Genomic DNA, 133,405 nt, shown 5'->3' with positions numbered 1-133,405 from the left:
ACTGCAGGTACGGAGAGAAGGGTGAGGCTATCCGTATAGAGAAGGTAGTGTACACAGGAAAAGAAGGCAAGAGCTCCCAGGGATGTCCTATCGCAAAATGGGTGAGTCTGAAATGTTGCACACAAGTTCCAGCACGCCAGGGTCTAACTGAGATAACTGTAAATGGCTTATCCTTAAGGATCCCTACAATCAAACAAGTTAACAATTCATCTGTTAGACGTAGGAATAGACAATTCACTGCGAGACAACCCATTCTCATTAGCTAAAGGCTATAAAAGCAGCAAGGGACTGCAGTGTCTTAGCAAGCACACATAGGCAGCTCACACTCTCTATGCTAATGGGTTTATGGTTCACTGGTGCAGATGTTAAACATTTCTTATAGTGCCAGAAGCAAGATTTTATACCCACGGATATTCCTTTTACACCTACAAGTCACATACACTAAAACACTATATAATCAACCATTGTAAAGAATTCAATATAGTAGCATGTGTAATGGTTCATAAACAACCAAAAAAGAAAATGCTGGAATAGTAGAAAGCTGATTCATATTTCACCTGTGTCTATTTCTATATTATAATTTGCATTTAATTGAGTTTGCATAGGTGTGTCATATTTATAAGTAGAGATCTAAAAGCAGGAGAAATAAATCGACAAATGCTTCCAAATTTCCATTCTTTCACATTGTTAATTTCTTAGTGAAGCGTTTGCAATAAAACTTCTCCAAATAGTTTAATGAACATTGCCTGCGTGAACGTTCAGCAGATTTAAATTTTTTATTTTTTTTTTGTCTGACGTGCATTGTATATCATTATAATCAGGCTGCAAGGAAAGAATGTGTATATGTTTATGTGCTTGTAAAAGAATGCATCGCAGGTTGTACAGTAACGATTTTCACAGACTTTTATGGATTTAAAATGTGTGTAAAAGTTTTTTTTAATTATAAGATTATTTAGCATTATTGCAAATGGTCCAACGGGATGTTCAGTCGCCCAAATGTCTTTTACTCTTGCAGTCTCCTAGTAGCATGATTGCCCAATAGTGTCATTCCGTACTCATAGAAATCTGTGGTAACTTATTTAAATAGAAATTCAATGTACAAGGCTTTAAACTGGATTTAGAAGTCATAATGGATGATTTTATTCAGGATGAGAGCTGGTGTGGGTGGTGCAAAATGCAAAGCCTCAAAATTTATGTGGTACATTTACATTTGTAGAAGGTGTTATCTTATCGGTAAAGGCACTCGACTTTGGCTCCAAAGGTCGTGAATTTAAATCCCAACCACACCAAGGTGCCACTTCTGGGCCCCTGAGCAAGGCCCTTAACCCCATAACTGCTCGTTTGTACAAATGTAATAATTGTCAGTCGCTCTGGATAAGAGCGCACGCCAAATGCCACAAAGGTAAATAAGTAATTTATGTGGTGCATTTAAAACTGGACATTGTCACACCTTCAAAGAAATATTTATATTTATATTTAAACTAAAACACTTTAAACTATGAAAAAAGGGCATACATTTCTATCCTCTAAATTTGTTCCTGCATGCTTCAGTATGAAAGAACCTTTTATATAATTTATATTAGTAGTTTATGGAACCTGATGTAAACGCTGGAACAATATTCATGTAATGAACCGAGGTATAACTCTGCCACTTTCTTTACTCCTTTTCTGCCCCCTGCAGGTGATTCGACGTAGCGGCGAGAAAGAAAAGCTATTGTGTGTGGTGAAGCAGCGGTCTGGGCACCATTGTGCCAACACTGTCATTATTGTCGTCATCATAGCTTGGGAGGGCATCCCAAGATCTCTTGGTGATAGACTTTATCGAGAGATCACTGAGACGATCACCAAATATGGCAATCCCACCAGTCGCCGTTGTGGCCTCAATGACGAGTAAGTGAAGAAAAATGATGTACCCCTTTCATCTGCACTTACTTTTTCTATTATCATATATTTTATCATATAATAGATATCGGCAAGCTCCATAGTTTAATCTAGTTGTACTAGCAAATAGCAACTACTAGCACAGAATTCAACCCAAACAGTAAAGGACACTTTGAAACAAGAGTTACAGTGTATGCTATTCATTAAAAAAAAGTTATGTATGTTTTGGCTTTCATTTGTTTTGTGAGGTCAAACAAAATGACAATAATGACATAATGAAGACAAAAATAGACAATAATGAATAATTTATAATCGTTTGTAATATAAACTGAACACATCAGCCCACATGAAAAGTCAACTGTGGCATAACCATTAAACTATTTTTATACCTACAAAACTGTTTTGTGGCACTCACCACTTATCATTTTACAATACAACTTGCAATAATATCATTTATACAACAAAGCAGGCTCAAGAGCCCTGCTCAAGGGCCCTGAAGTGGCAGCATGCTGGTGATGGGATATGGGTGATAGGATCTAATCTTAAGTCCAACATCTTACCCACTAAGCCGCCCCTTCCCCTACCCCTTGTTTTGTCCAATGTTGGTTTCTTTTTTTTTTTTTACTAAAATGCAGTATTTGTATTATTATTCTATTTTTGCAGCCGTACATGTGCGTGCCAGGGAAAAGACTCCGAAACCTGTGGTGCTTCATTCTCTTTTGGGTGTTCTTGGAGCATGTATTTTAATGGGTGTAAATACGCCCGCAGCAAGGTCCCCCGCAAATTCAGGCTCCAAGGAGAACACCCCAAAGAGGTTAGTGACTGTATCTGAATTTGAAAGTACTTGTTTACATTGTGTATGGCTATATGAGGCTTTATATTTTTATAAATAATAAACAATACTGAAACATTTGTCATATAATTGATATCTTGCTTACAAATACATTTGGAAGAAATTATGGTCTTCTCACTCCACAGGAGGAACATCTCAGGGATAACTTCCAGGAATTAGCTACAAAAGTGGCACCTGTATACAAGCAGCTAGCCCCTCAGGCATACCAAAACCAGGTAAAACTGCCGCAGGAAACAAGGATAAGGATAAGATCATCTCTTTTTCCCCTAAATTAGTCAAGAAAATTATCTGTTGTCCTGAACAAAAGAAGACAATGGAACTGGAACGTTGTGTTGTGCATATGAAGAAAGATCATTGCAAGTGATCGAACATGAAGCTGTTATTTTAAAAGAAAAGTAAAGGTAGAAAAGGCACTCAAGCAAAGAAAGATAAGAAGGAAAAAAACCTGTATGCTGGTGTGTCTTTTGCAGTGTGTAACAGAGAAAATGGCACCAGACTGTCGGCTGGGGCTCAAAGAAGGACGGCCTTTTTCTGGCATTACTGCATGCATGGACTTCTGTGCTCATGCTCACAAAGACCAACATAACCTCCATAACGGCTGCACTGTGGTACGGAGTGTCAGATCTGAATTATAACAATTAACATGATAACGTGATATGAAACCCCTACTGGATTGTTAACTGCAATATTTGCTGACAAACTAATTTATTTTTGTTTGTTTTTAGGTTTGCACTCTCACAAAAGAGGACAATCGGAAAGTAGGTGTGATCCCAGAGGATGAACAACTTCATGTGCTTCCGCTTTATAAGATCTCAACCACTGATGAGTTTGGCAGTGAAGAAAACCAGCGTCTGAAGATGCAAACTGGCGCAATCCAGGTGCTTAGTAAGTTTCGCCGGGAAGTCCGGAAGCTTCCAGAGCCCGCCAAGTCTTGCCGCCAACGGAGGCTAGAGGCCAAGAAAGCTGCATCTGAGAAAAAGAACAAGAAACAGCAGCTGTCGGAAACACCAGAAAAGATGATTAAGAAGGTTTCTCTGCAAGGCAATAAAGGTGAAACCTCATCGCATAAGTTTCACATATCATAAGATGCATAATTGACTATTTACTACAGTAAAACGTTGCTATTGTATGCAAAAGTCTTTGTATGACGTACGTGCCAAAATGTTCCATTTAGATTTCTGTATTCATTTGATAAAAATTTGTATCTAGTATCTCATCATGATGTATTTTTTTTTTCTTTTAGCAATTCCAAAACAAGAGGTGAAGCCCACTGTCAAAAAAGAATCGTCCGACCACTTTCAGGCTGTCAATGGAGCTTTGGATGGATACCCACCCCTTGGGAATGCCAAAATGTGTCCTGATCCATACAGTATGAATGGTGCCTACTCTTCCTATACTGGTCCCTATGCAAGAGGTAGTATGCCTTCCAACAGCCAGTCTTCTACACACAGCCCCATCAATGGCTTCCATCCAAACCTCCAAGGGATGCCCTACAATTACTACAACCATGCGCCAAAAGGACTTTTCCCCCCTGAAGCTATGGGTTATATGGGTCTTAACGGGGCCTGCCCTAAAGTTGCTGGAGAACAACAGAAACCTAGCATCCAGAGTCTTCAGGCCAGGCTGGTACAAAACCAAGCTGATCACCACCGACAAGGGGTCAACATGGCCAACCACAGATACCTACACCAGTCTGAGCTTTCTGAGTCTCCTGCAACACCTAAACATACTTCATCTGCAACTCCGGATCAGATGCACCGTGTCACCCCAATCATCAAGCAGGAGCCCATGGAAGTAGCTCTGTATGACAGCAGAACTGATGTGCAATCCCGAAGTTGCCCTGTTACTCCCAGTGTAACCCCAATACCTGAAACCTGGCTGGGGCACACACCCAATGGCAGCTTAGTGTCCAAGGGCTGGGATGGAAATCTCAGACCAGGTCAAGCTCACTCACCCTTCACTCCAGAAAAACAGCGGCTCCACCAGCAACATAGCCAACTTCAGCATTCAAAATTTGCCCAACAGCAGCAGCAATGGCGCTCCTACCCCGGTACTCCTGTAGCCTCCCCTAGTCCCTCTCCAGCTCTTCAGACATGTCCATCTCCAGCTGCTTCCCCTCACCCTGCTACACCACAACACTGGGGCAGCCCTGCTCCCAGTCCACAGCCCAAGGCTTGGTGTCAACCAGGGTCCTTGGGTTATGGTCATGGGGGACCTAGACAGGGAACACCTGTTGGGGCTTTCCCAGACAAGATGTTGGCTGAGACAGCAGAGATCAGAGGGTCCACTCCCCTGGGTCTCCAGGAAAAGGCATGGAAATCTGGAGGTGCCTCAGCAGCAGGGAGTAATCCATCTCCTGCTCCAGAAGGTCGTCTGTTTCCAGATACACTGCAGAAGGTAAATGGACAGGCATGCTGGGACAGCGAGGTGGAAAGTGAACGAGAGCCTGAAGAAGAGGAAGTGTGGTCAGACAGCGAGCACAACTTCCTGGATCCCAACATTGGAGGAGTAGCAGTGGCTCCTGGACATGGCACCATTCTTATAGAATGTGCCAGACGGGAGCTACATGCCACCACACCCTTAAAAAAGCCAGACCGCAGTCACCCAACCCGCATCTCCCTGGTGTTCTACCAGCATAAGAATTTGAATCAGCCTTGTCATGGGCTGGCGCTCTGGGAAGCCAAAATGAAGCTGCTGGCTGAGAGAGCAAGGCAGAGGCAACAGGAGGCAGCTCTTCTGGGTCTTTCACAAGAAGACATGAAAGCATACGCAAAGAAACGCAAGTGGGCTGATGGATTAGTGAGTTCCAGCTCTGAGCCAACCAAGGACAAGCGGGAAGGAGTGACACGGATGGCCCCCACACAGCACACCACAACCATGGTTACGGTGTCACCCTACGCCTTCACTCGGGTCACAGGGCCCTACAATTGCTTCATGTGACCTCTATAAGACTGGGGGCAGGAAATTAAAGTACAAGAATAAAAAAAAAGAATCTCTCACTTTTTAAAGCCCTGTACCTCTCCCTCCCACTCTGTATCCCCTCCCAGACCAACCAGAAAGATGGTGGATAAAGAGACACATTTTCTATTTTTTTTTTTTTTTTTTTTTACCTCATGTTTTGGTAGCAGTTTGGGAGTCCCCCAAATGAACATGCTGCCTATGGTGCTCTTGTTCTCTCCAAAATGGAAGGGATTTCATAGTTTACCCTCCCTAAGTGAATTTAATGATTCTAATATTATTTCTATTATCAATATTATGATTGCTATTGTTATTGTTGATGTTATTACAGGTATTGTTATTATATTACGAAGATGACTATTTTTTATTTTAATTGTATTTTTTCCTCAGTGTCATTATTATGATTGTTTTAAGACCCCCCTCTTTTGATGAGGAACAATCCTCTCTTCATCACACTTGCTTGTTCAATATGTGTGAACAAGTTGAATGAATTTTGCTTTTTATTTGCCTTTTAACCATCAACCTCTTTTGTAAAAACAGCACCTTTACATCACTGCAAGCCAAGTGTCAATACCTGCAAGACACTCTGGAGAAGGACATGGTTTCAAAAGTGGGCTAGGTCTATTTTTTAGTCAGTCACAGAGTGTGTGACCAAAGCAAGTGACAGAAATTGTGGCACCAGTGCAGACCTTTCTACTCAGTGCCGCTCATAAATACTGAGCCTTTTATTGGTATGATGGTGCTTTTTTTCTGTCTTTGCTGTCCACTGCCCTCACCATCACGGCTGCTGGCACTGGATCAAGGTGCTCGCTAACAGCAGAAAAGGTCCAGTTAAGCAATCAGCTGACCTGATTAGATGTCATTGCCTGAGGCATCTTCATCAACCACGGTGCTGACTCATTTCTTCATGGTGCAGTATCTATTTCCTATCCATGAGACAGCAGTAGGTCAATGCTCTCTCTGAGGTGCTATTGGAGTTTGGTCCACCCTAACAATGTCCTAAAAATGACCTAGAGTGTGACCTGTGCTCTGCAGCACAAACAAGCTATTTAACCTGTAAACTGCTGGAGTTGTAGAACTCTCCTCCAAATTTGAGGTAGTTAGCTGACAGGCTAAAGCTTCAGTAAAAGAGAAAAAGAGGATTGGTGCTACTCAATAGTCTTTCCATGCCTCTTTGTCTGTTTTTGCCCTAACAGCTGATCTCCCTATAACACCTGGAATGTAGGTGCTTCTGTATAACACTTTTGTTCTGTGTAAATGTGGGGAAAGCTGAAGGGCTGCAGTTGGGTTTACAAAAGGCAGTAGGCTTCTTGGTGCTTACAGATCACAGATAGTCTGGTGCTTTTGAAGCTGTCCTCTAGCTCTTTACCTCATGTTGAGACGTTGTACCCAGTCACAACATGCTACTAATACATGGGCTCTAGAGACCGTAGGTCTTTAGCCTACATCCACATACTTATCTACTTTTTTGATTTTATTATTATTATTTATTACATTATAATGACTATGATGATTATTGTTATTGTGCTTGCTGTAATTGTTTTGTTTCATTTTAAACAAATTGTAAATAGAAGAAAAGATTTTATAAAAGCACTTTTAATCTTGATTTTAAGGAGGAAAAATGATAATGGAATATTGACAACTTGAATCCTAATTTTTTTTAATGGAATTTTATTGGGAGAGATAGAAATGTACATAATTAAATATTTAGGTAAGATTATTTAACTGGTGAGGAATAAAATCATGAATGATTCCTTTTCATTTTTAGTTGTCAGCATGTTAAGCCCTCAATACTAGAAGAAGAAAGCTGGTCCTGGTCAGTATTCTTTCTCTGACACTTATGGGCCATGCTGTGTATCCTCTTGTACTTAGTATACTGCTGTTCTTTTGAAAAAGTACTGTACTTAGACCGATACCTCTGAACAAGCACCTATAGCAGCTTCCTCTTTTCAACACATGACCCAGACAGACTTAAGAACAAAACCTACAGTAACAAACACAGTTGGAGGTTCTCGCAGGATATCACAATATAATTATAATCCTGTACACCTTTGGTAAAGTGATTTGAGCTTCAAAATATCAAATGAATTTTCTATTTAAATGCCCTTGTTCAAGTGAAAGGCTGTGCATGTGTCTTGCACTGTAACAGATTTTCAGTAGGATGTGTGATTTTTACACCTTAGCAGGTTTCATAAATGTAATTTCTTCTGAAGGTGCAAAATCTTTTTAGATCATTGTGTTTCAGGTTTGTGTTTTCTTGAAGCCACTTGATTTCATATTTGACAGGAGTTCAATTTTTAATCATGGTGCTACCTGTAGAGGTCACTGTAGAAATGCAGAGCATAGCAAAAGCTATGTCATTTTCAAAACCTTTATATGAGCCATTGTCTTGGTTTTAAGTGTATAGGAAATGTCTATGGTGCTGACTGCTTTTCAAATTTTCCTCACTTAATCATGATAAAAGATACTTATGATGATCATGATTTCAGAAGCACTCAGATGTTTTGGGAGTTCTCTGTCTCCTTCTCTCTTTAACCCTAATCCCAAACAAATAAAAATGGTACTTGAAGCAGATATTTAGAATCAATGATATTATACAGGTAGAAAAATTTAACTTGTATGCTATGGAGATGAAAAGACTGTTAACCTTTGTTTTCAACTCTCTTAATTTTACCCAGGCATTCCATCCTTACTATCTCACACCAACACTTTCTGTCCCCATCTCTCAGCACTCAGCATCAAAATCATGATCATGCCCAATTTTACTTATTAAATAACAACAAAAACGAAACAAATAATAAAAAAAACAACAACTGGCAGCTACATTCCTATTAGTTAAAGATTGTTATTGGTTCTATTGTTTCATGTCAAGTATGCAGTATGTTAAAAAAAAAAAATCTTTTGTTTGGTCTCTCCTTGTAGCTGTTTGGTGTATTATGTGAATACATAGTGTATGTGGTAAAACCCACAATACTGTTTAATGTTCTTTAAAAGTAAAAAAAAAAAAAAAAAGAAATAAAGAAATAAAAATACATTGCCTTCTTGTATTGTGTCAATAATAATCTCATCATACCTGCAGATTTGTAACAGACACTAGCTAGGTGTTGATAATAATATTTCACTGGTATCCTGTGCCAGAAGCCAAAATATATTGCACCACAAACTGATTTTCACCAACATAAAATCAGTACTATAATACAATAAACATCCATGATCAAGATCTGAAGAAGCAAGTGCACACTTAATCTGCATTTGGATCAAAATTAAACCAAGCATCACTTTTAAAAAATCTGTGTTGTACGTTGCCAATGATTTTAGTTTGAACCATTACATTTAATTAGAGTCAAGTTTATTTCTGTAGCACTTTTTTACAACAGACATTGTCTCAAAGCAGCTTTTCAGAATTTTAAGAGTTAAGGTGAATGGTGTGTATTGTTTAAAGATTTATAATCACACTCTTTAATTCGAGCCAAGAAGAAAGATAATTTAATCAGTATAAAAATATGGTACCTCTTGAATGTCTTAGAATTGGTACAAAGATGCCAAGAGAAACACAGTAGTTTGTTGTTTAGTGTACAGGTAGAGCTTAGTTAGCTCTGGAAGTACCACACTGATGCACAAGCACATGAAAAGAAAACATACTGGTGTCATGGGTAAAACATCAGCAAGGTGAGCAGAAACTATATAATCCTCGTCATGTGAAAATGGTGAAGTGTAATGAAGTGTTATTGTGTAAACTGTTTGTAACTTCAGGACAGCTGCACTGGATCTGTTCTGTCGTGACTCGCGAGCATCAGGCCGCACGATCAGTTCGCTCGTGACATTGTGATCATTCAATTAAACACTAAATCTAAAAGCAGCAAACAACAGCAGCAGTAAATGATTGCTTTTGTACAACAATACATTCTTTTTCCTTCTTTTTTTTAATCAAACCTGTTAGTTACTGTGTTTCTTCGTTCCATTCTCTTTTTATAGCATTTGACTACTACAACAACAGTAACTTATCTGTTTTCTAACATGATTTACTGCAGCTTTACTACGTTCAAATGCTTGTTTTTACTGTTTATGTAATATTACATTCTCCCAGACCTGTTTCAGCAGGATAATGCCCCTGTCTACAAAGTCAGCTCCATAAGGATAGTTCCCATCCCTACTAAACTCTTTTGGAATGAATGTGAACGCTGACTGCACCCCAGGCCTCCTTACCTACTACATCAGTACCTGACTTTACTAATGCCCTTGAGGTTGAATGAGTGCAAATCTCCACAAGCACACACCAAAATCTAGTGAAGGAGTGGTGTTTATTTCAACAGAAAATAGGTGCTTAATATAAATAAGATGTTCAGCTGTACAAAAAAAAACATTTGTCCATATATTGTATCTGTATGCTGGAGCTGAACTTTAAATATACAGGAAATATAAAGAAATCTACTAGAGAAATAAAGATTTGGCTTTTAACCCAGGTATGGCCTCTGTTTCCATATGACCAGTTGCACCAAAATATAACCAGTTCAATACTTTCTATCATTGTCATCAGCATGACATCCTAAGAATAAAGGGTTGAATCACGAAACAGAATGTGTCAACCATTCAGTGGCAGAGGCATAAAACCTGCATTGACTCACTTTGTGTAACTTAGTTTAATTTACATGTTAACAAGCTTGGACAATTGTGCATAACTCTTAACCTTCAACCTGTTTAATGTTCTTAAGTGTAGTTCAATTTGAATACGCAGACAAATCTTTAGACTATTCTATTCTATATGGCAGCTAAATACCTAAAATAGCTGAAATACCATAATGCATTAATTATTGTAATGTGTAGAAAAATGTCTATCTTTGACTTTGATGCAATTTTAAATATGTAAATTTCATACTAGAGCATTCATATATAATAACCTAGGGTGGACAATACATGAAGAACTACATTTCCCATAATGAATGCCGATCATGTTACCCGTTAAGTGACGGCATCCCACCTCTAGATTGCAGTGTTTCCACATCAGTGCCATTTTCTGAATTAAGAAATACAACGATCCCAAAATGTCCAGAAAGAGAAAAATTGATGCAGATGGAAGGCTGTTTTAAGAAAGATGGGAAGGCGAATATATGTTCGTGGTTCAAGGAGAAAAACCAGTATGCCTTTTGTGTTATGAGGCAGTGGCGGTTGTCAAAGAGTACAATCTACGCCGGCATTTTGACACCAAACACGGAGTAAGTATGCCAAAGTGAGCCTTCAAGAAAAACAAAAAATAGTGCAAGAATTAAAAGGCAAATTGCGATTGCAGTAGGATGTGTTTAAGAGAGCCACAACCAAAAACAATGCGGCAGTAAAAGCTAGCTTTATTGTGGCTGAAGAAATTGCCCGCGCTGCAAAGTCTTTTTCTGAGGGTGCATTTTTGAAGCAGTGCATGCTGAAGGTCTGTGAACAGGTGTTTCCCGACCAGATACAGACTTTTAAAAATGTCAGTTTATCAAGAAACACCATCGTGGATCGAGTTAAAAACTAGCAGGAAACCTGGCAACACAGCTGGCCGAAGAGACACACAGCTACATAGCTTTTTCATCAGCTCTTGATGAAAGCACAGACAACATGGATACAGTGCAGCTATCCATTTTTATTAGAGGCGTCAAGTCTGACCTTTCTGTCACTGAAGAGCTGTTGGATGTAGCTGCCATGCATGGGACCACAACAGGACGGGACATTTTTGATGCGGTGGAGAAGTCCGTAAGTAAAAATGCATTGCCCTGGGAAAAGTTGGTGGGATTAACTACAGACGGTGCACCTGCAATGTGTGGAGGAAAATCAGGCTTTGTTGGACTAATGAAGGAGAAACTGCAAAAAGTAACTGTCACACGCCACTGATAACGTATCATTGCATTATCCATCAAGAAGCCTTGTGTGGGAAGGTGCTGGGGATGAATAATATAGTGACCACAGTCATGAAAACAGTGAACTTCATTCGGGCACGTGGCCTAAATCATCGTCAGTTTCAGCTGTTCTTGCAGGAGATGGGCTCGGAGCACAGCGACGTGCCGTACCATACAGAAGTACGGTGGCTGAGTAGGAGCAAAGTCCTCAAACGATTTTTTAAACTTAGGGAAGATATTGATCTTTTCATACAAAGGAAAACCTTTGTCTGAACTGTCAGATCCAAACTGGATGGGTAACTTTGCTATGTTGTGTGACATAACTGAGCATCTCGCCCAACTGAATCAGAAGCTGCAGGGACGCAAACAAATCATCACCCAGATGTCCGACATGTTTACAGCTTTTCAGCATAAACTTGATCTGTGGATGTACCAAGTGAAACTGGACAATCTTGCCCACTTCCTGTTTGTCAGAGCATCTCAGCTGCATTTCCTGGTACTTTTTCATGTACTCAGCTAGCTACCAAACTGAGCCGGTTAATTAATGAGTTTGATCGGCGCTTCTCTGACTTTAGAGGACAGCACACAGGCTTTGCCATCTTTGCCAATCCTTTCACCACCAACGTCTGCACTGCACCCCGACATCTTCAGATGGACTTAATAGAGCTTCAAAGCGATAGTGTCCTGAGAGCAAAGTTCCAGGATGCTGCAATCCAGAAATTTTACCGTCAACTCCCCCCTGGCTTGATGCCACAGCTTTGACTTCATGCTGCCCGTGTTCTGTCTATGTTTGAGAGCACCTATCTGTGCGAGCAGATGTTTTCAATCATGAATCTAAACAAGACCAAGCACATATCACGCATCACTGATGACAATCTCCACGCTGTTCTACGGATTGCCTCAGCACAAGACCTAAAACCGGACATTGACACACTGGCCATGGAAAAAAGGTGTCAGACATCTGGTCAGAAAACACACAGGTAAGCATTTATAAAAACCTAATTCAAATATAATAAAATGTATTTCAACCAAGAACAAGAATATTTAAACTGTGTGCAATTTAATGATTGTGCTTGCATTTTGCTTTGTGTTTGTTAATTTTAGAACATGATCAATGGATGAGAATGGTGGAGAGGGTATTCATGTGGTGTGTTAAAGGACAGGCAGCGTCTCCTCATCAACTTTACCTTGAAACTTGACCAATATAGTTATGAACTGAGAGAACCCTTGTGTTGATATTTTGAGTTTATTACATATACTACGTTATATGTGTAGCGATGTATTTAGTGTTTGCAGGTTTGTGTTTATGCAGACAAATGTTCACTGTGGGTTTCATAAGATGACAAATTAAAAGTATTTATGTTAGAGCAACAAGCAAATATTTCTTTTTACATTTATACGTTGAATAATAAAAATCAAGAGTTACTTAATATTAAGGAGTAGTTGCATTTATTTTACATTACATTCAGCTACATTTATACTGCCTCACAGTAACATCTGGCCCTTTGAGGGCTACCATTATGCTAACGTGGCCCTCGGTGAGTTTGACACCCCTGCACTAGACCATTGTGCTGTAACTGAGAATCTATAATAAATTAATATCATTAATATGATTTTTTTTGTCAGTTAACAACTTTTGGGTTTTATTACAATTAAAAGTAGCATTTTTTTGTTGTTGTTTTACTTTCACCCGAATACACATTTCTTTAGTTGAATACTTTTATGAGTAAAATATTTTTTGGTTTATTATCTTTAGTAGTTAAAACATGTTATGTATGAATTCACTTCAGTCCCAAAAGCAGGGTTTTTTTTTAGATAAAGAGGTTATAACATAAAAACTACAAAATCAAAATGCATATAGCGAAACGTTTGCTTATTATTTCTCTTCTTCTGGCCACCCATATCCCTCTCTAGTTAAGAGTTGTGAAATAAGGCACAAGAAATATTGCATAAAAATTTTGTGCTGGTGCCACCTGCTGGTCTAAAATTGCAATAACATGCATAAAGTGCAAAAATCACCAAATCTGGTAACGTGTCGAGAACAAAAATAACCAGTCTGAAAAAAATTATCAAAAAAATTTTGACATTCAAAAACATGCCAAAAATTCTAGAAAATATTATTTATAAATTATCTTATATAATAATTCATCAGGAAATTATAAATATACAGGTAGTCGTCGACTTACGACCACGATTGGGACCGACAGACCGGTAGTAGAATAGGCTATATGTACAGTACTGTGAAATGATGCCGGAAGCTGGTACGCATTGTCGTACGCCAAGGCTAGCGATTGTGGTCGTAAAGTCGAAGTGGCTGTAAGTTGCATAGGTCGTAAGTCAACAACTACCTGTAATAAAAAATACAGGTTTTGAGGGTGACAAGTTATAAAAGTATCAACACCACACCCTGAATGTACCCCAACAAGCTGTATGACCCTTTCATTATGGGAATTTTTTAATATTATTTTTCCCTTATGCCATTTGCAGTATTCATCAATCTTTTTTCTTCTAATTCCATAAAGTATGCAAAAGTGAAAACATACCAAAATTACTATTTGCTGTTTGCTAGTAAAGGGCAAAGAAATCTGCCACCAACTAAACTAGTGCCTCACTATAGTGTTTATTATAGTTTAAGTCCTTTTATTATCGGTAATTTAACCCTCTGTATCTTGTTCAGGTATAAGCCTCAGTTTGTACCCACTGCAGGTATAAATCTTATGTGGGAGAGTTAAAAGTTCTGGTCTGTGTCACCTTTTACCAGTGAGTTCGGATACGTGAGAGCTTTACCACTGAGCAAGAATGCTACATAGTGACATTATTATTTTTACAATCTTGTCCTGGCCAAGTATTATGTTATCCAGCAGCACTTTGTGGAGGTGTAAAATTAGGGATCTTCTTCTTTCAGCTTCTCCCATTAGGGGTCGCCACAGCGGATCATCTGTCTCCATACCCCCCTGTCCTCTACATCCGCCTCTTTCAACTCAACTACCTGCATGTCTTCACTCACATCCATAAACCTCCTACTTGGTCTTTCTCTTTTCCTCCTTCCTGGTGGCTCCATCCTCAGCATTCTTCTACCAATATACCCCATGTCCCTCCTCTGCACATGTCCAAACCATCTCAATCTCACCTTCCTCAACTTGTCTCTAAAACGTCCTACATTCGCTGTCCCACTAATAAACTTATTTCTAATTCTGTCCATCAGCGTCAATCCCAACGAAAACCTCAACATCTTCAGCTCTGCTACCTCCAGCTCCACCTCCTGTCTTTTACTGTCTCTAAACCATACAACATCTCAGGTCTCACCACAGTCCTATAAACTTTCCTTTCACTCTCACAGATACTCTTCTATCACAAATCACTCCTGCTATCACTCTTCTCCACCCTGCTTGCACTCTTTTCTTCACTTCTCTAACACACGCTCCATTCATTTAAACTGCTGACCCCAGGTACCTGAACTCCTCCACCTTCTCCACCTCTTCTCCCTGCAACCACACCACTCCACTGCCCTTCATCTCATTCACACACATGTACTCTGTCTTACTAGTACTGACTTTCATTCCCCTTTTCTCCAGCACATACCTCCACCTCTCCAGGCTCTTCTCCACCTGCTCCCTACTCTCACCACAAATCACAATATCATCCGCAAACATCATAGTCCATGGATAATCCTGTCTGAACTTGTACGTCAACCTGTCCATCACCACTGCAAACAGAAAAGGGCTCAGAGCCGTTCCACAACTCCTCTTTCCACCCTGTCATATGCTTTCTCTAAATCCACAAACACACAATTCAGCTCCTTCTGACCTTCTCTATACTTCTTCATCAACATTCTCAAAGCAAATAATGCGTCTGTGGTGCTCTTCCTCGGCATGAAACCATACTGTTGCTCACAGATGGTCACCTCTTCTCTCAGCCTGGCTTCCACTACTCTTTCCCATAACTTCATGGTGTGACTGATCAACTTTATTCCCTGTAGTTACTGCAGGTCTGCACATCTCCCTTATTCTTAAAGATCAGTACCTAAGGAGTTAAAGAACACTGCTTCTCCAATCCTCAGGCATCCTCCCACCTTTCAAAATCTTGTTAAACAATCTTGTTAAAAACTCAACTGCATCTCTCCTAAACATCTCCATGCTTCCACTGGTATGTCATCTGGTCCAACCGACAATCCTATCCACTTTCTGCTTCACCATCTCCACACCATCCAACCTTCTCTCTGTCTCATTTTCCTCATTTATCAGCTGCTCAAAATACTCCCTCCATCCTCTCAACACACTCTCCTCACTAGTCAACACATTTCCATCTCCATCATTTATTGCTCTAACTTGCAGCACATCCTTCCCATATGACTTTTCCTTGGCTATTGCCACATCCCTCTTTACCTGCTGCTGCATCTCCTTGTACTCCTGTCAATTTTTCTCATCACTCTGTCAATCCCAGTTCTGTTTCTCCAACCGCTTTCTCCTTATGCTTGGGCTTGGGACCGACACTAAGAGAGCACTGACTTGTGCAAACCTAATGGCTAGGTTTATAAAATGAAGGATAAAACCCTTTAAAAACAAATATATTAATTAATATTAATAGATCAGTGTGCTGAGACTCACATTAGAGTCTTTTCACATACACTGAGTTGATTAAGTAAAGAATCTTGTGTCAAAAATAATAATTGGACATTATACCTGTAATAAATCATAGTACTTGGATACTTAAGTACATTTGAAGGCAAAAACTTTTGTACTTTTACTCAAGTAAAAGTTTAATTAAAGAGACACTTAATTTTACCCCATGTATTTCTACTTTAACTCAACTACATGGTTTGTGTACTTTTTCCACCAAAGCTTAGGTAATTTTGTTAGCTCCGAGCTAAAATAAAAAAAATATATTAAACCGCCTAAAAACCAAGTTGTCAAACCCGGCTCAGTGGGTTAAGTCTAGTGTGTCTTTGAATGTGCTGGTCACTGTTTGAGTTTGTTCCGCTTATTTCATTGGTGTTAAAGTTTTTCCTAGCTGATGCATAACAAAAGAAAGCCTTTAAAGATAGCCTGGCATGTAAGTCAGCTGTAATGGCTCAGTATGCCATATGTATCTTGCTGATCGTGTTTTGAGTCCTGGTTTTGTTCATTTCTTTCAAAGAAATCGCAGCGGGATAACAAAAAATATAACCCCACTAAAAAGAAGCCTACTCCTTGTCTACTACAGTGGCTCAGTGGGTTTAAGTCCTGTGCCAAACACAAGGTGCAGCTCAGAGTTTGAGTCCTGGCTCAGATACATTCTTTAACAATAAACTTGCTCCTAGCTGACATAAAACAAAAAAAAAAAAAAAAAATAAAAAAAACCCTCACATACGCCATGGTGGCCTAGTGGGTTAAGTGCAATGTTTCTCAGAACATGCTGACTCAGAACATGCTGACTGGATCCTAGTGTGTTTCATTTTCAATTGCCATTAATTGCTCTGACAACTGGTATGAAACAAAAGATGAATCTATTAAAAAAAAAAAAAAGAGTACACTGTGAAACTTGGTGGCTTTGTAGTAAAAGCCTTGCTACTGCGTTTACAGGTTGCTGTTTCAAATTTGGCTTTTCCTTGTCTATTCGATGGATATGAAATGGAACCCTAAAGTGAGCAGGGGTGTGATAAAAAGAGGGTGAAGAAAAATGTTGGGTAATATATTTACATAACACTTTCTTTTATATGCAAAACTAAGTGGAATTTTTTTTTCCTGATCCATAACCACTTCCATTCACTGTCTTTCCTTGTTTCAAACAGGATTGCCTTCTAATTACTGACTGATATCAGCTGCTGTCTTTCCTTTTTTCACCTCCCTTTCTTCATGTGTTCAATACTTTTCCCTGAGTAATTTCATATTATTACACATAACTTCATTTGTGGACATCTATGGTTTGATTTCTTTGTATGTACAGTGTGGACTGCATGGGTTATCAACATGTGTTCAAAATTTCATTTCAATAGCACCTTTAGAAACATTTACTGAATGGTGATGTGTTCAATACTTATTTTACCTGCTGTATATTACATGATTAAACTTTTTTTTTTCTTTTCTTTTATACATTTGCTGAGATTTCAAACAAACTTTTTACACATTGTCTTCATGGAGTTTTGTTTGTAGAATTTTGAGGAAGATGATAAACTTAATACATTTTGTAATAAAACTAACAATGTGCAAGAAGTAAAGTGCATTCGTCCGCTATTTATAACTTAGTGCAATTCTAGTTTGAAAGCCAACATTTATCATCAAATATGGATATGATATGAGTAAAACATGTACTTAAAATTAGAGTTTCAAAATATGTCTGTGGATTTGTTCAGAGGGCTGTTCTAAATGTGGGGGTTGTAGTTTGGGACCTCTGCCTTACATCATTAAGGCACTGATGAATTTTGCAATTGTCAAAGTTCCAGAAACAAAGGAAACCTAAGAACTGTTGACTTGTTTGATAGAGCTCAGTTCAGATCATATCATTTCTTCCCTGAATCCCAGATGCTTATATTGGCCAATTCACTGTATCAGCATAACCATAACAAATTAGGTAAATTTTTAGTAGATTTGTTGATAATTTAGTAGATAATTTCCATTTTAACACTACTGTTGAAAATGGCAAATGTAAATTACACAAATGAATTAAAAAAATGTCCTTTGTACCAAACTTTGCACATATGGAAAATGGAAGTTTCAATACAGAAATGCATTTCCATTTTAAATATTGCAGTCATTTTGCAGACTACATTTGTAATAGAATTTTGCCACCTCTATGCTTCCATACTGAACAGACCCTTTTGTTGATTTAGTCTCTTCTTACTATCAGATAATTCAAGCACTGTCCATGGTCAAAATATGCACTTCAATAAAGAAACAAAACACTCCTAAATCACTTTGCCTGAAGTTGTGCCTCTGAGTAACTTTACTGTGTCTTTTACAAGTCAATATTTTGACATGTTTTACTGTCCCTAGTATTACTTTGCAAAGTTATATTAGAGTTAACCAAGTTTGTTACAGATTTAGATGTACTTCCCTGGGCACCCATGTGATGGCGACAGAGTCATTACTCTGTGTGTGCAATTGAACGTAGGGATAGTTACAAATTAAATTACACACAAGTGGAAAAACAATAAAACAGTGTTTCAAGGGTCAGTGTGGTCACTGATCATTCTACAGCTACAGAGCTTTATATGCAGATGTGATGCAGTGTGCTCTGACACTTTTCTATCAGAGCCAGCATTAATCTTTGCAACAATTTCTACATCTGTGGAATTAGATGGAATGGGCTGGCCCATAAATATTACCCAGTACATTACCAGGTACACCGCAAAAGACCTGGTGTTTTGTAGATGCTTTGGCACAATGTAGCCCCTGTTAAACACACTCAGACTCACACTCCTTACACTTGCCCATTTTTCCTGCCTAATACAAACCCCACCCAGCAACAGGGGCTACTGTCACTTTGGTGAATAAGTGGGTCTTTAGTTTAGCTTTAAAAGTAGAGAATTCCCTTTCAGAGGTGAGATCAGAAGGGGGTGAATTCCAAAGCTTAGGAGATGCCACTGAGAGCAATTTATATCTTGTTCTAGGCACTTGGAGCAGTTCAAGATTAGAGGACCTGAGAGTTCGGCCATGGGTACACAGATTGATAAGTTAATTGAAATAGGTTGGGGCCGTACCAGACAGAGGTTTAAAAACAAATAATAGGATTTTATATTAAATCCTATACTGAACTGGAGGCCAGTGAAGAGAGGAAAGGACCGGGGTGATGTGTGCACGCTTACTGTTACCTGTTAAAAGCCGTGCTGCAGCGTTCTGAATCAACTGTAGGTGATGAAGAGAGGACTGAGTAATAAATAATTAATTAATAATGTAAGCATGCAACCGTCCAACTCACTTTAAGTCTGGTTCCTCTCAAGGTTTCTTTCTCATATTATATAAGGGAGTTTTTCCTCGACAGTCACCCCAGGCTTGCTAATTGGGATAAATGTACATAGTTCACCTATTTACATTTTTGTTCTATAATCAAGAATTGTAGTACAAAAATTGTAATAAGTAGATTATGTGCATATGTGCAAATCCTCAACCATGCACATTAGGGGAACCTAAAAATAACATGAGTTTACTTTGGATGGAACCACTTACAAACCATGAAGATGCTCTGAACTGCAATTGATAAGATCTTGCTAAAATGTGTTTCTGGCTGCAATTACTCATAACAGTTTCAATCAGTGCACTATCAATCAGTAAACTTCAACAAAAAATACTTTATTTTAAAATACAAAAACAGATCATCAAACTTCACTACTATCAAAAGAAAATTGATCTATTGATGATTCACCCAGATGTAGACAGGCTCCTGTTTAAATATCTGGCATTCATTTATAAATATATCCATATAAATCATCCTGAATTTATTCTTTCATTCTGTTTTTGACAATGTTCAATGTTTAATGTTAAAATAAACGTCTTTTTTGTGCCAGTCAAACAGACCTGTTCAAACATTTTTAGAAGCAGAGGAACTGCGAAAAATGACAGCCACGTTTCCACATGGAACATCAGACAAGCGCTGTGTCAAACAATTACATCAAAAGAGTCCAAAGGTGCTTTTTTTTTTTTTTATATGTGATTATATTATTGAGGCAGGTTTATAATAATCTGACATTAATCACAGATATTTGAAAGCATCCCGGCACAATGAGACATCCCATGTGCAGCTTCACTTAAGCATCTTAATATGTAAAATCTAAAGCTTTGTTTTAAAAAAAAACCTACTGGAGATGTATTATTATCTCTATTATTCCAGACTACATGCTGCTGCATGAATGAGATAAAAAAAAGATGTGTTTCAGCTTTAACTATCCTGAACACCACTGCTGATCTCAGCATAAAAAAGTAAGTAAAATGCCCCGCATTGCAATCAACACCATATTTTCCCCTTTGCTGATTTCATGTAGGGCTTAACATGTAGCCAATTTTCTGCCTTAAAACTTTTTTTTTCCCAATTCCTGCACACATGCCCAATCTGTACTATGCTCCCACTGTAATTTTGGAAGAAAAAAAAAGACCCTACACTGGGTGTAGATACAAGGAAGTTACACCTTTAACCGTAAAGACCACATTGCATATATCTTTAATATATTTCAAACACATTTTCCAATGCGCTATAGTGCATTGATCCAACACTTTACTCTCAATAGAACACAATTACAGATGGTTACAGATTTTTCACATTATATAACATTACATTTACACTACATTTGCAAGCCAGGAGTCGAGTCTGGGGTATGGAACATTCAGGAAAAAAATCATAAAAAAAAAAAAGAAAATAGTATTCAGATACCATAAATGTCCTTACTTAGTACATTAGTACTTCAATGCTAAGCTGCTGTGGGCAATTAACAGTGATGAGATGTTCATAGTAAGTAATGAGTGTTTCACACCATTGTGGGTCAATTTTAGCTTGTTTTACTTAAGTTTCAAAAAGTCCTACTGATGACAGCAATTTCAAAACCCTCGGAAACTGTTTTGTGTGGTCATGCAAGAGTTATTATGGCTGAACATTTGGAAGTTCCTGTAGAGCTGAAACAACCATCTAGTGCCTAGATTCAGTTTCTTGGTCACAGAGTTGTGAAATGTTTCTCCCAGCACATCTCCTGGCACCATATTTAATTTAAAGAAGTGGAATTAACCAAGTACCGATCGCAGAGTGGCAGTCTGATGTCATATTGCTCTTTACGGTGGATGTTTCTCACAGAATCAAATAAACATGGCTTTTCTCTTCAAACAAAAGTTCTATTTTTTTGTCCAACCAGAATACATGTTCCAAAAGAGATGCGATTTGTCTAAATGCTTTGAAACCTGCATCTCTGTGCTTCCTTTCCAGCAGAAGCATTTTGAAGGAGAAGTGGAGATGGTTTTGGTGCAGATCATATATTGCTGTTTTTTGCTTTCCAGATTGTCCTGCAACTATTTTCAAGTCACTGCCAGCTTCTCTTTTACTCTTTTCATTATTCTGAGAGCTCATTGTGAAATTGTGATTGGTGGGCCAATTCCAAATGGATTAGCTGTGGGTTTTTCCATGAAGTCCAGGATATTTATGTGTTTATGATGGCTCTGTAGCTTGTTTCAGTTAAGTGTTGATTAATAACAGTGTTGTAAATCAGTGGTGGACAAAATACACAAACTGTGTAGTTGAGTTAATGTAGAGACACTTGATAAAATGTGACTCCAGTGAAAGTAAGTGTCTATTTATTTTTAACTTCAATTAAAAGTACAAACGTTTTTGCCTTTAAATGTACTTAAGTATCCAAAGTACTATGATTTATTATATTTTTAACACAAGACTCTTTACTTAATCAACTCTGTTTATGTGAAAAGACTTGAATGTGACTCTCAGCACACTGATCTATTAATAGAATGATATTAATGACTCAAACACTGATTTCTATTACAATTATCATGAACACAAAATCTTAACTACCTAAAAAATATTAATAATGAGGTCACGTTTGTTGTGGCGAGTTCGAATCAGTTGATTCTTCCATCATTTATTCCTCTTAAAATGTTCTGCTTGCTGTTAGACTGATGCTAGACTGTGTGTTCGTATAAATTAGATACACCAAGTGACAATCAAAACAAGTAAAAAACAGAGCGTGAATGAACAACCATGGAAAGAAACCCATGAGATGGGAAAATTAGACTTCACCCATAATCCTGACACTGAGACACACAACCCATGGCATGATGGTTGTTATATCAGCAGGTGCTCAGTGTAAACAGCTGCTATAACCTAAACTTTAAACCACAAGACGAATGCTTTCATTATTTAAGTCAGACATCGCAATTCTGCTTACATATAGTTTGACTACTGAAACAGGCAAGAATGATGAAATCTACTCACTTGTGTTTCATCACACTTTGAGGGCTTTTGCTGAAAGACTGAGCTAACAAGAAATCATATATTAACAGCTTCATAAAAGGAGCATTTCCTTTTAGCAAATAAGGAAAGTGGGTGTATTTTATAGAAGGCCTAGAAGCTAATAAGCAAACGTAAGCCTTTTCCTGAGGGGGAAAACTATGACAAGCCATTTTTATTTCTTGACAGAGGGCAGTAGATAGACATGGTGTATAAAAAAGGTGTTAATAGGTCTCAGAGGGTTTTTTTTAACAACAATTATGCTGACAGCAGTTATAAAAAGTCTTTCACTATGTGCGTGGCTTACCTTGGTTAGCACATTAATAGGAATCTGGAGTCCTTAAAGGGGAACAGTGGTTGGGGTTCTATTTTCTGAACATTATGAAAAAGGAACAAGATGATCCTTTCATGCTGTATGCATTTTCATTTTAAATTAGAAATTTTAAATCTAAAATTTTTTTCTTTGTAGCTTTTGATTTTTTTTTTTTTTGAGTCTTAGATTATGATTACTGGGTACAGCTATAGTCACACATTTGTTAGTTTGACTCTGTTCATCATCAAAGGTGATTTTTGTCTTTGAATTTGGATTCATAAATATTTGATTCCTACACTGTGTGATGAAACGAGTAGAACACGTCGACTCAATATAAATACACTGTACAATATATAGAAGAAAGATGTTTGCTTGTTTTCCATACAATTACAACTTTATTTCATAAAGAATACTGCTATTTATAAACTATTACTACTGCTGAGGCAGGCAGAATCAGTCCTTAGTTCCTTCCCCCTTACATATTTTACCGTCTCGGGTAAAACCTTTGGGACCTGAAGCCCATAAGGGAACTTCTCAATTGTTCATGTTGCATCAGATTACATACCACATGTCATGCTGTTCGGTGCTCTTACAACGCAAGTGACATTTAAAGGTGGCAAGAGCACAGAAGGCTGTAATAAACTGCTCAAAATCCTGAGCTGAAACGAGAGCGGACAGAAACCTCATTCTGAGCTGTTCTCTTCTAAATGTTTTCAGGTAATTATGGTGTTTTAAATTACGTAAATCTTCAGGACACCAAACTGAACTTTTGCTATGTTTCCACACGGACGGTTTTAATTGGCAGATGTGTATCATGATAGATGTTAGTGTTTTTTTTAATCCGAGTAAAGAAAGTATGTAGTGAATAAAAGGTTTCGAAGGTTTGAAGATTTTAATTTCACCCTTTTATATTTTTTTAATAAGATTTGTCGAACAGAAATGCACGCTGCATCAATCGCGTGTTACCCAAATTTGTGCTGTTAAATTTAATGTGTTTTGACAGCGCTAATTTAAAATAGTTTAACTATATTAAGCACCATTAAAAAGCAAATAATGCACACACAATTGCAGAAAATATATTTATGATAAGTCTTATTGGGTCACATTTCATTGTGCTTGTTTTTCCCCCAAACTCACTATTTGGTTAAGGAATTCGCTGTCTAACTGTCTAATTTTAGGGTAAAAGTTGAAGATTAACAATGAACCATTAGAATACATTTATTTGAGCAATCTTTTATGTAATTTTTTTTTTTTTTTTAATGCACTAAGTGCATACTGGATCATAATACTACACTTCCACATTCCATTTTTATTGCTGTGTGTTTAGGTATTTGTTTTTGTAATGCCTCTGCCCTGTTATTGTTTTCATGCGTCAATAAATTTCCAGGTGTATACACTTCCTTTATGTGTGCATTTATACTATACATATACATTCAGTTTCTGCAAATCTTTACATTCAGTTTTGCTGCTTTATTTGGAGTTTTTTTTATGTTCTATGACTTCCTGGTTTTGATCTTTCTAATGTCTTTTTGCTTATATTCTTGTACTGCCTTGTTTCGCACTGTTTGATCACCACCTTACCGTTTCCATCAGCTTTGAATATGTAAATTAAATAAACTAATCCCTATTATTTTACTTTAAACAGACAGTTTATGTATCAAGAAAAAACAAGAAAACTAACTGAAATAAATATATAATACAATTTGAAAATGAAATTTGAAGTTGTGTTTTAATTTTCTGTAGCAGCAGCTCACCAAATGTGATTGATTTTAATTCACTATAATAATAAGTTTAGTTCATTATAGTTTTCTTTAGCAATCACTAAATCACTAGGACTTGCATGGAAGACACACCATGTAATCTGAGCCTAATTAAAAATGCTTTAAAAATGTGCCATTATTGAATAAACTAAAGATGCATAATCACTGATATGGTGAGTTTCAAATGTCTTCTGCACTTTATACGGTGTCATTTTTCAAGAAGGATAAGGAAAAAAATCCATCTACACTTTATTTATGGTTGCAATACACAAAGACTGTTCCTGTAACATTAAAAAAAAAGAGGGCTGCTGTTCACATGAGAGTCCTTAACGCCAATGATCGTGAACCTCTTCACCATTATTGTGTCAGAAAAAGAAGGAAAGCCAGAATCAGTGTGCCAAGTAAAGACATTGTAAGAACCTCCATAAAAAGAAGCATTGAAAGAAGCCATTGTGTAAATGGAGGATCCATTTTGCTGAACAGAGTAAAGAATAATGTTCTCTGAAACTTGTAACACCATGTGATCTGTGAAGAACAGGATCTTAAAATACTGACAGAAGTAAGACTATTTTCAGGATTTGGGAGGACAGGATCAGGAACTTCAAATAATAAAGTTCTACTTTAGAGCCAGGGAAAGGCGGGGAAGATAAGCTGTAACTGTAGAAGCTGCTGGGGCAGAAACACATTTATTTGGACATCCAGAAGATACAGGAAGAGTACATTGAAAGAATCCCCTTTCTTCTTCCTTAAAAGTAAACAAAAACTGAAACAATATACATGAAATGTATTATGTACTGAAGCAGAGGCAAATAGAAGTGTGGATTAAAACACTAACAAAATACAAAACCAACAAGAACCACAAACAAGACAAATTAACTGGACCATGAGTGAGAGCATAAACATAGGATGGCAAAAAAATGAAAACCAAAGAGTGTAAATTTATATAAATTTATAAACAACTGCTAATTACTTTTTACACAAGTCATGCGTGCAAACAAACACATGGCACAGTATTTCGGGTTTAGTGGCTGGGGAAATGTAGTCCTTGTCGATAAACCATGAAGTTGTCCTTGGACTGCTATTAATAAGGTTTGCCGCACAAAAACATTCGCTAACTGCAAACTAAGATTTTTCATAATCGCACTATAACGTGTCGCCCAGATGAGGATGGGGGGTTCCCCAGTGTGCCTGGTTCCTCTCAAGGTTTTGTTTTACTAGGAAGGAGTTTTTCTTCAACTATCACCTATGGCTTGCTCATTAAGATTTCTTTCTTTTGGCTTCTCCCGTTAGAGGTAGCCACAGCGGATCATCCGATCTAAAATCAGCAAATAACAGCAGCAGTAATTGAATACATTTTTAGTCACTGTTGTGGTTTTTAGCGAATAATTATGCATTTGTTCACCAATGCATATTTTTTAAATTTCTTTCCTAAACATGTTAGCTTACTGCATTTCTCTGTTCCATTCTCTTTTTATAGCTTTTGTCTACAACAGCAGAAACTTATCTAATGTGATTTACTGCAGCTTTACTACGTTCAAATGTTTGTTTTCAATGTTTGTATTTGAATTGGCGCATATATCATTTAATTACTATAAACAATTAAACTGATTATATCTTCTAAATGCTTATATCATCTTCTATTGTTTTTTAAACAATGTTGTATTACATTTTATTTTTTACACCTGGTTGTCAACTTGCCATCTGCAAAATACAATACAAATGTGGATTTACACAAATTACTTCACCCTGCATACTCAAATGCTGATGTTTTTTTTTTTTTAACAGAAACAACCAGCATGAGTAAATTTGTTTAAAAGGAGAAATCCCTCATGCACTCAAACAGCCACTATAAGCTTTAAAATGTCTACAGATAGTTAAACTCAATGATTTTCGCATTTAAGTACCTAAGTACACATAAATACCATGAACAAGAGTCTTAAATAGGTAAAATAAGCAAAAACGTAAAATAAAAAAAACCATACCAATGAAATAATCGTCTAAATAATCGATTATTAAAATAATCGTTAGTTGCAACCCTAACAACAAAAAACAACAAACAAAAAGCATCACAGTAAGAAGTGTATTTAATTAATTGCAAGTTTGCCTTAATAATTAAATGGGGTTTTCATGGTTTAGTTCAGTAAGACATAAAGATATGTATTATTAATCAAACTGTGCTGCATAACCCTGTGATGATGCAGATATTTATCGTTGTAATTTGAATGCAAAATGCTTGTAAATTCATTAGAAATATTTCCCGTTATCTCAAATTAATATCAATGAGTGGTTTTTGCATAAATTATACACAAGACATTATTAATAAGATTTTTACACAAATGTATGCACATTGTTTGATGAAAATGCAACATGGCGCATAACCCTACGGTTGCACAATGTTAAATGGATTCATTATCAACACCATGAAAATATTTTACATTTTTCATTAAATATTGGTCAAAATGCCACTTTTGCAGTTTTTTCTACTTGACCCTGAAATGCTTGTTTTCTGCTTTGTAACTTTTATAGGCTTCTGGATAATTACAATCTTTAAATGCAATTTTTTTTAATGGAAAAATTAATCAATGATTTTTAGAGGTAATATGAGTGACACAATAACATTTCTGGCCACAAGAGGTCTCAATTAGTCCTTAAGCAAATCAGCAGGATGGACGGTTTAATATTCACTGAACAGAACATTACAAGTGTCTTGCCATGGGCGAAGACATGTAGTTTGTATTCCTGGATTAACGCATGGGTTTGAAAATATCTTTCAGGTTGCAATTCACATTGAGAAGATAAAAGGCTATAGATGACCTGACAAAAATAATAAATAAAATAAATAAATGCCCTAGAAATTTCTATAGCAATCGATTCATAAACAAACAGAAGTGAAATGCATAATTGCTGTAAACCAGCTGTTTTATCTGCATACCAGATGCAACTATGAGATCCGTGGCATGTGGACTCATACAAACTCATATACAACTCATACAAAGAGGACTACCATATCTAAACAAAACAGTCTGTGCAGGCGCTTCTACTGTCCCTCATGCATTTTACACAGTTATAACAAAAATACTAAACAAAAAACAGCTGTACAGAAATCTGAATTCAGATTTAGATCTATCATTACTTAGTCAGAGATGACAAAGATAAGAAAGAAAAAAAACTTTCTTTTGAGAAAGAAATCCTTCAGTTTAAAAATGAAACCGTTTTGCACCAGATCTTTATATCTTTATATAATAGATTATATTCCAACTCTTAATGCAGACAGGGATTACAATGCGAACTGTATCTTTTATACCCACTCCCTGGTTTAGTTTTTCCCCCCAATGTCTCTCAAAACAGACTGCAGAGCTCATACCAAAACCAAGAACTGTAAACCAATCCAGGTAATAACAAAATAAATGGCACAGTGACGAACCTTATTGGCAGTGTCCAAACTTCTGACAAACCTGTACTCAGTCTCAGAGTTCTACTAATTAGATCCTGTCATTACATAAGATACAATAAAATTACTTTTTTAATGCACGTTTACACACGATCACCTTCTAATTAGTCAATATATATAAGTATGGAACTTATAATGGTGATGCAATCAGGTGACCTTGAATGAGCTTGAAAATATCATAAGTTGAGACATGGCCTAGCCTACCCAGAAGTCTTAAAGAATGGTGATCGGTATGGGGTAGTACATCATTTCATCAATGCAGCAACCCCAGATCATGGCCCTGCCTCCACAGGCATGTACGGTAGGGACTGGGCATGATTAGTGCATCAGCTCATCCGCCTCTCGTCTTACCCTGATGCGCCCATCACTCTGGAACAGGGTAAATCTGGACTCATCAGACCACATGATCTTTCTTTGCTCCTGACTCAAATCTTTATGCTCCCTATTGAAGTTTTTTTTCCCCTGATTATTCTCACTAAGAGGTATACTGAAGGCTACACAGCTGTTTAGTCCCTTGAGTTCCCTTTAACTGTGTGTGTGGAAATGTTCTTACTTTCACTATTAAACACAGCCGTAATTCTACTGGTTGTTTTACGATTTAATTTCACCAAACGTTTAAGTGATCGTCGATCACGATCGTTCCAGATTTTTTTTCTGACCTCATTTTTTCCTCAAGATTATGGTTCCCCACAATCCTTCCATTTTTTAATAATGCATTTGGACATTTCTTAACCTAATTTTAGCAAATCTCCTTAGATGTTTTCTTTGCTTGATGCAGGCCAATAATTTGACCCTTCTGAAACACTAACATCTTTTCCACAACCACAGGATGTGTCTTCCGACATGGTTGCTTAAGAAATGAGAAGCTTCTCACTGCATCAGTTTGGGTTAAATAACTTGTTGAAAGCTGAAACAGTCATTGATGCAGTAATTATCCAATGGGAGGCTCTTACATATTGGCCTAGTTAAATCCAAGTAGCTAATCAATAACATTGATAACATTGATAATAAAATCCGTGGTCAGCGAATGCCATTATCAATTAGATGGGCTGCAAGAGTTACGGATTAGCATGACGACAAGTTAACACAGCCACTTCCAAAAATGGCACACAGTACAGGGTCAACTGGCAGCAGTGTGCATCCCAAATCATTTTATATTAAACACAACAAAGAAATCTGTACCTGGAAGTGATGCAAAGCGGAGTTTGTGTGGGCTGAAGGAACCACAGTGATGCATTAGCACATGAAAAGAAAACACAATGGTGTCACGGGTGAAGGAGAAACATCAGCACAGTAAGAAAAAAAACTCATGTAAAATCATGTAAAAATGGTGTAGTTTAGTAAAGAGCTATTGTGTAAACCATTTGTTTGCTAACTACAGGACAGTTGCACTGGATTTGTTCTAGCGTGACTCGCGAGCATCAGGTTGCGCAATCATAGTAATAGATTCATGTGCGAACAAACACTAAATCCAAAATCAGCAAATAAACAATTGCATTTTTACTTAATGTTGTGGTTTTCAGCAAATGGTTATGTTTTTTTTTTTTAATCAAGCCTGTTAGTTTGCTGCATTTCTCCGTTCCGTTCTCTTTTTATAGCATTTGTAGGCTAAAACAGTATTAACAAAATCATATATATATTTCACACACAGACACACATATACATGCATACACAAACACTCAAACATTTTCTTAAATTATAAGTTTATCCCACTTAACAGAGACAATATGAAAACATTATTGCACCATGATTTCATCTGTTTTTATCTACAATCTTAATATTGTGACAAATTCAAACAGAAGTCAGACCTAATAATAATGCATTTAAATGTCCAATTAAGTCAGGATGTGAGCACTCTTGGTTTATTTTCTTTTGTTCTTGCAGCCAACTTCACAACAAATTATAAAACTGCTTCCAAGCATTTACTGACTGGTTTTTACTTTTATTATTATTTGTAGTAATAATAGTAGTGGTATTAATCATATAGGTATGGTTAATGAAGCTTAAATCTGTCCTAATCTCATTTTTTCTGCATTTAGATTATTGCACAATTCCAATTACAAAATATTATATTTAATAAAGGTAAGTAAAGAAAGAGGGAGGATCTATTGTATGAGCTTTAAGTGAAATCGCCACCATGACAGACATCCTGGCAAAGTGGAAGGTAGTACTTTGTTAAGGAAGATAATGGTGGTGTTATAATAAGGTGCATATTGTAATTTGTGAGTGTCGAGAGCAGAAGAATACAAACCATGCCAATTCTATGTGAGCCAAACAAGAAATGTTAAATTTATGTCAAGGAAAATGTTGCATTTTACAGACTTTTGTCCAAACAACCACATAACCAGACATGTTCATGTGATCAAATAGTCCTCATCAAAATGGCAGTCTTGTGTTCTCAGAGTTGCAAACAAGGTTTTAAAACAGAGGGCAACACTACCAAGACCTTGCAGTAGCTTTGGAGAATGTTGATAGCAGGAATGGAAGAGCCAAACTGTAAGCCAGCAGCTGATGGCCCACCTCTGCTGACCTGTTAACTACAGGGTATTGTGGTTCAGGATAAAAAAAAAAAAAATATATATATATATATATATATATATATATATATATATATATATATATATATATATATATATATATATATATCGCCTGATGATATCACTTCCTAGTCAAACCATCAGCCAACAAAACAGATAACAGAAATGTAAGCAATGCAAAGAAAGCTGTGATTAAAATGGAAGCAATTTCACCAAAAACTGTTCTGAATGCTGAAGAGAGATTTGGCAGAGATGACCGCTTACCTACATCAGAACAACATAATTACATATCAGTTCAGAAAGCTTATAGAACAGATTTTTCTGAATGCTCAGAATGCACAATAATATTTCTGTTTTGAACAGCAAAAACATCTGTTTCCGACCGAAAAATAGAAAGTGAATAGTGAACACAGTTTCAAGAACGATTGGCATACGCAGGATTCTTCTTTTGGTGTTCAGTGAAGGGCTGCTACCTGCCTGATACGCAAGGAAAAAGTCACTGTTCTAAAGGAATTCAATCGCAATTATTCCTTAAATAAACATGGAGAACAGAAAGTACCAGAAAGTCTAAAGGACAAAACTAATCACACAGCTCATGAAATGTATTTAATTACATCAGTTCCAGTGGGTTTACAGCACCATCAGTGCTAGACCTTATTAGAAGAGACTGAGTCAACATATGGTAATGAACTTTACTTTGCTGAGGTGTGCTGGCTCACTAGGAGAAATGTCCTGAAGATTGAATCTAAGGAATGGAAGTTCCTGAATTTGATCATTCAAAATGGGTCTGTGGATTCCTAGTGGATATAGCAAAGAAGGTGAACATCCTTCACCTGAAGCTCCAAGGCTCCAATCAGTAAATCACAGAAGCTTATAAAAGTGTGATAGTCTACCCCGCAAAACAAATAATGTGGGAAAACTCAGCTAGGTAGAAAAATAAATAAACAAAGCTTTCATACCATTTTATAGCTTGTGGAGAAGGGCACAGAATTAGGTGGTGGTGCATATGCATCTGCTACTGCAATATGATCTGTGAACTGTTGACTTCAAAGTACACGGTGACACATTCCAGCTGTTCACACACTCTTTCTCAGCTGATTTGAAAAGTGTCCCAAGTGTGCTGCAAATGGAACTTATTGACTTGAGCTAAGAAATTACTGGACATTTTCAGAGTGAATTCCCTCCATCATGCCCAGAGAAGGGTTCAGTCAGGTAATGTGCCTTAGAGGCACATATCTACGTGAGAACTTTTCTCAACTACAAACTTTAATAGATGCAAGTACAGGTCCAGACTTAGTGGTGCCCATCATAAAGCTACACTCAGAATTCAACAATGAGCTCCATTGAGGAAAATGTGGATTTGCTGTGTGTATAGAAGTGCTGCCAGGTGTCTGGCAAGAAATAGAATAAAAAACTAATGAATCTTGTCTTGAGAACATTTGTACTTTAAGTTAGTTAACATGAAATAAAGAAAACAAAAGATTTGAACTCCTAAAAACTAAAGAGAAACAATTTAAATACTGTAGATTTTCTGAAATGTTGTGCTTTCTCGTGGTACCTTTAGAGGATTGAAGTGGCCCTACCTATAAGATGATGCTAACAGCAATGATCCCATGCAATTCGATTTGGAGACCGAACAATGCATGTCTCTAAAGCTCAAATCCAAATAAAGAGGAAAACATTAAATGCCTTGTAAGCCAAGACATGAAACTACTTCCTGGAAATTTTAAGCTTATCATTGCCCCCTCACACCATCTGACAATCTGTAAAGGCAGTATCACCAAGGTTAAGAAGCTGAAAAGCACCTGTTCATATATTTAAAAAATGGCTTAAACCTCAGTGTTGTCCTAGAAATAAGGGCATTTAATAAAGAGTATTTAAGGGCTCTGATTCCATTGACATGGCCCTAAAAGTCTCAAGAACACCATTAGGCACAAGCAGACCTGTTTTACAAAAGGCAACATCCAACCAGAGAACACTTGAAATTGAGCAGGTGAAAATGTATTAGGAGTCAATTTAGGTTAAGGTGTACAATGTGTATTTATCCCTGATGAGCAGCCGTGGTGACTGTGGCAAGGAAAAACTCCCTTAGATGTTATGAGGAAGAAACCTTGAGAGGAACCAGACTCAAAAGGAGAACCTATCCTCATTTGGGTGACATCAAGAGTGTGATTATAGTCTTTAAACAATACAGAATGTATTGGAGAGTGAGAACTAACATGAGCACTGGAATGTAAGATTATGAGTAATGTAATTTGTAGTCATATCCGTCTTTTCCCAGACCAACTTAAAGCCACTTGTGGGTGAAAATCTTAAGCCACAGAGAAAAAAATTGAATAGTTGCTCTCTGGTTTACAAGTGCAAATGCAATGCTGTACTTTATTCACATGGAATCAGGAAAAAACAGATCCTATTGATTTCATTTACATTTTTTTGTTCAGCCATGGTTTAATCATAAAGTATGAAACTGAGGTCGTGTGGAAAAGGAAGAAATTAAATGAAAGGCAGAGTCTTTGAAAGCTATGGAGGTGAGAGGGCACTTACTGAAATGATTTTTTTTCTATGCTCTATTGCAATTCAAGTGGATTTTTTTTTTTTCTGCGGGATATTGGACTTCCCTTTGCTCAGCTATCAAAACAGATCTGCTGCTCAAATGAGAGAAGAATAGGTTTTCTCTGCAAATGAAGAAGATGAAATAATTCCAGACATGCCATTTTTTGGTGCTGCAGAATGGATTACATGAAAGTTATTTTCCAAAGAAAGAAAATCATCCTTTGTTCAAGAATGCTGCTCTTTATTCATGGTTGTGCATGTTAAAGCCCCAACCTTTATTTGTCTCATTTATTATTTAAAGGAATAATGAAATCCAGCATGGAGGTAATGAAGATGCTGATGCAAATAACAAACCAACTCACCTTAACATAATTCAAAGCAGCTGTGCTGAGGTACAGAGTAGAAACAGCTTGGGAGATTGACATAGTCTGTAAATTACTGGCTGGCGTTAATGCTGATGGCAATATTAGCATGAAAGATGTACAAGACGAAGAGGTGTTAGAGCTGGACAGACTAAACGGCTAAAGTGCTGCTCATGTAGGAAGAAATGAAGCGAGGGAAAAATGCTACTACACCGATGACAGCATGTTGAGTGAAAGTCGACATGCTGATGAAATTGCGAGTCTTGGTTTTGCAATGAAAGTTGTTGCCACCATGCCCATGCATCCAGAGCCCTCTGTCCTGTTTCTGAGCTTGAGATACTGTCTGAGTAAGTGTGGGTTTCCTCTATGTTCACAACCTGCAGGCTTTCCTCCCACATCCAACAACAAGCACCGGACTAAACTGGCTATTTTAAATTACCCTCATGTGTGAAATATTTAGGACAAAGTAGGAGAATAGGAAATATTCCCACCTTTAGCCAAGTTTTCCAGGCCTGGGACAAAGCTCTTACTAAATATGAAAGAATACTGATGAGCAATTATAAAGAAATCTTCATTACCTTATTTTAAATATAAAATAATTATGTCATTCAAGGTTTCATTTTGTACAATTTTGGCCCAGTAATATCGCTAGAAGTTAGCTTATGATTGTATTTGTATAATATAGAAATTGTGTTAGTAATTATAGTAGTACGAGGGTGTGCATGTGTTTGCATCGGTGCATTCAGTCTGCACTGTGTGTGTAGGGTGTTAAAGGGAGGGAGAGAGGGAGAGAGAGAGAGGAGGGGGGGGAGAGGGAGGGGAAAGAGAGAGGGAGAGAGAAAGGAGTAAGTGAGAGAACCAGAGACAACATTTGAACAGGAGGAAAAGAGACAGGGAGAGAGTGAAGGTAGTGAGAAAAGCAGATAAAGAAAGATAACGTCTGAAAAGGAGGGGAGAGAGGAGAGAGAGAGAGAGAGAGAGAGAGAGAGAGAGAGAGAGAGAGAGAGAAGAGGAAAGACTGACCTGATGGATTGTGCGAAGTCACAGTCATTTAGACGCATGGAGGAAGATGGAAATACAACAAGCAGGCAGTGACGGAGTCTGACGGAGATCCATTGAACTAAAGGACAGAAAATATATATTTTACAAGTAAATATAAAATATATATATATATATAAATCAGCTTGGCAGCAAGATTCAACTAAAGACATTGCAACTCTTAAAAGTTCTGCATTTCTGCTCTAACTAAAGGTAAGAAGCAAAATTATATTTATAAATATATATATGTATGTGTGTGTGTGTGTGTGTGTGTGTGTGCAAGTGCATATATATATATATATATATATATATATATATATATATATATATATATATATATATATATGTGAGAGAGAGAGAGAGAGAGAGAGAGAGAGAGAGTATAGACAAAATTAATTGAATTTAGTGAATATATGTGAAAGTGGCACATTCTAGGTATCACAATATAAGTTTATTTGTATTAAAATACTTTTGAAGGAATAAAAGAAAAATACCTGACAAAAGAATAAAAAAATTATATATATGTGTGTGTGTGTAAATATTATATATATATATATATATATATATATATATATATATATATATATATATATATATAAATAAAACTTTATATATTCAATATATTGTATTTGGGGGCAGGGCATCATTTCTGTTCCTGAGGTAAATTTTCACTAATTCACACATTTTTTGAGATATTCGATGAAATATGCTAATTTTTAATGCAAACATTACCAACGTATAAGAAAATTTACATTTAATTCAGTTTTGTTAGTTTTCTTATTTTAATTAATCATCAAAAAACCGTTAGCATTATGCTAATTTCCATTTCCCCATACCAACAAACTTTTATTTTTTTACTTCCAATTTAAGAATGATCTGTGTGATGATTTACTGATAAATATATAAAACATTTTCTTATATATAGACAAGTATATTCGGGCAAAAATACCTCAAGTTTTATGCCGAAGACGGAAAAGTAGCGAGCGCTGCTACCATCCTCACAGCAGACTCCATAAAGCGACTTCGAGAATGTTGCACGCGCTCTGTTTCGCGCTTAAAAAATGCGTTTCACAAGACGGACCGTTCCATTTCAGGGTGGTTTAATGGGGTTACGAGCGGAAAGAACTTTGCGATAACGGTGACGAAATATCTACGAAGTGGTCTTTACTGGTGTATAATAAAGTGCAAAAAAAGGGAAAAAAAGCACATTAGTGTATCTCGTTACATAATATGCAACAATTAAATATATGGAGCTGAATAAAAATGTTGGCCGTTGGAGACAATGGTTCAGCCCAGATGAATTTTGAAATCAAAATGGAGCTCAGTTTCAATAGAAGGTGAATAGAGTTGAGTTTCAAGGTTTGTGAGAAGTAGTCATGGGAAGATCAGTTAATTTTATTAACTTGGTTCTTTGAATTTTCTTAATCAACAAAAAACATTTTTTTTGTCATTTTGTTCCTTTGATCAGAAATAAAACAAAATGTTACATTTCCAATAAGCAAATCCCCAAAATGAGCACAATACAATCACACTATAATCACACTATAATCACAAATCACACTACATCACACTATAAACACACTACATCACACTATAATCACACTACATAACACTACATCACACTACATAACACTACATCACACTGTAGTCACACTACATCACACTATAATCACACTATAGTCACACTACATCACACTATAATCACACTACATAACACTACATCACACTATAGTCACACTACATCACACTATAATCACACTACATAACACTACATCACACTATAGTCACACTACATCACACTATAATCACACTACATAACACTACATCACACTATAATCACACTACATAACACTACATCACACTATAGTCACACTACATAACACTACATCACACTATAGTCACACTACATCACACTATAATCACACTACATAACACGACATCACACTATAATCACACTACATAACACTACATCACACTATAGTCACACTACATAACACTACATCACACTATAATCACACTATAATCACACACTACATCACACTATAAACACAATACAATCACACTACATTCACAATTCAATCACACTACATCACACTATAATCACACTATAATCACACACTATATATATATATATATATATATATATATATATATATATATATACACACTATATAAACTATATATCCTGCACTTGCTGTTATTGCACTCTGGTTAGACCCAAACTGCATGTGTACTTGTACATGTGTAATGACAATAAAGTTGAATCTAATCTAATCTAATATAGTCACACTTCATCACACATCACACATCACTATAATCACACTACATCACACTATAAACACAAATCACACATCACACTATAAACACAATACAATCACAATTTAATCACACTACATCACACTGTAATCACACTACATCACACAATAATTACACTACATCACACTGTAATCACACTACATTACACTGTAATCACAGTACATCACACATCACACTGTAATCACACTACATCACACTACATAACACTACATCACACTATAATCACAATACAATCACACTATAATCACTATAATCACACACATCACACTATAATCACACTACATCACACATCACACTATAATCACACTACATCACACTACATCACACAACACAATATAATCACACTACACACTATAATCACAATACAATCACAATTTAATCACACTACATCACACTATAATCACACTACATCACACTATAATCACACTACATCACACTATAAACACAATACAATCACACTACATCACACTATAAACACAATACAATCACAATTTAATCACACTACATCACACTATAATCACACAATCACACTATAATCACACTACATCACACATCACACTATAATCACACTACATCACACTATAAACACAATACAATCACACTACATCACATTATAATCACAATAAAATCACACTACATCACACTATAAACACAATACAATCACAATTTAATCACACTACATCACACACTATAATCACACTACATCACACTATAATCACACTACATCACACTATAATCACACACTATAATCACACTACATCACACTATAATCACACTACATCACACTATAAACGCAATACAATCACACTACATCACACTATAAACACAATACAATCACACTACATCACACTATAAACACAATACAATCACAATTCAATCACACTACATTACACTATAATCACACATCACACTATAATCACACTACATTACACATCACACTATAATCACTACATCACACACATCACACTATAATCACACATCACACTATAATCACACACATCACACACACTATAATCACACATCACACTACATCACACATCACACTATAATCACACATCACACTATTATCACACATCACACTATAATCACACATCACACTATAATCACACATCACACTACATCACACATCACACTATTATCACACATCACACTATAATCACACTCCATTACACATTACACTATACTCACACATCACACTATAATCACTACATCACACACATCACACACTATAATCACATCACACTATTATCACACATCACACTATAATCACACTACATCACACATCACACTATAATCACACTACATCACACTACATCACACTATAATCACTACATCACACATCACACTATAATCACACTACATCACACATCACACTATAATCACACTACATCACACTATAATCACACATCACACTATAATCACACTACATCACACATCACACTATAATCACACTACATCACACTATAATCACACACTATAATCACACTACATCACACATCACACTATAATCACACTACATCACACTATAATCACACATCACACATCACACTATAATCACAGATCACACTATAATCACACATCACACTATAATCACAGATCACACTATAATCACACTACATCACACTATAGTCACACTGCATCAAACTATAATCACACTACATCACACAACACAATATAATCACATATAAGTCCAATACATTACTACTGACTAATCCAAGTGAAAAATATTAAAGCCCAGCAGAAAAATACCAAAGCTCTACAAAAAACATTTTTTCAGTCTATGTTTTACATAAATAATGTTTTCACACTCACCAATGAGAGAGAAAACATACGACTAACCACAGAGCACTCATGATGGTCAGCCTTTTGCACTTTTACCACTGATGGCAAAGAGTGCACACTGCAGATAATCATGCATATACACACTGGTGAATTAAAAATTTAAAGCTCTTTGCTATTGTAGTTCAACTCTATAGTTTAATTTTAGCAACAAGAAAGCTGATTTGCTGTTAAAAGTGGAATGCTACATCAGCCACCCCCTGATAGAAGTACCTATGGCAACCATTAAAAGTAACGCTTACTGGGGAAATAATAGTATGGCAACCAGCGAATTTTGCAATAATTAAAACTGATACACAAAATGTTAAATTGTAAAATTAATACATTCAGCAGCTGGTGTAATCACCCTTACCCACAAAATAGTGTTGCCATTTCAGTCCTCAGTCCTCCTTTCATTCCTGACCTTGGTCTCCTTTGGGATCTTGGACTTACTTCCACTGAATAAATCATGCTGGGAGGTAAACTTTCTATGCAAATTAGCAAATATGTAAATAAGTAAGAGTGTAAACAAATAAGTAAGATTTGCTGCCTTAAACCGGCTTTATACTTTTACATTTTTGGCCTGATTTTGCTGTTGCAGACAAAAAATCGCACAACGGTAAAAACTTCTTTGTTTATAGGATCCAGGTGGCATTGTGACAACCAAAATGTTGTGTTAGAAAGTTTTGAATAAAATCTCAACACTGCCACAGTGCATATCTAAAATCACATCAATTGGATGTCAGCACAACATAGTGTCAATCTGCAAAATACGACAGCGATGAGGGTGAAATGTAAATGAAATAAATGAAAAAAATAAGCTAGTTCTGCTTTTACTATACGACATTGTGTGGTGGGGTGAAGTAAACAAACCATGTAGTTAAGTTAAAGTAGAGATGCACTCAATAAAATATGACTCCAGTAAAAGTAAAAGTGCTCCATTTAAATTGAGTAAAAGTACAAAAAGTATTCGCCTTCAAACATACTTAAGACTGATTTCACAAAATATAGTTGAGTAAAAAGTATTATATATGACTTTGAAATATAGTCAAGTTACAGTAAAAGTCTCACTAAATGATAAAACTACTTAAGTACAGAAATGAATTACATTTACTTCATTACTGTCCATCACTATATCATTTAATTTTCTTTCTCAAGCAAATTCTGCTCCAGCATGGCAGGTCCTTGTGCACCATATACGTAGATATGGTTTTCATGGGTTGGAGTGGAGGATGTTGAGCTTTGACCACAACCCTAATTGACACCTTTGGGGTCAATGTAAATGCTCATCAGTACCTGACTTTAATAATGCCCTTGTGTTTGAATGAGCACAAATCTCTATAAGCACACTCCAGAAGAGTGTAAGTTGTTTTAAAAGCAAATGGGGACTAACTGGAATGTTCAGAAAGCATGTTCAAAGTAATCTTCTGCTCAAGTGTCTATATAATATGTATATGTATATGTCTATCTTCAGGGAGGAATTGGTAGAATGAAGACTAAGGGCTGTCTGTGTGAAAACTTGCTTGGAAAAAAATAACACAATTGGGGTCAATTTGGAAATCAAACACAGGGATCTCTAAGGACTTCACCAGCATGGGTTGTTTTAACCCCTGTAGTTAGAGTAGACTATTGACTCTGCATGGTTTTGTTTTTTTCCCAAACCTAACAACTTGATAAAAAAAAAAAGAAAAAGAAATTGTATTCTGGGCTGTAGATGCATACGTTGCTATAGTTGCTGTTTGCTTGTCAATTATTGTTGTTCATAACAACACATTTTCTTCCACAAACCCACCTAGTGTGGAAGCAGCCTACAGGTCTAACTATAACAATCCTATAACCAGAGAAAATATGGCAAAGAAAACATAATCATTATCTACCTGGAAATAACAGTTAGGTATTTATGTAGCAGCCCATAATATTACTATAAACCCAGCATGCTGAATTACGCACAATCGCCCCGAGCCGAGTAAAAGAAATAACAATGCAACCATGTTTAAGAAGGTCTGTAAATGATACCAAACAATGTATAGTTTCTAGTTTTTAAACAACTGTTAGTGTTTAAACTAAGTCCAATTTCAAATAGTACATATTTGGTTTACAGTCTGTTTGGTATTCCTAAGCCTTGGTTTGTTTGCTCTCTCCTTCGGTGGGTTTTGTGCATTGAACTGGTTCTTAGTCACCATCCCCAGGGATTTCTGCTATGTAAAGTCTACTGTTTCTCCTGCCAGACCATTACTTTATCTTTATCTACTGAAGCCCTTATGTAGTTCCTATATGGCTATTGGGCTGCATTTATCAAGTGGATTTATTTGCAAATTGTTTTTAGGGGCATTAACATGAGAGATGCAGTGTTTGCTTTTATAAATCAATATACAAGAACACTTACTAGTGTAAACCTTAATTGATCGGTTTCATAATGCATTAATGGTTAAAAAAAACTTATATATTGATTTTGCTGTCAAGATAGATAGATAGATAGATAGATAGATAGATAGATAGATAGATAGATAGATAGATAGATAGATAGATAGATAGATAGATTCACACTATTGTAATCTGCGAAAGGCCAATGATTTTCCCAATTATTTATTTTAATTTCATTAATTCTTATTTTACATAAATACAAGAAGATCCTGGATTTAGATAGATCGATCTTTCATTGTCATTGCATAATTCAGTTGCTCAGCCCCAAAATGCAGTTAAGAATCATCCAGAAGAGCAAATACATAGTAAGGCCATAGCACTGTGCAAATAAAACACAAGGCTACAGACAATAAATATGTTTTTGAACCCTTGTACTTTGGAGGAATTGAGTATGAGTAGTAAATTACACTATGTTGTGATAAGAAAAAAAAAAACTCTCTTTATATATACTCTATAGGACCAAAAGTAATCAGACACTTTCCAGCCATGTGAGGTTCTTGTTCAAAATGTACCACAAAGTTTGAGGCACACAGTTGTATTGATTGTAAATTCTCCCTTCCCTTCAACTATGACACTTAAACCAGTTTTAACATAACACTGCTCCTGCTGATGTGCATATATACAGTATGGGAAGGTGATATCTTAGTGGTTAAGGCATTGCACTTTGGATTAAAAGGTTGTGAGTTCAAATCCCTGCACCAAGCTGCTATTCCTGGGCCACTGAGAAAAGCCCTTAACTCCATAGCTGCTCAGTTGAATGAATGAGATACTTGTAAGTTACTCTACATAAGGATGTCTGTCAAATACTGTAAATATTCTTTATTTTCTAGAGTGGCCTACTCCAGATCTTTGACCTCAATGCTATTGAACACCATTGATATAAATGTAAACATTGACTGCACCCCAGCCCTCCTCATCTTCTCACCTACATCAGTACTTGACGTTACTAACTGTCGGAATGAATCTCACACAAATCTAAACAAGCACACTCCAAAATCTAGTGGAACATCTTTCAAGATTTGAACAGAAAATAGGGACTAAATATGGAATGGGATGTCCAAAAAGCACATACCACATCTTGTGGTCAGATAAACATATATATTCTATATTATCGATTATTTGATTGTATTGTGCAGACTAAATAATTTAATAGCTTGCAATAGACATAATATAATAAAAGCTGCTAATAAAAATCATATTTTCTTTCCTGTGTTTATTACATGGATTAATTCACATGTGTGTGAGATGTTACGTCTGGTTAATAATATTAATTTAACCAGATTAAAAATAATTGCAAGATTATGTACACATTTCCCACGCAGGCACTATTTACATTTACAGTGTTAAGGCTCTAGATTCATATCATCATTCTAATTATGGTTTATATTGTCCTTAATATGTCTTAAAAAGTATGAAATGTTGTGATGATGTAAGCAAAGACTAAAAGAGAAGTAAAAAACACTCAAATCTACCATTATAAGCACCGAAAAAAGAATCCTAATTGAAATCCCAGTTCCCGGAATGCAACATATGTTCCTCAAAAAACTGTTTGTTTTTCTACCGTTTCAGCATATGAAGGACATTCACATGAAAAGAACACTTGTGACTCCAGAACTCGAAAAATCATGGTCATTGTTCACCCTTCATACTTTGTCTCACTTCACTGAAGCTGTTGCTGTAGTTTTTCTTGCTTATTGGAGTACTTGACTCCAGCTTATTTAATGAGCAATGCTTGAGTTTTGACAATGAATCTTGGAGCAACCTGAAAACAAAGACAACCTTTTATATCATTAAATTCCTCTGCCTCAGGAAAGCAAGAGATATTTTTATTTGGGGAAAAAACAAACCAAAACAAAAAACACATAGCAAATCAAGGTCAGGAACCAACACAAAAGGTGCAGAGAAGTTAATTGCCCAAACGTTTGCAGTGGCATTTCTTCCATCCCAGACCAGACATTTTCTCTCTGGGCTGACTCAATATTATTATTGATTAAGTGGCGTGTGCTGTGCACTGAATAAACTGTTTGCTGTTTCTGGACCATAGTGGCACCAGTTTGTAAGTTGATAGATGGTTTCATCCGTGATAATATCTACATGAGTGTGTCCACCTAATGCTTTACATATCAATTAAGCCAGAGCTGTAAACATGATTAAGGTGTTAGTGAAGTACATGTTGAAAAAAATCTGTCTGAGTTAACATAAAGGAATATGAATCATATGAATTGCTAATTTCCATTCATTCATTAACTGCCCAGTTTAGACTGTTAAATGTCTTTTCAGATCAACATTTTTTGTTGTTGCTAATTTATGAATCACTTTTAAATGATACTATGCCATCAACAAACTGATGATGATGTATTTCATTAAGGTCTGCAGTGTGGTATGAATGAGAAAGATTGTTTATATTATTTATTTATACATAGTATAATTGGAGTAGCATGTGCTTTTTTGAACATTCTATTCCACATTTAGTCTCTATTTGCTGTTACAAAAGCCTGAAAAGATGTTCCACTGGATTTTGGAGTGTACTTGAGAAGATTTGTGTTCATTCAGCCACAAGGATGTTCGTAACGTCAGGCATTTGTGTAGGTGAGGTGAGGACGCCTGGAGAGTAGTCAGCGTTCACTTTCATCTCATAGGTTGGAGGTCAGAGCTTCATAGCAGGCCAGTTAAAAGATCTTTAACTCCAGCCCATGTAAATCATATTTTTGTACACAAGGGCTTGGTCATGCTGGAACAGGCTTAGGCCTACTAGTTCAAGTGAAAGAAAGATGTAATGCGACCGCATCGAAAGACATCCTACACAACCGTGAGCCACCAACTTTGGGTAATAATAGCAGGTAGTTTGGGGAAGAGCCACATGCGGCTGGAAAAGTCAGGTATTTATATGTTATTACAGCTGAAAAACTGATTGAGCTACCAGCAAAAAACTCGATGGATACAAATAAAAACTGGACGTTTCTTAGAAACCCACAACACAGCGATTCTTAAAATCAAAGAAAAACAGAAGCTGTGCTTTTCAAAACCAAAACCTGATCAATTGAAATAAATGTCCCCTGGCATGACGCTATAGTGACAGCCAGATAACACTGTCTTTTTAAAGAAATCTCCTCCTTGTATCCTTGGATACTCCCATTCCAGCATCTAGGTTATTTTTTTACACAGGGATAACGAGCATGCATAATTACATATACATTCTGCTAATCAGCTGTAAGGCATGTTCAGATTGTTCCATTTAGACAGACAGATTGTTGATACTGTTGCTACCAGGTTGAACCATGAGCTCATACCATAGTAATTAGCCTTTCAGATTCCAGATTCTTTTTAATATGTTAAAGACCTTTCAGAGCTTGATTAGCAACTCTGAACAATACAATCAGAGATAAACTAATTTGTGGAATTGATCAAAAGGATCTATTTCTTTTATCCTTCCTGGCATCACGCTGTAGCTTTTTCTGGAAAAAATTACCTATAATAGGTAATTATGGCTAAACAGCTAGTTTTAGCCTTATCTCTGGTAGCCTTGTATTGATTTATGTGTAAGAGATTAACAGAACATAAAGGCTCTGTCTTCGTGTAGGAACTGTTTTTTTTTTTTTTATGAACTAAAAGGTTTATTGTATTTTTGTGTAATTTTTTAAGAGGTTCAGTTAATAAAAACATTATCTACAGGGATATGGTTGCCAATTGGTAAATACATTAGACTTCTGATCAGTAGGTGTGGAATTCAAATTCCATCACAACCAAACTCTCACTTCTGGGCCCTTGAGCCACCTTCTAGGCAACCCTTACCTGCTCAGGTGTATAAATGGTATAATTGTAAGTCGCTCTGCATAACGGTGTGTAAGGTGTGGGGTGACCGAAGTCCAGGTTTTCACTTATAATTTTTCACTTTAAAATTCGACAACAGACTTTTATTGGGAACAAATGAAAAAACTAGGGAGGGAAGAACCCTACTGTCTTTTACTACGAACCCACACTCTTCTTTCTCACCCATTTTCTTATTTTTAAGGCTTTAGCAAATTTGCTGGCTCTGTACTGGAAGAAAGAGAGACAGAAAAAGTTCACCAAGCAAAGTTTTCTTTATTTACTTTTATTTTCACCCCATTGCTTTGCTCTCCACTTCTCATGCCGGGGCTCACCCACTGTCTGGCAAACCTTTTTTTTTATTGCCATCTGCCCGTCTCACTCATGGCACAATTTCTCTCTTTAGGTCCTGCCACTCGCGGATCGGCACGCCTTTTCTTATTGTCTGCGTCCGGCACATCTTTCACCCCCCCGCACTCAATCACCTTTTGGCGACCTGTCCACTCTTCTCTGCTTGGTGGTTCTCTCCCTGAGGCTGGTGTCTCTCTACTCTTTATTGGCATCGCCAGAACTGAAACAGAGTGCACTAATGGGTCTCATCGAAAATTGCTCCCAGATTCCGAGGAGATAGTGGTTGGGAAAGGTTGGTGGAGAAGCTGAGGGTAAATAAGAAGGAATGAGAGGGAAGCTGCCTGTCCCTGGGTACACCCCCATCTGAACTTTCCTGGAGCGGCGCGGCAGAAAATGAAGTGCCTGTTTTTGCCGCCGGTCCCATCTCACCATAGAGGATACAGGTGGCAGCAGCTACAGCACTTCTCCTTGGCATAGTCCTGCTCCCTCCGCGGCAAAGTCTTCCTGTGTCATACCTCTTTTCCAGCACGGGGTTTGGCACCACTGTAGCAAATCCCACTGGTTCCGCATGGGAGAAAAGTGAGCCAGGCAAAAGTTTACCAAGCAGAGGTAAATTTTCACCCAGACGCTTTCCTACATAGTACTCATGCCGGGTCCCACCCACTGTCTCATGGTTCTGGACACCTTTTCATTTGACGTCCGCTGGCTCTCACTTGCGAATATGCCCTCCTTCCTCCGGCGTCCGCTCGTCTCGCTCGGGGATCGGCACGCTTTTACTTTCTGGCGCCCGCCTGTGTTTTCCTCGCGGACTGTGTTTTCCTTGTTTTCCCTGGTGTCCGCCCGCGCTCAGCTGCCATTCGGCGATACTTGCTCGGCGATACCGCTTTTCTCTGCTTGGTGTCTTTCACTGAGGCTGGTGTCTTTCTCCTCTTATTAGCATCGCATGCTTCATAGACTAAAACAGAGAACACTGAATAGCCTTATCAGCTGCAGGTATTACTTACCGCTCGTTACAATGGTCCGCCCTCCAATCGCGCACCACTGGGACAAAGGCACAATATACATAAAGAAAAAAAAAATTCCTCAGTAAAATATAGAATGAATATATATGGTTTTATAGGCTTCTGCCAAATGCAGTAAATGTAAAAATGTCAAAGGTTTTATTTTCAAAGATAAAAATATAATAATAAAAAGAGTGCAATTGTTTATTTATTTATTTATTTATTTATTTATTTATTTACCATGTCTATTACATTTTACATTCTGTTGCACATTAACATCAATATTTTTTTATGATTTTGAATACAACAGTATCTACTAACTAAAGAGTATAGACCTTGCACTATATACTCAGGGTTACTAAAAACAATAAACCTCAATTAAACTCTCAAGGAAACATCAAGCAATGTCACACCATATTTCTTATACAATATTTATATGTTTTTTAACCACATAAATTTCAGTAGAGCCCTTGTTAATATCTTTTAGCTTGTTTAAACAAACAAACAAAAAAAATTCAATCCTGGGTGCAGCTGTTTAGTGTAATGCTGTTCTGATTTTAACAGGATTATGAAAGTTTCTTAATGAATACACTCTAAAGCTGTGATGTCCAATCTTCTGGATCTTTAATCCAGACCTTTTCTAGTGTGTGGAGAGTCTGGTGTTCTCCAGTTGTGGCTCCTGCTTGATTGGAATGAAACCCATACTGAATAGAAGTTATGTTTTATATTAATTCCTTAATATATGGTTGTGTCATCACAGTGTTTTGGCACCTACGCTGAACACCCAATTGGCTAAGTAGTGTGTTCCCAAATCTATCTAGAAACCACCGGCTTGTTAGTATTGTATCATCAGAGCTGTTTCTCTTTATAAACAGTGTAAGCACTAGCTTAACTTTGCTTATTAAATTATGATTATTCAAGTAAATAATCAAGAAAGCAGACTTTAGTATTATACGGATTGTAGGTTTATGTATCCGGTGAGCCTAGCTTATTTAAGCAACTAATAAAAGTAATTTGTGCAATAAATGACACAATGAATCATCTGTAGGATGTAGTTGGAGTGAAAAAAGTAAATAAAAGCAGACAGATTAATTCATGCGTAAGTAGATATCATTCTCAAATTACTACAACAAAGAGCCAAGGATCTGTAGCTATCATGGGCAAAGACAGGTGAAGATCTTCACCTTTTCGGTTTGTGCTCATAATAGCCTCAGATTCCTGTTCTTGGCTGTCAGAAGTGATACCTGAAGACATGTGCTCATCTTCTGTTGTAGCTTATTCACCAGAAGATTTTATGTTTTGCAGATTTTAGCATTGATCAGTTCTTCTCTAAAAACTCTTATGTATAATGGTTTTTGTTTTTCTCGCCATTCCATGGAAACTCTAGAGCCCGTTTTGTGCGAGAATCCCAGGAAATCATCAGTTCCTGGAATCCTCACATCAGTCTATCTGGCACAAAACACCATGCCTCAGTCAAAGTCAAGAGAACACACTGTTTTCCGCATCCTGGTGTTTGATGTGAACTAAATTAAATAAAGCGCTTAGCCTGTACAGTATCTGCATGATTAGATGAACTGCAGGAATGTGCAGGTGTTTCAAATAAAGTAGATGGTTAAAGTATATTCCCTCTCGCTAATAAAGCTACATGTAGCACAGCATTAATGTGTCCCGCATTAATGGGTTAAATAAACAAATGCTAATTCGGAGTGATAAATCAAATAAATTGTAATCCAAGCAATAAATGTGTGGAGGTTTTTCTGTTAAATCCAGGCACAGGAACTCAGATTGTAAAACTCAGAACAAAAAATAGGATCAACACTGAAAAATGATGTTTTTAAATGTAAGATAGAATTTATTTTCCACTGAGTTTATGTTTATAAGGAGATCACTCCATTTAAAACCTCTGCCATCCAGACGTGAAATCATCTCATCTGTCTGGAGATTGGACCGAAAAAACCCAAAAACAAAACAAAATGAAAAACACTGAAAATTGAGTGTGATATCTATTGCGAATGTTAATGCTACCATGGAAGCAATCAGAGTTAATCTGCATTCTAAGATTGAAAAAAGATCCTTGTGTTGTTTATTGTTCACTAGACATTTTTCTCTTGCAGGATCATGTGTTTATCACTCTGTATTCCATGTTATGTTTGATTCTAAACAATCTGGTTTATTATAACTTGGTCATACTGGATTCTGATTGGCTGGAAGGTGAGTTGAATCAGCGTTTTAAATGAATGTGCTGCTTATAAACACCTGTAACATCTATAATAACATCCAGTTCCATCCAGAGTGAAACAGCTTTTGTACACATTTCCTAATAACCTAACTGAGCTCTATGTTGTATGGTGGAATTTATATGGTGAATATGGTGATTTTGATTAATTACTCGAAGCACAAGATGAATTTGACAAACTAGAAAAGAAACATTCAAATAAGTAAACGGATGAAAAATAGCACTAGAAATCAACTATAATAATAATCTTTTATTATAAATAATTCTGCTCTAATGACTAAGTTTTAAAACGTATGCATATAAATGCAATCTTATGCCACTACTTACTAAGCAGCAGAATTGTAGCTGTAAGGAGCTGTTTATAAAATAAACAAGGAAAATAAGCATTATTTTGATCAATTTAGGCAGTTTTGCTCTGCAAACAACTTTGACACCATTTTCATGCTCTCAGCTACATCTTGGGCCGTTTTTTACCTCAACATGGTTTACTAACATCTATAACACCATAAAATCTGTAAAAGAAATTTGCCCTAAATCAAGCCTGTTCAGCTTTACATTAGAGAATCATACTTATTTAACAAGCCTCAGTCTCAGGATAAGGACAATTTATTTAATGGGAAAATATTTTCATCTAAAATTTCAAAGATAGAGGAAAAAAACCACTAAAATCACACTGCAGGGTAAAAGTCAGCTTTTTTTTTTCATTCTGTAATAGTTTTTTGTAACATGAATGTCAGATTAACATTTTTCTTGTACACTAACACATAATAGCAAGGTAATATTAAAGCCAATTGATCAAAAGTCCTTATGATGTAAACAGTAATTAAAACAAAATTCATTCCTATAGTCCTTCTTGTTTATATGCAAAACTTTATTAATAGTTAAGGTCAGCACAAAGAGCATAATTAGCTGCTCTAACTCTACCGCAGAAAATAAATGACCTTGCTTTTGCAAAATATTTTCATACCAAGTTATTCACAAGTGAGAATGCCTTGAACTAGCCAGTCAGGACACCCAAGTGCAGAAATGTGGTAAATAAATGAAAATGGCTTTCTGTTGAGGAACCATGAGAAGTTCTGCTCATGTTTTTTAAACGAATTGTGTTCACATTAGCAAGTGAAAGAAATTCTTCTCAACTTGATGCAAACTAGGTATGAGGGAAATCCAAACAATCAGCCCAAACTTCCTCAGCTCAAATCTGTAGTGGAATAAATCTCATTCCGTGGTCTTTGACAAGGATGTTGCTAAAGTATTTAGGACAGGTACTTATACTCTATACTTTTACTCGAGTATAATTTTTCAGTGCTCTTTCCACCACTGCAAGCAAAACAAAGCTTGGCATTTAAAGTACAGACACCAATCTTTTACCAATTTCTTAATTTTGGTTTTATTTTAAATGCAATTTGATGACGAATAAACTGCATGTTGTAGAAAATCATGTGCTACATTTTTATGTTATTGCTACACAGTAACCAGTTTAATTTGTTACTGTCCATTCTTCTTCTTCTTTTGGCTGCTCCCATTAGGGGTCGCCACAGCAGATCATCCGTCTCCATACCACCCTGTCCTCTACATCTGCCTCTTTCACACCAACTACCTGCATGTCTTCCCTCACCACATCCATGAACCTTCTCCTTGGCCTTCCTCTTTTCCTCCTACCTGGTGGCTCCATCCTCAGCATTCTTCTACCAATATAATTCATGTCCCACAATGTGATGTCCAAACCATCTCAATCTCGCCTCCCTCACCTTGTCACCAAAACATCCTACATGCGCTGTCCCTCTAATTAACTCATTTCTAATCTTGTCCATCCTCGTCACTCCCAACGAAAACCTTAACATCTTTAGCTCTGCTACCTCCAGCTCCACCTCCTGTCTTCTACACAATGCCACTGTCTCTAATCTATACAACATCACAGGTCTCACCACAGTCCTATAAACTTTCCCTTTTATTCTTGCAGATACCCTACTATCACAAATCACTCCTGTCACTCTTCTTCACCCACTCCACCCTGCCTGCACTCTTTTCTTTACTTCTCTAACACACTTTCCATTACTTTGCACTGTTGACCCCATGTACCTGAACTCCTCCACCTTCTCCACCTCTTCTCCCTGCAACCGCACCACTCCACTGCCCTCCCTCTCATTCACACACATGTACTCTGTCTTACTCCTACTGACTTTCATTCCCCTTCTCTCCAGTGCATATCTCCACCTCTCCAGACTCTTCTCAACCTGCTCACTAGTCTCACCACAAATCACAATATCATCTGCAAACATCATAGTCCAGGGAGACTCCTGTCTCGTCCGTCAACCTGTCCATCACCACTGCAAACAGGAAAGGGCTCAGGGCTGATCCTTGATGTTGTGCAACCCTCACCCTGAACCAGTCTGTCGTTCCTACTGCACACTTCACTGCTGTCACACTGTCCTCATACATGTCCTGCACCACCCTCACATACTTCTCTGACACACCTAACTTCCTCATACAGTACCACAGCTCCTCTCTCGGCACCCTGTCGTACACTTTCTCTAAATCCACAAATACACAATGCAATTCCTTCTGTCCTTCTCTATACTTCTCCATCAACATCCTCAAAGCAAATAAGGCATATTTGGTGCTTTTCCTCGGCATTAAACCATACTGTTGTTCACAGATGGTTACCTCTTCTCTCAGCCTAGCTTCCACTACTCTTTCCCATAACTTCATGGTGTGACTGATCAACTTAATTCCCCTGTAGCTACTGCAGGTCTGCACATCTCCCTTATGCTTAAAGATCGGTACCAGCACACTCCTTCTCCATTCCTCAGGCATCCTCCCACCTTCCAGAATCTTGTTAAACAATCTGGTTAAAAACTCCACTGCCATCTCTGCCAATCATCCAGCACCTCTTCACCCTTCAGTTTCCACCATCTTATTCTTCTTTCATTCCTCACTCTCTTCCTCTTCTTCTTCGCCTCCAAAACCATCCTACAGACCACTATCCGATGCTGTCTAGCTACACTGTCCCCTGCCAACACCTTACAGTCTCCAATCTCCTTCAGGTTGCATCTCCTGCATAGCACATAGTCCACCTATGTGCACCTTCCCCCACTCTTATACGTCACCCTATGATCCTCCTTCTTCTTAAAATAAGTGTTCACCACAGCCATTTCCATCCTTTTAGCAAACTCTACCACCATCTGCCCTTCCACATTCCTCTCCTTAAAACCATACCTACCCATCACCTCCTCATCACCTCTGTTCCCTTCACCAACATGCCCATTAAAGTCTGCCCCAATCACCACTCGTTCATTCCTAGGTACACCATCTACCACTTCATCTAATTCCCTCCAGAATCTTTCCTTCTCCTCCATCTCATAGCCAACTTGTGGAGCATAGGCACTGATGACATTTATCATCATCCCTTCAACTTCCACCTTCACGATCATCACCCTATCAGAAACTCTCTTCACCTCCACTACACTCTTACTGTACTCTTCCTTCAGAATCACCCCTACACCATTTCTCTTTCCATCCACACCATGATTAAACAGTTTAAACCCACCTCCAATGTTCCTGGCCTTACTCCACTTGGTCTCCTGAACACATAACATATCTACCTTTCTCCTCTCCATCATATCAGCTATCTCTCTCCCTTTACCTGTCATGGTACCAACATTTAAAGTACCAACCCGAACCTCCACTCTCCTCCACTGCTCCTTTCCCTGCCTTCTCTGTAGACGTCTTCCTCCTCTCCTTCTCCTCCTTCGGCCAACAGTAGCCCAATTTCCAGCGGTACCCTGTCGGCTAACGATACCTGTGGCGGTCGTTGTTAACCCGGGCCTCGACCGATCCGGTATGAAATTCTCATTTGTGATCCGCATATTTGATTTGGCACATGTTTCATGCTGGATGCCCTTCCTAACGCAACCCTCCCCATTTACCCGGGCTTGGGACCGGCACTAAGAGTGCACTGGCTTGTGCATCCATAATGGCTGGGTTACTTTGTTACTGTCCATTGCACCTTTATATTGTCTGAGATGTAATATATTCAGCAACACTGATAAAGGCCCCTGAGCATATTAATAGAAAAGTGCTTCTCTATTAGGAGAACAACTATGTAAGTTGTGACCATGCTCCACTTATTCATGGGCAACAGTCAAGAGAGTAAAATTTGGCTGTGTTCTCTGGGATAAGTGTTTATACCCTTGCTTTCTCTCTTCCCTGCCCATCATAGTGACACTCGCCAATTGTATTTTGCTCTGTGATTGAACAGCAGGTCAAAATGTTGTGGTGGTCTGGGTTTATTTCTCTCAAAGGAAGAAAGTGTTCATATGACACATGAGATAGGTAGTAGGCGTGTGGGAATTGGCAGGTGAGAAAATTGAGGATAATATGTGGGAAAAAATGTGTCATTGCTCAAGGATTGTGTTATAAAGTGACCGAACCTAATTATCTATAACAGCTACAGCCTGTTTACATATCTCTATTTACTGACATATTTCTGTTTGGGAGAGACTTTGACTTTAACTTCACTACATTTCAAAGTAGAATATCATACATTTTGTGAAATCTTTTTATTTACGAGGATAAAAACGTAACTGGTGAAACACGCAGCGAGTCACCAATCAGGATCGAGCACACGCTCTGTTTTACACGTGTTCTGATTGGCGTTTGGTGTATCTACTGATCACCAACACACAGTTCAGCATCAGTTCAACATCAAGCAGAACATTTAGAGAGGAATAAATGATGAAGAAACTCCAGACTCGAACTCGTCACAGCACACGTGATCTCATTTACGTGATTTGTTTTGAAGTAGTTGAAAATAAGGTTTTGGGCTCATGATCATTGTAGATTAGAAATATAGAATGGAAATCAATCAGTGTTTGAGTCATTAATATCATTCTATTAATAGATCAGTGTGCTAAGAGTCACATTCGAGTCTTTACACATAAACTGAGGTGATTACATAAAGAGTCTTGTGATAAAAATAATAATAGGAATATTATAGTTATAATAAATCATAGTACTTTGGATACTAAAGTTCATCTGAAGGCAAAAACTTTTGTAATTTTACTCAAGTTTAAAGTGAACACTTTTACTGTTACTGGAGTCACATATTTATGACATCTTAAAGAATTTACAATTATTTTTATTGAAACTCTGGATTCTGAAAAACCACCATAGAGCAACTGCAGCATGAACCTGTCCAAATGGAGAACAAATCAGATGAAACATACTATAAATCCCAACTTCTTTTTTTCTGTTCCAGGCCGAAGTCATTTGTGCCAGGATGAATCATCATGAACACCCCAGTCTTTTCCCAGAATATGCAAAATTCACTAGCTGACATTTTGCAACATTTACAAGAATTGAACAGATACACTGTAAAATGTGCGCAATTTGGCATTCCTGCTGAATAAAAATATTGTCAGAGTTGTTTACACTTTTGTAGACTTTCTTTAGTTCATCTTGTCATTGTGTTGCCTCACAGCTGTCTGTAGGTAGACATAAGCTGATTACGAGACCTGTCTATCTTTGAAATAATTTCTCATCAACAGCAGGAAGAAGAGATTCTATCTGGAGTGAGATTTAGAAGAATTTGATAAACCTGATAAACCAGGAGGGAAAAATCTTTAAAACCAATATTAAAGAATGAAATTAAAAATATTAAAAATGAATCACAAAGGTGGCCGTATGCGTCCTCATCGATCGAGATTTCCCAATTTGAGCCTGAGCTGTGGACTTTCTCATGTTCTCCCAGAGTATGTGTGGATTTCCTATGGGTTTTCTGGGTTCCTCATAGCTCCCAAAAACATTAATTGTGTGTGTGTGTGTGTGTGTGTGTGTGTGTGTGTGTGTGTGTGTGTGAAATAAAAAATAAGGATGACTTAAGGGACCTTTAATGGAAGTTCTCCGTTCAATTTTTTTTTCGTCACCCACAAGGACTTTTCAGTGTGCACTGTTTGCATACGTTACACCAATAAAAAAAACAAATGAAAAATTCTATGCCACTCATGACTATGCACAAGTTCAAGTTTACACTCATGCTCAATGTGAGAATGCTGTGCTAATGTTTGTTCCAGTTCCATCAGCTTTGACTTTGCTCTCTCTCTCTCTCTCTCTCTCTCTCTCTCTCTTTATTTCTCTCTCTCTCTTTGATTCACTTTGTTCTTCATGAAAGCACAAACAAGCCACATAAGTAACCTGTCAGTTCAACCCTCCTCCTCTCCGTCTGCAGATGATCCTAGACCGTGACTTGATTGCCACAACTGGCTACATGAATTCTAAATGAAGTTGTTAATTTTTTCCTACTGACTTATCCAAAATTGATTCCTACCTCAAAACAAGAATTCCCAGGGAAGAATCTGGTTCCACCAGGGCCCTGAGCAGAATAACAAGCTTACTGAAGACAAGCAAATAAATAAATATACAACCCTGTGCTGAAAAATAATGAGCTAAGCACAGATTGGCAAATATTACACTTGTAACGGTCTTAACACCAAGTCCTTGGTCGGAAAATGAGCAAGAACGAAACAAATTACCTCCTGAGACTTTCCTGTGTCATTGTTGCTCATTTACTTTTGCTACAGTGAACTCTGGGTTTGGGGGGAAATCTATAAACAGGGAAATTCATGTATATAATCTTCTTTTACACAAAGGTAAAATAATTATAATGATCAAATTGTTTAATGTGAAATGTGATTTTTCAAAAAAACCAAAACTTTTTTTGTCTTTATTTGTCTGTCACACATGATGCATCTCATCAAAAGCCTGATAACAAGTGGACAGGATTATTAGGCCAGAGAGAGCTACAGTTTTTTTTCCTTTTTGCTCATTTCCTGAACAATGATTTGTTCTTAAGACTATTAAAACCTCATATTGGGTTTGGCCCATTTTGTTTGCCTAGTAGTGTATATAATCTGAAAAACTGCTGAAGACCAAGCTACATAATCCTCCATCTAAAATGACAAATTACTGACAACAACGGCCAATTAGAATTCGAAGGTATTTGTTCGGGGCTATAATTAAGACACATCATTTATAAGTGGTACCATTTTGTTTCTTAGTGGAGATAATTTTACAACTTTTGGCTAGCATCGCAGATTCTCAACAGTGGAAAAAAATATAAATTAAAATCAGTGCATGTTTCTCTGTCCATTCATCTTTAACCATTCTGTTTTTGTCATAATTTTCCTTAAGCGATTCAAGAAATAGGAACATTCATAATCATATACCTTGTATTCATGTAGTCACTGAAGCAGAAAACTTCTGAATTAAGCCAAACTGATTTATGTACAAAAAATCTCACAAAAATTATATATTTTATTCACGATAGAACAAAAAAACATAAAATCTGAAATGTACCTTATTTTGAGGAAAAAGAAGGTAATTTTATGGTAATTGATGCTACTTGTCTCAAAAGAGTTGGGACAGGGCAACTACAGTCTGTAAAAAGTAAGTGTTATTAAAATTAAGCAATTGGAATCTTAGAGAGGCAGAGTCTCTCAGAAGTAAAGATGGTCAGAGCTTCACCAATCTATGAAAGACGGTGTCTTCAGAATAATATTCCTCTGAATCAAATTGCAAAACAGTTGCATATCTCATCATTTACAATACTCATTTTTTAGAAAACATTTTAAAGAATATGGAAAAACAGCCTGTGCACAAGGGACAAGGGCAATATTCGATGGATGTGATCTTTGGGCCCTCAGGCAGCACTGCATTTAAAACAGTCATGATTCTCTAATGGAAATCAGTGCATGGGTCAAACGAACTAAATATGTAATTTCTTTTTGGAAACATATAGACACCATGTCCTCCAGACTAAATAGGAGAGAGACCTACTGGCTTGTTATTGCTGATCAGTACAAAAAGCTGCATCTCTTATGGTATAGGAGTGCATTATTGCCTGTGGAATATGCAACTTACACATTTGGCAATACCTTTTTTCAGGGAAGGCCATGCATTTTTGAGCAAGACAATACTAACTAGTAATGCTAATAATAACTAATAATAATACTAACTAAATTGATTACAATAGCATGACTTTGTAGTAGAAGAGTCCAGGTGCTGGACTGGATCTTTTACCATTCAAAAACATGTGGCACTTCAGGAAAACAAAAAAATACAACAAAGTAAAACCAGAACAACAGGACAACATTCCTCTCCCAAAACAACTGGTCTCTTCAGTTTCCAGATGTATACAGATAGAAATCGTGATGCTACACAGGGGTAAACATGGCCCTGTCCCAACTTTTTAAAGCCTGACATCAAAATCAAAATGACCTTCTCAGTTTTTTGTAATTTTTTTGTTTATTTCTTTTAAGTTATTTTAAAATAAGACTGTGGCAAGGAAAAACTCCCTTAGATGTTATGAGGAAGAAACCTTGAGAGGAACCAGACTTAGAGGCAACATTGTTTGGGTGACATTAAGAGTGCAATTATAGTCTTTAAACAATACAGAACACTGGAGAGAGAGAACCAGCATGAGCACTGGAATGTGTGATTTTGAGTCATGTCCTTTCTACAGTCTTATACAGTCATTTGAGCTTATGGAACCAGGAGCTACTAAAAAACTCAGAAAATAGCTCAACATTTGCTATTATCACAGATCCAACACGACCTTCGCCATGCCAGAACCTTTAAACACTCAAAATGGTCCAATGTCAAAACTTCACATGAAGTGGGATCCAAATGGTTCTGGAGCGTCTCTAGATGGTTCAGAATGTTTGCGGCATCTACTTCTTTAAAGGTCCACAATCTTCATGAGGTAAGACGTAACCAGAGCTGGCGCAACCTCAGGATGGGTAGAGAAAGAGAAGCAGTGGAGAGAATTAGCGTAGCTGCTGTTCATGATAATAACGATAATAAGTTGATAATGTGCATGTAATCAGTTGTTCTGGAGCACAAGGTTAAGATGTGATGTGTGTTTTGTGTAGGGCTAGCTAAAAAGATACGTCTTTAATCTGCATTTAAACTGGGAGAGTGTGTCTGAGCCCCGAACACTGTCAGGAAGACTATTCCAAAGATTAGGAGCTAAATGTGAGAATGTTCTACCACCTTTAGACTTTGCTATTCTATGAACTACTAGAAAACCAGAGTTTTGAGATCTGAAGGAGCGTGACGGATTGTAGCGTGTTAGAGGACTGGAGAGATACATGGGAGATAAACCATTTAGTGTTTTGTAGGTAAGTAGCAGTAGTTTGTAGTGGATTTGAAACTTAACAGGAAGCCAGTGTAGGAATGAGAAGATTGGGGTTATATGGTGAAATTTTCTCGACCTTGTGAGAATTCTGGTTGCTGCATTCTGGACAAACTGTAGCTTGTTAATGATGCAGGACATCCACCTAATAATGCATCACAATAGTTCAATCTGGAGGTCATGAACACATGGACGAGCTTCTCTGCATCAGATATAGACAACAGGTTTCCTAGTTTAGCAATATTTCTAAGGTGAAAGAAGGCCGTTTTTGTAACTTGGTTAATATGATTTTTAAAAGACAAGTTGCTCTAAAATAACTCCCAGGTCTTTTATCGTTAAACTAGTAGTTACAGAACATCCATCTAAATGCAGGTTGACATGCTGGAGCTTCTGTGTACTGGTTTTTGGGCTGATGAGCAAAATGTCTGTGTTATCAGAATTTAACAATAGAAAGTTATGAGTCATCCAATCTTTTAATTATTTAACACACTCAGTTATCCGAGCTAATTGAGCTGTATCGCCTGGTTTTGATGAGATATATATCTGGGTATTATCAGCATAACTGTGGAAGCTAATCCCATGCCGTCTTATAATATTTCCTTAGGGAAGCAGGTATATTGTGAAAAGCATGGGTCCTAGAACTGAACCCTGTTGCATCTCATAATTTACTTGCATTAACCTGGATAGCTCTCCATTTAAGTCTACAAAATGGTAACAATCGGACAGGAAGAATTTAAACCAGCTTAATGCCTGTCCCTGAATGCCGATGTAATTCTGTAAGCGATCTAGGAGGAGATCATGGTTTATAGTGTCGAATGCAGCACTAAGATCTAGTAAAACCAACAGCAAGATGAAGCCTTGGTCTGAAGCTAAAAACAGGTTATTAGTGAGTTTAACTAGAGCAGTTTCTGTGCTATGATGGGGCCTAAAATATGACTGAAACTCTTTAAATATATTGTTCTTTTGTAAGCAGGAACAGAACTGGGCAGCGACAATCTTTTCTAAAATCTTAGAAATAAATAGGAGGTTAGAATTCGGTCTGTAATTTGATAGTGTATTTGGATCTAAATCAGGTTTCTTAATGAGGGGCTTAATAACTGCTAACTTGAGGGGTTTAGGGACGTGACCTAAAGATACTGAGGAGTTAATAATATTGAGAAGAGGCTCACCAGCTGTACGTAACACTTCTTTCAGTAGTTTAGTTGGAATGGGATCTAACTGACATGTTGATTTGGCTTTGGTAATAACATTATACAGCTCTTCCTGTTTTATACTTGTAAAGCAGTGCAGTTTGAAGTTTTAGGTGAGATTGGATCAGGAGGTGCTGTTAGATGTTTCACCTCCACAATTGTTTTTTGAATACTTTAAATGTTTTCAGTAAAGAAATTTATAAAGTCCTCACTACTGAACTGTGATGAAAAACATTTTTCCGATACCTGAATTGTTGTTAATTTAGCTACACTAGTGAAAAGGAACCTGGGATTGTTTTTGTTGTTTTCTATGAGTTTGCTCAGGTGTTCAGCTCTAGCAGCTTTTAGCGCCTGTCTGTAGCTGAGCATACTGTCTTTATACGCAATTCTAAATACCTCCAATATAGTTTTCCTCCATTTTCTTTACAGATTACGGGCTGTTTTCTTGAGGGTATACGTATGACTATTATACCAAGGTGCAGGTGTTTTTTCTCTAAACTTTTTTAACCAGATGTCTAATGTGCTAGAGAGGATATTGTCTATGTTAGCTATTTCGTCAAGATTGTTAGCACTTAGGGGTTTAATGAGAAATTAAAATAAATCAGGCCAGTTATTTCTGAATCTGTCCTTACTGGTCGTAACAATAGTGCTACCAAGTCGATAATGTGCTGAAACACGGCTAATCTGCTCTACCGGTAGTGTGTACAATATGAGTTAATGGTCTGTGATGTCATCACTCTGAGGTAAAATATCTACATCAGTGACATCTGCTCTGTGTGATATTATTAAGTCTAGTGTGTGGTTAAAACGATAAGTTGGTCTGGTGATGTTTTGTTTAACCACAAAAAAGTTTAATAAGTCCAAAAAATTTTAGTCCTAGGGTATCATTTGCATCATCTACATGAATATTAAAATCTCCTACAAGCAGCACTTTATCAAAATTGATCAAGAGGTCTAAAAGAAAACGAGCAAACTCTTGAAGAAAATCAGCGTAGAGCCCTGGGGGTCTGTACACGATGGCCAGAGCGAGGGATAGTAGGGGTTTTTTATGTATGTCTGAAATGATTTAAACCTGAATCCAAATCTTTGACTAACATGAAGAAGAGCATTATAAATGTTTGTACCTTACCTTTGGCTCTGGTAGCGCGGACATGCCGGACGATTGAATCTCCAAGAATTATAATTAATCAGAGTGAACGATACCTGGTTGGGTCGCGTTCTAGGTGCGCTAGGCCTGGGCAGAGTTGAGGTGCTGGGTGCATTAGGTTCAACCCTGGAATTAACCTGGGACGAGTGAGCATCCGCCCGGAATGTTTTCAGTGCCGCTTTCCGCTCTCGCAGCTGGGAATGCTTTGCATGTAGGTCATGGATTAGTTTCTCCACAGTCTCCAGCTCCAACTCCACCGTGTGCAACTTGAATGAGTCCTCACCTGTGCTCAAAGGCAGACACACAACCGACATAGTGCTTATAATAATAAAACGAGATAAGATAAAGTGTGAGGCAATGAATGTAACTAACACTAGTGGTAGTCGGATAACGAGCTACAGGCACAAGTCAGGAAGACAAAAAAAAACAATTGTTCAGGATTATTAAAATAGGGAAAAAAAAAAAATGTAAAGTTTAAGTAAAAAAATGCCAACAGAAATACAAACAGGGAACTCGCGGCAAACAAGTCAAACACAGGAAGCTACCAACATTTAAACATTATTATTATTATTTTTTTATTAGTAAATTAATGTGGATGGATGGATCGTTGTATTCTGTATTTATTTACATTTTACAAAGTGTCCCAACATTTTTTAAATATGGTTTGTACTATTATTAGTAGACATGTACTAAAGCAGTATAATTACTAAACCCTCAGGAATGCCTTTACTTGACACAGTTCCAAGTTCTTATGATTTACAAGGACCTCATGATTGCCAATTTATTTCTGTAGTGATGACCAGCTGTTTCAGCCAACTTAACAGCTCCTCCACAGCAGCTTTATATTCTTGAGGTGAAAAGGGTCCTTCAAAGATTTGTTGAAAGGGTTCTTTTCTGCCTGAAGAAGGTCCACTTGGTACCCACTTTGGTGTAGGTTATTTTTTAGGACATCTATAATAGATTGATCTTTTATATAGGACATTTATTAATCTATAACCTTAAAAGAATGCTTTAGGTCTTTGTATCACCAATGTATGTACTAAAAAGATAAATATAGTGTATTTGATCATTTTAAGTACCTAAGAGGAGATTAAGGTTCTTGAGTGTTTTTCCATGTTCTCTGGTTTCCTTCCACCTCCCAAAACATGTATGCAGTGAAACCACGTTGTCAAAATTGCCCCTTGCCTGGTTGCAATCGTTGCATTGTTCTAGGGATATTCCCACTATATGTTTGGTGCTACTAGAACACCCTCTGTCTTAACCACTGTAATCCAGCAAAGAAGGTATTTCCTACCTTAAGACCAGTGCTCTCATTTCACGCCTTGGATCCACCACTGAGAATCCAGTCCACGGGATAACAATAGGCTTTAGTTTCACAAGTGGAATTCAGTTTCAGGAGGTAATTCCTATCTTGCACTAAATCATCCAACAATAGGCACTGTATCCACCACTAGGGTTCCATTGTGAGGGTATTTCCACCTTCCCAAGTTATAGATTCCTCTACCATGACCAGATTTGAGCTGTGACTGAAGATGCTACACAGATGATACACTTATTTGTAAAAGATACAGACAAGATGTACCACTCCGGCAAGAAAGGTAACATATGCCATGGTGCGGAAATAGTTAGTTGATACCCCTTGCTTATTTTGCAATAATAGGAGGCGAAGATAAGAATAAGAAATTTAAACTTGTGACAAGGTGGTCTGATTATAATCTGATGTAAGGGAAATGATGAACAGGTGCTTGTGATAAGTCAGCTGGTGACACTGACACCCGATAGGCCGTCCCTGAGAAAGCGACATGTGGAGGCTTGAGACTTCGTGATCATGTCACTCAGTTTGAAATTAACCATGCATCCTTGTACATTCGTTCTCCATAATTAAACGGTAACTGGAGAAAGTGTGAAGACCTTACACTGAATCAGGGTGTGTATGGTTCAGTGAACATGATCTAGATCAGTGAGATGTATAATTAGGTGTTCGGTGCAGCATAATTAGGATATTATAAGTTCTCAAGTAACGCCGTGCCAGATGAAAATCATAGAATCAACCCCGCCCCCTCAACCCCCACCCCCTCCATCTCCGATGCACAAGTCCATATTAATTACCTTACACTGAAGGAGAGAATCGAGATTGGAGGTTTATTGGTTTCTCTTTGTATAAAAGTGTTTTCTTTTTGACTTTCATTGTAGTCATTAGAAACATAAATATGGATTGGGGGCTTTTTTTCCCAATACAGTAATTGTAGTGTTTTGTGTTTGTGTGTCAGGTGAAAACAAGAAAAAATGAAAAGAAAAATCATGTGTATGAGAGAGACTCCATGAGACTCCATCTCACTGTGCAGAAATAATAGATATGGGGGATGATGTCCGGGGAAATTATTTCTGATGTACAGAAAGCCATGAAAACACAATGTAGTGAGCTCCCATAGGGATGATGTAGTGCATCTTTTCTTCTCAGAAACTGCGTTATATCAGACTGTATATTTCAACCAAAAAAACACATGTACACATTATTATTATTATTATTATTATTATTATTATTATTACTTCAAGCTCTATAATAAGCTCATTTTAACCAAGATCTCCAACCTTTTGTATACCAATGACCAGCTCTGAAAATGTTCTCAGATGTGATGATGTATGTGTGTGTATATGAAGGTGGACGGTTGGGGGTTGAGGTGGTCAGATGATAGTTAATAGTCATATTTTCAGTAAAAGCCTGCTTTCTTTTTTCCCTTTTTAGTCAGTAGCTGTCTTTTCATTATCACTATTGCTTTGTCTTTTCTTACTTTTTCTAATAAAAAACCTTTGAGGGATGTTTGTTTGTGTAAGACCTGAACCTGTTGCAGGTGTATTTTCTGAATTAATGTCGTATGTAAATTTTAAATAGTGGCTCTTAAAGGGCAAAACACACAATAAATAGTACAGATTTATATTTATAGACACCTTCCCCAGTTTGCTCTTGCAATCCAGTGGCAACTCCTCCATGCACTGTGACCTGTGTTTGGGGACCTCTGATTTAAACTTTTGCCATTAGTGCATGCTATGTTTTGCCCTGTTTTCTGATTTCAGTCAATTTATTCTGGACCAAGAATCTGAAAAGTATGAACTCTATCCCCAAATATGTTGGAGAACTTTACAGATTTACCTCTGGCTGCTACAAAATTCTGACATCGGAGATTCCTTGTATACACTTGTATATACAACAATCTGTTTCTTATCAGCTTTAGATTATGTGAAGGGTCCACCATACAAGTCCACTGTGAGGGAGCTGTTACTATAGGAACAAGGAATATTATAACAAATGTAGTAATACAGATCTAAATGACCTCGGGTATGTGGTAGAACCATGTGGAGTACACATCATGAAGATATTTACACAGTTCTGTGAGCAAAGTGTGAAGATGTGTCCAGGAAATTTATTCATAGCTATATGAAACTACAGCGAGTGCACTTAGTCCCAAGTCTCATTGGCAGTAAAATTAATATAGAGGACAATAGGATCTGCTAATGTATGGCTTTGGAAGTATTATTATTGATATTTTTGTAAATGTTTAGCATCATGATGGTTTTGTCAATTATGTTTAACCTGTTATGCAGTTGTGTTTTGTATGCTTAGTCTACGATAAGTGGAAATAAGGCTTTTAGAAAACAAAGCATGCAACCGTCACCATCCTGGCCAATCAGATATGCATTATCATATGAAAAGGTACTCACATTACAAGAGCAGTCGACAAAATATATATTGAATTCCAAAACAGGAATTCCCATAAAATATCACCTGTGGCTGTAATTGTTCTCAGTGTCCTTAGAGGTGAGGTGTGAGAGAAAGTTAATGCTTCCTTCTAACCAGAATGTGCTGTTTTCTTTGTTTTAAAGCAGGAAAACTACACTGATCAGTCATAAAATTATGAGATTATAACATTATAACTTGTGAGTGAATAACACTGATGATCTCTTCATCATTCCACCTCTTAGCGGGTGGGTTACCAGAGTAAACACTGTGTCCTCCAAATTGACGAGAGGCAGGAAAAGCAGGAAAAATGGGTAAGGATTTGACCAAATTTGAGAAATTGTGACGTCTAGACGTCTGGGTCAGAGCGTCTCCAAAACTGCAGCTCTTGTGGGAGGTTTTTGGTCTGCAGTGTTCAGTATCTATCAAAAGTGCTCCAAGAAAGGAACAGTGGTGAACTGGTGACAGGGTTGTGGGGACGAGACTCATTGATGCACGTGCGGAGCGAAGGCTGGTCCGTGTGGTTTTGATCCAACAGACGAGCTCCTGTAGCTCAAACTGCTGAAGAAGTTCATGCTGTTGATGATCGACGGGACTTGACTGTTTTTAGCAGCAAAAGGGGACCAACACAATATTAGGCAGGTGGTCATAATGTTATACCTGATTAGTGTATTTTAGTATAATAAAAGTTTTTATACGAGTTCTTAACTTGTAAAAGTAATAAGCATGCAGTGGAGATATCTGACCTTTTTAGAAGCAGAAACACTCTGTATGGGTGAACACTGAAGAAACAGATCCATCATGTACAGTGAGGAAAATATGTATTTTAACACCCTGCTATTTTGCAAGTTCTCCCACTTAGAAATCATGGAGGGTCTGAAATTGTCATCGTAGGTGCATGTCCACTGTGAGAGACATAATCTAAAAAAAAAATCCAGAAATCACAATATATGATTTTTAAACTATTTATTTGTATGATACAGCTGCAAATAAGTATTTGAACACCTGTCTATCAGCTAGAATTCTGACCCTCAAAGACCTGTTAGTCTGCCTTTAAAATGTCCACCTCCACTACATTTATTATCCTAAATTAGATGCACCTGTTTGAGGTCGTTAGCTGCATAAAGACACCTGTCCACCCCATACAATCAGTAAGAATCCAACTACTAACATGGCCAAGACCAAAGAGCTGTCCAAAGACACTAGAGACAAAATTGTACACCTCCACAAGCCTGGAAAGGGCTACGGGAAATTGCCAAGCAGCTTGGTGAAAAAGGTCCACTGTTGGAGCAATCATTAGAAAATGGAAGAAGCTAAACATGACTGTCAATCTCCCTCGGACTGGGGCTCCATGCAAGATCTCACCTCGTGGGGTCTCAATGATCCTAAGGAAGGTGAGAAATCAGCCCAGAACTACACGGGAGGAGCTGGTCAATGACCTGAAAAGAGCAGGGACCACCGTTTCCAAGGTTACTGTTGGTAATACACTAAGACGTCATGGTTTGAAATCATGCATGGCACGGAAGGTTCCCCTGCTTAAACCAGCACATGTCCAGGCACGTCTTAAGTTTGCCAATGACCATTTGGATGATCCAGAGGAGTCATGGGAGAAAGTCATGTGGTCAGATGAGACCAAAATAGAACTTTTGGGTCATAATTCCACTAAACGTGTTTGGAGGAAGAAGAATGATGAGTACCATCCCAAGAACACCATCCCTACTGTGAAGCATGGGGGTGGTAGCATCATGCTTTGGGGTGTTTTTCTGCACATGGGACAGGGCGACTGCACTTTGGGGAACAACCTCCTTCCCTCAGTTAGAGCATTGAAGATGGGTTGAGGCTGGGTCTTCCCTGGCAAACAGCCAGGATAACCAAGGAGTGGCTCTGTAAGAAGCATATCAAGGTTCTGGCGTGGCCTAGCCAGTCTCCAGACCTAAACCCAATAGAGAATCTTTGGAGGGAGCTCAAACTCCGTGTTTCTCAGCAACAGGCCAGAAACCTGACTGATCTAGAGAAGATCTGTGTGGAGGAGTGGGCCAAAATCCCTCCTGCAGTGTGTGCAAACCTGGTGAAAAACTACAGGAAACATTTGACCTCTGAAATTGCAAACAAAGGCTACTGTACCAAATATTAACATTGACTTTCTCAGGTGTTCAAATACTTATTTGCAGCTGTATCCTACAAATAAATAGTTAAAAAATCATGACAATTTCAGACCCCACCATGATTTCTAAGTGGGAGAACTTGCAAAATAGCAGGGTGTTCAAATACTTATTTTCCTCACTGTAACTACCAGTAATCAGTCATGTAAGAGATGTGTGCTAGACGATTTTAATGAACAATGCAGAGGTGAAGAGGAGAGCATCAAAATGTAACACCTCACACCTAGCCATGGATTATCACCTGGCCATGTACAAAAATGGAATACTGACCTAATATGGGACAAAGACAATCCAGCACTGAGAAGTTATGGAATATATTCCATTATGTAAATAGCAGTAACAAAGAAAAATGTAATTTGTTACTGTACTAAGTAGCTTTTTCGCGTATCTGTACTTTACTGTACCTTAAGTATTTCCATTTGAAAAGACTTTTACTTCACTACATTTCAAAGTCGAATATTAAACTTTTTACTCAACAAAAACTCCTTTTTATTTATCCTTTTTATTTATTAGCAGATAAAAACTTAACTGGTCAAACACGTAGCAATTCACCAATCAGGTTTGAGCGCATGCTCTGTTTTAAACGTGTTTTGTTTTGCGCTTGGTGTATCTACTGATCACCAACATACAGTCCACCACTTTAATACTGTCTGAGCTATGTGGAAGTATATAATGCAAATCTTTTGAGAAAAAAACTTGAATTCAACCACACTTTGGTATATGTTTCTGCATGTGGAGTGAACATGATGTGCTTCCTACTGTGCTACTAAGTATGTTATCTGTTATGCTACATGTTGGGCTTCATGAAAGGCTACATAATGTGGATGTGCTACCTGTTGTGCTACATTGTCTGCCAAACAATGTGCTACCTGCCATCTATGAATAGTAAAAAGCCCACAACAGGGGTGTGTAGACATTTTAGTTCACTATTTATAGTGTCCTAGATGAGAAGCAGGTTTTAGCTCCTGTACAGCCTCCATTAATGTTTTCTGTGCTGTAACACACACAACCTTCTTGTGATGAAAGCTTGTGAGCTCAGAGCAAGAGGAACACTACAATGTACAGCACAGGGGTTTCTTCAAGTTCAGCTGTTGTAAGAAATGAGTATCTAGTGTAATTAACTGAGATGTGGGATAAATGACTGGTGTATGTGCATCTGAATTTTGGAGAGTTGGAAACTTGCATGGAGAGCAGTAAAAACAGTCGTTCATCAAATAATGTATTGTTAATCACAGCCATCGCTCGCCCACCGATTCAATTATCTGGCTAATCCATGAATTATCTAAGGTTGACTGTTTACTTCATAATACATAATTCTATCACCCCCTGGTAGAGCCCTCCTGAAATAGCTCAAGCACTGTTCACCATGAACCAAGATCAAAGGTTCATTTTTAAATAATGACTGTCAAAAACACTGCAGCAGTCCTGCTATATTAGTGGACAGATTAATGTCTTGAATTAGTGGACAGATTAATGTCTTGATTAATGTCTTTTTGTTTTTTGTTTTTTGTTTCCCCTTTTGAATCAGAGGAGACAGAAAGCAAGGCACCTAGTTTCCTAGTTTCTCTGTGCATTAATGAACCAAAAAAAGGGGTAGCTCAGTGATTAAATGGCTCTAATGACCAGCAGGTTGAGTGCTCAAATCCCAGGCCTGGCAGGAAATCAATACAGCCTTGAGAAATGTACAAACTATTAACTTATCTAAATTTTTTTTACCATTTCTTCCTCTCGTGGGTCAGAAAGATGATCCTTATTCAGTCTTTGTGCTTCATCTGACATGGCAGTACTGCTGGATTCTGGATTGGTCAGAAGATACTGATTAATCTTCTATAAAACCAGCAGCATTTTATTTTCCTTTATAGCTTTTGGCAAATGCCCTTTTCCAAAGCAATCGAGCAGTTGCAGGGTCTTGCTTTAAGGGCTCAGGAAGTCCAACATCTTCACCACTGAACCACCACTCATTGTCACTGTTTCTATAGTAACAGCTCATCCACAGGTGGATGCTTCACATGTTTAAATTTAACAAACCTCAAAGACTGAAAAGGGTGAAGTAGTGAGATAGAAAAAAAAAACATTTCATTCAACATTCCTGGAAGGAGTCTCCAGTATCAGAGCTTATAGATAAAAGGGTAATTGTTTGCCATCTTCAAGACAGAGGAGTTTTCAAATAAAATGAAGGGTGACACGGGAACAAAGGTTTATAGCTATGCTTAGAGATGCAAGAGAAAACTATTGTGGCATAAGAGGATGCACATCGCCCTTAAAGATGGCACAGATAATGGCATTGCTGAGTCTTTTGTCTAATATAGATGATAAAATAATATTGGAATGAAATGCTAAAGGTCATGCTCAGATCTGTATTGCGTTCGAGGGTGGGCTTCATATCAGCATGGTGGCACGGTGTAAAGCAATTTCTGTGCCGCGTGATATTTCACAACACCTTCGATAACGCTTTGTTTACTTGACTATTGCACCTTTAACCTTCATGTCACAATAAAGTTAATTCATTCCTTCCTGATAGTTCATGAATTATCAACTCACCACACATCCTTCGAAATTGGATCGTCTGCGTTGTTTTTAAATGAGAAATACACAGTTTGGTTAAGAGTACTGGGTCCTTGAGGTTGTCCCTTTACCTCATTTTCTAATGACCTACATGGAGGAGTTTTGCGATTGCGGTGATTGCGGTGATTTGGTTGAAGGGTCACGGCAAAAAATTAATTACACAAAGTGGAGAAGAAAACATTATTAATCTAATGGGATGGAATCTTCTGGCACTACTTTATTTGTTTGTGTGATTCAGAGCAGAATTGTGGATGTAACGAGTCGTATATAAACTGCGTAAGAAAAATGAAGTGTTATTATGATCCATTCAGTCGGGTTTCGCTCTGCAAACATCAATGACAGTTTTAACTCCTCAATGCTGGAAGTGACCATGGTATAAGGTGATAATTCACGGCTGGGTGTGAGACCTTAAACCATTATCATGCTATCTGATTTATCTCATGTCCACATCATGCCCTGTAACACCTCACACCTACACCCAGGTTATCAGCCTATTATATTATATATAAAGAGTTCTCTGAAATCGTGTTGTGGCTTACTTCTGCTCAGTTTACATAAAAATAAATACTCTTTTTGTTTGTTATTTGATTTGGTGGTAAAAACATACATAAATAATACAGTTTGGTAAAAAAGAATAAATTTTTCTCTTCTTTAGTTTTGGCAGAAAAAATGTATTTGGGCTGCCAAGTAGCACAACAAAAAAACTCTTCACACCATCTAACTGATCTTGAGGTCAAATCGTGGTAATACCACTGCTGTCCATGGCAATGAGCCAAGTAAACTAATTCAGCTTTACTCTATGAGTGGGAGGAGCGATTGGTACTAGCCAATCATTGGAATCTGTAAGCTCAGGAATATGGAAAAGGATGGATAGCACTTAGTTTAATGCATGTGAGGAAAAATGCTGTTTCATTGGTTTTTTGTGTATCAGAAGATTCTGGTATTATACCATACCATGTATATATATATATATATATATATATATATATATATATATATATATATATATATATATACACTGAACAGGCATACCAGTAAGATAATATTATGTTGGTTCCCTTTTACTGCTAAAAACAGTCGTGATCCATTGATCATCAACAGCATAACCTTCTTTAGCAGTTTGAGCTACAGGAGCTCGTCTGTTGGATCGGACCAGCCTTCGCTCCTCACGTGTATCAATGAGCCTCGTCTCTCATGACCCTGTCGCTGGTTCACCACTCTTTTGATAGATTCAGACCACCGCAGTCCATAAACATCCCACAAGAGCTGCAGTTTTGGAGACGCTCTGACCCAGACGTCTAGAAGTTACAATTTGTCAAACTCGCCCATTTTTCCTGCTTCTAACGTGTCAACTTGGAGGACAAAATGTTTACTTGCTGTGTTATTCACTTAACCACTCATTATGTTATAATATTATAATTTTATACCTGATTGGTGTATGTAAATATACCACTATAAATAACATTGCTCTAATTATGAATATTAAAACGATTATTTATTCAAGCGTTCTTGGTCAGCTGAGATTTGTCGTGATATATAACACTGGAATGGTTCACCATGTGCTTTGGTTTGGATTCTGGCTCACATTTGATGCACTCTGAATAAGACCATCTGCCATATAAATAATTTTAATCTGATGATTTTATGGAGAGGAACATGCAGTGTGTGTGTGTGTGTGTGTGTGTGTGTGTGTGTGTGTGTGTGTGTGTGTGTACATATGCACAAGATGCTCATACACTGTCAGACATTCCAGGATGGTAAAAGGTAAACTCTGAAAGTTCACCTTCTGCCTTACAAAAAAAAAAATACTTGATTCAAGTCCAAAAGTTGTACACATGTAGTCACGACTATCAGTTATGACTTATTTATAAGAACTTAAAATCCTTAAAAACCTCTGATGGAGACAGAAGACTTAAGCCCATATAATCGTGTTTTATTTACAGTTTACAAATGAAAATGTTTAACTTGAACTAGGAGACCAAACCTGTTCTAGCGTGACAATGTCCCTGTGCACTAATCCAGCTCCATGCAGATCTGCTTTACATGGCATGGAGTGAAATCTTGACTTTAGTAATTCTCTTGTGACTGACAAATGGTGACTTAATGTAGAATGGGATGTTTAAAAGGACATATAAATCTTACAGTAAGGTGTCTACAAACTTTGTCCTTATAGTGTATATAAATAAAAAAGCAAATGTATAAATTTTCTGTTAGCAACGGAAGTAAGATTACAACAAAAGTACAATTGATTACTTTAGCTGTGATCAGAGTTCACACAACAGATGGGTTTGTTATTAACATGCAGTGTGTTGATGCAGGACTGAAATATGAGTTCAGCAGGGGGTATTTATAAACTGCAATAATTATAATTCAAATCCGTAGCAGGGGTCAAAATAGCAGTAATCAGAGTTAAAGCATGTGATAAAGAACTGAATACGATTTTTACATAAAAATGAAAATTACCAAGTATTAAAAAAACAATAATAGTAATTTAACATTGACCGCTTTGTGAAAAAAAGGATTGATGTTTATGGAAGACTGAAATAACAGAGTACTACACTTTTATTATTTCAATAGCCTATTTGGCAAAAGTTTGTGCACCCCTAAACATTACAAGTGTTAAGTGATTATTCTTTTATTGGAAGCACCAAATTATTTTTAAATCCTCCAGAGTTACTGGGAACTAAGAAGTCCAACCCTGTTTCAGCATAACAATGGACAAAACGACCTGCATGTCTTCCCTCACCACATCCATAAACCTCCTCCTTGGTCTTCCTCTTTTCCTCTTTTTTGGTGGCTCCATCCTCAGCATTCTCCTACTGATATACCCCATGTCCCTCATCTGCATATGTCCAAACCATCTCAATCTCACCTCCCTCACCTTGTCTTCAAAACGTCCTACATGCTGTCCCTCTAATAAACTCATTTCTAATCCTGTCCATTGTCGTCAATCCCAATGAACATCTCAACATCTTCAGCTCTGCTACCTCCAGCTCCACCTCCTGTCTTTTACTCAATGCCACTGTCTCTAATCCATACAACATCTCAGGTCTCACCACAGTCCTATAAACTTTCCCTTTCACTCTCACAGATACTCTTCTATCACAACAAGCTCCAAATAAATATGGTTTAGATTTTCTCGAAATAAATCAATATGGTGGTTTAAAAAAAGCAATGATGCTCTGTATGAAATCATATATGTCTCATAATCTCATAATGTCACCTCATAGTAATGTATGAAATAAACACATTAGTTAACCCCATGTTATATCTTCATATCATCCACCTGTCCATGTTAAGGATTCAGAAATTGGACTTTAGAAAAAATGGTACTAGTAAATAGTTATTCATTCATTTATTATTTATTAATATTTTTTAGTCTGTATGAGTTTCTGTTGCAGAGATTGTGTTGGGTTGGAACTCTGATGATGCCACAGGGAACTGTGTGAGTCTAAAGTAAAACTAGCCAGTCGTAGACATCTGTGTGCTTATGTATGCAGAAGAGGGTAGATAGCACATTCCTCAGAAGGTGTTGTATGAGTGCTGAGGAAGGTTTCACGTGACCAACCTGAGCAAATTAGGGCTGAAATGCATACTGTGATCAGAATCAGAATACTTTATTGATCCCAGAGGGAAATTTAAAACAATATGTGATTAATAAATATGACCTCATCCTGCATTTTAACACACATACATCACAAAACTGCACATCTTGCACACTTTATTATTAAATCTACTCAAATGAATCACACTGTTTAACTTTTCCAGAATGCAAATACAGATACCTACAAGATAAAGTTCCACAAAATTTTGGAGTATTTTTTTGTGGAGATTTTGTGCTCCTTCAGCTACAAGAGTGTTAGTAAAATGTAGGTGATGTGAGGAGGCCTGTGGTGCAGTCATTGTTCACATTCATTACAAAGGGTTGAAGTTAGAGCTCTATAGAAGGAGATCTTCCACTCCAGACCATGTAAAGCAGATCTTCATGGATCTGGCTTTGTGCACAGGGGCATTGTCATGCTGGAACAGGGTTTGTGTCTCTTAGTTCGAATGAAGGGAAATATTTTTATTCCATTTTATGCCATGAACTAGTTGTTAAAAAGATTGAACATTATCCTTATTGTTAAGTATCTCTAATTAGCTGTATTGAAATGTTCTAAAATTGCAAACACACACACACACACACACACACACACACACACACACACACACACACACACAAACTCCCACATTGCTGTATCGTCTCAGCATTATTCTCTAAGCATACAGATATCGCCCAAGGTTCAGTTGTTTCTGAAAATCTCGATGAGATCCAAACTCTATGTATTTATAGAGTATAAATAGCACAAGGGAAAAACCTTCACTCACATATTGTTCCCTTATCGCACTTTGCCTGTGACATCAGTTAAGTAATTACTGCAAAGCAAAAACAACACGCTGCCTCATTTGCACTCAGGGTTTAGTTTAGCTGAAGCGGTGACGGTTCAGAAATTGTGTTTCGGTGTTTAGTGTCTTGAAGGGCTACTCCGGTGAAGCCAATTATGCTAATTGAACTAATTACTTCCAACTGCTCTGATGTTTGGATCATATTCTTCTTTGCCTGGTCAAAAATTGGTTTAAAACCAAGGGCTGTATGTTCTTTATACTTTCAAAAGGATACCACACACACACACACACACACACACACACACACACACACAGAAATACACTTAATGGTGTTTGCCAGACGCCTTTTTCCAGAGAGACTTACAATTATCTTATTTATATAACTGAACAGTTGAAGGTTAAAGGCCTTACAATAAAAAGTCCAGGAGAAGCAACTTGGTGGTGATGGGATTTAAACTCACAAACTTTTAATTAAAAGGCCAATGTCGTTACCACTGAGCCACAATTTTCCCACATTATTTGACCTCAATTATAAATGCTATTTCTCAGTTTTATAAATGGTTTTAAAGCTTTAGAATAACAAAAATGTGGCATGTTTAGGACTCAAAAGGTTTTTTCCCCTTTTATTTTAATGTACACACTGGTTGGGAAGAGCAACACTGCAGATAAAGTCCAGATAAGAGTAAGTCCATGATTGCAGTCATAATTATCATTTAATTATATTATAGTATAGAATTTTCCCAAAGCTAAAATTCAGGCTTAAATTATGCATCATGATATTCTGACAGTTTGTATAATTAGGATATAATATTCAATTTGAACAAAACCCTTCACCAGCATACATCTCTCCAATTCAAAAGAGTCCCGTTCTATTGTTTCTCGTCTCAGATTTCACACACCACCACTCACTCTACTTTTCTTTCTTATCTTCTGAATTCCAGAACCGAAAAATATCTACGTGGCAGGAATGTCAGCAAACTCAAATATAACTTCATAAATCACAAGATAAGCAAAGGCTGCTAAGTCTAAACGTTCATATCAACTTAAGCATTCGTGAATCATTTATTACTTTACATGGAGGTTAGAAGAAATTCTCAGAAATGTCACATGAATATATCATGAGCATGCTGTTGAAGAAAATAAGCGAATGTAGAATTTCGAGGGAGTTTCACTGGAGCTGGCGCGTACGATATGCAAATATTTCCTGTATGATGCTTTATTTCTTCAGGGTTTCCTGGGAAAACCCACTGAGGAAGAATTATAAACAACAAGCAAAATTGATTACCAGTCATGCTTTTACCAAAAGCTCCATTGTGTGCTGAAGCCATGACCTCCTCAACTCCATCAGCAACGTACACCTTTTGGTGTTGATCTCTACCTGTAGCTGCATGAACATATGAAGTGGTATCAAAAAAGTATCAAGACTAGTTTTGCAACCAGCAAACAAATTGCAGCACAAGGCTGCACACACAGTCACAGGGAGCACCGATTTTCGTAAGTCAGTGTACATCGGGAGCTGTGCAACTGGTGCTATTCTGAGCACTTGAGTTGCCATGTCGGTGATTTCATCATGGACAGCATGGACGAAGAGCAAGTGGGAAATTCTGGGTGAAACTTGGCAAATCTGCCACAGAGACATCTGACACGACGTACGTTTGACATACCGTGCGGCAAGTCGTTGGAGGTTTTTCGAGCTGCAGGTGCTCTTCAAGATCGGAAAAACATTCAGCAACTTGATTATGATGATCTTCAGAGAACAATCCGCATGATCTCACTTGCTGGAACAGGTTTAAAGTGAAGGGAAAATTTCATACCGAATCCAAAGTGGTCCTTTACAATTGTGTGTCTGACTTTGTGGTAAGTTTTGGGATTGAACCACATATGGCTGGGAAAGTCAGGCGTCCAAATAATTTTAGTACATCATGCCAGACTTCGCACTATAAGCAAGCCAGATAGCCTTAATATACACAACTTTATTTCTATAATGTCTTTTACATTTTTTCCTTATAAAAGAGTAAAATAAAAATCAAACTCTTCATTTTTGCCTCATATAGAAAAGGAAACTTGATTTTTATGTATTACAGAATAGAAAGTTTTGTCAGAGGTATTCATGAGAGTATTTGAAGCAACATTTTTGATCAACATGCAAGAGTTTATGACACTCAAGTAGAAAGACACTTCAATGACACTTCATTTACTGCTGCATAATCAAAGTTGCATTGGCCTTGTTTATTTTCAGTATATTAAGTATTGATGTGGCTATTGTCCGGCTTTAAATGTTAGTGCTCTTGAGCCTGTGAGGAAAAACAAAATCTATGAATCTGTATAAAAATTTATTATAAAAACCTTTCAGGATCCGATAAAAGAAAAACATCATGAAAGGGACCAGAACAAGGAAGGACGACCCGATTTCGAAATCACCACTGAACCGCCAAAAAAATCTTAATGATCATCTGTCTTTGTGGTCTATACAGAGTTGTGTGAAATGTCAGTGATGTGATTAGACACGCTGTAAGAAAACCATAATGGGCCAATTATCATTCCTGGAAGAAGATTGTACATTTCGATTGCTTTCGTGTTCTCAGACTGGTGTGCTCAATAATCTTCAGCCCTTAAGCACTTTTGACTATTTATAGGATTCTGACTAGGACGCCAGAATCAACACAAATGAGCCCTCGGAGGACTTTCGCAATCCTTTCTTTTTAGTTGTACTCTCCTGCGTGTTGTATGTTTTCTTCACATCCTTCAGTCCAGAGTGCTGTCAGTCAAGTGCGACGTGCTACGTTTTATTTATCACGGCTTATTTAACGTTAAAACGGAGCATGAGGCCGGCTTGTGTCCATGTTCCCCGTCTTATAGAGAGTATTCCTAGTGCGCTGGGGTCTGAATATCAAAGTAAGACTGGATTTAATGGTTTTAGATTATTGGTCAGAACATTGTTTGCTTGTTTACTTTGTCTGCAGGAAGTTCACATACACTTTATAGACCAGAGTTTGTGGAGACCTGACCATTAGCTCTTTTGAACATCCCATTCCAGAAGATGTTCCAACAGATTTTGGAGTGGGTTTGTGGAGATTTGTGCCATTGAGGCCTGGGGTGCAGTCAATGTTCACATTCATCCCAAATGTGTTCAGTAGGGTTGGAGCTCTACAGCAGGGGCATCTTCCACTCCAACACATGTAAAGTAAATCTTAATGCTGGCTTTGTACACAGGGGTTTGCGCATTCAAACTTTTTTCTGCCATTCCCCATTAACTTAAAGCAGGGGTAGATTTTCAAGCCCCACCTGTCCTCCATCATCCCAAATGTCTAATTTATTGAAATATAAAGTTCTAAATCAATAACATAAAATAGCCACAAGTTCAAAATCAGAAAAGTGTAGTTGTGTTAGGTACCCTGACTGATTTAATTAGTTTTAATTTATTTGCTTGCATTGATGACCTAATTGTTTGTTTGTAGTTGCTTTGGGTGAATGGCATTTATTTTTGATAGAAAAAAGACATAAATGAAAATTAATGAAAAACAAAAAAAATTATTAAAATTCTGCCCTTCATATCACCCCACCTGTCATGTCTTTATTCGCCACTAGAGGGGCACGCCCCACACTTTGACCTATTGAATTGTGTGCCTCCAACAGTTTGGCAAAAAAAAACTCATATTGCTGGAAACGACTATTTGTTGATCTGAACACCTGATTATCAAGAGCCTGATAACAAGCTCATAAGTAGAACCAGGATTGATTGATAGAGTAGTTAAAGATCTACAGTGTTTGTTTTGTTCTTGCTCATTTCCTAAACAATGATTTGTTAATAAAACCATTAAAAAACTTAATATGTTGCACTTTTGGGCTTGATTCATTTTGTTGTGCCTCTATAATGCTTCTGGGAACAGTAAATAGTAACAGTGATTATATAGACTTAACGCTTTAAGTAGCTATTCACACAAATTGCTACCAGTTTGTTTTATGTCAGTCTTCATTTTTACATCATCACATGCTTTTGACTAGCTATATTCCATTTCCATTTCAGCACAAGAGTGTCAGCTTGGAGATAAACACTAATCACACCAATCAAAAAGAATAGACTTTGTGTAGAAATTAGGGTTGTGATATGTAATTACAAAGTCAGACAGTTCCATGGAAGTGCCTCAAACGATAGCCAATGTACAGTCTTTGAATACTTTTCGTTTAAATTTTTAATGGTGCAAGTTCCTATTTATCTTTATTAAAAAAAGTAGCATGTGACCAAACATGAAGTCATTACACGTGACTAAAGATTTCACACATGAATCACTTTGGTTATACTGACAGGTTAATCTCAGAGCTGCTCCCAGTGAACCAGTCACCATAATGCACACTGTTAATACTGTTTTATAAACTGTGCAGTAATCATGATTACAATTTTAGTGTCATAACATTCATTTTAAACTGTGCAATATTACCTAGTTTAGTTGAATAATTAGATAGTGTAACATATATATAAAATAAATACTATATATATATATATATATATATATATATATATATATATATATATATATATATATAGTATTTTATACTGTACTGTATATATTTGTACTGTTTCTCTGCTTTATATTTGCACATTTCTCTTTGTGGCTGTAACGTGGAAATAGCCACACTGTGGGACGAATAAGGTATAAGATCTTATCTTATCTAAACTTTCTTTCGGCTTCTCCCATTGGGGGCGCCACAGCGGATCATCCGTATTTGTGATCCGCATGTTTGATTTGGCACATGTTTTATGCTGGATGCCCTTCCTAACACAACCCTCCCCATTTATCCAGGCTTGGGACCAGCACTAAGAGTGCACTGGCTTGTGCAACCGAATGTGCCGAACCTAACCACTATACCACCAGGGAACCAAGTGTTTCATGTATTGCAAAACACTTCATGCCACTGATGTGTGATGTGGGTAAAACTGGCACAGGTTTCATGGTATGGGTAGGTTTAAGCAGTTCGTGTTAGCATTACATTTTAGATGTAGTTATCGCAAATGCAGATCTGGTTAAAAAAAAAAAAATATATATATATATATATATATATATATATATATATATATATATATATATATATATATATATATATATATAAATATATATATATATATATTTGCTAAGTTTGCCTATGGTGGTATGTTCTTAATGACTGATGTATTATTTGCTTAGTATCACAACCCCTGTATCAAGATATGTATCAATATGTACTTGCAATTGGTCCAGCGTGTTTACCATCAACTTACTACCTCCAAACACGTCACACTACAACACAGGTTGTTAACAATAATGGGAAGTAAAAGATGTTTTATTTTCCTCCAAACTCAATCCGGAAGCCGTTTCCCCAAATAAGCCTTAAGAGAAATAGAAGAAAACTCTAAAATACAACGTTTCCTGTAAGTTTAGTGAATGACTCACTGTATTAATCATGCCTGTTTCTTGCCATAGGCTCTCTAAGCTGAACCACCGATGGAGAAAGTGAGGTATCCAAAAAGAGGATGTAGCCTAGTGTCTGTCAAAACAGCTCGAAAAAGAGGCAGCTCTGTTTTTTAGGTTTGAGTCAGTAGCCTTCAAAGGAGCATAGAATTTGCCAAAATCAATCAAATGTCTCTTAAAATCATGAACATACTGGTTCATTTTTGTTTGGGGGCTATGAAGTTGCTGTGTGATGACTACAAAGTGAGTTCGCCAGGGCAGGAGTTCTTCAGAAAACAGTGTCTGTTTCCAGAAATTTGCACACCAAAGCAAGCGTGAGATGCACTTCGTAACAGCACTGCTAGAGTTATATATTTATTTTTATTGAATGATCTGTCTGTCTGTGTGTGTGTGTGTGTGTGTGTGTGTGTGTGTGTGTGTGTGTGTGTTGTCAGGTCTCATCTGGTACAAACCCAGTGATGAATTCTCTGGATATCTGGGACAGCATGCCTTTGGCCCTGACAGATTCTGGGGCATCATCTGACCTATCAGACCTCAATATGAATTTCAGCCACCTGAACGTCTCCATCAGCAACACCACAAACATGACCGGGAACACCTACTACCCATATTACCAGCACTCTCTGCCTGTGGCAACCAGCCTGACCTTGGCTTACCTCTTCATCTTCCTGCTCTGCATGGTGGGGAACGGCCTGGTGTGTCTCATCGTGCTGGAGAACCGGCGCATGAGAACAGTCACCAACCTGTTTATCTTTAACCTGGCCGTGAGCGACTTGTTGGTGGGGGTTTTCTGCATACCGACTACACTGGTGGATAATCTGATCACAGGTAACATTTTGGCTAATAATCCTAAACATTTCACAAACATCATTAGGTGTTTTATTCCTTTCACAACACTGCAACCTGCCATCGATTCATCATCCCGTGTGTCCATCCGCATTTACACTTAATGGAACCGTGAGACCCTTAGCAGTTACTCAAAGCTTACACACACTAAAGTCGAAGGTATTGGGGCACCCGACATTTCCAATCGTGCAAGGTGGTATAAAAACATTTCCAAATCACAAGGCTGCACGGGCAGTCACAGGGAGCACCAGCTAGTGCTCTTTTGACCACGTGAGCACTCCGTCACCGAGCTCCTTCCCACACGATTACATGATCTCACTTCCGCACACACCCTACTCGCCAGATTTGGCTCCTGTGGACTTCACCCTCTTCCCGAAGATGAAGATCCAGCTCAAAGCTCACAGTTTTGACGCCGTTGCACAGATCCATGCGCTGTATTGCTTTGCAAGATGATAACGTAGATAAATAAAGTACTTTCCTGCAAACAGCGCTAGTCTCAAAACCTTTTGATACCACCTCATATGTGCGTCCCCAAACCGTTAAAGCATATGATTGTCATAAAATATTTCCTACACTTGATCTAGAAGATCCAAACCTGTTCCAGCTAGCTGCATGAAGATCTGCTTTACATGGTTGGAACTGTGTGGAAGATCTCCTGCTGTAGAGCTCCAACACCTTTGGGATGTTTGTGAAAGCTGACTGCACCCCAGGTCTCTTCACCTCACGCCTTATGGCTAAATGAATCTCCACAAGCACACTCCAAAATCTGGTAAAACATCTGCCCAGAAGAGTGGAGGTTATTATAACAGTACATTTTACAATTTCCCTTTTCAGTTTGCATCTAAATAGTGACTAAAAGTGGAATAAGATGTAAATTAAAGCACATATGGTCTGGTGTCCACAAACAGTTGACCATTTTTATATAAATGTATTAATTATATAAAGTATATATATAGTTTCCAAAGTTTACAGGAAAATAAAACCCCTGAATCGTCTGTCTGTAACAAAGTGCTGCCAGTGGAAACACCTTCCATAAATATCTCTTTCCTGTTTTATGAGCAGACTGTTTTTTTAATGATAATATATTAAAACAAATGCGTTAAGCTACATCTTTTGGTCGAATCGATTCCAACAGCACAGTGACAACACACACAGTTCCAAGCTAAAAAATTAAACCCACTTCGATTTATGGATTTACACAAAAGCTGGCTAGTTTTGTTGAAAATGAATAAATGCTTTTCCCTGAGTGTGGGCTGCATGAATGCATGAGTTCTTTCGTAATAGAAAAGGGAATGAAAAAAGAATGATTACACAGACACCTTAAAATCATCCCTGTTCGCAAGGCAAAGAAAATTATATATAGGATTATTTTTTTTCATGCTTCCTTGACCAAATGTGTTGATTCTTGAGAAACGTACAGTATAATAGGGGAAATATAATGTGAGGGAATGTGTGACCGAGGAAAAAACCTGCAGGTGTCACTTCCTGCTTTGTGTCAATAATTTCAGCATCATTTACCGACAAATTGCCACTCAGAAAACCAATTCAGGGACGAAGCACGTCAGAGACTGCACAAAGTGAATAGATGAAAAGCCGAAAGATTACCATACGTTTTATCTCTAACGCACAGACACTCCACTTATTAAAAAAAAAACCACCGGGTATGTCCAGAGTAAACAACTTGACACCGTTATTGCTCGGTTCAGAGAAGTCAAAATTCTTTCCCGTCATAATTTTAGATGCTTAAAAATAATGTAAATTGTGGCTTTTCAATACTGCAGGTGAAAAAAAGAGTCTGTTTTGTTCAGTCGCTTCAATTTATCCATTTGTTCTTCGAATAACCCGCACCCACAGTCTCCAAAACACATTTTCTGTCTAATTACATCGTCTGAAACATAGCCATTTCAAAGCTTTTTGGTCTTCACTCGCCATTTTGCTGTGTTTACCCTCAAGTTTATAAGTTTTTGAACAACACACTTCCGCTTGTATCACCAAAATGGATTGTCATGAAATAAGGAGGAAACCAAAGCACAAAGCACAAAAGCTTTTATAGCTTATTTAGCAAGTGTCTGATAACTTTTGAGCCTGTAAAAAAGCATAGCTGTAATTCCTAAAATGGTTAATGTGGTAAATTTCTGTTAAACACCCAGAATTAAAGCTGATCAATCATTTTGAAAACTTTGTTGCATACGATCACTTTAAATAAATAAATAAATAAATAAGTAAATCACATTTATGACATTGTGTTGCTAAAAGTTTGTAGACACCTGAGCATAAGATGCATAAGAAGTGCTTTTTCAACATCCCATTCCACATTTAGTCTCCATTTGCTGTTATAATAACCTCCACTCTTCTGGGAAGATGTTCCACTAGATTTTGGAGTGTGTTTGTGGAGATTCATTCATCCACAAAGGTCTCAATAGGGTTGGAGCTCAATAGCAGGAGATGTTCCACACAGTTCCAACCCATGTAAAGCAGATCTTAATGGAGCTGGCTTTGTGCATAGGGGCATCGTCATGCTGGAACAGGTTTGAGTCTGCTAGTTCAAGTGAAGGCAAAATTGTGGTAAAAGTTTGGGAATAACCACATGCCTGGAAAAGTTGGAGGTCAAAGCCATTGTACATTTGCATACAAATTATTATTATTATCGCAAAGTTACATTATAAAATCAGAAATCATCTGTTTTTCAGATCGTCTATTCACCCTGTAGTGAAGATTAAATCTGTTTACATCACAGAAATTTCTTTCAGTACAGAAACTTTCCTGTCAAAAAAATACAGGAGTTCGAGGTAACCAGCTGATTAGCGGTGACACATCGCTAATAACAGTAATGACAGTAATTAGCACAGTTTCCGTCTTCATTTTATCTGTTTGTTTGTCTTGTATCCCATGTAAAAGAGCTGTTATTTGTCATACCTGGAATTATCAGACACTTGACCTGTATTGTGTGATAATGAAGAGGATCCTTCGTTATTCAAACTTTTCAAAGCAATTAAAAGAACATGCCGGTTTGAGTTAGTGACTTTAATGAGCACGTTGTATCACGTTACAGTGACGTGTTGTGAGCAATTATCGATCTGAGGCCTAATCAATAAGCAGACTTCTGTTATAAAATGTGTTCCAGGATATTAAAATCTGAGAAAAGACTGAAAGACTGATTGATTGAGTTGTTTTTTTCAAGGTCTTAGATTTCTGAGTAAAAATTTTCCACACAAATCAGGAAATTATTAGAAAACGATGTACTGTACTGTACACTGTAAAAGAGTATTAAAGTATAAAAGTCAATGAAAAATTAATGAAAAAAATGAAAAAGCTGTTTGCATGTGTGTGTGTGTGTGTGTGTGTGTGTGTGTGTGCATGTGTGTGTGTGTGTGTGTGTGTGTGTGTGAGGAAGTAAACTGAAGTGTCTAAAATTTCTCTTTTAAATGTTTTGAAAGAGTGAAATCATTATTCGATCTCTGTATCTGTACACATTGACATGTACACAGCACATAAACCCCTCCACCAATTCTCCAGGCTACAGTCACTCCATCTCTCAGAACATGATAAAGGACCTGCTAAAGGACCAGTGTTGGACATTAATGAAGTAAATGTAATTAGTTTCTGTACTTAAGTCGTTTTTTCAAGTATCTGTATTTTACTGAAGTGTTTCCATTCCTGGAGATTTTTACTGTAACTTCACTACATATTAAATTTGAATTTCGTACTTTTTACTCAACTACATTTAGTGAAATCAGTCATTCCTTCTTATTTACGATAAAAACGTAACTGTGAAATACGCAGGGAGTCACCAATCAGGATCGATCGCATGCTCTGTTTTCGTGTTCTGATTGGCGTTTGGTGTATCTACTGATCACCGACATACAGTTCAGCATCAGTTCAACATCAAGCAGAACATTTATAGAAGAATAAATGATGAAGAACTCCAGACTCGAACTCACCACCACACACGTGATCTCATTTACACCATTTTTTGGAGGTAGCTGAGGAGGTTTTGGGTTCATGATAATTGTAATAGAAGTCAATCAGTGTTTGAGTCATTAATATCATTCTATTAATAGATCAGTGTAAACAAAAACATTTCCCCCCTAATTAAACTCATGCATATATATATATATATATATATCCTCCACACTACTCTGTCCTCTACATCTGCCTCTTTCAAACCAACTACCTGCATGTCTTCCTCTTTTCCTCCTTCCTGGTGTCTCCATCCTCAGCATTCTCCTACTGATATACCCCTGATATACTCCTACTGATATGTCCCTCCTCTGCACATGTCCAAACCATCTCAATCTCACCTCCCTCACCTTGTCACCAAAACGTCCTACATGCGCTGTCCCTCTAATAAACTCATCTCTAATCCTGTCCATTGTCGTCACTCCCAAAATCTTCAGCTCTGCTACCTCCAGCTACACCTCCTGTCTTTTACTCAATGCCACTGTCTCTAAACCACACAACATCTCAGGTCTCACCACAGTCCTATAAACTTTCCCTTTCACTCTCACAGATACTCTTCTATCACAAATCACTCCTGCTATCACTCTTCTCCACCCACTCCACCCTGCCTGCACTCTTTTCTTCACTTCTCTAACACACTCTCCATTACTTTACACTGTTGACCCCAGGTAGCTGAACTCCTCCACCTTCTCCACCTCTTCCCCCTGCAACCTCACCACTCCACTGCCCCCCTCTCATTCACACACATGTACTCTGTCTTTCTCCTACTGACTTTCATTTCCCTGCTCTCCAGCGTGTACCTCCACATCTCCAGGTTTTTCTCCACCTTTTCCTACTCCCACCACAAATCACAATATCATCCGCAAACATCATAGTCCACGGAGACTCCTGTCTGACCTCGTCCTTCAACCTGTCCATCACCATCACTTCCAAACATCTTCCTTGCTAATGTACGGTTTCTTGTGAACGAAATGGATGCACTGCTGCTCTGGATAACATCACACATGCGGATTAAGGAATGTAATATGATTTTTTATGGAAACATGGTGCAACGACAACATTCCCAGCAGCGCCATTGAGCTCGGGGGTCGGAGTGTTTTTCGGGCAGACAGGATGACAGTGGACTCTGGTAAGCGCAGAGGTGAAGGTCTTTGCATTTATTGTAACTCTGCTGCTTTTTTGCATTTACAGACTTTGCTGTTACTGAAAGTCATTGCTCTGTTCATTTAGAGTATTTGATGATTAAGTGCAGGCCATTTTATTTACAGAGAGAATAACCAGCCATTGTTGTGACTTTGAGCCATTGTTGAGCCATTGTTGTGTCTAGCTATGGAGGAACTGCACGCAGCTATCAGCAAACAGCAGTCTGCACATCCTGAAGGAGCTTTTATCATTGCTGGAGATTTCAACCACTCCACCCTGAGATCTGTACTACCAAAATGTCATCACAATATCTTTCGCTCTACCAGAGGAGACCCACACTAGATCAGGTATACACAAACATACCTGGGGCATACTCAGCCATTCCCCTCCCCCATCTGGGTCAGTCTGATCACCTCCCTTTGTTCCTGCTACCCAAATACACACCACTGATCAAATGAGTGAAACCTGCTGTGAGGACAGTAAAGGTATGGCCAGAGGGGGCCGTTTCTTCTCTACAGCAACAGTTTTAGGATACTGACTGGAAAATGTTTGCCTCACAGGCCACACTGGACTCTCACACAGACATGAACATTCACACATCTGTTTTGGACCATATCACCATGTACACTGACAATGTCTCTACCGTCAAAAACGTGAAATGCTTTCCTAATCAGAAGCCATGGATGAACTCTGAGGTCCGTCTCTGTTGAAAGCAAGATATGCTGCTTTTTAATCTGACAATGCAGAGGACTACAACAGAGCCAGGGCCAACCTGAAAAGAGGTATGTGAGAGTCACACATACAAACTCCACATAGAAGAGAACTTCCACAACTCTAACACCGGATGCATGTGGAAAGGCATCCAGACCATCAAAGACTACAAACCGACACCACAATCTGGACCACTGGACAAACTAAATCACTTTTTTGCTTGTTTCTATCAAAGCATAGGACATTCCACCTCAACCGCTGACTCTTCTACTGCTTGCAGTTCACTTTCTCTCTCAACAACAGACGTCAAGGAGGCTGGTCCAGATGGCATACCGGGACGTGTTTTTAGAGCATGCGCCCGACAACTGGCAAGTCAAGTCAAGTTTATTTCTATAGCACTTTTCACAACAGATATTGTCTCAAAGCAGCTTAACAGAATTTTAAGAGTGATGGTAAATAGTATCTATCTATCTATCTATCTATCTATCTATCTATCTATCTATCTATCTATCTATCTATCTATCTATCTATCTATCTATCTATCTATCTATCTATCTATCTATCTATCTATCTATCTATCTATCTATCTATCTATCTATCTATCTATCTATCTATCTATCTATCTATCTATCTATCTATCTATCTATCTATCTATCTATCTATCTATCTATCTATCTATCTATCTATCTATCTATCTATCTATCTATCTATCTATCTATCTATCTATCTATCTATCTATCTATCTATCTATCTATCTATCTATCTATCTATCTATCTATCTATCTATCTATCTATCTATCTATCTATCTATCTATCTATCTATCTATCTATCTATCTATCTATCTATCTATCTATCTATCTATCTATCTATCTATCTATCTATCTATCTATCTATCTATCTATCTATCTATCTATCTATCTATCTATCTATCTATCTATCTATCTATCTATCTATCTATCTATCTATCTATCTATCTATCTATCTATCTATCTATCTATCTATCTATCTATCTATCTATCTATCTATCTATCTATCTATCTATCTATCTATCTATCTATCTATCTATCTATCTATCTATCTATCTATCTATCTATCTATCTATCTATCTATCTATCTATCTATCTATCTATCTATCTATCTATCTATCTATCTATCTATCTATCTATCTATCTATCTATCTATCTATCTATCTATCTATCTATCTATCTATCTATCTATCTATCACTTCCAAACATCTTCCTTGCTAATGTACGGTTTCTTGTGAACGAAATGGATGCACTGCTGCTCTGGATAACATCACACATGTGGATTAAGGAATGTAATATGATTTTTATGGAAACATGGTGCAACGACAACATTCCCAGCAGCGCCATTGAGCTCGGGGTCGAGTGTTTTTCGGGCGGACAGGATGACAGTGGACTCTGGTAAGCGCAGAGGTGGAGGTCTGTGCATTTATTGTAACTCTGCTGCTTTTTGCCTTTACAGACTTTGCTGTTACTGAAAGTCATTGCTCTGTTCATTTAGAGTATTTGATGATTAAGTGCAGACCCTTTTATTTACAGAGAGAATAACCAGCCATTGTTGTGACTTTGAGCCATTGTTGAGCCATTGTTGTGTCTAGCTATGGAGGAACTGCATGCAGCTATCAGCAAACAGCAGTCTGCACATCCTGAAGGAGCTATCATTGCTGGAGATTTCAACCACTCCAACCTGAGATCTGTACTACCAAAATGTCATCACAATGTCTCCTGCTCTACCAGAGGAGACCCACACTAGATCAGGTATACACAAACATACCTGGGGCATACTCAGCCATTCCCTCCCCATCTGGGTCAGTCTGATCACCTCTCTTTGTTCATGCTACCCAAATACACACCACTGATCAAATGAGTGAAACCTGCTGTGAGGACAGTAAAGGTATGGCCAGAGGGGCCGTTTCTTCTCTACAGCAACAGTTTCAGGATACTGACTGGAAAATGTTTGCCTCACAGGCCACACTGGACTCTCACACAGACATGAACATTCACACATCTGTTTTGGACCATATCACCATGTACACTGACAATGTCTCTACCGTCAAAACGTGAAATGCTTTCCTAATCAGAAGCCATGGATGAACTCTGAAGTCCGTCTCCTGTTGAAAGCAAGATATGCTGCTTTTAATCTGACAATGCAGAGGACTACAACAGAGCCAGGGCCAACCTGAAAAGAGGTATGTGAGAGTCACACATACAAACTCCACATAGAAGAGAACTTCCACAACTCTAACACGGATGCATGTGGAAAGGCATCCAGACCATCAAAGACTACAAACCGACACCACAATCTGGACCACTGGACAAACTAAATCACTTTTTTGCTTGTTTCTATCAAAGCATAGGACATTCCACCTCAACCGCTGACTCTTCTACTGCTTGCAGTTCACTTTCTCTCAACAACAGACGTCAAGGAGGCTGGTCCAGATGGCATACCGGGACGTGTTTTTAGAGCATGCGCCCGACAACTGGCAAGTCAAGTCAAGTTTATTTCTATAGCACTTTTCACAACAGATATTGTCTCAAAGCAGCTTAACAGAATTTTAAGAGTGATGGTAAATAGTATGCATTTATTTCTGATGAGCAGCCGTGGTGACTGTGGCAAGGAAAAACTCTAGATGTTATGAGAAAGAAACCTTGAGAGGAACCAGACTTAAAAGGGGAACCCATCCTCATTTGGGTGACATCAAAGTGTGATTATAGTCTTTACATTTACATTTGCAGCATTTAGCAGATGCCCTCATCCAGAGCAACGTACAAATGTGCTTTAAATCTCTAGTAATGAATAAATCTACACTGGTACACAAGATTACAAACTTAATATAAATATAACTCGAATTCTACAAACTTGGAAAGTGCTAATTTAGGTATTTTAGGAAGAGGGATGTCTTCAGTCGTCGCTTGAAGATAATCAGGGACTCTGCTCTACGGACATCTAGGGGAAGTTCATTCCACCACCTCGGTGCCAGAACAGCCTGGAGAAAAGCCTGGAAGTGTACTAACCTCTCATTCTGAGAGAAGGTGGTACCAGTCGAGCAGTGCTGGAGGATCTCAGACAGCGTGGTGCAGTGCGAGATGTGATGAGGTCACTGAGGTAAGATGGTGCTGGTCCATTTTTGGCCTTGTAGGCAAGCATCAGTGTTTTGAATCTGATACGTGCAGCTACTGGAAGCCAGTGAAGGGAGCGCAGCAGTGGGGTGGTGTGGGAAAACTCGGGCTGATTGAACACAAGTCCTGCAGCTGTGTTTTGGATCAGTTGCAGTGGACGAATAGCTTCCAGGGGAAGACCCGCCAGCAGAGAGTTGCAGTAGTCAAGTCTTGAAATGACAAGAGACTGAACAAGCACCTGGGCAGCCTGTATGGACAGAAATGGTCGAATCCTTTGGATGTTATAGAGAAGAAATCGTCAAGAACGAGCAAGATTAGCGACATGTGGGAAGAAAGACAGTTCATTGTCCATAGTTACCCCAAGGTTACGAGCAGTGGCTGAAGGTGAGAGCAGAGAGTCATGAAGTGTTAAAACACTTTTTTGAAGTCTTTAAACACTACAGAACACTGGAGAGTGAGAACTAACATGAGCACTGGAGTGTAAGATTATAAGTCATGTTCTTTCTACAGCCGTTTACAGTATTTGTGGTTATAAAACCAGGAGCTACTGAGCAACTCATAAAATAGCTCAACATTTGCGATCATCACAGATCCAACACCAGCTTCTCCATGCCAGAGCCTTTAAACATTTAAGGAGGTCCAATGCCCAAACTCCACATGAAGTGGGATACAATTGGCACTGGTACGTCTCTAGATGGTTCAGGATGTTTGTGGGACAGGCACAGGTCTTTACTGACATTTTCAATCTATCACTGGCCCAAGCCACAGTTCCTACATGCCTGAAGACTACAACTATCATACCAGTGCCTGAGCATTTAGTTGCCGAACGACTGAATGACTTTTGCCCAGTTGCACTCACCCCTATTGCTCTGAAGTGCTTTGAGAAACCTGAATCACCTCACTGCGGGTCTACCAGTGTAGGTGGATATGTTTGCATATGTTTACATGTACATATATATATATATATATATATATATATATATATATATATATATATATATATATATATATATATTACATGCTGTACATATACTTACATATTTATCTGCACTTGTCAATTTGCACAATTGCTACTGTTTGCACTAAACATGACATTGATTATCTTCTAGCCCACTCCATGGTTTCATGCAGCCTGCTGGTGAAATTCATATCAGATTACCCAATATTTATTTTTACACATAATCCATTACACACTATATGAGCAAAAATATTGGGACACCCGACATTTTTTTTTGTCATATTTTGTCAAAATTGTGTAGGACGTTTATGGATGCTGTAGAATTAAACATTCTCTTCAGTTAAACTAGGAGACCCAAACCTGCTCCAGCATGACAATGCCCCTGTGCACAAAGCCAGCTTCATGAAGATCTGCAGTACATGGGTTGGAGTGGAAGATCTCCTGCTTTAGAGCATAAACCAAATTGTACAATTAACCACGTCCTCACCTTCTCACCTACATCAGAAATCATATTGTTACACATTTAGCTTCATTAAACCATTTCTTTTCTATATTTGCTCATGGACAGCTCTTTTTTCACTTTCAATAGCAAGTCTGGGAAAAGAAAAACTAAAAATGAGCCCTAAATTGGAGCATTTCAAGGTATTTTGTATTGAGTTTTTTTGTGTGTGTGTTCTGCTTTTATAAAGCTGTGAAATAACATCTATAGAAGATAACCAGTTAACCTGAAACAACCTGAACATTTAGTGTCAGAAAGAAACTAAATGGTATTTTATACTGTATCTCTACAACCTATACTGCTAGATTAAAATTCAATTTAAAAAGGACGAGACCACTGTGATCACTGAGAAACACTTAGGACCATATGAAATATATTTAGTGTGGAGCACTTAGGGGGGATGTGGGGACGGGAGGAAAGCAGATAGTTCGAAGCGTTTGCTTGTAAAACGTTTGCGTTCATTTCAAGTGTGCTTTCACATTTTAGGTTCTCTCACGAAGATATTTGCATCTCCTGCGATCCATCTCCACCCTTTTAAATTTTTTTTGCTTTCTCACATTTTTTGTTCTTTTCCGATTTATGTTTTTCAAATTATAAATGAATTCAATTGATTCTTTTTTGCACTCTAATTTATTTTTATGTTTTAAATGTTTTGCCTTTTAATGCCGAAAAATTTACATTTTTCTCCAAAGCTTATTTCCACCTCTCAAGATGACATTGTTTAACTGAGAAAGGTCGTTCATTTATCACTGTGAGGTATCACATACTGAGCTTCAATTACAAGGTTACACACCTTCAATTATTAAATGTATATGTAAGGACAGAAAAGTACTTTATACTTGTCACATGTACTTTACAGAACAGTGAAATTCTTTCTTATCGCATATCCCAGCGATAGGAAGTTAGGAAGCTGAGGATGGCGTGCGGAGTCAGCCATGATACAGCGCCCCTGGTTAGGGGCCTTGTTTAGGGGCCCCAGAGTGGCGATCTCTGGGCTTCAACCCTGATGTTCAAATCATTACCCCAGATCCTCAACCACTGAGCTCCCACTTCCCTGTAATGCTGTAGCAGTATATTCTTATTCAGTAATAGAGAAGGAGCTTAAGCATCTCTACATGGAAATTTGGACAAATACACAAAACACAAAATAGCGCCGCCAGTAAACCTGTTGTATATTACAAGTCAAGTCAAGTCAAGTCAAGTTTATTTGTATAGCGCTTTTCACAACAGACATTGTCTCAAAGCAGCTTTACAGAAATCAACAGTAAAGGTGAATGGTGTGAATTTGTCTCTGATGAGCAGCCGTGGCGACTGTGGCAAGGAAAAACTCCCTTAGATGTTATAAGGAAGAAACCTTGAGAGGAACCAGACTCAAAGGGAACCCATCCTCATCTGGGTGAAATAACACAGTTCGGTGTGTAGAAGAAAACTGAGTATGGGAGTGAACCTTGTAATTGAACAAAATGACCAAGATGTGCACTAATGTATAAACTATACAGTATATATGTATGTGACATTGAGCATGTGGTCGAGCACCAGTTCATGCGTGGAGGGTGGAGCCGGATGAAATAAAAAGAAAGACAGACTATACAAATTTGTTTGGACTTTATTAAGACTATATCAGACCTCTTAAAATCCTGAGATGTACTTGTAATCTCACTACTATTGTTTTGATAGTTTTACCTTTCTGGCATACAACATTTATTGTTATTAAGCATATTATTTGGTCTATTATTAATATTTTATCAGTACTCAGGGGTTAGGTTGTTGGGCCTCTAATGGAAAGGACATGAGTTCAACTCCCAGCACCAAAAAGCTGCTGGCGCACATAACCCTCAGGTGCTCGGTTGTATAAATGTGATTATTACTATACGCTGCCTTGGATAAGGATGTTATCCTTCATCATTAAAGAGGTTTAATGCGAATACTCGTGTGAAAAAGCATAAAAGCATTGACATATACATCATTCTCCTTCTCAAATCTTCTGGTCACTAGTGCAGAACTTCATCTTCTGCCCCATCACTAACTTCAGCTTTAATGCTGTAACAAAGAGGAGGAATTATCCATCTGATTTGGTGTAGCTCTCAAAGGGAGCAGACATCGTTCCAGAAAATTGCGGACAGTATAAGTACAGCGTGAACCACAGCTGCTGAATCATCGCAGATTGTTTGAGTGTTTTGTCTCGCCCGCTTGTGTGTCTTTATTAAGAGTGATAAGAGGACAAATACCAGAACATCTGAATGCAATCTTCATTGTTTGCCTGGTGCATGTGCAGGAACACGTGCCTCTGTCTTCTGTCTTTTCCCAAAAGCCCTTCATTATACTGTATGTTCATGCTCTTTCAAATCTCTGTTTTTGTTCTTCTCAGGTTGGCCTTTCTCCAACATGGTGTGTAAGATGAGTGGCTTGGTGCAGGGAATGTCCGTCGCCGCCTCCGTCTTCACTCTAGTGGCCATCGCCGTAGACAGGTTTGTTAACGACAAGATCGTCTCAGGCATGTTTAGTTTCTTGATAATATTGTATTAAGATAACAAGCCAAGAACGAACGAGGAGCCCTAGTCATAATAATCACATCTTAATGAATAAAACACATTCCTTTCTTATTCCTCTGAAATATAATTGGCTTAAGTGCACATAAAAGAGACATTTACAAGAACAGGAAAAATGTAATAATGAATGTGAGAGAGAATATCAGTGAAATGATTCAGTCTATAATGAGGCATCGAGTTACTGCTTGTACATCATTTGTTTAATTGTTTCTTTCTATTCACTTTTTTTTTTTACCATTTATATAGAGCGTGTGAAAGTGATGAGTGGATGAGGGGTCAGTAGGAAACAGGGCTTGGTTTGGTGTGAAAGCAGAAAAAGTAATCACTTTTATTGGATATCAGAATTACATAAACTTCTATGTAAAGTTTGTTCGTTTCAAAATTAAGTTGAAAAACAAAACTTTAGGAGAGAAAAAGAAAGAGAGAAAAAATATATATATTAGGGCTGTCAATCGATCAAAATATTTAATTGCGATTAATCGCATGATTGTCACGAGTCAACTCGTGATTAATCTCAACTTTTTAGCTGTTTTAAATGTCCCTTAAATAAATGTTTATGTTTTTAATACACAAACTGTAACAGATATGTTCATTTTACTCAAAATCTCTATCTTTGTTTTTTATTTTTTAATTTTTTATTAATGATCTAAATAATTAATTATTTTTTTGTATTTTATTTAATACATTTGTTGAATTTATCTGTGAAGGCAATCTATATGCATACATACATACATAAACACACATACTCACTGTACGGACAAAAGTATTGGGACACCTGACCACCATATGTGGTTCTTTTCCAAATTGTTAACGCAATGCAGGCACACACTTGTACAGGACGTCTTTGGATGCAGTAGAATACAATTTTTCCTTCACTGGAACTACAAGACTCAAACCTGTTCCAGCATGACAAAGCCAACTCTGTGAAGATCTGCTTTACATGCATTGAAGTAGAAGATCTTCCGCTATAGAGCACTGACCTCAACCCTACTGAACACCATTGGGATGAATGTGAACCCCAGGCCTCCTCACCTTCTTACCTTCATCAGTACCTGACTTTATTAACACTCTTGTAACACTCACTGATAGATAGATAGATAGATAGATAGATAGATAGATAGATAGATAGATAGATAGATAGATAGATAGATAGATAGATAGATAGATAGATAGATAGATAGATTACTATTGCTTGCATATTCTTCTTCATTCAATATATTGAGGTCAGAGTCTCTCAAATGATGGAACTTAGATTTGTCGATGTTTTTTTCCAGCCTTGCTCATAAAGATGCTCCAAATCTATCAATTTGTGACAGAATCTCTGGCTCACAGCCCTCTTCGAGTCATTCCATGTGACTGAGCAATTCCAACACATTGATTTCCTTTTGACTTCATCACTTTTGGACTTTGTCGGATTTGTGCTTTTTGGAATCATTATTGTGCTGCAAGATAAAAATTTATTCGTGGGCCCTTGAACAAGGCCCTTAACCCTCCACTGCAGCTCAGTGGTATAAATGAGATTAATGTAAGTGGCTCTAAATAAGGCGTCTTCCAAATGCTGTAAATGAGCTGTCTTCTTTAATGTCATAATCAACAAGTTCTATCTTGGTTACATCAAATCATAACACATATCAGCACATGGTTCTGGGTTTGAAAGGAGTTCCTTCTAGCCACCCTTCTCCATAACCTAAAAATGTGAAAAATACAAGATGTTGTCATTTTCTTCAATTGAACAGTACTTTTTGAATGTTTCTTTAGTTCTTGACCACTTCCCCAAACAACAGCTTGCTAATACAATCATCAGTCCCAGAGGTTACCGTGGAGTTCCACAGCTTCTACATCTCCATAACCAAACCACTGGCCTCACGAACAAACCTTCAGAAGTCCTATGGTCTCATAAAAATCTGTTTGCTTCAATGTTGGACAGTAATGTAGTGAATATAATTAGTTCCTGCACTTAAGTCGCTTTTTCACGTATTTAAACTTTACAGAAGTGTTTCCATTTGTGGGGATTTTACTGAAACTTCACAAAATTTCAAACTAAATTTTTTACTTTTCTCAACTACATTTAGTGAAATCAGTCGTTTTTTTAATTTGTGGATAAAAACGTAACTGGTAAAACACGCAGCGAGTCACCAATCAGGATCGAGCGCACGCTCTGTTTTACACGTGTTCTGATCGGCGCTTGGTGCATCTACTGATTACCAACACACAGTTCAGCATCAGTTCAACATCAAGCAGAACATTTAGAGAGGAATAAATGATGAAGAAACTCCAGACTCGAACTCGCCTTATTTACTTGATTTTTCTTAAATAGTTGAAAAGAAGGTTTTGGAATCATGATCATTTAAATAGAAATTAATTACTGTTTGACTTAATAATCTCTTTTACTATTTGGGCTACTGGTACCTACTTTCACTTTCTATTCATATTTCACTTATACAGTAGAGGTTAATAGGAAATAAAGTAGCCAGAACTGTGGACTATTTTGTTAATAAAAGAAAAAATGCAAGTATTCAAACTATTGAGCCACAGTGAAAATTTGCCGTGCTGTTTTTTTTTATTATTAATGGGTTTATTAATTAAAACTACCTACCAGCTTTTGCAAGGGTTTAAGAGGTACAATACTCTGTATTTATTTTAATGCTAAAGAAGAATGTTATAATTAAAAGTGGAATGTTTGGCTTCCTAATCCTGAGTGTGCGTTATAATTCTCTTCAGGTTTCGCTGCATCGTCTACCCCTTTCAGCCCAAACTGACTTTGCTGGTTGCCAAGTTGACCATAGCGATGATTTGGGTGCTGGCATTGGTGATTATGTGCCCTTCAGCAGCAACCCTGACTGTGGAACATGTCAAGCATCACTTCATGGTACACAACCTGGACTACAACCATACATACCCACTCTTGTCCTGTTTTGAGAACTGGGCCGACCCTCACATGAGGAAAGTCTACACCACGGTACTGTTCGCTCACATCTACCTGATCCCACTGACGATCATCACGCTCATGTACGGCCGCATCGGCATCAAGCTCTACACCACATCTGTCATCTCCGTGAATGAGCAGCAGGAAAGTAGTGGTGGTCAGACAACTGCCAGGCCTCTTATCTCACACAAAAAGATTAAGGTGATCAAAATGTTGATCATGGTGGCCCTTCTTTTTACGCTCTCCTGGCTCCCCTTATGGATCCTAATGCTCCTGACGGACTATGGAGGTCTGGAACAGGAGGAACTTGAACTTCTTTCCGGATACGTGTTCCCGTTCGCACACTGGCTGGCGTTCTCAAACTCCAGCGTCAACCCGATCATCTACGGCTACTACAACGAAAACTTCAAGCGAGGGTTCCAGGCCGTGTGCAGGACCCATTCATGGTGCTGCTGCTGTTTTATCATGCCCACAGGGAGCAGAAGGGTTCACAGACCAGGCAGGGAAAATAGGAGAGGGTCGGTGGCAAACTCGAACACTCCTACCCCTTTTGGAGCCAGAAACAGGGTGTACACTGATGGTAACTTAAAGAACTGCAGTGCCAGCATGGATGAAGGGCAGAAGAGGGGCGGTTGTAGGCTCAGCAGCTCTGCCAGCATGGACGATCCCAGATCTGATATGGTTATTCATACAAAAGGGGTTGCCAGCCAAAAAGGCCTGCAAATGCAGGACCTGGAGAAGATCAGTCCCATTGGCATGACTGTGAGTCAGGCCTGGGACCAGTAGAGACCAACAGTAATTTAAAATGTATTATATTATTTCTGTGAGCCTAAAACTACACAACTATTTCCAGGATTAATACAGGGATGCAGATCATGAGGGCCTAAGTGAGGACTAATGAGATCCATCTCATGGGCATAAAAGAATCCGTTATGGGGTGTGTATTTGGATACATTTTCATTATTCAGCCACTGTAATTATTTGTATCTTTTTTAAGAAATGTCTACTGAACCAAAAACCAAAAAGGCTTCTAACTGACCAGATTGCAGTTGATAATACACTGGATTTAATAGCTCTTTTTCACAGGAGGACGTGACCCCCAGTGCCTCCTATTTTCACATTTGAAAATTTGCCACCATGTGTAAAGAAACAAGTTGGATTTTTAAAGACTGTTTTATTTTTATTGCTAAAGGAAACTTCATTACAACAAGTTCAGCACCAATTAATTGGTTTTTAAACAAGACTCTCAGATACCTGATTGAGATTTGGACACAGTGCCTAAACCTTTACTGAAGTACACCTGTTCTGTTTGGAGGATCTTCGTAAAAATGAATCTTCTTATCCGCATTCCTAGGATGAGTGAACATGATCTGGGTGGACAAAGGGCCCATTTCATGACCACAGAACTAATTAACATTTTGAAAAGGTCATAAATCCAAAAGCTCCTCTACAGAGTGGACCTTTACGAGATAAATTCAATTAGCTTGACTGTGAATCAGCTGCGAGACCATCAGCAAACACCAGCTGTCACGTGAAAAACTACAGAACGAGGCCAGTTGAGCAGAAAGCAGCAGCTGCAGGTTTAGCAGCTCAGTAGGTGGAGATGATAATGACGACACGTCCAAGGAGGCCGAAAGTGGTTGTGTGGTATTAAGGACTGCAGATGGAGGAACTTGACATGCCCAATGACATACAGTTACTGGGTCCATAAGTCAGGCTTTCAGCAACCAGACTGAACAAAAGACTCCTGGTATGAATAAACCAGGTAATTCTGAGTTGTTATAATGAAATGAGATGATGTGTAATATTGTATTCAGCAGCTTTCAAAGTAGCAGACCAGCATACAACTTGGTTTCTTGAACTTTTAGGAGAAATGAAAGCAGATATATAGAATTGATGAAAATCGATAGAAATGAATAATATATTTAAAAGAGATAATCATCACTTCTAGATTTCTTTTGTATGTACAGTATGTTCAACTATCTGGTTAGGATGTATGGTTTAAAGGTATGATGGATATAAATATAAAGCAGGATTTCCTAATAGGAAAGAGGGAGCATTATTGAAGTTCATGTGGTACTTTCTATTTTTCTACATTTTAAAAAGCTTTCCATTTGAGCAAAAAAAAAAAAAAAAAAAAAAAGAAAAAGCTGCTCAACCTGATAATAGGTATTTCTCTATGTTGTCAAAAAGCCCACTGGAAATGGGCAAAGAAACTTCACTTGGTATCGTGCTTGCCTACAGATTTACAATCAAAGAAAGAGGACAATCATTTCGAATCAATGCAGAAACACTACTCTGAATCTGCAAGTTTTTATTTATATAAAGTCAAAAGGCTAGACTGGTGACATTTCTATTGCTGGAAAATAAAAGAACATGATGTTTCATGTGATCCTGGAGAAGAGAGGAAAAAAGAGGACTGAAGATAGGTCTGGGAGAAAGAGTTATTTTTTACATAACAGTGAGTGGTAGCAACTGATGCATCACAATGCTGACATTTAATTGTATGAAGATTATAGAGCGCTTGTCCCTGTCATGTGAAAAGCCTTAAATGCAAATAGCAGCCCAAACTCTCATCATTAACATCAACAAACATTATTTAGTGTATGCCTTTGCATCTGGTTTATTTAGAAAACCAGGTTTAAAAATCATACTCAGGAAAAAAAAAGTAATGAAATTGATCTAGAATGTGAAGAACACACATAAATACACATATAGACACATATCTACAGTCTAAATATCTGTAGCAATATTAAGCAAGGCTTATTCTTTTACTTTTACTATATATTTGGTTTTGAGATTAAAATGATGTTAATTCTTTAGAAGAGCAAAAGGACCAGAATTGAATAAATAAAGTTTAATATTTAGTGAATCTCTCTTTCTGCGACTTAGTGACCTCATGAAACTGCTTCATTCTTCTTTGTGTGATGCTCTCCTAGGTTTGCAGTGTAGCTTCTTTCAGTTTCTCATTTAAGTCTCTTCTTCGAGAGGTGAAATGCTGTTCAGTCGATTGAGAACAGCTGATTGACTTTGTCCAATCTAAAACCTTTGACTTTGTTGTGTTGGCAGTTTGTTTTGAGTCTTTGTGCTCTTGCTGCATGATCTAATCTGATCTAAGTTCTAATGAAACTGAGTGTATTTTGTGTAAATTGAATTCATTCTCTTGAGTGACACTACCTCCACCGTGTTTCACTGATGAACTTGTATGCTTCGGTTCATAAGCAGATCCTTTCCTTCTCCATATTCTAACCTTTCCATTCATTTGGTAGAGTTTCATCTTGGTTCCAAAACATTAAATAGCTCGTCTTTGTACTTCATCACATTCTAAATTGGCCTTTTGATTCTTACTTGTTAGTTCACCAGTGGTTGGTGGTACCCCAGTGGTTTCTTTCCTTTTCACACATTTTAAATTGATGTATTGGCTTTGCTTTTGTAATGCCTCTGATTGATTTCTCCTCTTTTCTCAGCTTTAAAATAGCATTTTTTTTTTACTTTGCCATTCCAATACTTTCGGGGGCTTTTTTTTTTTACATTTATTTATATACATAAAAAACACACACATCTATGTGCCTTTTGTGGGTATTGTAATGTACCAGTTTCATTCACACACCTATAAGGCAGGAAAAACAATTGCCTTGGCATTGCTAAAATCTATTGTGAAATAAGTGCCGTGACTAATTTGTGAATGTTTCTAGTGGCAGATAAGAGTTTTAGCCAAGGGGCAGTAATGGTTTAACTGTAAAGCCCTGACACACTAAGACTTAAATATCCAAACAATACAGTATCTTGTTAATGTGCTTGTTTTTTTAGTTCGTGGTTATTAGTCATTCTGGTATTTCTGTTTCTATTTTTTATTTAGAAGAAAAATCTGACTGGTTTTGTACTTCCAGAACCCACATTTAAATATGTAGAATTTCCTTGTAGAGCTCAGAGCTTTTCCACTCGAGCCTGAATACACACAATATTCCCTCCATTACCATTAACAATGAAATGAAAAGTTAAAGTGTATAAACTTTAAAAGACAAGTAATCATGTTAACCCTGTAAAAATAGTTGCTTAGCAGTTTTGCAAACCGCATGTTACATTTCCAAACAAGAAAAAAATATTTGTATGCCACTGTGTGGTTAAGGACATTCTCTTTTTATGTGAAAATCTTTCCTTTTTCACAATCATGAATACAGAACAGCGCCCCTGCTGGTATGCACTGTTATTTAAAGTTACGTAGACACTTGTGCATGTCAGCTATCATCTGTGACCTTTAGCTACTATTTCTGATAGTGACTTTCTACAGAAATCTCTTCTGCTTGGTGTGTCATGACTTTCAAGGGCCATTCCTGTGCCCTGAGCAAGGCTTTCAAAACTTCTGCTGCTCAGCTTTCTTCTCCTGTTGCTATGGATAAATACATCTGCCAAGTGAATGCATAGAAATTGAGTTTTTGATAAAAAAAAAAAAATGGAATTAAAGAGGGTTTTTGCTTCGTGTTTTTTTTGGTATGCATCTGTTTAAGAGATTATCTGTAGATATGTGTTGGATAATAACAGTAATGTGCATGAGATCAGATCACTAACTAGCATGCACCTGTGAGAATATACACTATATTGCCAAAAGTAATGGGTCATCTGATCTTTTCTGCTATATGTGTTTTTTTTTCAAAACTGTTACCACAAATCTGGAGGCACTTAATTGTACAGGACGTCTTAAGATCCGTTAAAACTTGGAAACCCAAACCTGTTCCAGCATGGCAATGCCCTGTGCACAAAGTGAGCTACTGGAAGATCTGGTTTACATGCTTTGGAGAGGAAGATCTTGAGTGGCCTACTATAGAGCTCTGATCTCATCCTACTGAACACCTTTGGGATGAATTGGAACGCTGACTGCACCCCAGGTCTCCTCACCTACATCAGTCCCTTCACCTTCACCATCACCTAAATAATACCCTTGTGGCTAATGAACACAAATATCCATCACCAAAATCTAGTGGAACATCTTCCCAGAAGAGTGGAGGGAATTATAAGAATAAATTATGACTAAATGCAAAGCTCAAAAATCACATACCATATTTATGACCAGGTGACCCAATACTTTTAGCAATATAGTGTCTGGCTGACTGGCAATTTAGCATCTATATGTTTTGAATTTGACAAACACTTACAAATGAGTTGCTTTTATTGATCGATTTTTGTTAGTGGCCCTGATTAAAGGACGAGGCAGTGACATGACCTGAGCTGTCTCGAGTTTCTGTTTGTGCTCTCAGTGTGTCTGTTTCACCTGGAGATGGACCAGTTGTCCATTTTGTGTATTTGAATTTCCTCATTTTGTCCCCCTCACTGGAATACTTGTTTTCTGGTATGCAGATGTGAACAAATTTGTTGGCAATTCTCAAAAACCCCGCCAATTTTCTTTCACATAACGTTGGATAAAAGTTTAGCATCCATCATAATGTGTCTATATACGTTTATAATTTTTTTCAAAAATCAGGCTTGCTTTGGATATTTAAATCAACCAAATATAAAAAAATGCTATATTACCTATATAAACATATAACCTTTATAAACCTGCATAGCAATACTGTATAGACCTATATTTCACTAACCTGTTAAAGAAATGATCAGACTATACATCTACCTTACATACTTTATAAATCAGTAACGTTAGAGGCAAAAAACCAAACCAGACAAACAGGGAAAAATTGGTGCACATCCATTAGACGCAATTACGGCAAGCGATTCTGCGCCCGTCTACAGGTAATCTAGGCAACTCTTCATTAATAAACTGCTCCAGCTCTCTCAGGGTTAAAGTGTACCTTCTCCTGAATGCACGTTTCGACTCTTTCCATGTATATTTGATAGATTGGGGTTCATAGATGACAGACTTCAATCAGATTTTTTATTCAATATGGAAAACAATAAAGGACTTCAATCACTTTTGGTCAATTTAAATTATTTCAAAGAAAATCAGTCAGTTCTTCATTTTAATGGAGGTGCACCATTAAATTTCCACCACGAAGATCTACCATAACTACTGATTAAGATAACTTTGTCGTTATTTGCAATATTGAGCCGGATATAAACAATTTTATTATGTTTTATAGTGCGCATGCATGTTCCTTTTGTTTCTATGCAACAATGCTATGCTAATGGATAAAATTTATCAAACAAATCTATAATTGTCCAGATGTTCCACCTTATTTTCAGTGAAAAATCCTCTCTTAGCATGAAGAAAAGCTTTAAAAAACTTATTTTGAAGTATGGGATGGTTGCCATGTTGGTTCAGGATTTCTTTCACTTTCTGGAATAAGTCTCCTGTTTCCTTCACTTCAGTGTGTAATATGTTACTGTTGACTCTTTAATGAGAAGCTGTGGTGAGAGCACAAGCGAAACCCGACGGTTCTGTGTGTGGAGTAAAGCTTCTCACATGGTGTGTGTGGATAATTTCCATTCCCTGCACATTAGTCCTTCATTAGGAGAGTTTTCTTTGGTTACACACAGAGTTCTCATACATCACTACTTTCACTTTTCATTTAAAAAAGAGCAGAAATGTGAAAGGAGGAATTTTTCTGTGATTGGAGCCCCTTTTTCATAACCTCAATCTCTGTAGAGCTGCTTTGGTACAAAGTCTATTGTTAAAAGCTCTATACAAATAAAGCTGAATTGAACTAAATTGAATATTTAAGCAGGGGTTTGCTGCTTTTACTCCACTATAGGAATACTCACTCAATACTTATTCATCTACAGCCACAGGATTCCCGTATCGCATATTTAAAAAGTCTCATAGAACTTTTAAATATGTGATTTTTAAGTGTAGTAGAAAGCAGATTGTGTGAATGTAAATAATGAACAATAGGTTTTACAAATTGAGAATTCTACCAGGATCATTGAAAGGTCCTTACACAAAATCCCAACATAAGTGCGGACTTTTCCATACATTCCTTGGATTTTCCTTTGTATAATCTGGGTCTTTAGGAAAGATTGGAAGAGTAAACTTCACTGTTTACATGATGTATACTTGTGTGTTTATTATTTTAGGAGTGGATATGAAATTAGTCCAGGGAGAACTAGGAATGAGGTGGGAATATGTTCCAGGAAAATATTTTACGAGGCAGAAAAACTAACACAGGGGTATTTGCCAATCTGGCTACCTGCTTGTTTGTTTGGAAGGTGGGAGAAAACCAGAGAACCCAAAGGAAAACCTAAACAGCACAGAGAGAAAAACACGAAACTCAGACACTCAGACATTGACCTGAGCTCAGGATCGAGCCCTGAAGCTGTGAAACAGTAATGTTATACTACAGTCTCTACTGTACACAAATTCTCTTATTATTGTAGTCATATATATGGTCTGTAAATTATATGAATGATATGCATGAGAATGTTGTTGAATTGGACAGTTTTCTTCAAATTTTTAGGGCAAGGTGTTTTTAATGAATTAATTTTCCCTCTAAATTAAGATGCTTCTTTCTTTCTCCTCTTTTTTTTAGGTCCAGGTTGTTTTTAATTAAACGATTCTCTTAATTTCTCTGCAAGTACTGAAGATGTCAAGCTGTGCTTTTTTTTTTGTGTGGCACAGAGCCGTCAAAAACTCAGGACAAAAAGCAGGACAGACTTTAATTACTTGTTAATTGAAGCAGCAAGCAGTGAATAATAAGTACAAGTGCATGAAAGGCCTGAGAACTGCTGTGCTTACACAATGCAGCATTAGGTTTTATTGTGAAATGAAGGGTTTAAAGAGGAAAAGAAAAAAAAGGAATAAAGCTCAGTGTTATTGTGCTCGGTGTGATTTAATACTGTAATATTACAGCGTCTTGTTCCTGTACTGTTTATCGTTTTTAAAAAACGGATAGAAAAACGTTCTTTTAAATGTTTTTTTTTATTTTTGACGTGATGTCGTGAAGTAAAGGAGATGTTTAATGTTTATGGAAGGAGTCTCCAGTGTCAGTGTTGTGTCACACTCAGAAGTAAAGCTGTTTTCCGACATCTTTAACGCATTCATTCGTTTATTCATTTATTTATTTATTTTTAAGACGAAATGAGGACACACAATTGTTTCTTGGGTGTTCCTTTAAATTAAATGTAACTATAAATGGCTAAAAAAAAGTAGAACACAATCGTTCTTTTATAAAGAAGATATCGTAAAGGCAAATTGCTGTGGTTGAAGAGAAATCAAACATTTAAGGAAGCTGCGTTAAAGGAAAATAAACGTCAGAGTACTACCTTTTTTTTCCCTCCTATACAAAATCGCATACATTTTATGATCAAATGTTTGTGGACACCTGACTATAAGATTGCTAATGTATGTGCTTCCTTTTGAACATCACATTCCAATTTAAATCTCTTCTGGGAAGATGTTCCACTAGATTCAGTGAAGATTGTTGTGAGATTCAGCCACTAGAATGTTAGTCGTGGTAGTCAGGTACTGATCTAGGTGAGAAGGTGAGGAAACCTGGGGTGCAGTCAGTGTTTATCCCAAAATATGTTCAATAGGGAGATCTTACACTCCAAATCATGTAGAGCAGATCTTCCTGAGCTGGATTTGTGCACAGGGGCATTGTCATGCTGGAACAGGTTTGGGTCTCCTAGTATAAATATTGTTAACAGTTTGAAGAAGAACCACATAAGGCAGGAAAAATCAGGTGTCCCAATACTTTAGTGGATGTAATGTCTGTCGAACACTTTCATTCCAGTGCTGTTCCTGAGTATAATCTCGTGCTTGCTTTGATACAGCACACATTTACAGTCTCATTAGGATGGAAGTGGTTATGTTCCAGGCAGATTTAGTTCTGTTTATTTAATTACTGTTCCGTGTCACTTTGATTCAATCAGAAGGCAATAAACTCCAATTAAATTGAAGCGTAATGAAAAATTAGAAACTCTATATAACGTGTCGTTAGATATACAAAGAAAGTTTATTTTTGGATTTCTCTCTCGCTGCTTATAAATATACTTTAAATCCAGGATCTTCTTGTATTTATGTAAAATAAGAATTAATTAAATTAAAATAAATAATTGGGAAAATCATTGGCCTTTCGCAGATTACAATAGTGTGAATCTATCTATCTATCTATCTATCTATCTATCTATCTATCTATCTATCTATCTATCTATCTATCTATCTATCTATCTATCTATCTGGAAATTTTACACAGTCTCATCTATGAAGCAGTGCTGAATTCTCGACGGCTTGGACATGCAGTAATTAACACATTCGCTCTATTACGTTCGGTTTCCATAGTAACCACTCATTTACTGGATCTTTGACATTGTTATAGGACATATAGACGTGTGTAAATGTGGATGTGGTAAAGTTTTCTGTAAGAAAGCATTTATTCAGCATTTATAAGAGTCTTCAGTGTCAGGGCTTCGTAACTGTCCGAGAAAAAGCTTGAGAGTTTTTCACAGTCTTCAGGACAGAGGAGTCGATGCTTCTTTGGGGTTTCATGAGAATGTACCACACTATTGAATGTAATTGTAAGTGGATAAGGAGAAAAAAAGTGTTGGTTATTACTAATGTTTTGAAACGGATTTTTTTACGTCACTCTATCGATGATTATTTTCCTGTAACAGCAAGTGTTTTTTCCCACAGTGGCATTTCTTTGTTATTATTATTATTATTATTATTATTATTATATTGAGGAAATTATCCTTTTTTTATTAAATGTTCTAAAAAACAAAAAAACACCAGCCAAAAACTCGATTCAGAGCAAATGACTAGAGCATCAGTTCTTGTTGCCATGGCAGCAGCATGAAAATATTTGTTCTCTTAAACGTTTTTTTGTTGTTGTTGTTTATGTGAGGTAGGAAATGCAATTTGGCTGTTCGTGTCCTATTTGGAGTATTGTGGTGTTATATTGTGTAACTGTTTGCACTTGTACAAAAACAATAAATGAGTTTGCGATCCAAGCGTCCGTGTCGTAACTGGTCTCTACACTTCAGCGGGTAATTCATTTGATTCATTTTTTTAATATATGGTGTGAAATTGTCATACATATTTATTTTGTTTCGATGCAACAACTAGTTGATATACAGTATCAATGTGAAAACTGACATATAAAACTAATCTAGAAATCTCCAGATGCTCCACTTTTTCATTGAAAAATCCTTCAGCATGAAGAACAGCTTCACACACACTCAGCATCCAGACACTTCGTTTCTCCAAAAGTTCAGCTGAAATACTTTGGATTGTCTCTTGTCCGTTCAGTAGGATTGAGGTGCAGTGACTGGGCTGGTCTTTTCATGATAAATATCACTCCAGACGTCTGTCTGCTCTTTTACGCTTACAGAACTTGGACAGACGCTTCAGCTCATCGTTTTGTTGTACAATGAAGTCGTTTCCAATGAGTCGCAGAACTGCGTGGTGTTAAAATATGGAATAGGAGACGTGTTGGTTCACTTTCCAGAACCTTCTCTGCTCCAAAACAACCCCAAACCCTCAATCTTCCACCTCCACGTGTGAGTGTGGGGGTGAGGGAGTCTGATCACATCTTCTCTCCTGTTCTCCATCTTACACAATTTCTTCTGTTAGAGACAAATTTCACATTTGGACTCCAGAGAACTTTTTTCCACTCGTACACTGTCCAACTGTTGTGTGTTTCATAGAAACAAATGAAAAAATCATGTGACTCAAAAACCATAAATGATTCCTCATACACTACATTCGACTTGAAAAACCCTTTCGACCCAGAAACCTCATAGACCCCCATAAAACAACTCCATTAAACCTGTAATGGAATTAATTGATCAATAGTTCAAATTTAACAATATAACTGATGCAAAAAAGATTAAATAATTTGATGTACTTGGAGGGTGACACTGATGTTGATTTCATCATCTGACTCGAGCCCAAAGCTCTGTATTAAAGAAAGTACTTTGTTTATCTACGTTTCCACACTATCACCTTCAAAATAGTTCCCTTGCACAGGATGTGTCTGGAATGTGCCCTGGATTTGTGCTGGATCTTCATCTTTAGGAAGAGGGCGAAGTCCGCAGGACCCAAATCTGGCGGGTAGCCTGGGTGTGGAAGTGCGATCATGTAATTTGCGGTAAAAAACACACATGTAAGGAGAGCACGGACACGTGGTCTGATGTACACAGGACGGTGTCCTTTGGCACACTGACTTATGAAGGTCGGTGCTCCCTGCGACTGTGCGTGCAGCCTCGTGCTGCCATCTGTTGGTGTGTTACAAAACTCTCAAAACACCACCTCGTATCAGAAGGAACTTTCTTTGTAGCCACAAGGACACATTAAAGGCACAAATTCACCACGAAACAAAACACTGGCAATATTAAATACACCCAGAAACCCACCCGCAAACTCACACACACTCACACACACTCATACAAACTCACACACACTCACGCAAACTCACACACACTCATAAAACTCACACACACTCATACAAACTCACACAAACTCACACACACACTCATACAAACTCACACACACTTATACAAACTCACACACACTCACACACACTCACGCAGACTCACACACACTCACACACTCACGCAAACTCACACACACTCACGCAAACTCACACACTCACACACTCACACAAACTGACACAAACTCATACACACTCACACAAACTCACACACACATTTTACGCAAACTCACAGACACTGACACAAACTCATACACACTCACACACTCACACACACTCACACACACACTCAAGCAAACTCACACAAACTCATACACACTCACACAACTCACACACACTCATACACACTCATACACACTCGCACAAACTCACACACACTCACAAAAATGACACAAACTCATTCACACTCACACAAACTCACACACACATTTTACGCAAACTCACACACAGACACAAACTGCACACACTCACACACACTCACGCACACTCACGCAAACTCACACACACAAACTCACACACACACAAACTCATACACACTCACGCAAACTCATACACACTCACACAAACTCAGACACACTCACACAAACTCAGACACACTCACACACACACACTCACACACTCACACAAACTCACACACACTCACACAAACTCACACACACTCACAAACTCACACACACTCACGCAAACTCACACACACTCACACAAACTCATACACACTCACACAAACTCACACACACTCACACAAACACACACAAACTCACACACTCACACACACACACACAAACTCACACAAACTCACACACACTCACACAAACTCATACACACTCACACACTCACACAAACTCAGACACACTCACACAAACTCATACACACTCACACAAACTCACACACACTCACACAAACACACACAAACTCACACACACTCACACACACACACAAACTCACACAAACTCACACACACTCACACAAACTCATACACACTCACACACACTCACACAAACTCAGACACACTCACACAAACTCATATGAACCAACAATCTGGACTTTACATTTACAAGATTTTCAATAATTTTATTCATTGCATTGCTTTATATATTATAACACTTATTTAGATTATTTTTGAGTGTTTTTGAACCCAGCCATTAGGGGGGCACAAGCCAGTGCACTCTTAGTGCCGGTCCCAAGCCCAGGTAAATGGGGAGGGTTGCGTTAGGAAGGGCATCCAGCATAAAACATGTGCCAAATCAAATATGCGGATCACAAATGAGAATTTCATACCGGATCGGTCGAGGCCCGGGTTAACAACGACCGCCACAGGTATCGTTAGCCGACAGGGTACCAGTGGAAATTGGGCTACTGTTGGCCGAAGGAGGAGAAGGAGAGGAGGAAGACGTCTACAGAGACGGCAGGGAAAGGAGCAGTGGAGGAGAGTGGAGGTTCGGGTTGGTACTTTAAATGTTGGTACCATGACGGGTAAAGTAAAAGAGATAGCTGATATGATGGAGAGGAGAAAGGTAGATATGCTGTGTGTTCAGGAGACCAAGTGGAAAGGGAGTAAGGCCAGGAACATTGGAGGTGGATTCAAACTGTTCTATCATGGTGTGGATGAAAAGAGAAATGGTGTAGGGGTGATTCTGAGAGAAGAGTACAGTAAGAGTGTAATGGAGGTGAAGAGAGTTTCTGATTGAGTGATGAACGTGAAGCTGGAAGTTGAAGGGATGATAAATGTCATCAGTGCCTATGCTCCACAAGTTGGCTGTGAGATGGAGGAGAAGGAAAGATTCTGGAGGGAATTAGACGAAGTGGTAGATGGTGTACCTAGGAAAGAACGATTGGTGATTGGGGCAGACTTAAATTGGCATGTTGGTGAAGGGAACAGAGGTGATGAGGAGGTGATGGTAGGTATGGCCTTAAGGAGAGGAATGTGGAAGGGCAGATGGTTGTAGATTTTGCTAAAAGGATGGAAATGGCAGTGGTGAACACTTATTTTAAGAAGAAGGAGGATCATAGGGTGACATATAAGAGTGGAGGAAGGTGCACACAGGTGGACTATGTTCTATGCAGGAGATGCAACCTGAAGGAGATTGGAGACTGTAAGGTGTTGGCAGGGGACAGTGTAGCTAGACAGCATCAGATGGTGGTCTGTAGGATGGTTTTGGAGGTGAAGAAGAAGAGAAAGAGAGTGAGGACTGAAAGAAGAATAAGATGGTGGAAACTGAAGGAGGAAGAGTGTAGTGTGAGGTTCAGGGAAGAGGTCAGACAGGTGCTCGGTGGTGGTGAAGAGGTGTTGGGTGATTAAAAACTACTGCAGGAGTGATGAGGAGGCAGCTAGAAAAGTACTTGGTGTGACATCTGGAAATAGAAAGCAAGACAAGGAGACGTGGTGGTGGAATGAGGAAGTGCAGGAGAGCATAAGGAGAAAGAGGTTGGCAAAACAGAAGTGGGATAGACAGAGTGATGAGAAAAGTAGGCAGGAGTACAAGGAGATGCGGCAGCAGGTAAGAGGGATGTGGCGAAAGCCAAGGAAAAGGCATATGAGGAGCTGTATGAGAGGTTGGACACTAAGGAAGGAGAAAAGGATTTATACCGATTGGCCAGGCAGAGGACCGAGCTGGGAAGGATGTACTGCAAGTTAGAGCAATAAAGGATGGAGAGGAAATGTGTTGACTAGTGAGGAGAGTGTGTTGAGAAGGTGGAGGGAGTATTTTGAGCAGCTGATGAATGAGGAAAATCAGAGAGAGAGAAGGTTGGATGATGTGGAGATGGTGAAGCAGGAAGTGGATAGGATTAGTAAGGAGGAAGTGAGAGCAGCGATTAAGAGGATGAAGAGTGGAAAGTCGGTTGGACCAGATGGCATACCTGTAGAAGCGTGGAGATGTTTAGGAGAGATGGCAGTGGAGTTTTAACCAGATTGTTTAACAAGATTCTGGAAGGTGGAAGGATGCCTGAGGAATGGAGATGGAGTGTGCTGGTACTGATCTTTTAGAATAAGGAAGAATGGCACACCTGCTGTAACTACAGGGGAATTAAGTTGATCAGTCACACCATGAAGTTATGGGAAAGAGTAGTGGAAGCCAGGCTGAGAGAAGAGGTGACCATCTGTAAGCAACAGTATGGTTTCATGCCGAGGAAGAGCACCACAGATGCCTTATTTGCTTTGAGGATGTTGATGGAGAAGTATAGAGAAGGACAAAAGGAATTGCATTTTGTGTTCGTGGATTTAGAGAAAGCGTACAACAGAGTGCCAAGAGAGGAGCTGTGGTACTGTATGAGGAAGTCAGGTGTGTCAGAAAAGTATGTGAGGGTGGTGCAGGACATCTATGAGGACAGTGTGACAGCAGTGAAGTGTGCAGTAGGAACGACAGACTGGTTCAGGTTAAGGGTTGGACTACATCAAGGATCGGCCCTGAGCCCTTTCCTGTTTGCAGTGGTGATGGACAGGTTGACGGACGAGGTCAGACAGGAGTCTCCCTGGACTATGATGTTTGCGGATGATATTGTGATTTGTGGTGAGAGTAGAGCGCAGGTTAAGAAGAGTCTGGAGAGGTGGAGATATGCGCTGGAGAGAAGAGAAATAAAAGTCAGTAGGAGTAAGACAGAGTACATGTGTGTGAATGAGAGGGAGGGCAGTGGAGTGGTGCGGTTGCAGGGAGAAGAGGTGGAGAAGTTGGAGAAGATCAGGTACCTGGGGTCAACAGTGCAAAGTAATGGAGAGTGTGTTAGAGAAGTGAAGAAAAGAGTGCAGGCAGGGTGGAGTGGGTGGAGAAGAGTGACAGGAGTGATTTGTGATAGTAGGGTATCTGCAAGAATGAAAGGGAAAGTTTATAGGACTGTGGTGAGACCTGCGATGTTGTATAGATTAGAGACAGTGGCATTGAGTAAAAGACAGGAGGTGGAGCTGGAGGTAGCAGAGCTGAAGTTAAGGTTTTCGTTGGGAGTGACAGGGATGGACAAGATTAGAAATTAGTTTATTAGAGGGACAGCGCATGTAGGATGTTTTGGTGACAAGGTGAGGGAGGCGAGATTGCGATGGTTTGGACATGTGCAGAGGAGGGACATGAATTATATTGGTAGAAGAATGCCGAGGATGGAGCCACCAGGTAGGAGGAAAAGAGGAAGGCCAAGGAGGAGGTTAATGGATGTGGTGAGGGAAGACATGCAGGTAGTTGGTGTGAAAGAGGCAGATGTAGAGGACAGGGTGGTATGGAGACGGATGATCCGCTGTGGCGCCCCTAATGGCAGCAGCCGAAAGAAGAAGAAGAAGATTTTTAAGTGTTTTTGAGTAATTTTTGAGTGTTTTTGAGTGTTTTTGAGTAATTTTTTCATATTTCTTGCTGTGGAGGTACTGTATGTGTAGACTGATGTGTTTAGACTGATCTTTGCATCCCCTGTGGGCAAACACCTGCGGACTGTTAGGATTTTCTCTCATTTTTGTGCATTATTTATGCACACACAAGTCGAATAACAGGACGTCACACTCCTGCAGCACTGCAGCACATAAACCGCAGCCATCACTCGCCGCAACAGCTTCAGAACGAGCATGAAATATTTACTGTTGATCGATTTCCATGCTACTTCATTATGTATTACATTCACCGATGTAATTTTTTTTCGGACTCTGCAAGTTTTTCTCCCGAGGAATTTTGATTTGCACGGCGGGTTTTCGTTCCTCCGCTGAAGTTCTACTGTACTGCTCGAACTACATTTATATTTAAAGGACATTTATTGGCTCAAAGCCGTCTGCTCTGCATGCGTAAATCCTATCAGATACACATATTAGCATCTAAAAATGCACATAAGAATCAGAGTTAAAGGAGTACTGGGGATGTTTTGAATAAAAAAAAACGTTTACACATCCATAAACTGCAGACAAACTGAACTTTCACATGTAAGACTTGCTGTACTAAAAAAAAAAAAAGAATTGTGTGTTATTTATTCAACTGGATGCAAAATGCATTTCTTTGCACTATAATTTTATTCACTGGAGAAAAGTGACAAATTGTAGGAATTTACACCTGGAAAAACTGGACGGAGAACAGTATGGTGATCTGTAGAGCTGGAGAACTTTTCCAGTCATACGTGGTTCTTCCTCAAACTGAATCTCCACAAAATCTGATGGAACATCTCACCAGAAGAGTGGAGCTTATTATAACAGCAACTAGGGACTAAATGTGGAATGAGATGTTTAGAATTAAGTAATGTTACGGTCATTATGACCCCCTGCCTAATATTGTGTTGGTCCCACTTTTACTGCCAAAACAGTCCTGAAACTTTGAGCATCAACAGCATGAACCTTCCTTGAAACACATTTGATAGATTCTGACCACTGCAGGAACCAGGATCATCCCAAACGAGCTGCAGTTTTGGAGACGCTCTGACCCAGACGTCTAGACGTTTTTGTTAAACTCGCTCAAATCCTTTCGCTCGCCCATTTTCCTGCTTCTAACATCAACTTTGCGGACAAAATGTTCACTCTGGTAATCCACCCACTAAGAGGAGCCATGATGAAGAGATAATCAGTGTGATTCACTTCACCGCTCATCATGTCCTAATGTCAATGTTATTATGTCATAATGTTGCTGCAACTAATATTTTTTTGCACAGTGATTAAAATTCACTTTAAACACAAATCAAAACTCAGTCAAATTACAGACTGTAATGAGATTTACATTAGTGCAAAAGTAAAGCTGGGTCAAGTCGAACTCAAACAAAAGTAAAATTACTGTGTGTGTGTGTGTGTGTGTGTGTGTGTGTGTGTGTGTGTGTGTGTGTGTGTGTGTGTGTGTGTGTGTCCATACTAATTTGACGTATCCATTCTCATTGGAATAAACTCAGGCACTCAGGAAAATGTCAGTGTGTCCATATGACGCATGTGGGGATGAAAAAGAAAGCGAAAAACATCCCTATATCTGAAAAATGCTTTCTTTTGTCTTCATCTTCAGGGGAAAAATTATTTGACTGACAGATTGACAGTGACCTCGTTTAAAAATGTTTTAACCTTGTTTTAGACACAAAAACTAACTCATTCGTTTGCCTGGAAAAGCAGCAGGGAGATGTTTGTATCGAGAGATCCTCTCGCTGCTCTCAGCTACTTACTGATGGGCTTTTAAAAACAGCTCGTTTCTCTCCAAACACATTCCAAAAAAAAACCCTAAAAGAGACCGAAAGCAAGTGATTAATATTTCATTAAACTATTAAAAAGCCGAGGGGCATGGTGACAGGTTCAGACATCAGCGTTCCATCACCACATCGTTTTTTCCTGAGGTTACTGTAATCATTTAGAGCAGCTCCTGAATAATGAACCCGAGGGCGAATAACTGAATGACAGCCTGTAAGGTTTAATTAATAAATTTTTACATTTTAATGCTGCTTTAAGTCTGCTTTAGAAAAATATTTAACCAAAAAATAAATGGAAATTTATGGAAAGTTTTTGTGTTTCTGCAAAAGTCAAAATAAATGAAAATGACTCAGATTAGTGGAAATAAAATCATCTGGTACTCAAGTGCAGTCATTGTTCACATTCATCTCAAAGGTGTTCATTAGTGTTGGAGCTCTACAGCAGGAGATCTTCCACTCCATCCCATGGAAAGCAGATCTTCATGGAGCCGGCTTTGTGCACAGGGATACTGTCATGCTGGAACAGGTTTTGGGGTTAAAAGACGTCCAGCACAATCGTATGCCTCCAACGTTGTGCAGTCAAGGTCTTCTCTTCTGCCTAAACACAATCACAGATTTAGATTTATAATATATATTTTTTTATTATTACATTATTTTTTATATGTTGGAGTTTCTATCCAATCAGAATTCCACCGTCACATCACATGTTAAAGGTATCTATCTGCTTTAAGACCTCCAGGAATCAGCACCGTAGGAACCCGGTAGCGTACATGAGAATGTATAAAATTTCTACTTTAACCAATCAGATTTCGAGGTGGGGACTCCGGGGCCTTCTAGCAGACGTCTAATAGTGTCATCATTTTCATACCCTTTGATTTGATGATCAGAGAGCTATCAGAGAGCGATCAGAGAGTGAACAGAGAGCGATCGGAGAGCGATCGGAGAGCGATCGGAGAGCGATCGGAGAGCGATCGGAGAGCGATCGGAGAGCGATCGGAGAGCGATCGGAGAGCGATCGGAGAGCGATCAGAGAGCAGCGGCAGACTGTCACAAAGCAAATGTAGTTTGTTACTATATTTCAATAGTTTTTTCACAAAGTATTAAGTATTTCTGTTTAGGGAGACTTTTACTTCAACTTTATCTACATTTCAAAGTCAAATATCTTTTTTTGTACTCAACTACAGTTTGCAAAAGTCGTTCTTTTTTATTTATGAGGATAAAAACTTGACTGGTCAAACACGCATCCGTTTTTAAACTTGTTTTGATTGGCGCTTGTGGTGGATTTAGGCGACATGAGTGCCAATCTTTCCAGCTGGTGGTATGTGGCGTACACAAAAACCCCCAAAAAAAAAAAAAAAACAGCACAAATAACAACAAGTAAAAATAATTACAGTTTTGGATGATTGGTTTCCTTTAACTGAGGTAATAAATGTTTTCTGTGACTGAACTGAAAAGGTCCTGAACTGAGGTCAGTGAGGAGAAGCTCCAGTGCTGCTTAAAAAGCTCATTTAAAGATGTATTATAAGGATGTACATGTTGTATATATCTTATGGCTACAATTAGCCAAGGAGTTTATGGTGTTTGGTTTTAATAAATTGTGCACAATTACATGTGTATTTAATTGTGCAATAAATGCATTTATACATGAAAGTGAGCTCAGAAATGTCTCCAGATTTGTGGACTGCTCTGAGAAGATGTTTTACTCATCCAGTGACGGCAGCTGAAGCAGAGACGAGATTTTCAAAGCTGAAACCAATCACTGGGGGAGACGTTGGGTCATGGAGTGGTTTACTCTGAGCTTCGTTCAAGCTAAAACCACCATTAGCGCTTGGTGTATCTACTGATCAACCTACAGTTCAGCAACAGTTCAACAGCTAACAGAAGATTTAGATAGGAATAAATGATGAAGAAACTCCAGACTCGAACTCACCACAACACACGTGGGATTATTGGCATGATATTTTTTAAGTAGTTGAAAAGAAGGTTTTGGGTTCATGATCATTGTGATAGAAATCAATCATCAGTCATTAATATCATTCTATTAATAGATCAGTGTGCTGAGAGTCACATTTGAGTCTTTACACATAAACTGAGGTACTTAAGTAAAGAGTCTTGTGATAAAAATTATAAATTTGAACATTATAGTTCTAATAAATCATAGTATTTTGGATACTTAAGTACATTTGGAGGCAAAAACTTTTTTTTTACTCAAGTGAAAGTTTAAAGAGACACTTTTACTTTTACTGGAGTCACACTTTTACTTCATCCACCGCTGCTCACAACCCGCATCTGTAGCAAACTGCACACACAGTTTTTTTTATTCCACAGTGGCTGCCAGGCTCACACTTAGAACATTTACAAGCTGGACATCATGAGGAAAGATCACCAAAACAGTTCAAACCTTTTGTGTTTTCTTTCCTGTAGAATGTGCACAAAAACACTCAATTTGTCTTCATTTTAAATCCCCAGGAAATCCATAATGCACATGTGGCACCAGGAGGTCAAACTTATTCACAAGGATTTGCAAGATAAAAAAAAGGGGTTACTAGTGAGATTATCCACAACTCAATATTCCATCCCCAAGAATAGATTTGAGAAGCTACCTTGCTAACAAAAACCGACTACGCCACCCCGGGGGCTAATCTACCGGGGGCTGATCTACCGGGGCTGATCTACCGGGGCTGATCTACCGGGGGCTAATCGACCGGGGGCTAATCGACCGGGGGTTGATCGACCGGGGCTGATCTACCGGGGGCTGATCTACCGGGGAATCGCCCTTTACAGAGAAATACTATTCGAGGCACCAGGTTCGACTACAGCTGAGGCAGGACATGAGACAGAGTTTAATCAAAAGCACTTTATTAATAATTTAAAGGAATTTGAAGGAAACCACCACCAAGCAGAGAAGAACTTGTCCCTCACACTATGACTGTTCACCCAAAAACCTGGAGAGGAAGCAGACTACTGTATAAATCAAACCAATTTATCCACACACACACACACACACACACACACACACACACACACACACACACACAAACACACACACACACACACACAGACGAAAAAAAAACAAAACACAGAAGAAAAAACAATCAATTCTATTCAGTACTCCTTAAAAGAAACACTTGACCTCTAAACACTATGGTGACTGTTAAGTGGCCTTCCGGTTCTTCCAACCCCTCAAAAGTGAAGAAATGTACATCAGCGGTTGGTCAGGCCACTTTGCTGATTCTCCGAGTGCTGAACACTGTTATTAGTGTGTTTGTTTCAGTGTGAAACACGGGTAGTCTGTTAGCACACTGCAATCGGCTCCTCAGGTTTGTTCACCTTTTATAATGGAAATGAATGCATTTGGGTTAAATGTCATGGCAATCTGAAATCCATCTTCCTTCACCTGCTGCTGCAAAAAAACAGCCCCAAGACATCAACAATCAACCTCCTTATCGCACAGCGTGTTTGTTTACCATGCGTTTCTTCATGATCAAAAAGTTACGCTCTCATTTTTCTTTCTTAAAGTGTGTTTCTTATCATCTGTGTAAGTGTAAAACCACAGAGACCTGTGAGGAACCCGTCATGCAGCAAAACCACAAAGAGTGGAAAAGTTTGTTTACCGCAAATGTTTTCCCGAGTTGGTTTTCCGAGAGATTAAAACATGTAGTGCAACAGAATTTGTTTGAGGGAGATACGGCAATTGACTGAAACTAAAAAAGGGAAAGGGGGAAAGAAAAGCCCAAATAAGTTGGACAGACTGATGTTTGACAGTATGGAAGTCTGGGTGACGTATGTGGAGAGAGTTGAATGGTATTGTTTAGCCGATGACATCGGGAACAAGAGGAATCAAGAACAAGAGGAAAAGGGGCTTTTCAGTTGAGTGTAATGTGATGAAAACTGCACAAATAAAGAGAACGAAGGAAACATTTAAAGAACTTGTGAAAGTGCTGGAAATGCATTTGAATCTAAAGCCCTTGATAATCTCAGAGCACTTTCACTACACATACATGGCGTAATCAGCAAAAAGGAGAATCAGTTTAGGAGAACGGGACAATCTCCAAAGTCTTGCACTTTCTATTCAGTGATGATCTGTTTGATGGGCTCAAAAATAATGGGCCAATCTGCAGTCTGCACAGCCAGAGAGAGAGAGAAAGAGAGAGAGAGAGAGAGAGAGAGAGAGAGAGAGAGAGAGAGAGAGAGAGAGAGAGAGAGAGAGCGCAAGCACAAGAGAGAGAGAGAGAGAGAATGAGAGAGAGAGAGAGAGAGAGAGAGAGAGATTGAGAGATCAAGAGATCAGGAGAGAGATAGAGAGATAGAGAAAGAGGTAGAGAGAGAGAGAGAGCGCAAGCACAAGAGATAGAAAAATAGGTAGAGAGAGAGAGAGAGAGAGAGAGAGAGAGAGAGAGAGAGAGAGAGCAGAGTGAGCAAAAGAGATAGAGAGCACGAGCACGAGAAAGCAGGAGAGCGAGAGGTATATATATATATATATATATATATATATAGAGAGAGAGAGAGAGAGAGAGAGAGAGAGAGAGAGAGAGAGAGAGAAAGAGAGAAAGAGAGCGAGCGAGAGAAAGAGAGAGAGCTCCAGCATGAGAACTAAAACTGCCATACTGACAGAAACATCAGGAAAAGATGCGCTGAAAATCAAAGAAAGGCGACAGATGACTATCCATTAGATTTGCAAGAAAAAAAAGAATAAAAAACTACATGAAAAACGTCACCCGGTTCTGCTGAATGCTGATTTAAAGGAAAAGAATGCAAGCAACATCTCAGAATAGAAAAATCCTACAGTGAACTGTCATACACAGAACAGCTTTCTCTTACACACACACACACACACACACACACACACACACACACACACACACACACACACACACACTGAACTACATTTTAAACACAACACGTTTGTATGCTTTTATCATCTTTGTGTCAGTAAAAACAATTTATTTATACATAATTGTTATTGTTTGTTCTTTATTTTTATTATTTAGTAAATGAATATTAAATTCTGATCAATATTTGATTTGTAGATCGATTTCTCTTCGCTAAACAGTTTCTCGATCACGGTACCTCAGCACCGCTGCTGCCACGTGAACATGGCGTATCACGACGCTACGGGGACGGAGGCGTGTCCTGAGAGTCACATAGAATACAGATCAACATGGCAGAGGTAGAGCTGTAACTTCCTGGAAAAGAACATCTGGTTTTATTTAAGCTTTTTTTTTTTTTTTGCACTACAAAGGTGTGTGTATGAAAGTTCCATGTGTTAGAAATCAGAAGGCGCTTACGTAAATTGATGATCTACTGTCTGAACCAAAAAAATAAAAGTGAATCATCAGCACCATATTGAAATGCATAGTATCATATTTTTTAATTGCATTGAATCACTGTGTTGAATCGAATCAGATCGTATCGCACTGCATGCTAATGGGGGGAATCGTATCGCACTGCATGCTAATGTAGGGAATCGTATCGCACTGCATGCTAATTTAGGGAATCTTATGCACTGCATGCTAATGGGGGGAATCGTATCGCACTGCATGCTAATTTGGGGAATATCTCATCGCACTGCATGCTAATTTAGGGAATCGTATCGCACTGCATGTTAATTTTGAGAATCGTATCCCACTGCATGCTAATGGGGGGAATTGTATCGCACTGCATGCTAATTTGGGGATTCGTATCGCACTGCATGCTAATTTTGAGAATCGTATCGCACTGCATGCTAATGGGGGAATCGTATCACACTGCATGCAAAGGGGGGGAATTGTATCGCACTGCATGCTAATTTGGGGAATTATCAGCACCATATTGAAATGCATAGTATCATATTTTTTCATTGCATTGAATCACTGTGTTAAATCGAATCGGATCGTATCGCACTGCATGCTAATTTAGGGAATTGTATTGCACTGCATGCTAATTTAGGGAATCGTATTGCACTGCATGTTAATTTTGAGAATCGTATTGCACTGCATGCTAATGGGGGGAATTGTATCGCATCGCACTGCATGCTAATTGGGGGAATCGTATCGCACTGCATGCTAATTTAGGGAATCGTATCGCACTGCATGCTAATGGGGGGAATCGTATCACACTGCATGCAAAGGGGGGGGAATTGTATCGCACTGCATGCTAATTTGGGGAATTATCAGCACCATATTGAAATGCATAGTATCATATTTTTTTCATTGCATTGAATCACTGTGTTAAATCGAATCGGATCGTATCGCACTGCATGCTAATTTAGGGAATTGTATTGCACTGCATGCTAATTTAGGGAATCGTATTGCACTGCATGCTAATTTGGGAATATCTCATCGCACTGCATGCTAATTTAGGGAATCGTATTGCACTGCATGCTAATTTGGGGAATCGTTTTGCACTGCATGCTAATTTGGGGAATCGTATCGCACTGCATTGGTAGCTGCTTCATATGTATCTTTAACATATCGTATCATTGGCTGTGCATTGAGATGCGAATCACTTGAGTATCACAAACATCACTTTGACTCAAGTCAAACTGAAACATCCAAACTGAAATCTCAAGGCAGGGTACAATGTGAAAATAAAAGCCACACCTTTATCTGCTGAATAAAAAAGCACAGTATGCCATTATGGACGCGAACGGCTTGAGGGCATTTGGCTTAACTGTCAGTCTATCATCAGTATGAGAGTCGCCCTCAAGGTAACCTCAAGCTCTGTGCAGGAAAATCTAGAGAATGTGTTCAAATTCACACAGAATTCTCCTGAATCACATTGGAACACAAACACAATAAAGTAAAGCTTTATATTTAAAGTGATAGGAAGTGTAAATTTCACAAGGCATGACTTGTGCTATATTTATTATACCCAAAAGGAGGTCGAGTGTGGGCATGTAAAATGTGGGCGTGTCCAGAACCTACTTAAAAAGTGGTAATGTTTAAATCTGGAGACTTTAAAGTTACAAGTCCTCCAGTCAGACCAGTATCCATTATCCAGAGGACATTTATAAAGAGTATACAGTGTATGGTCTTTTAATAATCTCACTCAGGCAAATGAGAATGCAAGAATCATCAAACAGGTACCCGACAATAAACATGCACAAGGGTCTCTTATGCAACACCACACTTGTCTTTGAGGTTTCATCATCTCCAGCTGTTTGCAAGGAAATCCAGGGACACGGTGCTTTTTAGAAGATAAAGTCTCTGGCCATAATAACTTCACTCACCTGGTGAACTTCAGTGCTGTTCTGTCAGGTCTTGAGTTCAGACTGAGAGCAAACAAAAAGGAAAGTGTCAATTTATAAAGGCTGTGGACACCAAATTGATAAGAATGAAATCAAAGCAGTTTTGAAGGCACTATGGTCAGAAAATGTGAACCAGGTTCATTTTTTGAAATTCTTGCCAAACCTTTCCACACCGATACACTCACTGAATTCAATGCTGCAACTGAAAAAGCAAAAAGATCTGATCTGAATTTCATTTCATATTATTCATTTATCTGTCATTATTTATTTATATCTATCATACATCATATTCTTCCTGTCCTGCACATATATAAATTTTTTACACTGTGACCAATGCACTTCTGCTTAGATGCGAAAGATTTTGTTTCTTGTACTGTAACTTGTGCAATGACAAAGTTCAATCTAATGGAATTTTAAAAGGTGGAAAGTAATGATTTATATTTACTCGTGTTTCGTTTATGTACTTCTACTTTTTAAAGTAGTTTTTTAAAATCTGTGATTTTACTCGTAAGTATGTTTTGTTTGAAGTATCGTATCTGTTACAGAGGAAAAAATTAATACAATTAACAGAAGGAAAAAAAAAAATCACGCCCAGAAACTACTGTACTGATTGATGGCGGATTACAAACGTGCAAAACTCACAAGAAAGAAAGAGTAAGACGGATAAGACCGATACCGGCGATGCAGACCAGCTGAAAGCAAAATGCTGACGGATTCTTATGAAATAAACCCGGGCCATTTCCACTTTACATGCAAGAAAGGCAACAGCGTTATCATGCAGTGTGAGCCGGGTTTGTCCGAGGCGACTGAACCGGCAGCTTATAAAAACTCCACCCGCACAAGCATGTTGAGGTCAGGTGATACTACTAATATCTTTAGATGACATAATTGTTGTATTGTTGTGTTGCATCACTGTGCGACATTGCTAACGTTTGATAGCACCAGTGATGGAAATTAAAGGTGATTGGGGGCAAAATTGTCAATGCACAATTAAGCTAGCTCTATTACCAGTGTCACAATTTTATCTCATGAAATGAATGGAAAGTGTTCTATTTAAAGTAGATCCGCTGATGTTGCATTCGATTGGAGCGTTACTGTATAACCAATCACACTTTTGTTGAGAATGTAGTGTCCAATCAAAGCGCTTTGATTCGAAAACGCCGGAGTTGCTCAGTGCGTGCACTCGCCGTCTGAATTCTCAATCTGCAACTGCGATTTCTTTCATTATCATAAATGACTCACTTTAAATCTGAGCTACTCTTAATATCTGTCACATCCAAACCCATCCCTTTCTGTCTTATTCTTTTATATATATATATATATATATATATATATATATATATATATATATATATATATATATATATATATATAGTATATTTTTTATATCCTTATATTATATCCTTATATACTCAATTTTATTAAGACAAAAATCATATTTGTATTTACATGTTGAACAGTCGTAAAAAGGATTTCACTCGTAATCTGTATGAATGTGTGTGACTAAAGTTTTGATTTAATTAATGACATTATAACAGGAGTCTTGTTTTCCTGTAAAAGTGTTTTTTTTTATATTTTTAAAGTTAAAAAGTAAATTTTAACTGAACTACTTACTTTTACTTGAGTAGATTTTTAGACTGGTAACTTTAAATTTATTTGAAGTAACAGAAACTCTTACTTGGGTTGAATATTTTACTAAAAGAATGTGACAAGACTTTCAGAGCAGCTAAACTATAGATCACTTCTGACACTGTGTTAATGCACTATGACCTCAGTCTTTCTTAATGTCTAGCTTCACCATATAAACTGGTGCTGTATTGTCAACAAAATAGCTGATGGATCTTTGAGGTCAGTCGCATTTGAATCTTGGTTTTTGACTGTTGTGGAGCACAATTACGCTCATATTGATCAGGAAGCCTTAAGCTTGGTGTGGGGAGTGATGATGTTTAAATAGTATTTGTATTGGAAACACTTTAATCACCATTCATTAGTTTTCATGGCTATTTTTAACCCATTTCAGTGATGAGGACAGATGACCACAGTGTGGGGCATTATTACTAACCCTAACCCTAACCCTAACCCTAACCTGCTCCTGACTTTGCCATCGAGTTTAACAGTACAAATCACCACGGCGATGCATGCGTTTTTTTTTATGTTTCCTCATGAGAGTGAGAAATATCATGAGCACTGGAGTGTGTGATGATTAACATCTTCTCCACAGTCCGATACAATGAAGCTGTTGAGCCAAGAGCTCCTGAGCATTGTGGCCAAAATCCAGAAGAGTCAGTACTCAGAACCATGCAATTTAATCAGAATTTGCTTGTTAGAGACTATAAACAAATTGCACAAAAAAGTGGAAGTCGTAAAATATCGTACAGTGATACAGTGATACAGTGATACAGTGATACATCAATCAGCTTTTGGATGTGACAGAAACAAACACAAAGCTTGGAAACCTCAGGATGTTTAGACGAGTGTTCTCTCAGAACACCAGAAGTTCCACCAAATGCCACTGATATAAGTGGACCAGAAATAGATTAACGGTCCAGGATCTTCTTAAAAGTGCAGAGTCTGAAGTGCCATGCTATCAGGGCATGCATGTGACCCGTGCCACAGCCTGGACTTATACATAAGTGTAAGTTATACATACACAATGAACAACGGCAGATCACCTAAAACACACTGTAATGTTACATTTATGGTGTTTGGCAGACGCTCTTCTCCAGCAGGACTCACATTTATCACATTCATACAACTAAGCAGCTGTGGGGTTAAGGGCCTTTGCTCAGAGCCCCAGGAGTGGCAGCTTGGTGCGGCTGGGATTTTAACTCTCAAACTTTGGATCCAAAAAGTCCAATCCCTTAACCACTGAGCTGCCACTCCCAATGTAAACATACTGCAGTAGTCATAATTGTCAACAATATTAAATCGACGCATGCAACTTTTGCACCGATAGTGCAAATAATAAATAGATTTATCACTAAGAAACATTCCTTATTCTTGCCTGAAAATGACAGAAAATGCAAATGCTTTGGCCATATGGGATGGACGCCGGGCTTCAGTGCATGATGAAGTATCTTCACAGCCCATCAAAGATACCATATCAGGGCTGCTTTGTTCATGGTTTCTGAATTACTTTTAAGCTGTTTCTCCAGTTGAAGCAACCTGAACATAATCACGAACCTTCCCGAAGGGATGGCATTAAAAGCCAAATTGATATTTCTGGATAATCTGTGTGTTCAAACCATTGAAATGCATTCAGCCAGTTGTGATAGAAAGCTCTTTGCTGTCATACAAACAGTATAAAAGATAAAGGGATAGTGCTGGAGCTTCACCGGCTCTGGGTCCATCTGCAAAATAGACATTTCCTAAGTAACAAGATTTATGATTACTTTTATGGCATTTGGCAGAACACCTTTATTCAGAGCGACTCATTCATGCCTTGCTCAGGGGCCCAGGAGTAGCAGCTTAGTGTGGCTGGGATTTGTGCACCACCTATTAGTAATAGCACACACTAGCCACTTATTACTGCATGTAGAACTGCTACACTAGCATCCATTCCATATATATATATATATATATATATATATAATGTTGTGTGCACTGAACACTTATGTAATCTTGTGAACATTTTTTTTAGTGTCCCATTCAGTGTTGATGAACTTCATCCAGTTAATGTGGAGTTGTGAATGTTTCCTGAACAAATTATGTTAAATGTGAAGCCAAATCTTCTCTCTAGGCTTCAAGTCTGGACTCAGCAGGCCAAAAGATGATCCTGATAGACAACTTCTCTTGAGAGCATCGTCTTGTTTAAAGAGAACCTGATCATATATATATTTTTATTTTCGAAAAACAACTCAGATGTCAGAATTGTTTCAGCAATATTCTCCTGTATTATTCCGGCTCTCCACAGTGAATTAGCTCACCAGCACCAGCAGCTGAAAAGGCTCCAGCACTCGGAAACTCCCCATACCCCCCCCAACCTTCACCGTGCTGCAGATGAATTCTCTATTCTACTGTATATTTTTCAGCAGATTTACAAAGAAATCTTTCCGGGGCATCATGATGTCTAAACACAACTATGCTGATTCACTCCGAACCTAAATTTCTACACTCTGACAAAGATCTCAGGAGTGCATTTGTTAGATTCTTGGATTTTCTGGCCAGTGAATTGTCATTTTATTATTAAAAGGTTTCTTTTTTACCATTTGGGCCCCATTTCTTTCAAATGTGTGATGATTTACCATGCCAACTTTTCTACAGAAAAGTCGTGTTCTTTTGTTCAGAACACTTGACATCTTGTGCAGAAGAGTTAGCATGGTTGGATGTCAAGTTTTTTAAGTAAACAATGAAACCGAGGCTAGCTGGAGTGAACAGAATCTCACGCCCTTCTAACACAGATCTTAAATTCTGTTTGTATTCAGGTTGCCCACTTTAATCATTACTTTCATGTTATCTATCTATCTATCTATCTATCTATCTATCTATCTATCTATCTATCTATCTATCTATCTATCTATCTATCTATCTATCTATCTATCTATCTATCTATCCATCAGCAGCACAATCATGCAGATACGGATCAAGAGCTTCTTACACATCAGAATAAGAAAAACCAAAAAATTGAACTTGGTGATTTTGGTCATGGTGCAGATGCTGGTAACAGGTAGGAATGTGTGAGTACTGAAGAAACTGTTGATCTCCTGCTGGGATTTTCACACACAACACGCATCTCCAGGGTTTAACAAGATGGTGTTAAAAACCAAACACTGCAAGCGAAAGTTTTGTGTCTGTTGAGTTTTAGCATTTACACAGACAGGAAACGAGACCCAGCCTTTACTCACATTCTTTCCTTTACACATCTCTATTTCAGTTACTCTTATCACATTTGACACAACATGGTTTGTTATTAAAAATGTGTGCATCGAATGCAAGTTGGCATCTGTATCTCAATGCACACAACATATTTTTATCTGTAAAATAAGATTGATTTCTATATAATTATCAGTAGATGTGCTTTACTTTTATTATTTACAAAGTGACAATTTGTGAGCAATATTTGGTTCTCGAAGGCGTTCTCTCAGCCCCACTGCGAGGCGTGGCCTGAGGGTCGTGTAGAATAGAGATTAACATGGCAGAGCTGCATCTTCCTGAAGGCAGAACAGGAAAACAATGTCTGGTTTTGTTTCATCTGTTTCCTGCACTACAAAAGGCCTGTTTGTGAAAGAGACATGCATTAGAAGTCAGAAGGCGTTTGTGATACCTGGCCAGAAGATCCCCATACTGTAAGATTCCTTGTGAACATCCTAGTCCACATTTAGTCTCCATTTGCTGTTATAATAACCTCCACTCTTCTGGGAAGATCTTCCCCTAGTTTCTTGCCCCAGGCTTGTTCATCAGGGATAAATACATAATTCTCTTTAGTTCTTAAGTTCTGTAAAGCTGCTTTGAGACAATGTCCCCGTGAAAAAACTCTATAGAAATAAACTTGATTTTGGAGTGTTCTTGTGGAGATGTGTGCTCATTCAGCCACAGGGGTGATAGTGAAGTCAGGTACTGATGTAGGTGAGGTGAGGAGACCTGGGGTGCAGTCAGCATGATATTTTTGTTCAGTAGGGTTGAGATCAGAGCTCTGTAGGAGGCCACTTAAAATTTTTCACTCCAGCCTTTGTAATATAAATAATGAAGCATATAATTAAGCCGTTAGATTAGCAAAGAAGATGACAGGTGAAGATAGAATGGGAAAAAAAGGGCTGACAACACAAATGGGAAGGAAGAAGAAGAGGAGATAGTATGGTGAGAGGAAAAAGCAGGGAAGAAAAGAAAGCAGATGACAGCAGAGCCAGGAGAAAATAGCAATTGTGCAGAGGATTCGGAGGAGAGCCTAAATGTATTTACACTGCTAGACTCAATAACCCGAGGCAGAGTTTAATGTAATGCGTTTAAAATAGTGAAATAAGAGCCTCAAACTGGTGGACCACAGGAATGAGAGCATTCCAGAGCAATACGTATAAATATCCCTGTTCTTACAGCAGCAGTGTGTATCTAGTCAAGCATGAAATAGCAGTAATATCTGCATAATAGAATATAAAAGAGAAATCAATTCATTTTAGTGACATCAGTGACAGTAATGTTCTACATTACCTGAGATTTACATTAGCTCAGAATCCAGTATCTAGTAATGTTTGATGTCCTCAATTTGGATACATCAACATTAATATGCTTTAGTCCAGCAAAAAGTCAGAATCCACCTTTACCAGAGGAGAATTAATTCAAGATAAAGAGCTAAAGCACACTGAAGATTGAGCTACAGTAGATACACCTCCAATATACTATGACTATTATGTCAGGCATAACATTACGACCACCTGCCTAATATTGTGTTGGTCCCCTTTTGCTGCTAAAACAGTCGTGACCTCTCGATCATCAACAGCATGAACTTCTTCAGCAGTTTGAGCTACAGGAGCTCGTCTGTTGGATCGGACCACAGCCTTCGCCCACACATGCATCAATGATCCTTGTCTCCCCACGACCTTGTCACTGGTTCACCACTGTTCCTTCCTTGGAGCTCTTTTGATAGATTCTGACCACTACAGACCAGGAACACATACAAGAGCTGCAGTTTTGGAGATGCTCTGACCCAGATGTCTAGACATCACAATTTGTCAAACTCACTTAAATCTTTTCACGTGCTGATTTTTCCTGCTTGTAACATCAACTTTGAGGACAAAATGTTCACCTGCTGCCTAATAAATAAATCCACCCACTATCAGGTGCCATGATGAAGATCATCAGTGTTCTTTACTTCACCTGTTAGTGGTCATGATGTTCTAATGTCAATGTTATGTCTGCTCAGTGTAAAGTAATAAACCCTGCCAAGGGAAACTGAAACTGCTCTTAAATCACCTGAGAGAACTAATAAGTATAGACCAACACTATAGAATCCACACAGCTACACGGTGGCATCAAAAGATTTTAAGTCTAGGTTTGTACCACGCCATTAGATGGCAGCACGTGGAGTCACAGGGAGCACCAAACTTTATAAGTCAGTGTGCCAAAAGACAACGTCCTGTTTACACCAGGAGCTGGTGCTATTCTGACCAAGTGCATTACAACGACAATGCACCCAGTTTAAGCGCAGATTAAAGACGTATCTTTTTAGCGTGTCCTACACATACCACACATCACATCATAACCTTGTGCTCCAGAACATCTGAAATATGCTAATTTCTCTCCACTGCTTCTCTCTCTCTACCCATCCTGAGGCATTCCGAGTTTGCGCCAGTTGTCCGCCTTATGAAGATTATGGACCTTCAAAGAAGCAGATGCCGACCCCGCAAACATCCCGGAACCATCTAGAGACGTACCAGCACCATTTGGATCCCACTACATGTAGAGTTTGGCATTGGACCTCTCGAATGTTTAAATGCCTCTGGCATCAGCAGCAGATTCATAATAAATAAAAAAGAGCAGCATCTCTACTTCCTGGGAAAAGCTCAGCTCTCACCACATCCTCACTCCATTCTACAGAGAGACTAGCAGGAGCATTCTGAGCAGCTGCATGGTTTGGGAATTGCACCATCTCAAGATTAAAGATTCGAGACTGTGTTCTCTGGAACCAGTCTGTTGCACCATACAAAAAAATTCCTTCTGTGTTTTTCCTCTGAGCAGCCGGTGACATCAATTAATGACAAAGGAAACAGACAAAGACACAAGAGATCAATTACAGCTTTAAAAACAGAAGTGTGTGCATGAATAAAAAGCGCAGTGTGCAATGTAATCTCATGGAAAGGCATGTGCAAAGTCCTTGGGTCCATACTGCTGTTTCCAGTGTAAAGGGGTGTGTCCAAAACACGGGGTGGTATCAGGTTTGAGACTGATGACGTTAACTGGTTTTTAACAAAACTTGGTGATGAGTTTGAAGAAGTGCAGGACTGATTCAGAATGAACTGGTGAATGAAATGAAAGAATAAATCAGTCAGTCAAGTTTTATATGATATTTTTTTAACAGTTTTAAAGACTGTTATGAAATCACTGAATGGTAAACCAAATCAAAAGAGTCAAGCCGCTAAATAAATCAAAACTGACACTAGACTCTAAATACTGACTCTCAGACTGGCTCTAATGACTGATTGGCAAAACAACTGATCATAAATTCAGTCCAGATTTGTTGTTATAATAGGCTCCACTCTTCTGGGAAGATGTTCCACTACATTTCTGTGGAGATTTGTAGAGCTTCAGGTTGGCGGCTACACTGATCCCGCTACGGTAAATTAGAAAAGAAAAAAAAAAGCTCTGCGTCCACAGTTTAGTTTTCAATCACTTCCCGAAAGTTGCTCATCCACACTGAAACGTCTGAAAACGCTCACATCCCCGTACTGCATGTGAGCAAACCAGCATCATTTCCACGGCAACCACTAAAATGCGTCATCGTTTTTTAAAGCCTCCGTCACAGTTCACACTGTGATGTGAAAACTGCGTTTTTTAATTCATCCACTTTGGAGAGCGTTTTTAAAAAGCTACGTTTTGATTGGTTGACAATACCGCATGTGGACGGAGAGAGAAAAATGCGTTTTCAAACAAAAACTTAGTGTGGAAATGTTTAAATACATTCATATGGGCGTTTATTTTTTTCTTTTCTTAAGCGCCATGTCAACTTCTACGGTTATGTTCATGGCGAAAGTTTGGTTTTGTTATAAAATGAAATAGAAGATTTTAAATATGTTTATACTTTTTTTTCCTAAAAACTTGAATACTATGTTTGGGGTTACTTGCTTAAAAACCTTCTCGTGAATGTACACGGTTGCCAGTAAAGTCAGGTACTGAGGGAGGTAAAGTGACACCAACACTGGACTGGCACAACTCAGAGACAATTAAATACAGCACATGAAAACTTTAGTCACAATGACACTGAGACTTTACATCTGGACTCCTGTCAATATCCATAACCATCTTTCCTGTGTTATTTCTGTATATATATTAGATTGGGATTAATTTGGTGAGAAGGTTCCTGGTGTGCAGTCAGCGTTCACATTCATCCCAAAGGTGTTGAATAGTTTTGGAGCTCTATAGCAGGAGATCTTCCACTCTAACCCATTTAAAGCAGATCTTGAAGAAGTTGGCTTTGTGCGCAGGGGTAATGTCATGCTGGAACAGGGTTTGAGTCTCCTAGTTCAAGTGAAGTAAATATTTCATGATACTGACTCCAAAGACGTCCGATACAATTGTGGTGGAAGCATCACACATGGCTGGAAAAAGCAGGTTTCCTTAGTACTTTTTGCCTTACAGTTTATTCAACATTATTATTTACATTTAAATACCATTGTGGTGGGAACAGTTTGGTAATTGACCACATATGGCTAGAAAAGTGGCGTCCTAATACTTTTAGCCATACAGCATACATTGCAGAAATGTTATTTTAGGAACGTTCTCATTTAAACCTGACAGAACCTGAACATAGTTTATTATTATGTTCATCTTTTACAGTATATAATTAAAGCACATAAAAACACTAAATCAGCTCAGAAAAGCCTCCTCTGACCTCCTCTGAAGTAGATTTATGGCTCATCAGCTCGACTAGCAAAGCGTATCTTCTCACCAGACGTATCTCATACACGCTCTCTGACTCATAATTAAACGCCCTCGTGTTCGGAGCTCAGGGGACGCTATCGCTCAGTGACACCCTACATGGAAACCTAGAGGCTGAAATCTCCAGAAAGGATTAGCAGGAGTTAAAAGTTCACTGCCACCATGGTTTCTGAAACCTTAAACAACCTGCGATTTAATAGAGGAAAAAAAAAACAGGCGAGAGATGGAAATTTTCCCCGGGGTTTCTATTGTGCAGAATGTTTTTACACTTTCATCTGAAAAATGTCATCCATCAGTGGGGGGAGAATAGAGGGAAGCAATCAGCCTTGGGGACGACGTGAGATTGAGGTAATGGACAATTAAAATTCAGGTTTGAACCACTGAAGCAATTACACACAAACATGATGTGTGAATTACACACGAGCAGCATTTCTGAAATGAAGCGATGTGATGATAATGACAGTGATGTTGTATGTACAGGGCGTGTCAGGAGTTTGGAAACACCTTTATGGTGTTTGAGAGACATGCATGTTCCTTTTGTTTCTATGCAACAAACTCAATATACTGTTCTTCTAACAGAAGAACTTGTGTAAGATGGAGAGCAGGAGAGAAGATGTGATCAGACTCCCTCACCTCCACACCCACACATGAAGGTGGAAGTTTAATGGTTTGTGGTTGTTTTTGGAGCAGGGAAGGTTCCAGAAAGTGAAAGAAATCCTGAACCAACACGGCTCCCATTCCGTACTTTAACACCATGCAATTCCATCTGGACTGCGGTTCATTGGAAGCGACTTCACCGTACATAAAGGCGACGAGCCGAAGCGCAAGTCTGAGTTCTGAAAGTGTTATTTAGAGAGCAGACAGACGTCTGGAGTGATCTCTATAATGGAACAACCTGCTCAGTCACTGCACCTAAATCCTACTGAACTGCTCTGAGATGAACAAGAAACCTCCAACGAGTGAAGAACATCTTTGGCAAGTTTTACAAGAGACAAGGCAAAGTATTTAGAGAAACAAAGTGTCCAGATGCTGAGTGTGTAAAAAAAAGCTGTTCATGCTAATGGAGTATTTTTCAATTAAAATAAAGTGGAACATCTGGACATTAATAGATTTGTTTGGTCAAAATTGTTTTGTTTGGTCAAATCCCAACTTTTCACAGACACTGTATATTCATTATAAACACTGTTAATGAAAGATAATTCGTCAGTCAGTTTCTGGCAATATGAATAAATGCAAATGTAGAATCGCTTTCTAAATGATTTTTCCAGCATTTCTCTAATCAGCCAGTCATCTGGAAGCAGAGCAAAATATTAATTTAGACAGATACAGAAAGTAGAGCTCCTGAATCTTTTACCCCCACCATTCTCGAGCATTTAAACAGACTGGTGCAATGCAGAGCAAACAGTCGGTAAACATACAGTAAGTTCTGTAGTTAGAAACACAGAAAGGCTCCAGCCACTCGAGCACACAAGCACCGTGAGCAGAGAAGCATCTGATTGCACACAACAGGCCAGAAATCGAGACTGACGAGCTACAACATTTCCTTGAAACTGCTGAGATGATCGCATCACTTATTTCTCAGCTAAGCTTTTATACTGGGGAATCTCACGTTCTACAACATCCATCCCAGAGGTGATCTACTAGATTTAGATCAGGGAAGAGCCCTGAAATTATTCTCATGGTCATGAAACCTGTTTGAGACCAGGCCATAATTATCAGGCCACGAAGGGATGCAACTGGTCTCTGCTCTTCCATACCAACCTCAATCACAAACATGAGACAGATTTCAGAAAAGGTGTGTATTTTAAATTAACTACACCAAACATGCTGGAAAATATTTCTCAAGCTGTAAGCAATGGCAAAGCTCTACTAAAAGAACCAAAAACTGCCTTTCTTAAAATAAACAATGATACAGGAAATTGCACTTACTCTCTTCACTAGTGGCGAGAAGTAAATAATTACATAGAAAACCCACATTCAGACAAAGGAATTTGTGTAGGAGTCCATTGTCGTCTTCTTCTATAGAATCCTTCTTCTTTCTAGGCCAGAATGGTTGCAGCTCCCCTTTGTGAGAGGGAGGACACCAGTACACAACACATACAATACAAGCACACAATATAAACAATATGAAAACTCACTCTATAAGAAAATGCAACAATCCACAAGATTGTGCGAACATAGATTTGGAGAGGTCATGACCAGGAAATGTGTGTCACTTTTCCATTTTATTATCCTTAAAAGTAATCAGAGTAATTAAGCACCTAGTAGGGAAATTGTAGCTCATTGGTTCTGGGATCTTGGAAGGTCAGGGGTTCAACCCCCAGTATCACCAAGATGCTACTGTTGGGCCTATACACCCTCTGTACTCTAGGGGGTGCTGTATCATGGCTGACCCTGGCCTCTGACCCCAGCTTTCTAATGTCACTGGTATATGTAAAGAAAGAATTTCACTTTGCTGTAATGTACATGTGAGAGCTTTTTCTTTGGTTCATGTTTTGCTGCTAAAACAGTCGTGACCCTGTCGCCAGTTCACCACTGTTCCCTGCTTGGAGAACTTTTGATAGATACTGACCACTGCAGACAAGGAACATCCCACAAGAGCTGCAGATTTGGAGATGCTCTGATCCAGACGTCTAGACGTCACAATTTGTTCTTCACTTCACCTCATAATGCTATAATATCATAATGTTATGCCTGAATGGTGTATATTTTTACTCCACACTCATGATGAGCTTCTTCATCCAGGAGGTTTGTCTTAAACTTCTGGAATAAACCAAGCTTCATGGCTTTCTAGTGGTTTAGATTTTGTTGAAAAACTATCGATTTTATAACACAAAATCATTGCAGGAGAATCAATTTATTCTGAATGGGAATCTCCATTTTCTCCAGGGATACGATTCACATTGCAGGACACAATACAGTGCACTACAATCCATCACCAGTCGGCTCTACACTGCTGAGATTCGATCCAATCCCATACGATTCAGTCCAGTCCAAGAGGCTTGTATTCATGTGCTTGTTTTGACTATAAGCAACAATTCGTTTCTATCTATCGCTCTCTCTCTTTCTCTCTGCATACTGTACATGTACATGAATGAGACCACTTTCTTTCTTCTCCTTTCTTTCTTTCTTTCTTGCTTTTTCTTTCTTTCTTTCTAGTTACACATGCTATTCTTGATATCCCAGTTATCCTGCCCTCATCTGGATCCATGTATGAATATCCATAATCCATCCTGATGGCCTTCTTTTCCTGAATTCTCATACTATTTTTGGAAACTGTTCGCTGCTGCTCAAGAAGTTCCTCCAACATGGAGAACCTAAAGAGATATGTAAGATTAGAAGGGATGGTTCTACTTGGATGAATCATATTAGGATTATTTATAATGACACTATCTGGTGTTAGGATGAGGATGGGTTCCTGTTACAGTCTGTTTCCTCTAAAGAAATGTATTTCCTGTGAAGACTTGGAGTGTTTTTCCCTCAGCACTCGTAAACCATGAGGTTACTTACACTATATGGACAAAAGTGTAGGAAACCTGCCATATGTGGTGCTTCTACAAACTGTTCCACCACAATTATATTGGACGTCTTTGGATGCAGTGGCATGAAATGTTCGCTTCACTTGAACTAGGAGACAAAAACATGTTCCAGCATGACAATGCCCCTGTGCACAAAGCCATCTCCATGAAAATCTGCTTTACACAGTTTGGAGTGGAAGATCTCCTGCTATTAAGTCCTATTGAGCACCTTTGGGATGAATGTGAATGCTGACTGAACCCCAGACCTCCTCACCTCACCTACATCAGTACCTGACTTTACTAACACCCTTGTGGATGAACGAGCAGAAATCTCCATAACATCTAGTGGAACATCTTCCCAAAACAATCGGAGGATATTATAACAGCAAATAATGACTGGGATGTTCATAAAGAGGCACATATCAAACTTATGGTAACACTGTGTAAAATATATATGCATTGGTAGACATTTGTTGTGTGTCCGAGTTTCAGATGTTGCTGAAACAGAAAGAGAAGGAGAGAGAGACATGTGAATGAAGTGGACAGAGGCTGAAATCCACTGGAAGGTTAA

The 133,405-nt window shown here is 38.2% G+C and overlaps 2 protein-coding genes across 8 annotated transcripts in view; both read left to right on the top strand.

The window, feature by feature from the left end:
- Positions 1-8,724, top strand: part of tet3 (tet methylcytosine dioxygenase 3) — a 44,608-nt gene extending 35,884 nt beyond the window's left edge. For all 7 annotated transcript variants that reach the window (XM_046841370.1, XM_046841372.1, XM_046841371.1 and 4 more), the window contains 7 exons: positions 8-101; positions 1,682-1,890; positions 2,545-2,695; positions 2,860-2,949; positions 3,205-3,342; positions 3,460-3,784; positions 3,978-8,724. In XM_046841370.1, the coding sequence (XP_046697326.1) occupies positions 8-101; positions 1,682-1,890; positions 2,545-2,695; positions 2,860-2,949; positions 3,205-3,342; positions 3,460-3,784; positions 3,978-5,674 (2,704 nt within the window). In that variant the 3' untranslated portion in view covers positions 5,675-8,724. The remainder of the gene's footprint in view (positions 1-7; positions 102-1,681; positions 1,891-2,544; positions 2,696-2,859; positions 2,950-3,204; positions 3,343-3,459; positions 3,785-3,977) is intronic.
- A 25,883-nt stretch (positions 8,725-34,607) lies between these two features.
- npffr1l2 (neuropeptide FF receptor 1 like 2) lies at positions 34,608-95,918 on the top strand. Its single transcript, XM_046841378.1, has 4 exons — positions 34,608-34,706; positions 78,704-79,097; positions 91,899-91,998; positions 94,801-95,918. The coding sequence occupies exons 2-4, from the start codon at positions 78,728-78,730 to the stop codon at positions 95,789-95,791; spliced, it is 1,461 nt and encodes a 486-aa protein (XP_046697334.1). The 5' UTR covers positions 34,608-34,706; positions 78,704-78,727; the 3' UTR covers positions 95,792-95,918.
- Positions 95,919-133,405: the final 37,487 nt, after the last annotated feature.

The sequence above is a fragment of the Silurus meridionalis genome, chromosome 27 (assembly GCF_014805685.1).
Source record: "Silurus meridionalis isolate SWU-2019-XX chromosome 27, ASM1480568v1, whole genome shotgun sequence".
Taxonomy (NCBI): Eukaryota; Metazoa; Chordata; class Actinopteri; order Siluriformes; family Siluridae; genus Silurus; species Silurus meridionalis.
This window is presented reverse-complemented; position numbering and strand designations above follow the sequence as displayed.

Excerpts from the sequence above, each read along its gene's own strand:
- npffr1l2 (XM_046841378.1), top strand. The coding sequence starts at position 78,728 with ATGAATTCTCTGGATATCTGGGACAGCATGCCTTTGGCCCTGACAGAT. Across the intron at positions 79,098-91,898 it reads GGTGGATAATCTGATCACAG|GTTGGCCTTTCTCCAACATG; the intron begins GTAACATTTTGG and ends TGTTCTTCTCAG. Across the intron at positions 91,999-94,800 it reads GTGGCCATCGCCGTAGACAG|GTTTCGCTGCATCGTCTACC; the intron begins GTTTGTTAACGA and ends AATTCTCTTCAG.